The following is a 144,179-nucleotide window of genomic DNA, read 5'->3' on the forward strand; positions in this document are numbered from 1 at the left end:
GCTGATGAGGAGAAAGGGTTGTTTGGATTGTGTTTGTGCAGGAAACTTACAGAGAAGGAACATTTCAGTCGTGACAACGTACATTTGCAAGGGCCAATGGAACAAATAAGAATGTGAAGAGTAGATTTATCTCGCCGAGGCAAGGTTTATCTGAAGAAGTCTGAAGTAGGTGTGACGAAACCACCTATGTCAAACGCCAACTGGATGACCTATTTCATGTGCAAGCAAGCCTTAATTATTCTGAAAGCTGCCAGCCACCTTTCCTTTTTAAGTCTGAGCATTTAATAACAGTTATTTAAGGAAACTCCAAAAGCATGCAAAGCCCTAGGAGATATTTTCTTGTAAATAACCAGTTGTAGTCGCCAAAGAGAGGAGGAAGGAAAAAGTGAGAAGAGTTTTATTCAAGTCGTGAGCAAGCAACTGCAGTGTTTTCCCACCATCAACCAGCCAACCTTCCTTGGTGTCCTCCATAACCAGACTTTAGCATAGTGGTGATCAGGTCTCGAGAGAGACTGATCACTAAGGCAGGCGCGGTGCTGACTAGAATTATCGCAACAAAGCCCTCGATTTTGGGAGTCATTCTTCTTTTGTTATTAACTCTTTATCTATTTGAGGTTGTACTAAACGTTGAAACTTGGATGATTTTTGATAGTGCCATTATTATCTTACTTGGTGTTAAACTTTGTTTTGCCTGAACAATATTTTTATGTTTTGTTTATTACTGTTTTGCTCATCGTTTAAATATTTTACCTTACACTGTAAGAACATCGAGAGATCACCTGGGGTATTGGTAAAACACGTCTTGGAAATATAAGAGCATCGAGAGATAGCCTTTTGTCTAGATAGTGATTCTTAGATTCGAGAGAATTAAGATAGATCCACGTGAGCAATGAAATGAATCCGGGATGGTGAAGTTCTAACTTTTTTACCTTAGAGATAAGGAGTGAGTTTCAATCGACTAAAAGGGATAGACGCTAGAGTAGGATAGGCAACGCGTATAGTTTACGCTGAGAGGTATTTCTACAATAACAATTTAACAAACTAAGGGGTGTAGTTTACGCTGAGGAGTATTGCCATAGCAACCGTCTAAGAATACCTAGTAATCCTGTCGGGTGCTTTTCCAAGTCATAATAATTCATTCTAGACTTAAAAATAATTGCTAGCAATACAAAAGTTTAGCATAAGTGCTTTGTGATAAGTCTGAATATGTGAGGTTGTTTGCGTTATATTTAAATCAACACTTATCTTGTTTTATTTTATTTTAGCATTCTGCGTACTTATTTGCCTCGACCAAACTTTTCTGTAATCATTAAAACACTTATTCATTTTATTAATATTAGTTCTTAAACTGACACTTAGTAGGAATTAGTTCGTGACATTAGTTATAGTTGTGGTGAAAATATATTTCCAATCCAATCCATGTGGAGATGATACTCACTTATCCTATATTACTTGAATCGATTATGTACTTGCACAGATTTACTTGCCTTAACATATACATTTACGAGCGATCAAGACTTAATGTGGTAGACAAGGTTGACCTTAGATATCAGTTGCGAGCATCTGTCTTAGTAGTTGGCCTAATGAAAGTTGTTATTTCCCTGATGTCAATGTGATCTTACGGTTGGTGGGTCTAGAGATATATGAACTATTTAAAAAAATTTGGCGAGTTGAGAGTTAATTTTAAGAAGAAGTTTAGTCATGGGTTCATCTACCCTAGAGTGTTCCCTTAAATAACAACAATTAGTTTGTTAAGGTTAGATATGATATTTTTGGGATATTTTTTGCATCGGTCGAAGAGGGTTTATGTGACCAAGTCATTAAAGATTGATCAATTCTAAGTTTAGCTATAGAGGTTAAGGTCTCCAAGAAGGTGTTATAAATGCCTGGGTTAATTTCATATATTGAACTTCGATGTGTTATTCTAGTTTTCCAAGAGTCACTCTAAGGTACCAACTAGTGGAGCCATTGGGTGTATATTTCTGATGCATGAGTAACCTAGGTCGCACTTATAGTACCCTTTTTAGTAGGCTAGAGGGTGTAAGTCTTGTGATGCCACGTGACCCCAAGCTACACCATGATATGCTTATGTATCGTGGATGAATGTTTGAGCTTTGTGACTCGAACCTCATCCTTGGTGTTTTCATGTTAGTATATGAGCGTGAGCTATTTACTACACTTAAAATTACGTAGTATCATGTGGTAATTTGATTTTTATACTTGATATTAGGTGAGACTAAGTACTATATATGTTGATTTATCTGATGTTCAATGTCATCAAATAACATATTGTTAGTGGTAAGCAATTGTGGGGGCAAGACGTAGATCCCTAGTGCATATTAACGTATTTTATAGTTACGATAAATGTATATTCCATTTTCGATTATTTCTTCCTCCTAGCTGTAAAACTTTTGTGGGTAGTATTTGAGTGAACTATAATGAAAGATGAAGTGGTTGTGTTAGTGTAATTGTGTAATAATCAGAGTTGCGTAGCTACAGTGTCTAGGCCTATGTATAGGAATTTGGTAGTTGACACCATACCTTTAGGGGATGACATCAATACCATGTATGGCAGGCATTCACATGACATTTTTGAGTTTTATGAGGATTTTACCTAGGTTCAATATGTAGAAGAAGAGACTTATAGATTTCATATGAAATGACAACTCAATTGGGTAGAGTTAGTCAACTAAAGGGTAACGGTTGCAAACCAAAGTGTGATGAATTATTGTTATTGTAAACTAATTCAAACATTCATTGTTGGGTTGTAAGAATGAGATTTAGTGGTTTTACGCTTCTCGATGGTTATTACCTAAGGTTTGAAATAGGTAATGTAGCTTGAAGGATTGTAGATCAATTTTGTGAAATCATAAGTTTTGGGTTTCTTGTAGGGACTTCTCAATTGAGGAATTGAATCAATGAGGGTTGGTAATGCTTTCAAGACTTCTAGGTGTTTCTCTTAGGAGTAGATTGTCATTTGATTATAGTAAATTTCGTGGATGAATTTTTCTAAATGTAGATAGTTGCAACGCCTTGATTTTCATAGTCAACGTGTGAAAGTTAACCCTAGAGATATTTAGACCTTGACAAGTTAGAAATTAGAGTTGTTGGGCTGATCGTAGGCTTAATTGGAAGTAATTTAGACTCTATTGACTATAAAAGAGGATTTTTTACATTTAAGGCAAAATAGAAAGGACCTAAAGAGTAATTAGACCATTATTGATAACAAGCTTAATTTCTTATGATCTTTACACAAGGATGACTCTGGGTTTTGGTTAAAACTTGAAAACTTTTTATTTCATATCCCACTCTTAATTTCATTTCATCTTCTTCATCTTTCTTTATTCCTTCTTTACCCATCAAACCTCGTAGATCCAAGAGAGATGGTAAGGCTTCTTCCATTTGTTTCTTAAGCTTTAAATTCTTCTCTTAGCTTTCCAAAAACATCTATTATGTATAAAACTCATAATTTTCTTGTTGGATGGAGAAAGTGGGTGAAGAACACTTTAGTTCAAGAAAAGAAGAAGAGAAGAGTGGTAACTAGCTAAAGAAGCTTCAGTTCGGGACTCTAACTTAGAGGTAATGTATTTCCAATCCTTTTTTTTGTCATGACTTCCCTAAATATGATTTTTTTGGATTTAGGTGTTAAGCAAGTTTGGGGTTTTGGCTTGATATTGCTTTAAAAGATATTTTGTTGTAAAGTTTATGTTTTTATGGTGCTAGATGACCCTAAATGACTAATTTAGGCTTAAAAATGTGATTTGGGATCAAACTCGGGTGTTTGGGATAATTTTCTTATTGTTTCCGAACCTTAAATTACATATTTCTGATTTGAGCATTGGAATAATATCGATACTAGATGAACTAGGTTGATAAGGGGAACTATTGTTACTACTCCTCTAATATCAATACTGGTATTGGTATCAATATTGCGGGTGTTGGTATCTATATTGGGGTATTTTTTGTAACTACCAATACTCAAGGGAGTATTGATACTTGAGGTATGGTATCGATACTACCTATCTTAGGTGGATAAATCCTACTTTAATGCCCATAAAAGTAAGGGATGACCCATAATAATGAGATTTAGCCCGTGGGAGGCTTTAATGGTTAAAAGTGACTAAAGAAACTCTTGGGTTTGGTTTATATCCATAATTCACTTAGTGGATAGAATAATTTAAAGTATCCTTAATCGGACATGTATTGAACAAACACGAAATAAGGATCGTTACGAAGAATATGCCTACAAAAGAGAGGATGTACCATGTGAACATATGATGAGAGTGACTAGAGAGTCTCTATGATTAATGAAACTCAAGTTGAGTATCGAGCTAGCAATTAATACACCCAATAGGTAGCAGAAATAATAATTATTGTAAGAGCACAAAACTCTAGAGACACCTTTAGAGGCAAAAATGACCAAATTGCTTTCAAATGTTAAGTGTCCAGAATAGAGTGGTATAACAAACTAAAAGATGTAAAACACCAATAAACTCTTGTATAACTATTTAGATGAAAAAGTGAGAGAGATAGTAATGAGTGAGGGAATGACTTCACCCAAGTGTGATGACTATGATAGTAAGTAGTCGAGCTACCTTGTTTGCATTTGTGTGTCGTTGATTGATGTATGTGGCATGTGGCCACCCTTCTATGCATGTGTGATTACATTGACGATTGATTGATGAATATATATAATGCTTGACTTGACGATTGTGTGACACCAAGCCAATTCTATCTTCGAGCAGGAATTATATTGAGACTATGTGATGACAAGGTTTCCCTTCATGATCCTTACCTGATGGCTATATAAGAACAAGAGATCATTTGTATGGTCAGTAAGAATTTTATCGATGATATGTGGTGATTAAGTTTCCTCATATGTGATTAGTATGTAACGACTATGTGATATCATGTTTTGTCATTGTGTTTACGTGATGATTGCTGCTGCATGTAGTGATGCATAGTTGTGTGATATCGTATTTAGAGACATAATATACCTATAATCATGGTGAGGCCCTCGATAATAGACAAAGTGAAGCATGAGACTCATACTATTGTGATGGAATTGTTGAACCTCAAGTAGGTAGCACATGACTATGATCATGCATGTACCAACTACATATTACCATGTCTTCTAGCATGATTATATTTATTAGATTCAAAATGCTGCTCTAGATTAGTAATTATACTACTTAGCTTTGTAAGCTCATTGTTCAAATGTTTTCGTTTGCAAGTTAGTAGCTTAAGCTGTTCGAGGAGTACCATCACAATAGAACTTTCAGCATCTCTTTTAGAGTACTATACTTAAACTTTTAGTGGGTATGTGTATTCATAGGACCCATATTATTATATTAAGTTTGTAAACTTTGAGATTGTATTATTTTGTTTTAAACTATGTGTCACAAAGCTCGAGTTTGTAAAATTATTTTATAACAATTAATGGCATCTTTAAATAAATTTATGATGTTTTAAACTAATATGAAAAAGTTTTAAATTTTAGTGGTTTCCTCAACATTCCAATATGATACTTTAGGCCCAACCGAGTTTAGGAAAGCACTCTATTTTTCTCTATCCATAAGATAAAACTATTCTTAATTACAAACATTTTCCTTAAAGGGTGATAAGGATATTATACTTTAAATACCAAATATGAGTAAACATGGTTGAGAACATCATATCACACATATGTGTGTCATTGATAGGATATTAATCATGTCACGCTTACACACTACGAATGAGTTAGTTATCACAAGAGTGTCTGAAATAATATGGAAGAGCTACCTTAGGATACACGAGTCAAATATGATTATAATTCCCACAAATGCACCAAAGTGTCATACTATGCACCAAAGTTTAATAATAAAATTACACTAATGTACCACAAAATAAATGCTAGACTTTATGGCATGCCAATTATACCCTAATGTTCTTACAAAATTACTTGGGCAATTTAGATCATAACATATCAATGTGCATGGCACACAATATCACATTGCCATGCTTTTACGAATTTGAACCCTTAGTGTAACACCCCAAACTTGATCATTGTATGATGAGCCTAAGGATCCATATAAGCAATCACCAAATTAAATTTATTTTGTTTTCAATTTTAAACTTGACACATAACATAAATTAACCAAAAGAGTTAGAAAATGTTTATTCAAATTGAAGCTCTATAATAATTTAATACAAATCAAAATAACGTAATATAAGTAGATTTATAGATCTAAATACACGAATAAAGGTCCTATGAATATATATGCCCACTAAATAAATTAGTATTGATCTTTGGTATGAATACGTCGTATATCTTATAGTGGTGATACTCCTCGAACAAACCAAACTATTGACATGTGAATCCAAACATCCGAACGCTAAGCTAACAAAACTTAGTGGTATGCTTATGCTCAACTATACTACTTGCAGTTCATAATTATAAACATAAGCATGCTCTATTATATAAGCAGATAGGCATAAGTATAAACATACAATGTCACAAAAGTAACATGGTAATCATTATAAACTATTATTCATATGATAAAATTATTATCTTCATACTAGTTTCAGCTAGACTTAGTTCACATACCTAATGACCAAACTATCACAAAATAACACATATAAACAACAATAATAGCACCCAATATTATATAGCATTCATGTAACCAAAATAGAGAATCACGATATCACGTAACATCCACAATAATTTCTTTCACATGAGTATTGAACATAATAGAGAGGAACCCAATTTCACTTAGAAACAATTACAATTTCCACAATATACCTATATAATGGTTTTACATAGCATCAAGCTAAGCATGCATAGGAAAATAGAACAATCATCAAGGCTTATAAGCCACACAAATCATATTCGCCATATAAAACCCTTCATAGTAGGACATATAACAACTATTGATTCAAAATAGATAGAGTTAGGGTACATCCATTCACTTTTAATCATGGCTCCTTCTCATTTCTAGAAATATTGAACATGATGTAGTAACTTATGACTTGCGAATTATCATTTTAACTTTAACAAAATTTTACATTAGGCTTGAAAATGACTTACACGTTATTTATTCTTTGACCACTTTCATTCTTTGATGAAAGGACGAATACACCAACATGAAAGAATGAGCTTTACACTCTTAATGAATTGATAGCCTAGGATTTAGGTGGTCCTAGTGAGATGAATTTTATTGATTCACCAATTTGATAGGTTGCGTTTTACGCTCCTAAAGAGTTCATAGCCCAAGATTTTGGTGTTTCTTATTGAGACATAATTGATAAATTCACCAAATTGATAGGATGAACTATTAAATGTTCTTAATAGATTCATATCCAAGATTTGAGTGGTCCTTGTGAGAAGAATTTGATGAATTCATCGATTATTTAATTGTGAGATTGAGTTTACTAAATGCTCTTAATGATTTCATGGTCTTGACTTGGACATTCTACATTAAGATAAGCTTGATGGAATCATCTACATAAATGTGAATGATTAGTCACCTTCAATGAAAGATTTTATGTCGTCTTTTTCTAGAGAACTCATAAGCATCTTGAGGTATTATTTTGTAAAATTATTGAACTATCGTAGACCTCAAATAAATATGAGATTAGTCATGTGTTATGAGTTAACCATTATCTTAAGAAGTTCAAGATTCAATCACTTCTTAAAGAGAAAAATCACTCATTACACTATGTACTTGTTCAATTCTAATATATACTAGGGCTTAAACGACTAATTTTGATGTTGCTATTTTCTCTTAAACCTTTTTTTTTTGTGAATCCCTAGTTCCTTACATTAGTGGGAAATTGTTTAGTAATTTCTTTTGTTTTTAATTGTAAACTTGACACATATGAGTAATAAGGGAGATAGAATCTTGGTAAAATGTTTATATACAAACCTTTGTATTTACTTTTATCCCAAATTAACGAGATACATGGTTGGTGAAATGTTTATATACCAACCATTGTCGTCACTCATATTGAGTAATAAGGGTTGAAAGTCACAACCACAAGATTAAGAACTTTGTCCTCCACTAACTAAGACAGGTGGGCTCCGATCATATTAATTCTTTTTAATAAAAATATAAGATTTTATTTAGTCAAAGATAATTTTATTTAAATTTAAATTTCAAATTTATGAGATATTTTAGCGATTTTTTGTGAAATTTTATCCCAATTTTTATTAATTTATACTTAATTTTTAGCTATAAAGGGAAGATCTCCCCCTCAATTTTACTTACTCTCACTTGCTCATTCTCTTCTCATTTTCTAAATTTCTTTCTTCAATAGCAATTTTCTTTTGAGAAAAGGTATTGGAGTCTATTTTCTAACAGTGTTTACCCTAGTTAAATGTCTCACTTTCCTTCATTCCTAGAAAATGTAACACTATTCAGAGTTTCACTTTTTTGGGTTTAAAAAATTCAGAAGCTATGTTAACCTTAAAGGCAATGTCCAATTTTAGAGATTACCCCAGTTCGAAAGAGACAATGACTACACAACACAATAAATTTATTATGTTATTTTTTATTTTTGTTTTTAGTCAATACAATATATTGAAAGTAATCACATAGTCTAAATTGAATTTAAACACTCGGGAACCTATTGTGAATGGTGACCCCGATAATCCTTCCCAAACAACTGCATTAATCCCACATGGCAAGTTGGGAGTAGATAACAAGACTATGGCCATCTCCACTTAGATTAATGCCTAGGAAGCTATTGTGAATGATGAAGACCAATCACTAGGTAGCATAATAAGAAATTAGTGAGCCATCGCTTCTTCATTATATCTTTGTCAAAGATTGAACCCTATAGCAGTTGTTGGAGATCCATCAGCAACTAGATTAACCCACTGAAGTTGAACATGGATCATACACTGATACGAATATAGGGACAAATATGTTACGCTGATACAGATACAGAGACAAATACATGGAAAATATGGAGACACGAAATGAAAATTTCCAAAATTTATAATGTACGAGTATGTTAAAGTTATGGTAAATATAAATATATTATATAGTTAGTTATAATCTATTAGCTATTAGGACCGTCGGTGCACCCTAAGGCGCAACGAAAAACGTCTCGGCTTCTGCTCAATTCACCCAGTTGAGAGCAAAATTTAACTTTTCCAAAAAACAACTTTGAGAAAATAGCTGAAGATTAAGTGCGGCTACTAGACCTCACTTGTCTTTAAATATATGAGTTACCCTAACATAATAGGGTTTTATTAATTCAAATTAATTAAACTCTTTTTTAATTAATTCAAATTAAATATCCATTAAAGACTTATAATCCAAATTACAATCTTTACTTTTTATTTAAACTCTTATTTAATTATTTCGAATTAAAAATCCATTAAAAGAGTTGTAATCAGAATTACATTCTTTTAATATTTACTTACTATATTCGGGATAATTAAAATAATTTGTATATCAAATATACACATATTAACTCTAGATATATATTTTAGTAACGTACAACGAATTGTACGTCTTTGCGCATTTTAACCCTAAGGTATGACCCTGTAGGTTATTGTAATGTTAGTAGTAATTATTAGAACAATGAAAATATTACAAACAATGAGTGACATCTAGAAATATATCATTGTCACCTAAGTTGCAAGAAATTATGATTTGACATATCATTTTCGTGATTAACGCTTTTATGTATTACATCCTTTTGTCCTTTATATACAAGTCTTGGAATAGTCATACTTGTATGGCCCATCTATTGTTTCTTGATATTTATAGGAGAGTATAATTATTGAATAATTTGTGATGTCTCATATAAACATTTTCGATCATGACCATGCATTTCTAGTCTCACTCAATCAAGTCACCTGTGATATATTTCCTATTATGTAGAAAAGACAAATACTATCTTAATCATACACACCCCACTACATATATCAAGATACATTCAATAACAATCATATAGTGCAACCAGTTATGAACATGTTTAAGTGTATCAAAACACACAACAATATATATTGAGATAGTAATGATCTCAATTCTAATGATCATACATATAGTCATCACCATGAGCAATATTGTGAACGTCACATAATCCAAGAAAAATGCTCATAGTGGGTCAATTCAATACATTGTTCTATAACAACATAATCATGTATCAATTCTGACATCTTTATGTCAATGACAACTCATTGTCGTCAATAAATAAAATGTTTGTCTTAAGCATATTATTATTTTCCATGCCCATCATAATACTTGACTAAGGATCTTTTAATAATAATAATTACATTATTATATAGACTTTATTATCTTTAGTTTATGTTAATCGCAAAATATATAACTGAAAATAATAGTGGTAATGCCTTTATTAAATAAAATCAGTAAATAAAATGTATCATTATAATCATCATATGATTGGTCTTTGGGCGTACTCTAAGAATCTCCCATTAGTTCTAAGACCAATCACTCACATATCTAATATCGAGTGACTAAGTGTGATGATAATGCTTCTTCAGTGTCAGAGGCTTCGTCAAGGGATCATCAATTTTGTCATTCGTGTGTACTCTGCATATTTCCACATCTCCTCAATCTATGATCCCTCAAATTAGATGGAAGTGCCTAAAAATATGTTTGGACCTTTGATGAGATTGGGTTGTATAATGGCTCCATTGCTATCACCATAAAGTTCTACAATATCTGACATGCTAGGAACAACTTCTAGTTTATACATGAACTTCTTGATCCAAATAGCCTCTTTTGTTGCTTCACTAACTGCGATATACTCAGCCTCTATTGTATAATTAGCTACTATGTCTTGCTTTGAACTTTTCTAGCTCACTGTACCTCCATTAAGACAAAACACAAAACTCGATTGGGATCGTTAGTCTTCTTGTCAATTTAGAAGCTAGCATTAGCATAACCTTTTACACTAAGCTCTTATTCATCTCTATAGACAAGAAAAGTATCATTAGTTCTTCTTAAGTACTTAAGGATATTTTTAACTGCAACCCAGTGTTTTTCACCAGGATTTGCCTGATACCGACTCGTCATGCTCAAAGCATACAATACATCTAGTCGAGTATATATCATGGCATACATGATAGAACTAATAGCCAAACTACATGGAATCTTACTTATTAATTCTCTTTCTTGTGGTGTCAAAGGACACATTTCCTTAATAAGAGAAATAACATGTCTCATAGGCAAGAATGTTTTCTTGGATTCTTCCATACTGAACCTTTTCAGTACTTTGTCTATATATGTACTTTGACTCATACCTAGAAGTCATTTAGATCTGTCTCTATAGATCTTAACTCCTAGGATATACACTGCCTTACCCAAATCTTTCATAGAAAAGAAACTACCCAACCAAGTATTCACATACTATAAAGTAGGTATATCATTTATGATAAAACAAGGCTCCTACTAGCTTTCTTATAAACACAAGGCTTATATTCATTTATGATAAAACCAAACCCTTTGATTGCATCATTGAAACAAAGATTCCAGCTTTAAGAAGCTTGCTTTAGTCCATAAATAAACCTCTATAGCTTGCAAACTTTTCCAGCAGTTTTTGGAAAGACAAAACCTTCTGGTTGTGTCATATACATATCCTCTTCGAGTTTTCCATTAAGGAAAACGGTTTTGATGTCCATTTTCCAGATTTTATAATCTTGTAATACAACTATTACAAGTGAAATATGGACAAATTTAAGCATAGCAACAGGGAAAAATGTTTCGTCATAGTCTATACCATGAACTTGTCAAAAACATTTAGCGACTAATCTCCCCTTGTATGTTTGTACATTGCCATCCATATCAATTTTCTTCTTGAAAATCCATTTACACCTTATAGGTTTGACCCCCTTTAGGTGGTTCAACCAAAGTCCATACTTGGTTTACTAAAATGTAATCCATGTTAGATCTCATGGCTTCAAGCTATTTCTCAGAGTTTGGGCTTGATACTGGCTCTTGATAAGTTCTAGGCTCATCTTGATCCAAAAAAGGAACATCTATGTGTGGTAACAAAAAATCGATATCTCTCACATGCATGGTGTTCTCTTATAGATATGTGTAGTGGTTGTGTTTCTAAATATGTTGATTGTTCCTCAATAATCTGTGGAACATGCTCAACCTCAGGATTAGTGAACTGTTGTTCTTGAATTTCTCTAAGTTTTATATTTTTACACTTCCCTTTATTTGATAGAAATTCTCTTTGGAGAAAAATCCCCGTTCTAGCAATAAAAACTTTGTTCTCTTTAGGGTTAAATAAATAATATCCCTTGTTTCTTTATGATGTCCAATAAAAAATATACTTATGAGATTTGGGTTCAAGCTTTGTAGACATCTTATGTTTGACATATGCTTTGCAACCCTAAATCTTCATAAAAGATATACTAAGATGTTTCCTAGTCCACATCTCATATGGTGTCTTTTGAACATATTTAGATGAAAGACGATTTAGTGTGAAAGTAGTTGTTTCAAGTGCAAGTCCCCAGAAAGAAGTTTGAAGATCACTATGACTCATCATTGATCGAACCATGTCTAACCGTGTTCAATTCATCCTCTCAAAAAATCCATTCACTGTGGCATGCTAGGTAATGTAATCTGTGAGACAATCCTGCATTCTTTCGGGATGAAACGATTTAGTGTGAAAGTAGTTGTTTCAAGTGCAAGTCCCCAGAAAGAAGTTTGAAGATCACTATGACTCATCATTGATCGAACCATGTCTAACCGTGTTCAATTCATCCTCTCAAAAAATCCATTCCACTGTGGCATGCTAGGTAATGTAATCTGTGAGACAATCCTGCATTCTTTCAGGATTTCATCATATTCTATGCTTAAATATTCTCTACCTCGATTTGATCAAAGCGCCTTAATACTCTTGCCTAGTTGATTTTTTACTTCATTTTTTAATTCCTTAAACTTTTTAAGGGCTTCAGATTATGGTGCATAAGGTAAATATACCCATACCAACTTAAGTCATCAGTGAAAGTAATGAAGTTTTAGAATACACCTCTGGATTGTGTATTTATTGGCCCATATACATCACTATGTATTAATCCCAATAAATCTCTTGCTCGCTCACATTTACTATTAAAAGGAGCCTTAGTCATTTTTCTTAATAAGCAAGATTCACATACATCTAGTTGTTCAAAAACAAATGAATCTAAGAATCCATCTTATGGAGCTTTGATATGTGTTTCTCACTTATATGGCCTAAACGATTGTGCCAAAGATACGTTTGATTTGAGTCATTTGTTTTTGATCTTTTAGTATTTATGTTATACAAGTTGTTTTCTTGATCTAAAATATAAAGACCATTAACAATTGTATCGAACCATAAAATATATTATCGAGATAAAAATAACAATAATTATTCCTAATAATAATCTCAAACTCAATCTTGTCCAAATAAGAAATAAAAATAAGGTTTTTAGTTAAACTATGCACAAAATAGAATTCCTCTAAATTTAAATCAAGTCACTAAGCAAAGATAAAACATAGGTTCCTATAGATAATGCAACAACCCTTGCTTCATTTCCAACTCATAGGTCCAAGTCTCCTTTAGTCAGATTTCTTCTCTTTTGTAGTCCATGTACAGAACTACAAATATGAGAACCATAACCTGTATCTAATACCAAGAAGTATCAATAAAAAAATATTTGAAATGGACATTCCATTTTCTTTTGCCTTTTTGACCTCTTCAAGGTACAGTGGGCAGTTCCTTTTTCAGTGTTCAGTCTTGTCTCAATTGAAGCATTTCCCCTCTTTGCTAACTCCCCCTTTGGGTTTCAATGCATCATTTCCTTTGGTCTTGGGCTTGCCATTTCCCTTAGACATTGCCACTATATTTTTCTTTCCCTTTTCTTTGTCCTTGCGGACAATCAGAATATGCTTAGGTCAAACCTTTTTCATGTTACTTTCAGCAGTTCGTAACATGTCAAGTAATTACGGCAAAGTCTTGTTCATTTCATTCATATTAAAATTAAGAAAAAATTGACTAAAGCTACATGGTTACGATTGTAGGATAACATCAATAGCCAATTCATCTTTTCCAACATTTGGATGTAACCTATCATCTTGATGACATGAGCTCCTACAGAAGATCCCTGTACCATCTTGCATTGAAATAGAACATTAGAGGAATCATAACTCTCTTGACGTGCTTTCCCCTCGTATAATTCCTTGACGTTTTTTATCATCTCATATGCAATCATATTCTTATGTTGCTTCTAAAGCTTAGGAGTCATGGTGGCAAGTATTATACATCCCACGTCTAACATATCATCCATATGTTTCTTATATTTGTCTTTGTAAGCTCTATAAGCATTAGGTACCGGTACATTAGGAATAGGATCTTTAATGACATATTATTTCTTTTCTTGTCTAAGACAATTCTCAAGTTGCGGAACCAATTAAGAAAGTTTATGTGATTCAGTTTCTCCTTCTTAAGGAGTGATCACATTAATAAGTTGTTGTTTTCTATTGAATCTACAACAATGGAAATATTAAAGTGTGTACTTTACCGATTTTAAAATTTACAAATAGGTATTTATTTACAAATTACTTCCATTATTTTTACTCAAAATTAAAAACCCTCGTCTTTAATTTATAAAAAATTCAACAATTTTTTTATAATGAGTGAGGATTCATAATTCATCATTTCCCTAAATCAACTTTGGCTTTTAATTTAGGATAATGATTATTTATGTAAGTAACACTTTACTAGTTATATATCATGTAACTCCTCCATTTGGTGAACAACTCTTGTTCGTATCATATTATGATTCATCCAAATCATTAACCTCTAGGTTTCTAATTCTATTATAATAACCTAGCTAAGTTATTACCAATATTTCAACCAGTGAATATCACTTGCGTACTCTTCCTGTTTAACCAAGATAGATTTATGTGCCAATGTTTTGGGTAAATATAGGACGGTTAAGTTAACTTAGATTAAAGATAGGGATTTACGTAAATATCTCATCATTGTTTGTTTTAATTTTAGGCCCTTATTGATCTCATCAACATTCATTCCTATTTTTTAGCATGCTAACATATCATCTGTTGTATCACATATATGACAGATATAAGCAATAAATAAGATGTAATGATTATAGCTGAAAAACAATATAACTAAGGTGGCCCATCCCAATCCAATGGGAGAACCAAAACCTTAAAATCTAAGATTGCTCTCTAAATATCTTCTCGTCACTTTCTCAGTCCGTTCTTTTGCTCCCTTTGAATCTACATAGGATTACAATTTAAGAATCCCATTTTACATACGAGGGAATAAGAAGAGAAGAGAAATACAATTGAAATATGGAAAGACACGACACGTAAGCCGTATTTTAAAATTATAACCATTTTAAATTTAATATGAGGCTATAACAATACATGTCACACACCGTGCAAAACAAACATATATATATATATATGTCGTTACACATTTGTTAAAATTATCAATATGGGCCTACAATCTATGTTGCTTATGAAGGGGTTAAGGGGCGGATCCCTTTGCGACGTTAGCTATACCGATGCGACCGACCAGAAATTTTGAGAAATAACACTTATTGGTTCTAGAAAAAACCTCACAATTGATAACATTTAACAACAAAATCATGTTTTTTGGGATTTTCTATCCCTTAGTTTTCGTAAAATCCATGCAGCAACATATTGATTATAAAATTCATTAACAGGTTAGCATATTAATTGTAACTTTAATTGACTATTAATTTCACACAAATATCACATAATCATTAAAAATAGTAAAACCAAAACATGCATCTCATACATATCGCATTGACCAAGAACTTAACCCAAAAATAGATTGTACAAGTGGCTCTGATACCACTATTAGGACCATTGGCACAACTGATGGACGCGGAAGAAACAAAATGTGACGGTATCACCAGGGATCCAAGTACGTTAAATCCAAAGCCGGGAGGACAGGATGCGATTATTTACATTGGGTTCCTTATAAATCAGCAAAGACAACATCAAAAATTGATGATCATGAACAGTTCGAATCCTACCCTTTACGAAAAACATCTCGGCCTCTACTTCATTCAGCCGTTTGAAATCAAAATTTAACTTTTCCCAAAAACGGTTTTGAGAAAATGGCTGAAGATTAAGTACGACTGTTAGACCTCACTTATCTTTAAATATTCGAGTTACCCTAATATATTAGGGTTTGTTATTTTGAATTAATTAAACTCTCATTTAATTAATTCAAATTAAATATCCGTTAAAGACTTATAATTTGAATTACACTCTTTAATGTTTATTTTAACTCTTATTTAATTATTTTGAATTAAATATTCATTAAAAGAGTTATGATCACAATTACATTATTTTGATGTTTACTTGCTATATTCGGGATAATTAAAATCATATTATATCAAATATACATATATTAACTCTAGATATATATTTTAGTAACGTACAACAAATTGTACATCTTTGCTCATTTCAACTATAGGGTGTGACCCTGTAGGTTCTTGTAACATTAATAGTAATTATTATAACAATGCTAATAGTACAAATAATGAGTGAAATCTAGCAATATATCATTGTCACCTACGTTACAAGAAATTATTATTTGACATATCATCTTCGTGATTAACTTTTTATGTATTAAATCCTTTTGTCCTTTATATCTAGAATATGCACAATTCTTGGAATAGTCACACTTGTATAGCCCATTTATTGATTCTTGATATCTAGAGTTGACTATAATTAACAAATAATTTGTGATATCTCATATCAACTTATTCGAGCATGGCCATGCATTTTTAGTCTCACTCAATCAAGTGGCTTGTGATATATTTCCTATTATGTAGGAATGACAAATCATATCTTAATAATACATACCCCACTACATATATCAAGATACATTCAATAACAGTCTTTATAGTGCAACCAGTTACGAAACATGTTTAACTATATCAAAACATACAACAATATATGTTGAGATAGTAATGATCTCAAGTCTGAGGATCATACATATAGTCATCACCATGAGCAATGTTGTGACCGTCACATAATAATCCAAGACATATGCTTATAGTGAGCTAATCCAATACATTGTTCTCTAACAACATAATATTGTATCAATTTTGGCATCTCCATGTCAATGACAACTCATTGCATTATCATTAACTATATCCCCAATCATTGCAACCACTTCACCATCATTCTTCAACAACCTTACTATTTATAGTTTCTGTCTTGGTTCAACATCGATAATTTGTTTTTATTAAGGTTGATCCCAATCAATTATAAATAATTAATGTTAGTTATGTAGGGCCCCTAACTTTTTTTTATTATAATATAATTATTTTTTATTTTTGAAAAGTGATTTTTTGGGAAAATCTTGAAACGTGAGACATGAGTGGGGCCCTACAAAAATAAAATAAAATAAAATAATTAAATCAAATCTAAATACATTCTATCTAAAAAAAAGAGTTATTATAATATAATAATTATTTTATATAAAAAATTAATTATTAATAATTATTTTCTTAGTTCCCAATACACATTTTTAGTTAATGATTGATACTCAACAATTCTTTTATTTTTTGTTGTCTTTGTACTTGTGTGTATATGGTGACTAGTGAGTATTATGTTAAAAAACCATTCTTGTGTTTGGATTATATATTTTAAAGTTTGTATTTCTCTTTATTAAAATATGCATTATAGAATATGCATTTGCATTCTAGAATATGCATTATTAACGTGTAATGTGTGCATGCACTGCTAATGTGAGCATTGAGTGTGTGTGAGTTATTATGGTTGTTAAGGATAGGGACATTTTGGATTCTGTTATGAATGTTGTATAGGAAGTTAAGAGATTGAGTAAGCTTGAAGTCATAGCTGCTATATAAGCTGGTTGTGATGTAGTTGCACTTTAAGCATAATAATAATATCATATGTTATTCATTTTATCTTAGTTTTCAACATGGTATCAGAGCTAAAGATCCTGAAGCCTTTCTTCCGTCGCACCTTTCTTTCGCCACTGTTATCTCCATCACCTTTTTTCAAGCTGTTTTTCTTCATCCATGTTTTTCTTCATATTCTGCTCTTCATTGAATGTTGTTGCTATCATTGCTAGCACCACATATTTCTTCTTCTTTTTTTTGCTACAAGTATCGCATCATGAGGTGATTGTCTCTTATATCACCAATTTTTTTTAACATCAGTGTTGTAGAATTTTAAGTTAAACAATGATGGCTCTGTCGTGCATTTATCATTTCTGATCTTATTTGGAATCATCTACTACCTGTTCGACGTTTTGTTTGTGAGAGTTCGATAGTGACACTGGTTTTTCCCACTGCATGGAATTCGTTGGTCCTATCGTGACTGTTTCCAGTGCTGTTAATGATCGTATCCATCTGCTATTCTCTTGCCGCTCTTGTTGTTGATGATGCCTTTGCCAATTGCCATCATTGCTGCAAAATTGCTCTCAAATATCTTGTTTGTTTTTCGAATTCATCGATCTCTAATTGTTTGTTATCTTCATCGATTCACCAGTCGAACTTCCTCTATTTCATATCAGAATCTCATATCTGAATCTGGTTCCTTGACGCTAGTTGGTTGTTCATTGGCAGTGTTACAAATTTGATGGTTCGCTATGTCGGAGTTTCATCGTCATCGCTTCATGTTTTCTGGCGATTGTTGCAATTCTACAATGAGATATGTTGAGTTTATTTTTCAAGTTCTATCTAAATGCATGCTGCCTCCTCTATCGTTCGTATTTGATTACTGATTCATGTCTCAGTCACCATCATTTCTTAGTTTTAGATGGTAATTGATTTGGAATATCAGATGTTGTCTGTCTACTGCTTATGCTTTATTGAGATTAGTTTTGTGTTGGTGATTCATAATGGTTAATCAAACCTGGTTTGGTGATTGGATTCTTGCATTTGGGATGTTATTCAAGTAAGAAATCAAAGTTAGCATGAATTTGAGCAGAGTAGCAACATGTGAGAATTCTGATGTAGTGATTTAGTTGTTGCTTAGACTTGCATACTCCTCCTTCTGAGTCTTTTTCTGTTGATTATACTGAATTGGTTACTGCTGATGGTTGGCTGAATACTTGTTCATTGGTATAAGTGAGTTAATTTGGTTTAGAAAAATGGTATTGTTTTGGTGATCTCTTCAATAGTCATGGTCTGTTTAAAAACAACTTATTGTTGTGCTATCTTTTCATAATTTGTTACTTTTTCTCCAAAGAAATCATGGGACCTGAAAGCTTCACAGAAAATCTAAAGGCACATTGGGTAAAAGGATGAAGAATGAAGAAAATAAAGGTAAATGAACGAAGGTAAGCATCGCACTTTTGATTCTCGTCTAAAGTAGAACGAAGGGAGGCATCACACTTTTGATTCAAGAAGAACGGAATGAAGCATCGCACTTTCGATTCAATTAGAACGGAAGGAAGCATCACATTTTTGATTCAACTAGAACGGATGGTTTACTAAATCATTGTCCAAATATTCGTTTGAGCAGTTTCGACCCAAAGTGCATATTTTCTCATTTGCTCAAGGAGAAGGAAAAGAGTAGGGAGAATATTAGAATATGCATTTGCATTCTAGAATATGCATTGTTAACGTGTAATGTGTGCATGCACTGCTAATGTGAGCATTGAGTGTGTGTGAGTTGTTATGGTTGTTAAGGATAGGGACATTTTGGATTCTGTTATGAATGTTGTTATAGGAAGTTAAGAGATTGAGTAAGCTTGAAGTCATAGCTGCTATATAAGCTAGTTGTGATGTTGTTGCACGTTAAGCATAATAATAATATCAGATGTTATTCATTTTATCTTATTTTTCAACACTCTTTTGGTATTTCTTAAGATACAAACCTTATTCATCAATTAAGATACAAAAGTCAAAGGTTACTCAAAACTAAGGTAAAATAATTTTATGAATTTATGATTGTGCTTTGATTTTATTTTATTTTGGTAAAGTCTGAATTTTTTAATATTTGTAATTTGTGGTTGTTAATTTTTTTTTCATAATTATGATAATGTAGGTGAAAGTGTGTTACAATGTCGATTAATTTATCTAAAAGTGAGGCAAAACTTCAATGACGATGACTTAGGTGCTATCATTCTATATTTTTTGCTTCATAATTTCATAGTATAATGTTTCTACGAAAACGTGCTTCTAGTAGTGAAGAAAAAGAAGAAAAATAAAACGAACACAAGAATTAGTAGAATCATCGAGCTTTAGATAATTTTTTTAAAACAAGTAGAAGAGTCTTTGGATGATGATGGGTCAGACGTAGATGAAGATAATATCGAACTTGATGGGATAAATATTGATATTGACATTGATGAGCATATAATCCCCCATTTTGATATATATAATCCTAGAAATTGGGGTATTCTTGATACGAAAACTAGAGATATTTTGATTGACAAAATGACCCATTATAGAATTAAATATCATATTTCCTAAAGATAAATTTTCTAGACATTTTTGTTATTCATATCTTTTTAGAGAATTGGGCAATGGAGAAACTCTTAACATAAAATGGTTAGTTTACTCTAGACATGTGAAGAAAGTATATTGTTTTTGTTTTAAATTATTTACTTCTTAAAATATCAAAACCCTTTTAGCAAATGATGAGATGGATGATTGGAAGCATTTGAGCGAGAGACTAAAACAACATGAGAATAGTGTGAAGCATATGACTAATATGAATACTTGGAATGAAATAAGAATAAGGTTAGAAAAAAAAGGTATTGATAAAGATTTGCAAGATGAAATTTCAAAACAAAAGGAGCGTTGGAGAAAAGTTTTAATAAGAATAATATCAGTTGTGAAATGTATTGCAAAAACTAATTTAGCTTTTTGTGATTGTACTGAAAAACTTTGTGAGGATAATAATGGTATTTTTTAGGTTTCATTAAAATGATAGCTGAAATCGATTTAGTAATGCAAGACCATGTTAGACGTATCCAAAACCAGGAAATTCACTATCACTGCCTTGGTCCTCAAATTAAAAAATGAGTTGATTTCTCTTTTGGCTCATGGTATTAGAAGTTTTGTGATAAGGATTATTAAAGAGTCAATACATTTTTCTATTATCCTTGATTGTACCCAGATGTGAGTCATCGAGAATAAATGAATTTGATAATACGATGTGTAAATTTTTCAAGCACTCAAATAAAAATAGATGAATTTTTTTGGAGTTCTTAAATGTAAGTGATACATCTGTGTTAGGAATTTTTAATGAATTATTAAGTGTATGCAAGTCACTTGATTTATATGTTAATGACATTAGGGGTCAAGGTTATGACAATGATTCTAATATGAAAGCAAAACACCAAGGGGTTTAAAAGAGGTTACTTGAAATAAATCCAAGGGCTTTGTATATGTCATGTGCTTGCCATAGTCATAATCTCACTCTACCGGATATGACTCATTCTTGTGTGAAATAATTTTTTTGGAATTGTGCAACGTATATTCACATTATTCGAAAGCTCTACTAAAAGATGGAATATTTTAGTTGATAATGTTTTAAAATAGAATCTTTTTGTAACACTTGATGAGAGAGTCGAATAAAAAGCTTTAAAACTATTACATTTAAAGCACCTCAGATAAAATTAGCTTTGTTGCCATTGTATAATTCTAGTAGTGAAGATGGCAAGACAAAAAGTGAAGCGGAAAGTTTAGCTAATTCTGTTGCGAGTTTTGAGTTCTTACTTAGCTTGGTGATTTGGTATGAGATTTTATTTACTACTAATAAAGTGAGTAAGAAATTACAATCTAAATCTATATGCATTGGAACTACAATTAATGAAGTGGAAAGTGTAATGTTATTCTTTCAGAAATATAGAAATGAAGGGTTCGAGTCTTGCATGTATATTGCCAAAAGCATGGCATTTGATATGGATATAGAACCAACACTCCCAACAAAACGTCATGCGTTTAGAAAAAAACAATTTGATGAGAATGATAATGAAGCAGAAATACAATCACCCAAAAATTATTTAAGAGTTATTTATTTTTTATGTAGATTTAGCTATAACCTCTTCGAAAAATAGATTTGAACAATTAAAATTATTTGATAATATTTTTTGTATTTTTATTTGATTCCAAAAGATTAAAATGTTTGGACAATGATGAATTACGAAAATCTTGCATGAAATTTAAGATTTTTTTTTTCATAATGATTTGTTTGATATCGATGCAGAAGATCTTTTTTTAGAATTGAAAGTGTTACAAATGACTTTGCTAAATGAGTTAATCTCAGCATTTGAAATTCTCAAGTTTTTCAAAGTTGCAGATTTTTATCCAAATGTTTCGATTGCTTACCGAATTCTCTTAACAATGCAAGTGACAATTGCGTCGATTGAAAGAAGTTTTTCGAAGTTAAAATAGTTTAAAACATCTTTAAGGTTGTCAATGTCACAAGAAAGATTGAATGGTTTAGCCATTTTATGTATTGCGAAAAATGTGTTAGATCATATTGATATAGATGTTGGATTAAAATCCATATTTGTAGGCACATATGTATAATGTACAATGTTATCATAAAGTATGAAACAAAATTAAGTGACCAATTATGTTACATGTATTATATGTATTAAAAGTTTAATGGAATCAAAGTGTAGACACCATAAGTTGTATTTATAATTTGATGAGGGGCATAATTATAAATACAAAAAGGTTGACCTAATATTCAATCATATATAAGAGGTAGTGGTGCCCAAGAAATAGTTTATACTTGTATTACTCTTATCCCCGTCAGAGATAGTTTACGGCAAGAGAAAACATATATTCTTGGAAGATCACAACCAAAGAAAGACTCAAATATTTCAAACTATCAATTAATTTAGGTACACTTCTGCAAATCTAGTATTTTATTTTTGATGTTTTGACATGATTAGATCCTGTTTAATTATCATATTTATTTATGGTTTGATTCTAACAAGTGGTATCATCGCCTATCATGTTGAATCGTTGAGAATTAATTGATTTATTTTTTGATTGATTAATTGTTTAAAATTTTATATTTTTCGAATACATTGATTCGATGTCTCAATGATATTGAAGATTTAGGTTTTACTTCATTTTTTTTATATAATTCGTATAAATTCTTTTCCACGAAGAGAATTGGTTCTTGTATCATTAATTCTATTGATAAATATATATGTTTGGAAGTTGCCTAAATAACTGAAGTGCTAAAAACACTTGTTTAAGGTTTTCGATTTGTTTTTTCTTTCGTGGCAGATGCTTCTTTTTTGCCTTTTGGGTGAATTGAATATTATTTTTACTATTAATTTTTCTTAATCATCATTATTTATTTGGATAAATATTACGGGATTATTTTTTATGTTATTTTGATGGGATGATTAGGTTATTCTTTTATGTTTCCCTATAACATACTAAAACAAAATATATATGTTTGATGAATTAAAAAATAAAATGAGTTATTATGTTGGTCTTTATCATTCATGGTTTATGTGTAGTTACCCCAAATTTTATAATGGTTTAAGTATTCTATTATTACATTACGTAATGATTTAGGTTTGATCATTATTTTAATAATTTGGTATAAGTATTTTGATTTTGACTTTTTATTTAATTTGGGTATGCTATTGTAGCAATTTGTTACTATTTGGTTTTTGTTTCTTATATCATATTTTAGTTTAATTGGGAGAATTCATAATTAAAGAAAATCTTCAGGAATAATAAAAAATTTAAGTTTTTCGACTTTTTAATAATATCTTTTAGACAACCTTATTATAGGTAAATTTGAAAACCATAAAGTGATTAAAAAGTTAGTTTTGTTTTTTTACGTTATGGATTATAAAAAAGTATATTTTGTATTGATATATTCGATTCAGGATGATTAAAAAAATTAATCTTTGATTAAAATTTTAATTCACTAGTATGTACTTTGACCTTTAGTTAAATATTGATTATTTTGAATTTGGTTTATCTTTGATAATTTATGAAGTTATGAATTAAATGCATGTGTAAGAAATTCTTCAGAAATAATCAAAAAGTTTAGTTTTTGATTTTTAATAGCACCATTTATGTAATCTTATTTTGAGTTATCTTGGATGTTGTCGTGTGCAATTAGAAATTTCAGTTTTGACATTTGATTGTTATAAAATTGAATACTAATATTTTCTTTGAGACAACTTAATTGAGTAATAAATTGTTAAAGTGTCCTCCATTATGGAAAATATATTTTTTAAATATAAAGGTTATGTACATGTACCTTATGATATGTTAGTATTAATCGGCCCTAAGGAAGATTATAGTTGATATAGTCACATGTACAACTTTGGTAATAAGCATGTGATAATAATTCAACTTGATGAGTGAGTAATAAAGCGTCCCAAAGGAAAATATTTGCTTGACATGGTTACCGCATCATATATCACTTAAGGTGAATATTTTGTCTAAAGATTAAATATTAAGGGCGTATTCGAAATCTTGAGATAAATTTTAGGTGTATTCAAATTTATTATTATTTTTGTTATCTTTAAATTTCATTGAAAGATAAATTAAGAGAAATTGATTGGTCGACAATATTTCAATAATTGTATTTATATTGTTAATGCAATATATGTATATATTCAATTGATTTTTTAGTTTTGATTGTTGGTTATTAGAGTTTATATTTTGGAACAAATTAATTCATATTTTAGTAGATTTGCTGAAATAAAATGCTGCTAAAGTTACCTCTTTTGTGTAGATTGGTTTATTTGAAAATATCAAGATGACTATGTGTTTCTTGTGATTCATGCGTTTATTAATTGGCCCAAAGCAAAGTTAATATTTTTTTCAAATTTCAAGCGACACCTGTGGTAATAACATGTGTCAATTATAAGGTATTTATTTTATGTGGCATTAAATTTGTCCAAAGATTAGTCTTTTGTTTGACATAGTTTATTGTCAATGTTTGATTACTACAACAAGAGTATTGTTTGTTGTTAATATTATTGTCCAAACTTGATATTTGATGTAGTTTTTGGTATCTGATGATGGGAATTAGCCATAATTTTGAATTTATTTGTTTAGTTAAGATGTGAGCTTCAGTTTTATTTATATTTTATTCTATATTCAAATTATTTATTTATTTATTGCTACCACAATATTTTCTCTATAAAAAATGCACTTAGGAAAGTGAATATGAAGGATTCGAAAAATGCACTTATATAAGGTTTTAGTGGTATGAACTTTGACTTTGCGCTAAGGAAAGAACAATTTCCACTTCTCATGGGGGATAACATTCTTAATTGGTATAAGGGACTTTGGGAGGTGGATTTGTTTAAATTGCATAAGTCTAGTGGTCATAAAGCACAACATTTTAGAAGCCTTTAGGTGCACATAATCTGAAGAGATTACTAAGGTTAATCGTTTCCTTGACGAAATTAAGAAATATTTTCCCAAAAATAATAATGTTTAATGACATCACTTTTGACTTTTTTTATGTATATAAAGTATAAGAGTTAAGGAAATTGAGGGGGTACATTATGGATATGTTTCATATTGCTTCAAGACTTAAGACACTTAAGAACGAGTTTTTTCTAAATAAATACTCATTCTTATAATTCCATTATTGCTTACTATAGAGATTAATCAACTAAAAGAGAGAAATGGACTTTAAATGAGCATTGTGTGTGAGAGAAAGAAAGGTTGAAGCATAATAAGTTTGAAAGTACTCATTTGAAAAGTGTATATAAAGATAAGGGCAAAAATAAAATCATAATATAGTGGTTAAGGGTCCAACTTAAAAAGAGATAACAATATGTTACAAATGATTGTTCTCTTTTATGTAAGTTAGGACATATGAGGAGAAATTAAATTCTATAATAGTAAGCAACTACTTTGGTTATTCTGAGTGATCCAAGGGTTATAAGTTTTATGATATGATAATTAGGAATATTTTTTAAGGTGAGATCTATAACACTATCTTTTACGATGTTGAGTTTGGTGAGAGAAATAAGGTTTAAGGAATTGATTTTGAGGAGGAATTGGATTATAACTCAATTCCTATTATCACGTTTGATGATATCCATGTGTTCATACATGTCGTTAATCAAGAAGTGAAACTATAAATCTCAACAAGGTTATTTTGAAACAATTGTCCATTTAAGATGAGAAATTGTTACGAAAGAATAAACTCAAAAACCTTAAAGAAAAAGTGTCATTAGGAATATCCACAAGATGAGAGAAATATTATTATGTTTCTACAATAAATAAGGATGACGAAAAATGATCTAATCACCTTTCGTCATGTCATAAAAGTTATAACTCTCAAAAGTGGATTAATGCCATGTAATAAGAGTATAAGTTCTATATAAGATAATAAAGTTTGAGGACTTATCTCATTGTTTTAAGGTGAAAAGCTAATTGGTTATGAATGGATATTTATAACAAAATATGGATGCAAATGGTGATGTTGACAAGTATAAGGCGTGTCTTGTATACAAAGGATATACTGAGAAATGAGGCACTAATTTTGCAGAGACATTCTCTTTAGTTTCATTGAAAGATATTTTCAGGATAATTATGATACTTGTTGCTCATATTTGATTTTGAGTTACATAAGTTGGATTTCAAATTGTGTTTCTAAATAGTAACGTTGATGAAATATTTTATACAAATGCAGTTTGAAAATTATATCTAATGATACAAAACTAATGATATGCAAATTATTAGAGAAATCCATTTATAAGTTTAAGTATGGCTCCCATTAATTGTATAACAAATTCCATCCAATGATTATCTCGTTTGGTTTTGAGATGAATTTGATTGACAATTGAATATATTATAAGTTTAGTGGGCGTAAACCAAGTAATACCCCTAAAGGAACCAAGTTTAATCTTGATCAATGCTCTTAGGATGATTTTGAAACTAAGGAAATGTAAAAAGGTTCATTTTTCTTTAAAATAATTAAAGAATTTAATGTATACTCAGGTTTATACGTATTCAGACATAGCGTATGATTTTAGATATTAAGAAAATATTTAAGTAATTTGGGTATGGATCATTGGATAATAGCCAAATTGATTCATATAATACATTTAAGAACAAAAATGTTACATGCTCACATATCAGAAGTCTAGTAAGTAAGAGATCATCAAGTTTATGGACTCCGACTTATTGGAATATGGATGCAAATGTTTTTCACATGAACTGCTGATTTTGTGACAACTAATTTGTAGTCGTTTACTCCATATATAACAGAAACACCTCAAGTCTAAGCACATAGACATTATGTTTATGTTTGTTAAAGAAAATTCACAGTGATTATGTGTTTATAGAGCATGTTGGTACAAGCTCATAACTGCGCCCTTACTAAAAAAGTATCACCCAAGGTCTTTCATGAGCACACTACTCATGTGGGTGTAATATCATTTAAGGATATTCAGTTTTAGAGGAATTTGTAATATTAATTCTCATTTCTTATAAACACAATTATAGTTACTTCAGTTTAAAGATACTTATGTTAAACTTAATTTCTACAGAAATAAAGTTGTTTTAGTTTATCCACTATAGTTTTGGTAGAATTTGATCTCACTAATGTTTAAAGAGGACCAGTTGGAAATAAGCATGTGTGGTTCACATTGCATGTAATTTCCATGCTATGCTCTATGATTGATCTATGTCATTGATGAGTCTAGTCATGATAAATATGGAATATGCCGCTTTGATCTATATGGATATAGTTGATGGATGAGATTGTTATAGAATACTTAATATATGATAGCAAATTTTGAGCTCATAAGGTTTTTTATTTGTCAGGAAATATATGTTGCCCTAGTGGGAGATTGTTGGACTAAAATCCATATTTGTGGGCACATATGTACAATGTACAATGTTATCATAAAGTATGACACAAAATTAAGTGACAAATTATGTTATGTGTTGTATGCATTAAAGTGCCATGCAATCAAAGTGTAGATACCATAAGTTGTATTTATAATTTAATGAGGATCAAAATTATAAATACTTAAAAGATTGACCTAATATTCAATCTTTATAAATAGGTAGTGGTCCCTAAAAAAAGGTTAAACTTGATTACTCTTATCCCCGTCAGTGAGTTTTTATGGGCAAGAGAACCTATCTTCTTGGAAGCTCACAACCAAAGAAAGACTCAAAGATTTAAACCTATCAATTAATTCAGGCACGCTTCCACAAACATGGTATTTTATTCTTGATGATCTGACATGATTAGATCTTGATTAATTATCATATTTATTTATGGTTTGGTTCTAACAATAGACACCATTGTTAGTGATTTTGCATCTAGAAATGCTTGTAGAAATTATTTTATATAGTAGTTGGGTGTTCAATAATTTTTTTTTTAATTTTTTATGTGAATTTTGATTTATTTATTTATTAGATAGTTTGTTAAGTGTAATAAAATATATAATTTATAAATAAAATTGTTTATTTTTTATATTTTTATATTTTTTTAATATTTATTATTAGAGGTTCAATCTTTAAAATTACCTCGGGCCACCAAAATCACAGAAATAACCCTGAGGATGATCCATAAAATCTTTACCAATTAAGCTTCTCGAACAGAAATCTTCAGAAGGTCCAAACAAACAGATTTTCACGACAAATAGCTTATTCTTGTCCTCTCGTATAATGACAGTAACACGAATCCCACCTGCTTTGTAGTCCTCAATTGCTTGACCAACTTGTTTACGAGGAGGATCCCTTAGCTCAACTAAACTGACAAAAATAATTGGATGGATTAAGCAAAAGATGATGGGCTGGATGATCTTCATCACCATTATATGATCAAAACTCTTCCTTATATGAGAAACCAAGGCAGCGTAATACATCTATTGACATTTCATGGAGATCTAAAATAAGATAATTTGAATATGGGTCTAAATCTATTGTCATAACATTTCTAAAAGCGAAATAATCCAGTTTAAAACAATTATGAATTTATTTGGAAAAATGTAATTTTTAATAAAATTAAAATTTGGAGTCTCCATCAACCTTTGGGTTAGGTAGGTCGAATACTTAAAAACGCTTTTTAAAACAATTTTAAAAATCATTTTTAAGATAAAAATTGGTCAGTGTATTACTAAAAATTCATTTTTAAGGGTTCGAGAGTCTGTTACGCATGAGGAAGGATTAGCATCCCACAACGCTCGAAATTAGTACCTATCGCTTATACATTATCGTAACAATATTTTTTTTTTGAGAAAAACAACGGGCCTCATTAAAAACCCTTTCTAGTCCAAATTAGGGGAAAATAGTGCTCAAATTCTATTACTGGGAAACCATGTCACAATATACATTAGATGCAATAATCTCGAGACAAACTGAGTCGAAGAACAAATAACTATCCGACTATAGTGCCCATGTAACCAAAGTATGTGATACCTTGTTGCACTCGCATCGTACAAACTGAATTAGAATCGATGCATTACAGTCAAAAAAAATGTTGGGCTTTTTGTAACTGAAATCTTGTAATGAAAACATTAGATGGTTTATCCTAGAACTTGTTCACCACCAAAGCAGAATCAGACTCCAAATACCATATTCGCCCATTAGTTCTCGATACCAAAATGCAAACCATCCACAATTGCATGTACTTCGACAATCCCAGTATTCCGACAAGATGGTGCTGAGACCGCCATACCCCCTAGGGGTAACCTAGCAGCATCACGAGCTATTATACCCACTGCTTCCATTCTTCCCTGCGAATCAAAAGCCTTGTCAACATAAACTTTAACAACTCCAGGGTCGGGCAGACGATACTTATGTTGGACAACACTAGTTGGAACATTTCGCGGTGGAACTCCGACAGTTGTGCGTACTACTTTGCAAAATAGTGGAATTCCTGGCCGATTTAAACGTATTCTGGAGTACATGCACATTTAAAGCTATAATCCACTAAAGTTAAAGTTTATCCTCATGGACTAGTGTATTCCTTTCATTCCATATATTCCAAAGTAGAACCGTAAAGTCAGCTAAACATTCCACAGTGAACAACTGCGATAACGCTTCTACCAACCTTAAATTAGATTCTCTGGGTGCGAAACGAGGTCCCTCAGAAAAACTAGCCTCCTACATGGCCGTCTAGGCTTACTGACAGCCACACAAAGCATGAGCAGTTGTTTCCTCATCAGCTTGGCACATATGACATAGTCTAGAACCTAAACCTGCTTCACGAAGACTTTTACCAATAGGCAATCCATCATCCGCCAAGCACCACAAAAAATACATATTTTTGGAAAAATTGATAATTTAGCAATGACATATCAAACAAGAGATGTGCAGCCCGGTGAGTGTTGTTGAAGTTGTAGCCACCAATACCTGGACCAAACTGAGTACACACCAGAATCATGATAGCCCCAAATAAGAACCTCCTCAAAACACGGGGTAATAGTGGTAGCTAAGATCACATTCGCATATGCCTTCATGAACACCTCTCGAAAGCGTGATTCAATCCAAGTCGAACAATCCGACATCATAAATAACGAAGCTTGAAATCTTGCTGGCAAGGAGGAAGAGTAATCCCCTGTGAGAATTACCTTTGTAGAACCACCCCATTTATCCGTAACTAGGTTCAACTGACTATTAATACCAATAAATCTATAAATGGCGCCTTACATTGTCTCATTGTCTCCTTTACTATTAATACTAAAGCACCTTGAAAATGCCTTTCCATGCATAAGAACTTTTGTCTCCTTGTCTCGCATTCATAGTATCACCATGTGGGAAATATTTAGACCGCAAGACTCGGGATAATAAACTATTAGGGAACAATATTATCCTCCAGATCTGCTTTCATAATAATGCAAGATTGAAAATTTGCATATCGCGTAAACCTAATCCCTCTTGTATTTTTGGTTGACGAATCTTCGACCAAGCGATCGATGGCCAGCCACGAGCCGAGGTCTTCCCGTGGCTGCACATTGATCACTTGGTTGAAGATTTGTCAACCAAAAAGATAAGGGGATTGGGTTTACATGATTTGCGTTCTTTCAATCTTGCATTATTTTGCAAATTCGAGTCAAAATTAAAATATGATCATTTTTTATTGAACATTGATTATTATTTTGAATCACAAAATTGCACAAAAATGGATTCAATTTATTTCAAGTCCATTTTTCGTTAGAATGTCGTTGAATCGCACTATTTCTATCAAGTTATGTTTTTTACGACCATTCTATGATAAATGTTCTTGAAGATGCATTAGTAAAAACATTTTAAAAAACAAATAAAAAATAAGTAAATAAATGTAACCCCCAAACCCGGTCTGTAAGTTAAACCCAAACCTATGTGGTCACATATCCCATTTAGAGGTTTTTTTTTCTTACAATCTATTATATTAATACAAACCAAAATATTAATAATACAGATATATCCAAAACGATAGCAAATACATGTCACCAGATACAACGGAAAACATGTAGAGATATATGTTCGTACAAAATAAGTAGTTGATCTCCCCTGATGCCAAATCTGCTAGCTTACGGTCTGCTGTTATCTGAAAAAGGGTAAAAACTATAGAATGAGCTAAAAAGCTCAGTGTGCTCCATACAGTGTATAAAAACATATTAACAAAATATTTTAATAAACTTTGTTTAAAAATGAAAATGTGTAAGAGGACATTATTGAAAAAAAATCACTCACAAAACCTTTCAAGTTCACTCTAAATAAAGTAATGACGCTCAATTCACTCATGTTTACACTCAAGATTTGATTTTACATTTACTTAATCCTCTTCTGATTTCACACACTAAAAATCACATGTTACCACTCCTTTTTCTCTTGTGAAGTCCTTTTTGGACTTACTTAACAAAATTTAAATATTGGTACTTTGTTGGTATCGGGTGCAATTGGATAGGGTATGAAAACAACAAAACATATTGAAATGGTGATTTGGAAAAATGAAGAAAAGAAGGAAATGTTACTTACTAACAAGTATCACTTACAACCCTTCCTCACCACAATAAAGGTCTTGAAGATGGTCTCCAAACTTGTGATGAGTTTGATGTTGTAGTGATTCACCCTTGCTCTTTTTTATGTGTTTTCCTTGGTTTTTTTCCTTTTTGAAATCCTTTTTGATGAAGAATAGAGTATTGTTTTTTACTTCTTTTTGTTTTTCTTTTTTTGTCATTTTCAATTATTTGTTTCCTTTTGTTTTTATTTGTTTTTTTTAGGGCTTCCATGAGCACTTTCTTCTTCCACCTAAGCTCTGAATATCAATCGATGTAAGGTGTTACCTTTGATTGTGGATATATGAAGGAAGTAAGTAAGAACTATAGTAAGATATGCTACAAATAAAATAGGTAGGTAGGTAAATAAAAGGTAATAAAGGTAGGCCAGAAATAATCAAAGTAAGAAAGAATGAAATAAAGCGGAAGTGGGCTATTTTGTTTAAGTATAAATAGGCATGGTTATGGTTATAGAAGGAAATGGTGATGATGATGATGATGGTATTATTATCAAATGCAAGTAAGAACATTTGATATTAAATAACCAAGAAACACAAGTATTAATGGAAACGGATGTACACAATAAGCTCTTAGTCTTGAAAAGACGATAAAGTTAAAAAAGAACCTGGAAGAGAGAAAATGGTTACAATATGATTTAAGCAAAAATTGAGATAAATTGTATGCGTTACAAATGCCAATACATTGGAAATGTATAGGAATCAAAGGGGTTTAATTGAATAAACATGTAACCCTTTGAAAATACATGATTTTAATGAATATACATGGTTTTTAATGAAAATACATGCTCTTGACCGAAGGATAAGGAGTTTGTTTAACGTAAATTATGAATGCACATGTACTTGGATAAAAAATAAGGTATTGGTTCAGTTTTGCAACCTTTTAAATGCCTATGTCGAATGATAATGTCCCTTGATGCTTTAGGTGTAAAAATGAAGGTGTGATGCTTTAGTGAAGGCTAGGCTAGATGGTGATATCCCTAGGATACTTAGGAACCTACTTGATGTCACATGGAGTGCACATGTTGTATGAATGCACATAACAACCTCCTTGATTGCACATGAACTACTTTGAATGCTTATAACTTCCCATGCCAATAGTGAGGACAATTTAACCATAAGATGTATGATAGGTGAATAGCATGTGATTGGCAACCAAGGTAAGGACATAGGTATCTAGCTAGGTAAGTTGTAGCAAGGTAAGCTCAAGCCAGCTAGCTAGTGACACTCCAACTACTTGACTACAACCTCAACTACCCTACAACTACCTTTGGTCCTCAATTTAACTACTTGATGCTCAGCTACTCCATAATTAGGTTCAACTCCTTTAGCTATCTTTTAAGCTCCTTTAAGCTAAGTGAGCTAGAATTCCTTGTCCATGAGCTTATGAGTTATCATAGCTTGAATTCTTTCTTCTAGAGTTATCATAGGTTGCCTTAGCTTTCAGTGCACTTAGGTAAAGCATGAAAACATGTAATTAGATAGGTAATGGGCTAGGAGTGCAATGAATGCATGTTGTACGCCTAAGTAATGAATGGAGATGATATAAAAGCTAAAGTAAACAATGTATACCATAACATATGCATGAATTAAGCTAATCATAATCATGACATAAAGATGTGGACTTAGGTTATGCATGAATATCATATAATATTCAAGTGAATGATAATAGCTAAAGTAAACAATGTATACCATAACATATGCATGAATTAAGCTAATCATAATCATGACATAAAGATGTGGACTTAGGTTATGCATGAATATCATATAATATTCAAGTGAATGATAATATATGGTAATTCAAGCATAGTCTAATATGAAAAAGCATGCTTATAACATCATATTATGTAGAAACAAGTAGATAGAAGATAAAGTAAGGTAAAACTCCCTTATAATTAGCTTGGAAGATCTTTATTGATTTGAGCAATCTTGGAGAAAGTCATGGAGGATCTTCAATGATAAAATTTACATTCGGTTGCTTGTTTTGTAGTTGGGTTTTGTTTAGAGCTTGTAATAATTTTAGAGCTACCATAAAAACAGAATAAATAAAACATTAGAGTTTGATCTTCTATAATATTTATTGTATTTTCAATGTTTATAATAATCATATAATTATAATAAAATCATAATTAATAATCAAAACTATAATATTAAAACTTAAATTAATATTACTTATAACTAAAAGTTAAATCTAATAAGACTTATTTAATCTAATCTAGTAAAAAAATCATATCAAAATAAACAAAACTCGAGTTAATGATTGGAAAAAAGGACATTTGAGTTGCCGCTCTAACCAATGACATTAGTGAAATACCTCTAGATTTATCGTGTATACCTTATGATGACACTTCATTAACTTTCTATGTATTAAGATTCAAGATTTCTTAAACTGATCGAGAAGTACCTGTTATAGTTTGGTGTTGTTGAAAGTTAGAAAATTTCATCTTTAGAGTTTATTTTTCAAGCAACTGGCCTAAGCTAAATTCATCTATCCCATCCTACACGAATGATTCTTTATTTTTTTTGTTCCTATACATACCTATTGCCAAGCCCTTTATTTGGTTCTTCGTGGGAGGAGAAGGTTATCTTTGTCCATGCAAAAAAGGGTGTCATGCTAGGGTGTATCTTCTAGAGTAAGATCAAAGGTCCTTATTTTATGAGGGTTCAATATCGTCAATTTTCAAATTTCTACTACATCTATTCTTAAAAGAACTAATAATTCAAATGATATTCAAATAACTCCAAGATTAAAATTTGTTTCATTGCTTATAACCTTAGAAGGTAGCATAAGTTCAAACATAAAAAATATAAAAACTAGTTCAAACAAGACATAATATTTTTTCTTACAAGTGAAATAAAGTTTCAAAAGTGGGCGGATAACGATCTTCTATTGATTCGTATTAGGATACATTATTACACATTGAAGGTTTACGAACCTAAATAAATCAAATTTTGGATCTTGCACTTCATTATCCCATAATTCTTAGTAGTTCACCCTGATTTTCCTATGTGGTAGTTGCATATAACATTAACGTCATAGCCTTTAGGATATAAAGGCTCTTTTGGTTTGGATTGCACTAAAGACATAAGGTTTTTCTTAACTAGTGTTGGAAGAAATTCCATATATTTCATTTAAATTGGATCAATATGAGTCTTCCTTATATTTCATTTAAATTAGATCAACATGAGTCTTTTCTCAGATCAACTCATTAGATTTCGTTCTATGATTAGCTAAATAGGATCTCACTATATTGATTTCAGCTCCATTCTCAACATCAATACTGCTAGTGCCTCTTATCTTACCATTCTTGATAATGTAACCCCTTTAGACCGATACGGGTAACCCGATCCATTCAAGGGTGTCACATTAGGCCCACTATAGTGACCCACCATAAAAATAGCGAAAATTTAAAATTTTTATTAAAACATGTAAACTCATAAAATCATTTATAAATACAAAAGTAAACTTTACCAATATTCAGAAATAAAACAGAATTTAAGACTCACATATAAAACAAAATACAACATACATACCCCCTAATCACATGTACCATACTCTGCAAGCAACACTGAAAGAATTCTCTTACTGATAACGATTGATGCACTTATATGATTCTTGTAACCTGAAAAGGGGAGTAACAGGGTGAGCTTTGGGATGCCCTGTAATACAATACTACCAGATGATGCTGAAGAACGTGCAGATATAGATAGACATATATTTCCTTATTAGTTCAGACATCTATAGATTTTTAGGCTAAGCTGAGGTCCCACTGATATCTAGGGTAGTAACAGACAGTAAGATTTTAGTTCAGAGAAATATTTCGGATGATTGAGTTCAAGAGATCAGAATAGGTTACCTAGTGTGTTCCCGTAAAACCAGTGAAAAGATACGGATCTTTTTAAAACATTTTTTTTCAAAAACATAGAATTCAAAAATCCTAATAATCCCTCTAACTGCTACACATAATAATGTATAGGTTCCCTAGAACCATACACCCACTGTCACATCCAGTAAGGCTTTGAGCACAAAGTCGATGAGCCTGCAAGTATACTTTACCAACATTACCCCCCAAAATAAAACATTTACCGTCAGTAAACGGATATATCAAAAATCAAAACATAATTCAGTTCAGATACCAGAATAGAATCCAAGTCAGGTATCAGAACATAATCCAGGTTAGGTATTATAACAAAATTAAAATCAAAAATTAGATAAAACATTCATGTGATTAGGGAACACACTAGAGTTTCCATATATTATTCATAGATATTGGATAATCTTATCAGGCAGACAAACACGGATCTTTAGTATACCAATAAAATGTCAGAAGTTAGAATCTCTATTAGAAGAGTTCATTAACTGACGAAATCATCAGTTATTCAGAATGTGAATTGAGCTGATAAGGAAGAAACAAAGATTTAGGACCTTTAAAATCTATGTCGATTGATCGGATTATCGAACAACTCGAGATAAACAGCTCCCATAACTAATGTTTGTCGACTGGTCAATTCATTGTCCTTCAAGGGTATTCACTCTTTAATACTAAAAATTCTTGTCCATAGATCATCTTTAGAATCATAGCTGACTATATCTTAAGGAGACGAACATATATTCAAATGGTCTTTATTTCATTCTCATATTTCAACTATATCAGGAAATGTTGACGTACTTGTGGTTCATAACCCATAGGAATGGTACATCATGTAAGTTCATCCGAGTTCCCAGACTTATCCAAATCACTTACTTAATCCTCGAATATCCATTTATTAGTACCAAATGCGATCTTTGAACTGATTACTTCCAGAATCAGCATCGATCCAAACTTGAGAAGACGAACACACATTCAAGGGATATATATGCCATTCAGGTACTGACATATCATTAGGGTTGATCGACTCACTTAAGCTGTGTTCCATAACTTTTAAGGGTAGTACAACACCTATGTTTATTTGGATTACTTAATTAATCCAAGACATTTACTTAGTCTAGGCCATAAGGGTATTTTGGTCATTTTGGTGCTCAAGGTTATTCCAGTCATTTCAGAGCTTAAGGATATCCAATCATTCTTGGGCTTGGTGATATTCTTGGTCATGTCCATTCCAAGGGTATTTTGATCATTTTACAGATCAGGTTTTTTTCAATCATTTCCTTCCATCCAATCTTATTATTAATTCAAACTTATCATCTATTTGAGCACTTTCGAATAATTCTGAAAAAAAAACACCTTTGATAAATTATTCTTCAGGTATTTACTCATAACTCGGAGATTTTCGTGTCAAGTGCCTTCTCAGATGTTACAAATATGTTATCAGGAATTTTCTATACAAAGACACGATCTTAATAATTAAATCTGTAATTTATCAGGTTAAGTACGAATTCTCAGGGTACTTTCTCATTCAAAGTCAACTCGGACTATTTTTACCTCTAAAGGGCATTTTCATAATTCCTTAACCAGATAATTTCGGTATTAAAACTCTTAACAAGGATAAATAGAATTTAGAGATCCCATAGTTAAGTGCTTTTCCGAATAATATCTGAACTTGAAATTATTCCTTATCAAACATCCAATTTCTTGTACAAGCTATCAAAATTTTATTGAGTTATCGACTTTTTACCGCATTCCTATCGAGTGTATGAATTACCTAACTACACAGAAGAGATCAAACATTTTCTTATTCATGCATTTACCAATACCAACATGTTCCATAAAGCGTGAAATGGTAGTAATGTATTACCTCGATTTTTGTTCCATACTGATCAACCATTTAAATTTCATTCGATCGCCCTCGATCTTGAAATCAACTTCTAATAATTCCTCAGATACATATCAACAGAAATTTCATAAAACACGGAGCTTAATTGTAAAAAAACGGATCGAATCGGGTGATTAATTAGTGAAAAATAGCTTACTGGGTTGGAATTTGGCAAAACAGACCTAAAAAATGGACTTAGGACGTCGAAAAATATCAGGATAGGTGTTCTCGGAAAAAGTCAAAGGTCGGTCAATGGTAGTCGACGGCCAGACAACGACACTCAATGGTCAACGTGGTCAAGCTCAGTAGCTTGGCTCGGCTCGTCTTGGTGGCTCGATCCCAGATCGATTCAACCGGTCAACCCACTCCTCAGGCTGCCATATGAGGCCTACGCGTAGAGGCTGGCACGTACAGCGTCTCTGATTGTCGATTCGGTGTGAAATTTTCCAGATTTGTAGATCGAGACCTCGAGATTCTCATACAAGTGTTATTTTTCATCGAAACATAATGGATTACTTAATTTTAAAATGTACCAACTTATCCGATGGTGATCGGTGAGTGAGGACGACGGAGCAACATCGGCGAGATGATTTTGGTTGGGTTTTGAGTGCACGGTTACGGTGAGTCCAATGGTGTAGGAGGTGTGATAAAAGGGTGGTTGGATCGACTGGAATCGATGAAAAAAAATGGTGATCAAGTTAAAATCAACGAAGCTTTCGGTAGAGTTTTACGACGAACGGTGCCAATGCACGATGGAATAAAGGTCGGTTTTTTCCACCGTTCAATGGTGAGTCTATTGGTAGTGTCGGGTCGACGAACGATGGCCGGATGGTAGAGAATCGGGGCTACAAATATGGGTTAACGAGGAAGGAAATTGAGGAAAACATTCTGGGAAAGTAGATTGCACGGGGGAAAGGAATTTATTTTTCAACATATAAGAAAAATGGTAAATTTAGGACTAGGTCCCTAAATTTTTTACACATTATAAAACTAACTATAAGTTTCAGAAACTTATAATTTGACCTCTAAATTGGGGTGTGAGAGATAGTGTTTTCGATTATTTCTCAACACAACAATTTCAAAAAACTCTTAGTGGTTGCCTCTAGAATATGGTTAATATGGGGAGATGTCAATGTATCGATTAACAACGCAATGAAATATTTTTAATTCATTGGTTGTTGCACTTGGGATACAACGTCCTTTTTTCATTGTCCATATTGTTGAAAGCTCTCGGTATGCTTCATCTCCATATTTTTCAATGTTTTCAGTCAGGGGCCATTAGTCATGTGCTTTTATTCTAAAAAAGCATGAGATAGAACCTTTTAGGGACAAATTTGAGTATGAATTAGATGTTATACCATTTCAAAGTGGGTCTAGTAAGAATGTCTTAAAAATAGTGGATCAACAACTTCTCATTCTCTACTTAGCAGACCATTCTCTGATAGAACGTAGTGATGTGGGACGACGGGAATATGGTCCCATCATACTTCTCAAAGTCAAGAACTTTGAATTTCATTGGGATGACTAGGTTGAGGGCTAAATTTAATTCTTTGCGTCAAACTCATATAATTACTCAACTATTTCCACATATTTCACCCTTTTCTCTAGATCCTTTAGTTGTTGGGTTAATTCTTTGTTAGCATTTTGTTTATAGGCTAATTCACTTAAATTAAAATTTATATTGTCGATATTGAATTCTCCTAGTCTCGTTCCTAGTGTATAAGGATAATTGACATAGAATGAAGACCCAATCTAATTCTGTTGATTTTTATTAGTGAAGAAAACATGAGGTCGTGTTTCTTGATGCATAGGAGAATGAGTAGGGATATGAACAGGTGTGATACCTAGAGGATGTGTGGGATCTTAGCTAGACAATATGGGGTTTTCAGCAAGACCTTTCTCAACAATTACATTCTTATTGAATATCCCATTTATTTTCATCAGTATATCGAGTTACAAGTTCGTAATATCAGCCTCAATCTTAACCAACATATTTTTCACTTCTTCATGCATATCTTTTTTCTCTTTCCCGATACGAACTAACATTTTGTTCATCTTCTTAGTTATCTTTCTTATACAATAAGGGTGTGATATCTCTTTATCACTAGTAAGGGCCAGGGTAGATATAATTGAAAATCCATCATATTATTCTATGATTTATTGAATGAATAAATGTTGTAATAGGTGACTCTTAAAATGAATGAAACAAATGAAATGATGAATGAATGTATGGAATAGGTATTGATCCTAAAGATGAATATCATAGTGCAAGTTTTATTAGAGGAAAAAGTCTTCATAAGTACAAGATAGTTTATTTTTCATAAATGTGCTTCTGTTAGAAGCTAGGTCTAAAGTGGGTCAATGATTTGTCTCATAGTTTCTTCCTAAAAAGCTATGACCCTCAAGTGCACTATGACCTCTTGGGTTTGTGTAAAGGGTCCATTCAATATATGACCTATTCCGGAGGACGTCACTACACGTTGGAGTCATGTGTCATGCCTTGATGATTAAAAGTGGAATAAGTATATTCAAGATTCTATTATAGCACCATTGTTCAAATCAAGGGATCATATCTCAAATTTTGAGAGTCATTCCATAAGTAAAATTTGATGCATGACTTCAAGCGAGCTTCCTCTTTGTTCTCTCTAAGCTTCTTGCTACTGGTGTACGTATGTATATGTACCTACTTGATTTAAAATCCTTTTCTCCACTTATGAAAATTTCAATTGCGGATCAATGCCTTTATGTCATGTTCATGCAAATGCCATGATGATGCAAGTGCAAGGAAAATAGGAAATCAAAACAAAAAAATGAGTTAGTACCAATAAGGTAATCTATAAAATAGTAAAAATTGTTAGAGTATGCCCAAAGACCAATCATATGATGATTGTATGGACACATTTTATTTACCGATTTTATTAAATAAAGGCATTGACACTATTATTTTTAGTTATATATTTGTGTCTAACATAAACTGAAAGATAATAAAGTTCATATAATAATATGATTATTATTAAATATCCTTAGTCGAATACTAATATGAGACAATAATAATATGTTTAAGACTAACATGTTATTGATTGATGACAATGAATTGTCTTTGACATAGAGATGTCAATATCGATGCATGAATATGTTGTTAGAGAACGACATATTGAATTGACCCACTACAAGCATATGTCTTGAATTATTATGTGATGGTCGCAACAATGCTCATGGTGATGACTATATGTATGATTCGTAGACTTGAGATCTTACTACCTCAACATATATTGTTATATGTTTTGATACAGTTAAACATGCCTTGTAGCTAGTTGAACTATAAAGACTGATATTGAACATATCTCAATATATGTAGTGGGATTTATAAATCTTAAGCCACTTGATTGAGTGAGACTAGAAATGCATGGCCATGCTCGAATAAGTTGATATGAGATATCACAAATTACTTATTAATTGTAGTATACTCTAGATATCAAGAAATAATAGATGGGCCATACAAGTGCAAATATCCCAAGACTTGTGTCTATTCTAGATATAAAAGATAAGAATGTAATGCATAAAAGAGTCAGTCACGAAGATGATATGTTGAATCATAATTTCTTGTAACTTAAGTGACCATGACATATTGCTAGATGTCACTCATTGTTTGTAATATTAGAATGATTCTAATAATTACTACTAATGTTACAACAACCTACATGGTCACACCCTAAGGTTGAAATGAGAAAAATATTAAAATGGTTTTATTATTAAATATAATTAGAGTTAATATATATATATTTTTTATATACATATAAATTAATTATCCCAAATAAAATAAGTGGACATTAAAATAATGTAATTGTAATTGCAACTCTTTTAATGAATATTTAATTCAGAATAATTAAATGAGATTTTGTTTCAAAAAAATTAATTAAGATTTTAATTAATTTGGAATTACAAACCTTAAATGTCAGGGTAACTCGTGTATATAAAGATAAACAAGGGTCTAGCAGGCATAATTGACATTTTAGCCGATTTTCCCAAAATCGTTTTGGAGAAAAAAAAATATTTGCTCCAGTCAAGTGAGCTAAGTTGAGGCCGAGATGTTTTCATAGAGGCTGAAATTTGAATCGTTCATGGTCACTATTACCATTGATATAATCTTGTTATTTTTAAGGAACCCAATGTAAGTAATTGTACCCCTATGCTTCCATTTTCGATTTTATCGTACATGGACCATTGGTGAGACCATCGAGTTTGTTTTCGTTACATCATGGTATGCACTGACGAATCCAATAAGTACAATCATTAATAAATAAATCTTACCCTTACAAGCTTTCTACTCAAATATTGTTTAATAGGTCCTACCCAGATATGATTTCTACTTCATATTTCATTCAAAATAAAATCTAACTACATGTTATTCTCGTTAACAAGTTTTTGTTCAGAAAATAAATTTGGTCTAAACAGAGAGTGAAGGTTATTGTTGTTTCTCCTTTTTTGTACACTTATTTAAGTATCTAATAACAGATAAAGTTTCGGCATGGATCCAATCGAGTATGGCTCATTATATGATGTTTTGGTTCTAAGGAGTAAGGTACTCGAATTATCCTCTTTAATGTTTCCTTAGGATGTCAGCCCTCAATCCTAACCCACAAGAGGGTTACATGGATCTAGTTTAACTCAAGAGGATACATTCATGTATGTCCATACGTAGACACAATTTATCTCATGTAGGCATAAGGTATATGAACCTTAGAGGTTACAATAGACTAAGTGTTTACCTCAACTTAAAAGGAACGAAACGCGGGTATAGAGCTCATGGTATGAAAATGCACGTATTGTGTGTGAAGAGAAACTCACAATCCTTTGAAAAAAAAAACAATTATTAAAAAAATTTATTTCCAAAACTATTCTCAAATGTGAAAATAAATGAAATCAAATATTAATACAATTATTTGTGAGGATAAATAATATAATGATAAAATGACACTCTAAATGAAAATAAAAGCATCATAATTTAATTATATGCTCGAATATAAAAATTTCCAACTAAAGAGACAAGTATAATCGTAGGCTTGACCCCTCAAGGGGTTACGCCTCTTGACCCCTTTATCGGAAACACAAATTGTATGCCAATATTGGTAATTTTAACGAATGTGTAATGACATAGATATGATATGTTTGATTTTCATGGTGTTTGACATGCATGGTTATATCTCTTTTAATATGCAATGGTTGTATTTTATAAACACATCATACATGTCGTGCCTCTCTATAATTCAATTGTTTTTCTCTTCACACCTTACTCCCTCATATTTAAAATGAATTTCTAAAATTGTAATCCTATGAAGATTCAAAGGAGAAGAAGAATTGACTAACATGAAGGCTAGAAGATGCTTGAGTGCAGTCTTAGGTTTTAGGATTCTTGGTTTTCCCATTGGCTTCGGACGGGCCAACTTAGTTATCATTATTCTGGGATATAACCATTGCATCTTATTTACTGCTTATTTTGCCAAAGTAAATGTACATGAGTCTACCTAAGTTAAATGCAAAGAATAAGCAAGTGATATTCACCAGTTTAAATATTGGTAATAACTTAGCTAGGTTATTCTAATATGATTAGAAACCTAGAGGCTAATAAATTGGATCATTTGAAAAAGAGTGTTCACCAAATGGAGGAGTTACATGGGATGTAATTAGTAAGATGTTGCTTACATAAATAACCATTCTCCTAAAAGAATAACCAAAATTGATCTAGGAAGAGGATGAAATATGGATCCTCACTCACTAGAAAAACTTTTGAGATATTTTTTTTGAAATTAAAACATGAGGGTTTTTAATTTTGAATAAAATAAATGTAGTAATTTATTTATAAAAACCTATTTATAAATTTTTAAACTCGGTAAATTTTCTTACATTGTATATTTTCATTGTTGTACACTTAATGGAAAACAACATACTTTCATTACGATCAATCCTTGAAAAAGATAAGTTAAATGGCTTAATCTTCCTTGATTGGTTCTGTAATTTAAGAATTGAAGAACTTGTTCCTGATGAACCGATAGCTAATACTTCTAGAGATGAAAAAGAAAAATTTAAGAAATATATGGATGGTATGTTAGGCGTGGGATGTCTAAATTACCACCATGACTCTTGAGCTTCAGAAGCAACGTGAGGACATGGTTGCATATGAGATGATCCAAACCCTCAAGGAATTTAATGAGGGGAAAACATGTCAAGAAAAGTATGAGACCTCTAAAGCTCTATTTCAATGCAAAATGAGTGAGGGATCTCCTGTAGGAGCTCATGTCATCAAGATGATGGGTTACATCCAAACGTTGGAGAAACTAGGATTTCCACTCAAGGATGAATTGGCTACTGATGTCATCCTGAAATCGTTTCCAGATAGCTTCAATCAGTTCATTCTTAATTTCAATATGAACGAAATTAATAACACTTTGCATTGTTACTTGGTATTTTACGAACTATTGAGAGTAACATGAAAAAGGTTGGAATTAAGCTCATTCTCATGGTCTGTAAGGACAAAGGAAAGGGAAAGAACAAAATAGTGGCAAAGCCTAAGGGTAATTGCAAGCCCAAACCCAAATAAAATGATGGACTGAAACCCAAAGAGGGAGTTAGCAAGGAAGGAAAAATTTTCCATTGCAAAACAATCATACACTAGAAAAGAAACTAATGTATTTACCTTGAAGATATCAAGAAGGCAAAAGCAAACTAAACATTTGTTTAACGTATTTATGTTATTGATGTTAATTTGTCAACATCTAATTCTTAGGGACTACAAAAGAGAATAATCTGGTTAAAGGAGATGTGGACCTACGAGTGGGAAATGAAGATTAGTTATTGCATTAGCTATAGGGACATATGTTTTATCATTGCCTAGTGGACTTGATTTAAATTTAGAAGACTGTTATTTTGTGCCTAGTTGGACTAAAAATATTATTTCTATTTCTTGTTTGGACAAGATTGGTTTTGAGATAATTCTAAAGAATAATTGTTGTTCGTTTTATCTTAATAGTGTTTTCTATGGTAAGACACAATTAGTTAATGGTCTTTATATTTTGGATCAATATAATACTATTTATAACATAAATACCAAAAGATCAAAGAAAAATGACTCAAATCAAACTTATCTTTGGCATTGTCGATTAGGCATATAACAGAGAAACGCATATGAAAGCTCCTAAAGATGGATTCTTAGATTCATTTTTTCTTAACAATATGATGTATACGAATCATGCTTTTTAGGAAATGACTAAGGCTCCCTTTAATAGTAAACGTGAACGAGCAAGTGATTTATTGGGAATAATACGTAGTGATGTATGTGGACCAATGAATACTCAAGCCAGATGTGGATTCCAATACTTCATTACATTCAATAATGACTTGATTTGGTAGGGTATATTTATCTTATGCGCATAAATCTGAAGCACTTAAAAAGTTTATAGAATTCAAAATGTACAAATTCAATTAGGTAAGAGTATTAAGGCACTTCGATCAAATCGAGGTGGAGAATACTTCAGCATAGAATAGATGACTCCTAAAAAAGTGTAGGATTGTCTCACAGCTTACACCACATGGTACACCACTATGGAATAGGGTTCTAAGAGAATGAATCAACATTGTTATACATGGTACAATCGATGATGAGTCATAGTAATCTTTTGACTTCTTTCTTGGGAACACACTCAAACAACCACTTTACACTAAATGTTCAATCTAAAGTAGTTCAAAAGACATCATATGAGATATGGACTAGAAATGACCTAATATGTCTTTTATGAAGATTGGGTTGCAAAGCTATGTCAAAATCAATGTCTACAAATCTCGAACCTAAATCTCATAAAAGTATATTTGTTGGATCCTAAAGAAATAAAAGATATCATTTCTTCAACCCTACAAGAATAAAGTGTTAGTTGCTGAACATGAGTTTTTCTCGAAAGAGAGGGAAGGGAAAAACATTGAACTTGAAGAAGTTCAAGAACAAAAATCTTGATAAATCGGGCAAAGTAAACGAAAGAACACAAGATTTAACGAGGTTCGGCAATGTGCTTACGTCCTCGGTGCCTAGGCGGCGCTAGAAAATTTTATTCAATGATAATAGGTTTAGGTTACATCTCTATTTATAAGAAAACCCTGGACATAATTCCAAAATTAACCCTGTACCGTACCGCAGGGCCGCAGCCCCGCACCCCACCCACATAATTGGAACCCCCTCCACGAGACTTACAAACTTTACCGGTATATTATTAGGCATACCTTACAAATCTCCACCTTGGCGAATATCCTGCCTTAGGAAACATTCAATGTGGGTTGGTTACCTTACTTTTAACAACTATAATATTCACAAGTCCAAGCAATGCTTGAACTTGTCTGTTGTAACTGGCTTGGTGAACATATCAGCGGCATTCGCATCAGTGTGTACCTTCTGAAACAAATCTCTCCAGATGCACCAACTATCTGATCATGTGAAAACGTACATCAATGTGCTTAGTTTAACACGATATACCTGATTCTTAGCTAAGTGAATAGCACTTTGATTGTCGCAGAGCAACTGAACTCCACCTTGCTAACACCCAAATCCTTCACTAAACCAGTGAGCCATAAAGCTTCTTTTGCAGCTTCAGCCACTGCCAGTACTTCAGTTGTAATAGTGCCACAATAGATTGAACAGTAGACTTCCAACAAATAGGTCCTCCACCAAGAGTAAAAACATAGCTTGTCGTAGATCTTCTATTATCCAGTCACCTGCATAGTCTGAATCCACATATCCTACAACCAAAGGATCTCGTTGACTACCAAAAATAATTCCATGTCCCACAATACCCTTTAAGTACCGAAAGATCCACTTGCTTCCCAATGTTTCTTACCAGGTTTAGACATGTATTACAAACTTGACTAACAGCATGACTAAATCAGGACGAGTACATACCATTGCATACATCAAGTAGCCAACAGCATTAGAATACGGAACCTTTTCCATCTTCAGCTTCCTTATCTGTCATAGGGCAGTTCTGATGAGAGCTTAAAGTGGTTCACCAATGGAGTGCTAACTGGTTTTGCGCTGCTCATCGCAAACCTTTCTAGCAGTTTTTTAACATAACCCCGTTGAGATAGCCACAATTTCCTTGAGTCTCTGTCCCTGCAATTTCCATTCCAAGAATTTTCTTTGCATCACCTAAATCTTTCATATCAAATTCCTAACTCAATAAAGTTTTCAAACCGATAACATCATCCATGTTCTTCGCAGCAATCAACATATCATCAACATACAATAATAAAAAAATAAAAGAACCATCATCAAGGCTCTTAACATAGACACAACAATCATACTCACATCGGTTGTAGCCAATCTTGAGTTTGTTTCAACCCATACAAAGATTTCTTCAATCTGCAAACTAAATGCTCGTTTCCAGGTTGAGTGAAACCTTCAGGTTGCCGCATGTAGATCTGCTCCTCTAAATCACCATGCAAAAAAAGTAGTTTTAACATCCATCTGCTCTAAATGCAAATCCCAACTGGCCACCAATGCAAGTACTTCTCAGATTGAAGTGTGCCTGACCACGTGAGAAAAGATTTCATCATAATCAACTCCTTCCTGCTGTGAAAAACCCTTTGATACCAAACGAGCCTTGAACTTCTCCCCCTCTTTTTCTGTTACTGTTGGTTTCTTCTTATACACCCATTTGCAACCAATCAGCTTTTTACCCTCAGGAAAGGGAACCAACTCCCATGTATGATTGTGATTCAAAGACTCCATCTCCTCAACCATGGCTGCCATCCACTTGTCATTTTTCTGACTAGTAACAGCATCATGAAAAGTAATCGGATCATCACTGCTAACAATAAGTGCAAAAGAGACCAAGTCTTTAAAACCCAATCTACTCGGAGGCTTTATATTCGCCCGTCTCACCCTGTCTCTGGCGAGACTATAATCCTGCAAATCATCCATAGTGGAACCACCAGAAGTCGGTTGAGACGTTTCTGGTTTCTCAACTGGAAACTGCTCAAAATCCACCACTGTCGTGTCTTTCTTCTGTTGCAACATGGATTGTTCATCAAAAACAACATCTCTACTGATCACAATTTTCTTCGCAACTGGATCCCAGAACTTGAATCCTTTGACACCTTTCTTGTAACCCAGAAAACTGCACTCCTTCGATTTTGCATCAAGTTTGGATCTCTCATCAGCAGGTACATGCACATAAGCAGGACAACCAAAAATCCGTAAGTTATCAAAACTAACATCATGACTAGTCCATACCTCTTCTGCAACTTTCCCAGCCAATGATGCCCTTGGCGATCTGTTGATAAGATAACACGCCATGTTAACAGCCTCGGCCCAGAAGTGTTTGGGGAGCCCCGCATTCAACCGCAAACATCTGGCTCTTTCATTCAACGACCTGTTCATCCGTTCCGCAACACCATTCTGTTGTGGTGTCTTGCGCACTGTAAAATGTCTCTTAATCCCGTGCTCCTTACAAAAGTGTAAGAACTGTGAATCTGTGTACTCCGTACCATTGTCAGACCACAAACACTTGATTTTTCGTCCTGTTTGGTTTTCTACCTCACCTTTCCACAGCTTGAACTTCTCAAAAACTTCAAATTTCTGTTTCAAAAAATACAACCAAACTTTCCATGAAAAAACATCAATAAAAGTACATAATACCTAGATCTACCCAAAGACGATGTCGTGGAAGGCCCCCATACATCAGAATGCACATAATTAAGAATCCCTTGAGTTGTGTGCTTCGCAGTCTTGAAATGGACTTTAGTCTGTTTACCAAGAACACAATACTTGCAAAAATCGAGCTTACAGCTTTTTACACCATGCAACAGATTTCTTTTATGTAATTCTGTCATACCACGTTCACTAAGATGAGCAAGACGCATATGCCACAAATTTGTAGTATTATCACAGGACTCAACAGAATGAACTCCACCTGCAACGGTACTCCCTAACAATCTATAAATTTTCCTGCAGTCATCTTTCCTTTCATCATAGTCAAAGCACCTTTAACAATTCGAATGGTTTCCCTATCCTCATCAGCCTTAAGGATAAAACCATTCTTGTGAAAAGTGCCCAAAGAAATCAAATTCTTTTTCAAATCTGGGATATGTTGAACTCCACTCAACGTCCGAACAGAGCCATCATACATCTTAATTATGACATCACCAATACCAACAATATTGCAACATCGATCATCACCCAAATAAACAGAACCAGAATTAACCGACCTGTATGTCGAAAACCATTCCCTATGTGGCGTGATGTGATAAGAACATCCAGAATCAAGAATTCACGCATCCGTCAATTGATTCGTTGAAATAGAAAGCATATCACCCTCACTGCAATCAGAATTGTCATCCTCGACCACGTTCACAGACTTGGATGAAACATCACGCTTCTCATCAGTCTACTTTTTCAACTTCGGACAGTCTCGCTTTATATGTCCCGCCTCCTTGCACTTGTAACAGTGAATTGTCTTCTTATCCCTAGATTTGGATTTGGAATTCCGCTTGTCAGACTCTACCTTCTCTGGCTTCCGTCCACGGTCTTGATTACCCTTGACATATAAGCTATCGGCTTGAGAGTTTTCCCCTGTATTCTGCTTCCGCTGGTTGTGAGCCAACAAGGCTGCAGTAATCTCCTCAACGTTGATAGTCTCTTTCCCATATGTAAGAGTAGTCACCATATGTTCGTAAGAGTGAGGCAACGAACACAACAAAATCATCGCTCTATCTTTATCCTTAATTTTTACATCAAGACGAGCCAAATCAGAAACGATTTGATTGAAGACATTCACGTGTTGCGCCAAATCATGATCGTCCTGCATCTTCAGCCCATACAGCCGCTGCTTTAGATACAGTTTTGTCGTTAAGGATTTGGACATAAACTGACTTTCCAACTACCTCCAAATTTTGTCTGGAGACGATAGATGCATGACGTGATACATAACCTCGTCCGCCAAGCATAATCGTATGGTTCCTGCCGCTCGTTGTTGCAATTCTTCCCAATCTTCCTCCTCCATCGACGCCAGCTTTGTAGGTCGCAAAGACTTCAGGATCCCCTGCTGCGCCAACAGATCCTTCACCCTTGTTTGCCATAATCCGAAGTTACCCAGACCATCGAATTTTGCAACTTCAAATTTTGCTCCTGACATCTGATACCAATTGTTGATAAATCGGGCAAAGTAAACGAAAGAACACAAGAATTTTAACGAGGTTCAGCAATGTGCTTACGTCCTCGGTGCCTAGGAGACGCTAGAAAATTTTATTCAATTATAATAGGTTTAGGTTGTTTGGATCAAGAAGTTTATATCTAAACTAAGGGTTGTTCCTAGCATATTGGATGCTATAGAACTCCATTGTGACAACAATGGAGAAATCGTACAAGAAAAGGAACCCAATCTCATCAACATTCCAAACATATTCTTAGGCGATTCCATTTTATTCGAGAGATTATAGATTGAAGAGATTTGGAGATATGCAGAGTAGGCATGGATGACAATATTCTTAATCCCCTGACGAAGCGTTTGGCACAACAGAGCGTGATTGTCACACTAAGTCTTCAGTATTAGATATCTAAGTGATTGTTCTTAGAACTAGTAGGATATTGTTAAAGTATGACTAAACACCCATCATATGATGATTGTATGAACACATCTTATTTATTGATTTTATTGAATAAAAGCAATGCCACTATTATTTTCAGTTATATATATGTGTCTATCATAAACTGAAAGATAATAAAGTTCATATAATAATATGATTATTACTAAATATCCTTTGTCAAAAATTATTATGGGCAAGGATAATAATAATATGTTTAAGATTTCGCTTCGCTCACTCCGCTCCATCCCCTGTCCTCTTTACCGGTATATTTATGAGCCATACCTTACAATATCAATGAACCAGAGGTTGAACCGAAAGTTGGAATCAAAGATTTTGGTTTTGTCAGAAAGGAAGATAAGCCTTGTGTTTACAAGAAAGCTAGTAGGAGCATTATTTCTTTCCTAATCTTGTATGTACATGACATACTCATCATATGAAATAACATACCTATTTTACAATCTATTAAGACTTGGTTAGGTAGTTATTTTTCAATGAAAGATTTGGGTGAGGCAGCATATATCTTAGGAGTTAAGATATATAGAGATAGACCAAGACGAATACTAGGTCTGAGTCAAAGTACATATATAGAAATGTTCAGTTTAGAAGAATCCAAGAAAGGATATTTTTTCCTTCGAGACATGGTCTTTCTCTTTCAAATGAAATGTTTCCTTCAACTCCACAAGAAAGAGAACCAATGAATAAGATTCCATGATTCGACAATTCATTTCATCATGTATGTCATGATATACTCAACCAAACGTATCGTATGCCTTAAGCATGAGGAGTAGGTATCAGGTAAATCCTATTGAAAGTTATTAGCTTGCAGTTAAAAATATCATTAAGTACTTAGGAAGAACTAAGGATACATTTCTTGCCTATAGAGGTAAAGAAGAGCTCATTGTAAAAGATTATTTTGATGCTAGCTTCCAATCTGACAAGGATAACTCACTATCACAATTGAGTTTTGTGTTTTGTCTTAATGAAGGTGTTGTGAGCTAGAAAAGTTCAAAGAAAGAATAATAGTTGATTCTACAATAGAGGTTGAATACATTGTAGCCATTGAATTAGCAAAAGAGGCTGTTTGGATAAAGAAGTTTATATCTAAACTAAGGGTTATTCCTAGCTTATTGGATGCTATAGAACTCCATTGTGACAACAATGGAGAAATCGTACAAGAAAAGGAACCCAATCTCATCAACATTCCAAACATATTCTTAGGCGCTTCCATCTTATTCGAGAGATTATAGATTGAAGAGATGTGGAGATATGCAGAGTAGGCATGGATGACAATATTCTTAATCCCCTGACGAAGCGTTTGGCACAACAGAGCGTGATTGTCACACTAAGTCTTCAGTATTAGATATCTAAGTGATTGTTCTTAGAACTAGTAGGATATTGTTAAAGTATGACTAAACACCCATCATATGATGATTGTATGAACACATCTTATTTATTGATTTTATTGAATAAAAGCAATGCCACTATTATTTTCAGTTGTATATATGTGTCTAACATAAACTGAAAGATAATAAAGTTCATATAATAATATGATTATTACTAAATATCCTTTGTCAAAAATTATTATTGGCAAGGATAATAATAATATGTTTATGATTTCACTTTGCTCACTCCGCTCCATCCGCTGTCCTCTTTACCGGTATATTTATGAGCCATACCTTACAATATCAATGAACCAGAGGTTGAACCGAAAGTTGGAATCAAAGATTTTGGTTTTGTCAGAAAGGAAGATAAGCCTTGTGTTTACAAGAAAGCTAGTAGGAGCATTATTTTTTTCCTAATCTTGTATGTATATGACATACTCATCATATGAAATAACATACCTATTTTACAATCTATTAAGACTTGGTTAGGTAGTTATTTTTCAATGAAAGATTTGGGTGAGGCAGCATATATCTTAGGAGTTAAGATATATAGAGATAGACCAAGACGAATACTAGGTCTGAGTCAAAGTACATATATAGAAATGTTCAGTTTAGAAGAATCCAAGAAAGGATATTTTTTCCTTCGAGACATGGTCTTTCTCTTTCAAATGAAATGTTTCCTTCAACTCCACAAGAAAGAGAACCAATGAATAAGATTCCATGATTCGACTATTCTTTTCATCATGTATGTCATGATATACTCAACCAAACGTATCGTATGCCTTAAGCATGAGGAGTAGGTATCAGGTAAATCCTATTGAAAGTTATTAGCTTGCAGTTAAAAATATCATTAAGTACTTAGGAAGAACTAAGGATACATTTCTTGCCTATAGAGGTAAAGAAGAGCTCATTGTAAAAGATTATTTTGATGCTAGCTTCCAATCTGACAAGGATAACTCACTATCACAATTGAGTTTTGTGTTTTGTCTTAATGAAGGTGTTGTGAGCTAGAAAAGTTCAAAGAAAGAATAATAGTTGATTCTACAATAGAGGTTGAATACATTGTAGCCATTGAATTAGCAAAAGAGGCTGTTTGGATAAAGAAGTTTATATCTAAACTAAGGGTTATTCCTAGCTTATTGGATGCTATAGAACTCCATTGTGACAACAATGGAGAAATCGTACAAGAAAAGGAACCCAATCTCATCAACATTCCAAACATATTCTTAGGCGCTTCCATCTTATTCGAGAGATTATAGATTGAAGAGATGTGGAGATATGCAGAGTAGGCATGGATGACAATATTCTTAATCCCCTGATGAAGCGTTTGGCACAACAGAGCGTGATTATCACACTAAGTCTTCGGTATTAGATATATAAGTGATTGTTCTTAGAACTAGTGGGAGATTGTTAGAGTATGACTAAAGACCCATCATATGATGATTGTATGAACACATCTTATTTATTGATTTTATTGAATAAAAGCAATGCCACTATTATTTTCAGTTATATATATGTGTCTAACATAAACTGAAAGATAATAAAGTTCATATAATAATATGATTATTACTAAATATCCTTTGTCAAAAATTATTATGGGCAAGGATAATAATAATATGTTTAAGATTAACGTGTTATTGATTATGACAATTAATTGTCATTGACATAGAGATGTCAGAATCGATGCATGAATATGCTGTTAGAGAACGACTATTGGATTCACCCACTATGAGCATATATATTGGATTATTATGTGATGGTCACAACATTGATCATGGTGATGACTATATGTATAATCCTCAAACTTGAGATCGTACTATCTCAACATATATTGTTTTATGTTTTGATACAATTAAACATGCTCCGTAACTTGTTAAACTATAAAGATTGGTATTGAATATATCTAAATATATGTAGTGGGATGTGAATGATTAAGATAGGGTTTATCTTTCCTACATAATAGGAAATATATCATAGGCCACTTGATTGAGTGGGACTATAAATGCATGGCCATGCTCGAATAAGTTGATATGAGATATCAAAATTTTTCATAAATTGTAGTCTACTCTAGGTATCAAGAAATAATTGATGGGCCATACAAGTGAAAATATTCCAAGACTTGTGCATATTCTAGATATAAAGGACAAAAGAATGTAATACATAAAAGAGTTAGTCACGAAGATGATATGTCTAATCATGATTTCTTGTAACTTAGGTGACAATGATATATTGCTAGATGTCACTCATTGATTGTAATATTAGAATGGTTATATTAATTACTACTTATGTTACAACAACCTACAGGGTCACACCCTTAGGTTGAAATAAGAAAATATTAAATGAATTTTATTAAACAATATAATTAAGTTAATATATGTTTATTTGATATACATATAATTTAATTGTCCAGAATAAAACAAGTGGACATTAAAAGAATGTAATTCTAATTAAAATCCTTTTAATGAATATTTAAACTGAAATAATTAAATAATATTTATTTTAAAATAATTAAATAAGATTTTAATTAATTTAGAATTACAAACCCTAAAGGTTAGGGTAACTCGTGTATATAAAGATAAGCTAGGTTCTAACAGCGACTCTTGATCTTTTAGCCGATTTTCCCAAAATCATGTTGGAGAAAAGTGGAAATATTTTCTCTCAGTCGGGTGAACTTAGTAAAGGTTGAGACGTTTTCGTGGAGGCTTGTGATTCGAATCGTTCTTGATCATTATTATCGTTGTTGTACTCTTGTAATGTTTCAAGGAACTAAATGTAAGTAATCTTATCCCTTTCCTTCTGTTTCGATTTTTTCATGCATGGATGATTGGTGAGGCAGTGGAGTTTGTTTTCACAGTGCCATGGGATTCACCGATGAATCCAACAAAAACTATCATTAATAAATAAACCTTTTCTATTCAAATATTGTTTAATAGGTCCTACCAAGCATGATTTCAACCTCATATTTTCATTAAAAAAATAAAAGTTGACCACGTGCTTTTCTAGTTAACGGGCTTTTGTTTAGAAAGTAAATATAGTCTAAACATAGAGTAAAGGTTATTATTGTTTCTTCTTTTCTATATACTTATTTAAGTTTTTAATAACAGATAAAGTTTTGGCATGGATCCAATTGAGTATGGCTCATTATATGAGGTTTTAGTTCTAAGGAGTAAGGTACTCGAATTATCCTATTTGGTGCCTCCTTATGATGTTAGACCCTCAACCTGACCTACAAGAGGGTTACATGGATCTAGTTTAATTTAAGAGGATATATTCCCCTATGTCTATACATATACCCAATTTATCTCATGTAGGCATAAGGTATATAAACTTTAGAGGTTACTTGCTAAAACCCGTGGAGAGAACTAGTTTATATCGCATAGACTAATCGTTCACCTCGACTTAAAAGGAATGAAACTCAGGTATACAGCTCATGGTATAAAAATGCAAGTATTGTGTGTGAGAAGAAACTTACAAGCCTTTGAAAAACAAAACGAAATGATTTAAATTTGTTATTTCCAAAACTTTTCTCCAATGTGAAAATAAATGAAATCAAATATTAATGCAATTATTTATGATGATAAATAATATAAAGATAAAATGACACTCCAAATGAAAATAAAAGCATCATAATTTAAATATATGTTCAAATTTAAAAATTCCAACTAAAGAGACAAGTATAATCGTTTACAACCTTAACCCTGCAAGGGGCCCCACCCGTTAACTCTTTTGTAGGAAAAATAGATTGTATGCCCATATTGGTAATTTTAGCAAATGAGTAATGACATATATGATATGTTTGATTTTCATAGTGTTTGACATGCATGGTTATAGCCCTTTTAATATGCACTGGTTGTAATTTTATAAATATGGCATGTGTGTCATGCCTCTCTATAATTCAGTTGTATTTCTCTTCTCACCTTACTCCCTCATATGTAAAATGAGTTTCTAAAATTGTAATCCTATGAAGATTAAAATAAGAATAAGAATTGAATGATCTGAAGGCTCTTTGAGAAGCAATCTTAGGTTTTAGAATTCTTGGTTCTCCCATTGGCTTGGAATGGACCACCTTAGATATCATTATTCTGGGCTATAGCCATTGCATCTTATTTACTACTTATATTATCTTGTATGCGATGATGCATGCTAATATAAGAATTAACCTTAATGAGAACAATAAGGGCCCAATATTAAAACAAACAATAATGAGATAATTACGCAAATCCCTCTTTATAATCTAAGTTAACTTTGCCGTCCAATATTTATCCTCATTAAGGCTTTGATCGGTATTATGTGGCCTTTGCCAAATCAAAGGCACGAGTCTATCTAAGTTAAGCATGAAAAATAAGCAAATGATATTCATAAGTTGAAATATTGGTAATAACTTAGCTAGGTTATTCTAATATGATTAGAAACCTAAAGGTTAATAATTTGGATGATTTGAACAAGAGTTGTTCACAAAATGGAGGAGTTACATAGGATGTAATCACTAAGGCGTCACTTACCTAAATAACCATTCTCTTAAAAGAAAATCCAAATTTTATCTAGAAAGACGGTGGAATATGGATCCTCACTCACTAGAAAAACATTATAGATATTTTTTAAAAACTAAAACATTGTATATTTTCATTGTGCACACTTAATGGCAAACAATACACTTTCATTGCGATCGATCGTTGAAAAGAATAAGTGGAATGACATAAACCTCCTTGACTTGTTCCTTAATTTAAGAATTGTAGAACCCATTCCTGATGAACCGGCAACTAATGTTTCTAGAGCTAAAAAAATACAAATTTAAGAAGCATATAGATGGTATATTAGACGTTGGATGTCTAATGGTTACCACTATGACTCCTGAGCTTTAGAAGTAACATGAGGACATGGTTTCATATGACATGATCCAAAACCTCAAGTAATTATATGAGGGGCAAGCACGTCTAGAGATGTATGAGACCTCTAAAACTTTATTTCAATGAAAAATGAGCGAGGGATCTCCTGTAGGAGCTCATGTCATCAAGATGATGGGCTATATCTTAACATTGTAGAAACTAGGATTTCCACCCAATAATGAACTTCTATTGATGTCATCCTACAATCGTTTCCAGATAGCTTCAATTAGTTTGTCTTTCTTTTTAATATGAACAAAATTAGTAACACTTTGCCGTAGTTACTTGGCATGTTACGAACTACTGAGAGTAACATGATAAAAGGTTGGACCTAAGTCCATTTTGATGGTCCGTAATGATAAAGGAAAAAGAAAGAATAGAATAGTAGCAAAGCCTAAGGGTAATGGCAAGCCCAAACCTAAAGGAAAGGATGCACTGAAACCCAAAGGGGGAGTTAGCAAGGAATGAAAAAAAATTGATTGCGAAAGAACCAGACACTGGAAAAGAAAATGTATTATTTAGCTTGAAGAAAGCCTAAGGGTAATGGCAAGCCCAAACCTAAAGGAAAGGATGCACTGAAACCCAAAGGGGGAGTTAGCAAGGAAGGAAAAAAAATTGATTGCGAAAGAACCAGACACTGGAAAAGAAAATGTATTATTTAGCTTGAAGAGGTCAAGAAGGAAAAAGCAAACAAAATGTTTGTCTAATGTATTTATGTTATTGATGATAATTTTTCAATATCTACTTCTTAGGTATTACATATCGATTGTGATTCTCACATTTGTAATTTTGTACAGGGACTGTAAAAGAGAAAGAATCTGGCTAAAGGACATGTGGACCTACGTGTGGGAAATGAAGCAAGAGTTGTTGGATTAGATGCAGGGACATATGTTTTATCTCTTCCTAGTGGACTTGATTTAAATTTATAAGATTGTTATTTTGTGCCTTGTTTAAATAAAAATATTATTTCTATTTCTTGTTTGCTGAAGTTTAGTTTTAAGATAATTATAAAGAATAATTGTTGCTCGTTTTATCTCAATAGTGTTTTCTATGTTACGACACAATTAGTTAATGTTCTTTATATTTTGGATCAAGATAATACTATTTATAACATAAATACCAAAAGATCAAAGACAAATGACTCAAATCAAACTTATCTTTGGCATTGTCGATTACGCCATATAACGGAGAAATGAATATGAAAGCTCCCTAAAGATGGATTCTTAGATTCATTTGTTTTCGAACAATATGATGTATACGAATCATACTTGTTGGAAAAAAATGACTAGGGCTCCCTTTAATAGTAAAGGTGAACGAGTAAGTGATTTATTGTGATTAATACATAGTATTGTATGTGGACCAATGAATACTCAAGCCAGATGAACGTTCCAATACTTCATTACATTCACTAATGACTTCATTCAGTATGAGTATATTTATCTTATGCGCCATAATATAAAGCACTTGAAAATTTTAAGGAATTCAAAAATGAAGTACAAAATCAATTTGGAAAGAGTATTAAGGCACTTATATCTGATCAAGGTGGAGAATACTTTAGCATAAAATTTGATAAACTCCTAAAAAAGTGTGGGATTGTCTCACAGCTTACACTACCTGGTACACCATAGTAGAATGGGGTTTCTAAGAGAATGATTTAAACACTATTATACATGGTTCGATTGATGATGATTCGTACTGATCTTTTGAATTCTTTCTTGTGAAATGCACTCGAAACAATTGCTTTCACTCTATATCGTGTCTAATCTAAATCAATTCAAAAGAAACCATATGAGATATGGACTAGGAAATGACCTAGTATTTCTTTTATGAAGATTTGGGGCTGTAAAACTTATATCAAAACATCAGATGTCTACAAAGATCGAACATAATTCTCATAAGTGTATATTTTTTAGATATCCTAAAGAAATGAAAGGATATTATTTCTTCAACCCTATGAGAACAAAGTGTTTATTGCTCTAACGAGAGTTTTTCTCGAAAGAGAATTTCTCTTAAAGAAAGGGAGGGGAAGAAATATTGAACTCAAAGAAGTTAAAGAACAAAATATTAATGAACCAGAGGTTGAACAAGTTCCACAAGTAGTTGAAAAACAATCAACAGATTTAGAAACACAACCACTATGGAGATCCATAAGAAAATGCCATGTACCTAAGAGATATGGATTTCTTTTTACCACGTGTCAAAATGAGCCTATAACTTACAATAGGCAGTGTCGAGCCCACAATTTGAGAAATTACCTAAACCCATGAAATCTGATATAGATTCAATGTCAGAAAATCAAGTATAGACTTTGGTTGAACAACCTCAATGGGTCAAACCCATAGGGTGTAAATGAGTTTTCAAGAAGAAAAATGACATGGATGGTAATGACCAAACATACAAGGGAAGATTGGTCGCTATAGGATTTTAACAAGTTCAGGGTATAGATTATGACAAAACCTTCTCACATGTTTCTATGCTTAAATCCATCTGGATTTTTCTTGCAATAGTTGCATTTCATGATTATGAAATATGGAAAATGGATGTCAAAACCGCTTTCCTTAATGGAAATCTCAAATAGGACGTGTATATGAAACAACAAGAAGACTTTGTTGCTCCAGGAAATGCTGGAAAGGTTTGTAAGATATAGGGGTCCATTTATGGACTAATGTAAGCTTCTCGAAGCAGAAATCTTTGTTTTAATGATGCAATCAAATATTTTGGTTTTGTCAGAAATGAAGATGCGCCTTGTGTTTACAAGAAGGCTAGTAAGAGCATTGTTTCTTTCCTAATCTTGTTTGTAGACGATATACTCATCATAAGAAATGGTATACCTACTTTACAATCTATTAAGACTTGGTTAGGTGCTGTTTTTCTATGAAAGATTTTGGTGAGACAACGTATATCTTAGGAGTTAATATCTATGAGAGGTTTAGTATAGAAGAATCTAAGAAGGGATTTTTGCCTATGGGAGATGGTATTTCTCTTTCAAAGGAAATGTGTCCTTCAACTCCACAAGAAAGAGAATGAATGAATAAGATTCCATGATTCAGCTATGGGTTCTATCATGTATGCCATTATATGTACTCGACCAAACGTATCATATGGCCTTAAGCAAGACGAGTTGGTATCTGGTAAATCCTGGTGAAGGTTATTTAATTGCAGTTAAAAATATCCTTAAGTACTTAAGAAAGTATAAGGGTATGTGTCTTTCCTGTGGAGGTGAAGAAGAGGTTAGTTTAAAAGTTATACTAAAGCCAGCTTCCAAACAGTCAAGGATGACTCACGGTCGTAATCAGGTTTTATGTTTTGTCTTAATGGAGGTGATGAGAGATAGAAGAGTACAAAGCAAAAAACAATAGTTGATTCTACAATAGATGTTGAATACATTACAACTAGTGAAACAGTAAAAGAGATCGTTTGGATCAAGAAGTTCATATCTAAACTAGGGGTTGTTCCCAGCATATTGGATGTTATAGACCTCCGTTGTGACAATGATAGAGCCATTGCAAAAGAAAAGGAACCCAATCTCATCAACGATCCAAGCATATTCTTAGGTGTTTCCATATTATTTTAGAGATCATAGATCAATGAGATGTACAGATATGCAGAGTACACATGGATGACAACATTACTGATCCCCCTAGTCTAGTACAACACAAGCCTGATCATCATAATCAGTTATGCAACATTAGATATGTGAGTGATTGTTCTTAATTCTAGTGGGAGATTGTTAGAGTATACCCAAAGACCAATCATATAATGATTGTATGGACACATTTTATTTATCAATTTTATTGAATAAAGGCATTGCCACTATTATTTTCAATTATATATTTGTGCCTAACATAAACTGAAAGATAATAAAGTTCATATAATAATATGATTATTATTAAATATCCTTAGATGTTATTATGGGTGTGGACAATAATAATATGTTTAAGACTAAAGTGTTTTTGATTGATGACAATGAATTGTCATTCATATAGGAATGTCAAAATCGATGCATGAATATGTTATTAGTGAACGACATATTGGATTGACCCACTATGAGTATGCATTGGATTATATATAAAGGTCATAATACTACTCATGGTGATAACTATATGTATGATCCTAAGACTTGAGATATTACTATCTCAACATATATTGTTATATGTTTTGAAACAGTTAAACATGCTCCGTAACTAGCTGTATTATAAAGACTGATATTGAACATATCTCTAAATATGTAGTGGGATGTGAATGATTAAGATAGGATTTTTCCTTCCTACATGATAGGAAATATGTCACATGCCACTTGATTGAGTGAGAATAGAAATACATGGTCATGCTCGAATAAGTTGATATGAGATATCACAAATTACTGTTAATTGTAGTCTACACTAGATATCAAGAAATAATAGATGGGCCATACAAGTGCAAGTATTCCATGAATTGTGCCTATTCTGGATATAAATGACAAAATGATGTAATACATAAAAGAGTTAGTCATGAAGATGTTATATCGAATCATGATTTCTTGTAACTTAGGTGACAATGATATATTGCTAGATGTCACTCATTGTTTGTAATATTGGAATGGTTGTAATAATTACTACTTATGTTACAACAACCTACAGGGCCACACCCTAAGGTTGAAATGAGAAAATATTAAATGGATTTTATTATACAATATAATTAGAGTATATATATATATATATTATATACATATAATTTAATTGTCTCGAAAACATAAGTGGAAATTAAAAGAATTTAATTCTAATTAAATCCTTTAAATGAATATTTAATTCATAATAACTAAATAAGATTTTATTTCAAAATATTTAAATAAGATTTTAATTAATTCAGAATTATAAACCCTCAAAGGTTAGGGTAATTCGTGTATATAAAGATAATAAAGGATCTAACAGTGGCTCTTGATCTTTTAGCTGATTTTCCCAAAATCATTTTTGAGGAAAGTGAAAATATTTTCTTTCAGTCGGGTGAACTAAGTAATAGCCGAGACATTTTCGTGGAGGCTTGCAATTCGAATCATTCGTGATTACTATTATCATTGTTGTAATCTTCTTGTTTTCCAAGGAACCCAATGTAAGTAATCTTATCCCTTTCCTCCCGTTTTTGGTTTTATCATACATGGATGACTAGTGAGATCGTTGAGTTTCTTTCTGCTGCGTTGTGGGGTGCACTGATAAATCCAACAAAACTATCATTAATAAATAAACCTTACCCTCACATGCTTTCTATTCAAATAATGTTTAATATGACCTACCCATACATGATTATACCTCATATTTTCATTCGAAAAATAAAAGCTAACCACATGATTTCCTAATTAATAGGATTTTGTTCAAAAAGTAAATCTGGTTTGAACAGAGAGTGAAGGTTATTATTGTTTCTCCTTTTGTGTACACTTATTTAAGTATCTAATAATAGACAAAGTTTTGGCATGGATCATATCGAGTATGTCTCATTATATGAGGTTTTGGTTCTAAGGAGTAAGGTACTCAAATTGTCCTCTTTGGTGCCTCCTTAGAATGTCAGACCTTCAATCTTGACCCACAATAGGGTTACATGGATCTAGTATAATTCAAGAGGATATGTTCCCCTATGTCCATACGTAGACCCAATTTATCTCATGTAGGCACAAGGTATATGAACCTTAGAGGTTACTTGCTAAAACCCACAGGGAGAACTAGTTTATCTCACATAGACTAAGCGTTAACCTCAACTTAAAAGAAACAAAACTAGGTTATAGAGCTCATGGTATGAAAATGCACATATTGTGTGTGAGGAGAAACTCACAAACCTTTAAAAAAAACAAAACAAAATGATTAAAAAAGTTTATTTCGAAAACTTTTCTCAAATGTGAAAATAAATGAAATCAATTATTTATGAGAATAAACAATATAGTGATAAAATGACACTCCAAATGAAAATAAAAACATCATAATTTAATTATATGCTCGAATTTAAAATTTCCAACTAATTAGACAAGTATAATTGTTTACAACCTGACTCTCTATTGTCTCCAATGGAGTCTCCAAGATTTCATAGCATTCATTAATCTCACGATGAGTGAGAATGTTAAACTTTAATATTTAGTTTAAACGGGGTGAAATTTGGGTTTTGAATCAATTTGATTTGGAGTTATTTAAAAATTTAGTAGTTGTTTCTATTTGGGGAAGTGTAAGCACCCCACATATCCTAAAATTGGTACCTAATAAATTATATGTTGTTTAAATATTAGAAAATGCAATGTCGAACACATATTTAAATTAAGATCATTTTAATCATTTAATTTTATTTTGAGCTGAGTGGATTTTATTAAAAAATGGTTTGACTTAGAAAATGACTTCATTCACTTGAATTTATTTTATAAAAGATGTCTTTTTAATTTTAAAGGATAATGAAGATCACAATCCCCTTTAGTTAAGATACTATGTCGTTAATTCCCAAAACTAAAACAACATTACCTTCAAATTATTAAAAACAAAACATGATGATATGTAACAAACATGATGATATGTAACAAATGTGATGGATGCAAAGGTTCAAGAAGATGAATACATATTTATTTATTTACTAGAAATAGGTGTTATTTAATAATGATAGTTTTTTGTATGAACAATCCTCAAAAAAGCATTTTACTTGTAGTCAATAGACTTTTTCATAGATTTCCCTCACAAAAAAGTATTTCCTTGATTTTTTTTTATTTTTAAAATATGATAATATACATGCAAGCACGCACGAAAATTGATATTTAAATATAACACACACATATATAAGGCACAAATATATAAACTATAATGTATACACATATACCATGAAACATATTATAAAAATAAATATATACACATAATATAATATATTACGAAATGTTGCAATTTAACATATTGTACATATGCACCACCAAAACATTAATATATATATATATATATATATATATATATATATATCTTATCTATTTATCTATCTATCTATCTCTCTCTCTATCTCTCTCTCTCCATATATATATATACACGTATGAAACTATATTATATATGCACCTGAACATAGTTGACTAAAATGTAAGCATACAAATGTAGAGGGTTAAATGCAAAATAAAGAATGTAAATAGACATAAAGAAATGTGATTAACATAGAAAATCATAACCTTAAAGGTACAATTGTAAACTTGACAATAATCAAGGCAATAAACGCAAATTTCATACAATTCAGGAATTGGAAATGCAATAAAGACGTTAATAACGTGTAGGAATAAAATAAGAATATTAAAATAAGGTTTTAAATTTAAGAGGAAACAAAAATATTGTATAATAAGCAAACAAGGATTAAAATAAAAGTATTTATATTAATATGCCAATTGTAAAATAAGCGTAAAATGGGAACAAATAAACAAAAAGGAACCAAAATAGCATGCGGTAAAAGTAAAAAACCTAAATTAAAAAATAAGAATCCTCAATTTGAGGACTAGAATGCATTAATTCGAAAATTGTGGATCCTTAACAACAATTAACCTACGCATGTCACCATAGCCCTAAATGGTGCCATTTTGCAGCCATTTTGTTAAAATTGTGTTTTTTGGTTGAAAATGAAACCCACATAATACGAGCAACCCTCTCCTAACCATCGTACATTGATATCATCGACAAGGGAAGCAAACTAAAACAAATTACCTTAAACAATCCAATGAGTATCATACCAAAAATGGCTACTGGAATCTGATTTGTAATCCTTGTATCGATACTAATATGAAGTATCAATAATCTCTACATAGTATCGATACCACAAGAATGAGTATCAATACCTCCATCCCAAAAACCCTTTAATTTAGAATCCCGAAGAACAATATCAATATTGTTCATCCAGTACCGTTACCTCTACCCAAAATGCCCTGTTTGAGCAAGAAAATATTTCCTTAACTCCCCTCACAAGTCCCTTTAAGACTCTTGAACATTTATGAAACTTTTTGGGAGTTCTAGGCATCATTACAAGTCACTTTATTGTAATATAAACATCATATACTTCTTTTCCCATCAACAATTCCAATAACCCATGTTTGCACCCATGAACACAACAAGCAAGTAAATTAACACCTAACGATCTACAAGTGGTATAGGGGAGTTTGGAATGTGTTACCCTAAGACTAGCTGATGGAAAGTTCTCACAAGATCATCCATGTACCAACTTCTCCTTGTTCTTACCTTTTGACCTTTCACCAACTTATCTCACTAACCAAAATAAAATAAGAGAATTACTAAAGTGATTAAATCATCTAAATGAGTAGAAATGTGATTTTGAATACTTATGGAATTGTTAAGAATATTTCTAGGTCCTAAAACCAAAACCTCTCTAAAACCCCCATTTTGGTCACCATGACCAAACCTTGAGATTTTGAGCTAGAATTGAAGCTATAGGTAAGGAGATTAACGTTATTAGCTCAATAAATTTGGACAAGAATTGTTGGGAAACTAAGTTCTCATCTTTGATACTCACAAGAGAGAAGATGAAGGAAACCGATAGGAATAAAAAGAAAAAAGGTGGAGAAATGATGAGGTAAATTTTAAGCCATTTACCCCATTGATATCACCAAAACTTAATGATTTTCATCCTTTAGAAACTTTAGGGATTAAATTTTACTTTTTTTCCTTCCTCTTTTGGCTCTAATTAAAAAATCCTCTTATAACAACCTTTGGGCTCAATCTAGATCCAATCCCAAAACTCAATTAACCCAATTGTTCCCATTAACTTATCAAAGCACTCTAAACCCAAACACTTTACCCAAAACTGCTAAACTAGTTTTCAAGTTGTTACAACTCTCCCCTCCTAAAAAGAATTTTATCCTCAAAATTTACCTTATCCAAATAAGTGCAGGTACTACAGTTGCGTAGCTTCTTTAGTTTCCCATGTTGCTTCCTTGATGCCATGATTCCTCCATAGGTATAATACCCCAAACTTTGGTTACAACCAAAATGTAATATTAGAAAGTTTGGTGGCCAAAGTATAAGAATTGGAAAATTTTAGGGACTAAAAGTGTAATTTCCATTAGTTATATATTTTGATCCTTAAATAAATAGTTCACCCCCAAGAATGACTTCTGAGTAGAAATCAGATTTTTGATACGAAAATTGTGTTAAAAGATACAAAGTGTTAAAGTCTGGTAAAAATTCGATGAATCGGATCAAATATGAATTCTAAGAAAATTGAAGGATATTAAATTAAGCTTAAAAATATTAATTCCACATGTTAAAATGATGGAAAATAAAATAGACCATTAGATTTTAGAATTTATCTCCATGTTTATTTTGGATCGTTGGATGAAAATGGTAATATTGAAATATTGGAAATGTTGCATGGATAAAATGGTAAAAAGAATGATATTTTATCCATATTTGACTTTGGAAAGACGATAAGGGTTATGTGGCTTGGAATGGATGTAAATATGATGATTCAATAATGGTAAAATTGGCATTTCTTATTAAATTCATTTAAGCTTAATAAATGATAAATTAATGTGAAATTACTTACAAATTTCATGGGACAAGCTCATCTTCAAGCCTCCAATTCGTGCTCCACATGAACTAGGTAAGAAAAATTTTATTTTTTATTTTTGAGCAATTTTCTTTGGATTTTGGATCGAGTCGTGAAATAAAAAATTGTTATATTTGAAAAACGCTATCGTTTGGTACCATTGTTGCATGCTAATTTTGCTTGAGTTCAAAGATCCCAAATTCTAGGATTTATGTTCATGTTAGGGTTTTAAGAATTGATGATGTATTTGAGGTTATTGAGGTTATAGATTCATTTCCAAATTTGATTGATGATTAAAATAACATATACATGTGTATATAAGTTTCGGTCTAACACTAAATTTGGGGGAAAGATGTGATTTTATGAGATTAAGTTAGGGGTTTAATTGTTGAGGTTTTGAAATGTTGAATAGAGGTTGATTTCATACTCAAATCGAATTGAATCAAGTGAAATCATGAAATCTGAAACACTTGATATTCGGCCTAAGCTTTATTCTTAAAGCCTTAGAAAGTTATAATGACCCTTTTGTAATTTTTTGAAAGATGTGGGTCTATTTAACAATTTTGAAAAGTTCTATTTAACAATTTTGAAAAGTTATGGGGTTAATGTGTAATTGTTAAATAGTTTTTATGATATGCTGGAAATTTATGTTAGAGTGTTGAAATTGATGTTAGAATGTGAAATTGGTTATTTTTTGGGAAGTTGAGTGAAGTTAAGGATTAAATCATAAATATGAAAACGTTGGGAACTTAAATAAAAGTGTTATGTGAAGTTGGATAAATTATATAAAAGGAGTTGGATTGGTCAGCTTGATGTGATAAACTCAACATTTATGTTGTGACATGGAAATTGTATCGAATGAGCATCAATTTAGGAATTTATTTTCCATTGTCGACCTATGTTAATGGGATTCTAACTGTGGTTTGAAATGTATATGTTTTATAATGATGTTCGCTTAGATTGTGTGCTTGAAATCGTGGTCAAATATTATTAAAGCTAATGAGAATCTTAAGGATGAATGTGAATTTCTAAGGAAGGTTTGCAAGCTAAGGACGCTAGGCGAGTGCATATTTAATTCATATTTATACTATTGTACAGACATTGGCTTGTGATGAGCCAGTGATGGAGTTACAATGTTAATAAGTGACTCCTAAATGTTATGTGATTTGTGGTTCACACATGTATGTTCATTTACTGATCTAATAGAATTAGTGAATATGTTGAAAATGTAAGTTGGTGAAACCTGCCTAAAAATTATGTTTTGAACAATATGTTTAGAAAATCACCATAAATTATACATAAATTATTGGAGGATGAATCTTATATTGTTGGATTTGAATACTATTCTAGTTTTTTTGGAACAAACAAAAAATAATTTTTAGGAGTATATAAAAATATAAATTTTAATCGAGGATAGGTTAGAAAATAGTACAGTAGATTCTGCTTAAAACAGCTTCTAGAAGACAACTTTGAAAATTCAGTATAAATTGTACAAATTGTACAAATTGAACTAGAAGAAGTCTCTTATATGGTTAAATTCTTATTTGATTCTAGTTTCCATTGGTATAAATGGGATAATTTTTGAGTGAGCATATTAATACAAAATAACATTTCTTTAAAGGTAGTGCAAACTTCCAGAATACGAAATTGTGATGAACTTCTTAATCGAAGCGAATTTAAAGCAGAGGATCAAGATTAAAGTTTATTGAGGCTTATAATTTGAATTTTATAAATAGAGTTAGAGTGATTGCATTTATTATGTACTTATATGATATGTGGACAACTTGAGATAAGTCAACCTCTAGTTTTTTTGCTAAGCATGTTTTTAAATCATTATGAAGTATTTTCATAAATTTTATGAAAATGATTCTATTGAAGGATTTTAGGGTATGAACTATCCTAAAACAATTGGATTTATTTTTACTCTATTTAAAATCTATTGGTGTTTCAAAATAAATGTTTAATCTATGTTTTGGGGATATAACAACTTATTGTATGTACATTGAGAGTCATAGGAGCATTTTGACATACTTTGAGTATGATGGTTATCAATTGATTTTGTTTAATGCATTATTGCATTTTCATACCAGTACTTTTGTACTTGGAGTATTACACCTTGAATAAGGTGTTATCGATCAATTTTGTTTAAGCATTTTGTATTAGTACCTTTAGGTACTTTCGGCACTATGTGTGCGTTTATGGTGTTTATAATGAGTTTTTGAATTATCATTTCGATATATTAGTATAGTTTTGTTGTTACTACGATACGTATACATTCATTTAACACTTATGTGCAATTTATGTACATTGCATTCTCATCTATCGTACATTGGGATGTGAATGGATATTTTTAATTGACCAATTGATAAATATTCTATGCATATGAAATAATGTTTCATAGGTTATGTGATGAAAATTTGACTTATCAAGTCAGTTTTATGCGATTATATATTTATACGATTTAAATTGTATTTTTTATCTTTTATGGCTTACTTTTGCTTTAAAATGTTTTACTTACTCTTCTTATGCCTTACTAAATGTATACTTAGCTTGTGATAATTTTTGTGTACGTAAAAGGAGTGAGTAGAGTAAGGAGCTAAGCTTGGCATCAATCATCGAAGATTACTTACCCATATCAGTAATGACATACTACTATTGTTTTAAATTTCTAGTTGTCATGTATATGTGTAATAAGAGTTCGTATTATTTTAATATGGATTTTGACACATGTTATAGTAAAAGTATATTTATTTATTAAGCTGCCTTATTTAAAGAAACCAAATTTTATTGGTTTTCAAGTACAGAAATATTTTAAAAGACATGTGACATATGCGACTCGTGTACTGGGACGTATACGGTAAATGGGTGTTACAATAGTGTTGGGACCGTCGGTGCACTCCATGGCATAACAGAAACAAAACTCGATGTTCTCACCAATAATCCAAATATGAAAAAATGAAATTGGGAGGAAAGGATGTGATTACTTATAGTGGGTTCCTTGAAAAACAACAAAGATAACATTAACTAATGGTGATCACGAACGATTCGAATCGTAAGCCTCCACAAAAATCCATCTCGATCTCTACTCAGTTCTCCTGATTGAAAGTAAAAATTTACTTTTCCCAAAAATAGCCTTGAGAAAACGGCTAAAATAAATGGCTGTTAGACCTTACACCACTTTAAATATCTGAGTTACTCTAACATACTAGGGTTTTTAATTTCAAATTAATTAAATTCTTATTTAATTAATTCAAATTAAATATCAATTAAAGACTTATAATCCTAATTACACTATTTAACATTTATTTAAACTCTTATTTAATTATTCCGAATTAAATATCCATTAAAAGTGTTGTTATCAGAATTACATTTTTTAACGTTTATTTACTATATTCGGGATAATTAAAATCATAAGTATATCAAATATACATATATTAACTCTAGATATATTTTAGTCACGTACAACAAACTGTACATCTTTTCTAATTTCAATCATAGGGTGTGACCCTGTAGGTTCTTGTAACGTTAGTAGTAATTATTAGAACAACTCTAATATTGAATACAATGAGTAATGTCTAGCAATATATCATTGTCACCTAAGTTACAAGAAATTATGATTCAGCATATCATCTTCGTGATTAACTCTTTTACAGATGTACGTCCTTTATATCTAGAATAGGCACAAGCCTTGGAATAATCACACTTGTATAGCTCATCTATTGTTTCTTGATATCTATAGTAGACTATAATTAACGAATAATTTTTTATATCTCATATCAACTTATACGATCATGGCCATGTATTTAGTCTCACTCAATCAAGTGGCTTGTGATATATTTCCTATTATGTAGGAAGGACAAATCATATCTTAATCATACACACCCTACTACATATATTGATATATATTCAATAACAGTCTTTATAGTACAACCAATTACGGAGCATGTTTAATTGTATCAAACATACAACAATATATGTTGGCATAACATTGATCTCAAGTTTGAGGATCATACATAGTCATCACCATGAGCAATGTTATGATTGTCACATAATAATCCAAGACATATGCTCATAGTTGGCCAAACTAATACACTGTTCTCTAACAATAATCATGTATCAATTCTGACATCTTTATGTCAATGACAACTCATTGTCATCAATCAATAACATGTTAGTCTTAAGCATATTATTATTGTCCATGCACATAATAATACTTGACTAGGGATCTTTTAATAATAATAATGTTATTATATGGACTTTATTATCTTTTAGTTCATGTTAATCACAAATATATAACTGAAAAAATAGTGGCAATGCCTTTATTCAATAAAATTGGTAAATAAAATGTATCGTTATAATCATCATATTATTGGTCTTTGGGCATAATCTAACAATCTCCCACTAGCACTAAGACCAATCACTCACATATAATATCGAGTGACTCAGTGTGACGATCATGGCTCTGTTATGTAAGAGGATTCGTCAAGTGATCAGTAATGTTGTCATCCATGTTTACTCTGCATATTTCTACATTTCCTCAATCTATGATCTCTCAAATGAGATGAAAGCGCCTAAGAATATGTTTGGACCATTGATGAGATATGGGTTCCTTTGCTTGTGCAATGGCTCCATTATTGTCACAACGGGGTTCTACAATATTTGATATGCTGGGAATAAACTCCTAGTTCTGATATGAACTTCTTGATCTAAACAACCTCTTTTACTGCTTCACTGGCTGCAATGTATTCAGCCTCTGTGTAGAATAAGCTACTATGTTTGCTTCAATCTTTTCAATCTCACAGTACCTTCATCAAGACAAAACACAAAACTCGATTGTGATCGTGAGTCATCCTTGTCAGTTTGGAAGCTGGCATCAGTATAACCTTTTACACTAAGCTCTTCCTCACCTCAATAGAAAAAAAATGTATCCTTAGTTCTTCTTAAGTACTTAAGGATATTTTTAACCACAACCCAGTGATTTTCACCAGGTTTGCTTGATACGACTTGTCATGCTTAAAGCATATGATACATCTGATCGAGTATATATCATGACATACATGATAGAACTAATAGCCAAAGCATATGGAATCTTATTCATCTGTTCTCTTTCTTGTGGAGTTGAAGGACATATTTCCTTCGAAAGAGAAATGTCATGTCTCATAGGCAAAATCATTTCTTGTATTCTTCTATACTGAACCTTTTCAGCATTTTGTCTATATATGTGCATTGACTCATACTTATAAGTCATCTTGATCTATCTCTACAGGTCATAACTCCTAAGATATATGTTGCCTCACCCAAATATTCATAGAAAAACAACTACCTAACCAAGTCTTAACATAATGTAAAGTATGTATATCATTTCCTATATGAGTATGTTGTTTACATACAAGATTAGGAAACAAACAATTCTCCCACTAGCCTTCTTATAAATACAAGGCTCGTCTTCATTTCTGATAAAATCAAATTCTTTTATTGTATCATTGAAACGAAAATTCCAACCTCAAAAATCTTGCTTTAGTCCATAAATAGACCTATTTAGCTTACAAACCTTTCCAATATTTCCTAGAGTGAAAAAACCTCATGGTTGTGTCATATACACATCCTCTTTGAGTTTTCCATTACAGAAAGTAGTTTTGACATCCATTTTCCAGATTTCATAATCATGGAATGCATCTATTGGTAGCAAGATCTGGATGGACTTAAACATAGCTACAGGGGAGAATGTTTTCTCATACTCTATACCATGAACTTGTCAAAAACCTTTAGTGACTAATTGTCCCTTGTATGTTTGTACATTACTATCAATGTCAGTTTTCTTCTTGAAACCCTTTACACCCTATAGGTTTTACCCCTTCAGGTGGTTCAACCAAAATTCACACTTGGTTTACTAACATGGAATCCATCTCAGATCTCATGGACTCAAGCTATTTCTTAGAGTCTAGGCTAGACACTACCTTTTCATAAGTTCTAGGCTCATCTTAATCCATAAGAATAACATCTCCATGTGTGGTAACGAGAAATCCAAATCTATCAGGTGCATGGTATTCTCTTGTTGATCTGCGTAGTGGTTGTTTCCAAATCTGTTGATTGTTCCTCAATAACTTGTTAAACATGCTCAATTTCATGTTCATTGATATGTTGTTCTTGAACTTCTCGAAGTTCAATATTTCTATCATTCCCTTTCTTTGAGAGAAATTCTCTTTTGAGAAAAACTCTCATTCAAGCAACAGACACTTTGTTATCGTTAGGGTTGAAGAAATAATATCCCTTTGTTTCTTTAGGATATCTAACAATATACACTTATGAGATTTAGGTTTGAGCTTTGTAGACATCTAATTTTTTTACATAAGCTTCACAACCCCAAATCTTCATAAAAGACATACTAGGATGCTTTCCAGTCCGTATCTCGTATGGTGTCCTTTGAACCTATTTAGATGGAACACGATTTAGTGTGAAAACGATTGTTTCAAGTGCATGACACCAAAAAGAAGTCAAGATATCACTATGACTCATCATCGATCAAACAATGTCTAATAGTGTTCAATTCCTTCTTTCAAAACTCGATTCCACTGTGGTGTACCAGGTGGTGTAACTTGTGAAACAATCCCACATTCTTTCAGGAGTTCATCAAACTCTATGTTTAAGTATACTCCACCTCAATCTGATCAAATTGCCTTAATACTCATGCCTAGTTGATTTTGTACTTCATTTTTAAATTCCTTAAACTTTCAAGTGCTTCAGATTTATGGCGTATAAGATAAATATACACATACTGACTGAAGTCATCGGTGAAAGTAATGAAGTAATGGAATCCACCTCTGGCTTGTGTATTCATCAGTCCACATACATCACTATGTATTAACCCCAATAAATCACTTGCTATCTCAACTTTACTATTAAAAGAATTTGTCATTTTTCCTAACAAGCAAGATTCACATACATCATATTGTTCAAAAACAAATGAATTTAATAATCCATCTTTATGGAGTTTTGATATGTGTTTCTCACTTATATGGCTTAAACGACAAATCCAAAGATAAGTTTAATTCATGTCATTTGTTTTTTATCTTTTAGTATTTATGCTATAAATGGTGTTTTCTTGATCCAAAATATAGAGACCATTAACCAATTGTATTGAACCATAAAAAACATTATCAAGATAAAAAGAACAATAACTATTCTTAATAATAATCTCAAAACCAATCTTGTCCAAACAAGAAATATAAATAATGTTCTTAGTCAAACGAGGCACAAAATAACAATCCTCTAAATTTAAATCAAGTCTAATGGGAAAAGATAAAACATATGTCCCTATAGCTAATTGATGTGATCAAATTCAGCATCTTGTTTACCATGGCTATTCCACCCTTACAAGGGAAGAAACTTTCTAACTTTACACATATATATGTTTATTTCAAATGTTATAATATAGTTATTTTCCTACATATAATATCTATGGTTATCATAATAACTTAATCATTAATATATGAGATATAAGTTATTATATACTATAGTTCACATTCTTATATTATACATTATATAAGTTCATATACTTAGTTTATTTCTTTATGTTATGCATGTAGGCACATTCGGCCAATATTTGGGAGCAACATTCGAGATAAATGGAGCATGCAATAGCAAGGATACTTACATGGGAACAATTAAGCGAGCATAAGGAGCAAATTGGTAAAAAGTGGTCTAGAAGCCGTGAGCTCATAGCTGGATTGAGCTGAAGATTTGAGCTACAAGATGACCTCATTTCAGCTGGGGAGTTGTACCATCATCATCACCACTTAGGACACTTCAAATATGTCCTAAGTCAAAATTTGTGAAATCGTACATTTTCGTGAATAGTTGCCACCTCAAGAGGTACCTTTTCACAAGGAGCTGCCATAATGTTCACCATGCTACAAGTCACCTATGGTCAGCTCACCTTTAGCTCATTCATACCATAAGTAGCTCAAACATGAAGGGTTACGTTTCTCAAACATTGTGACCTTTCATGAATATTGCTACCCATGAAGATGCCTTTACATGTAAAAGCATACTGGTGAAGACCTTGTAATCATTAGAGGCTTAAATCACCATGGGACATGATATAAAGCTTCATACATATTCGACCACAATATATGCTATGCACATGAGAGCATTTGGCACCAACATGAGGAGGCACATCACCATTCGGCCAAAGAAAAACAAATGGAGCCAAGATAAACAAGCATGCCCATTCGGCCAAGGGAGATGCCTTCCCATCCTTAGCCGAATCATCAAGACCCTTTATGAAGGTATAGTCGAACCAACACCAATCCTATAGACATGTTCTTTCATTTTAAAGCATTATGTATCTTCATATAGTCATGTATCTAGCCGAAACATCATGTAACCATTCGGCCAAGCCCTCTCATTTCCTATATAGAGTGGCTTTCCATCATTTGTACTCATCTCATCTCATATATAAAAATTACTCTTGTGAGTTATTTCTCTTCAAAGTTCTTGTGAACTTTATCGATTAAACAAGTATAATTCCTATACTTGTGGCGTCATTCCTTCCATCCTGATTCCTAAATTCCTAGATTATTATCTAGTTGAAGACACTATCACCACCCCTCAAACAAGTTTGTGAAGACCGGGATTGTGCTCCTTAGCATTATTTATTTTTTGGCATGTTTGAGATACAACAACAACACCATCTCCATTTCATCATCAACACCATCATCTTCATCCATCAAGACCATCAATTCCGCAGCCATCTCTATCCTTTATTTATTTCATTTCATTCCTTATCTTTATCATTACATTAATCTTCCTTTATTAATCATTTTCCTTTTCTTATCTATGTTGCAGCCAAGCTTATAATTCAAGGACATCACTACTTGTCAATCCTAGATCAGGACAGTATAAGGCTATCTACTCTCTTCTCCCAAAGCGTGTAGATCAGCCTTACATCAAGAGGTAATTAGAGCATAGTTGGATTGACAACAAAAGTGTCATTGGCGTGCAAAGCAAAAAGAAGTTCAAAAGAGAAAAGACCCATTCAACAAAATGGAGTGCAAAAAGAAAGAAAAGACAAAAAGAAAAAAATTTCAGAAAATGAAGAAAAGAAAAGAAAATTTCAAAAAATAGAAAGCAAGCCAAGGAAAAAGTGTTCTACCATTACAAGAACATCAAATAGGCCATCTACACTAAGAGAAGATGACCTTATTATTTCTTGAGAAAGGTTGCAGTAAGTGTTGTTTCTTGAATTGTAAGTCACCTCTTCCTTTTTCAATCCTTTCATTTTCCTTGTCTTCAACCATTTCCTTCTTTTAATACCTTGAATCATTTCTTCTACCTTTCAATTTCTTCTATTCTTCCTACCCTAACCTTATTTGCAGCCGACGCACACAAGGAAAGAATTAACTTGTTATAATCTTGAGTAAGTTCCTCAAAGGACTTAACAAGAGAAATTGAGTGGAAAAAGGCTATTGAGAGAGTGAGATCAGAAGGGGAATTGTTAAAAGCCATAATTATATTCCTGAGAGTAAACATGTTGAGAGGCTTTGTGAGTGTGCTGGTAAGGTTTATTTTTTTTGTTTATCTACTAACCATGACTCAAAGTACTAAAGGAAATACAGGTCAACCCAATTTGTAAATGCAAGCATTGATTGCATAAATGATGAGAATGTTTCGAACAGAATTTGATGCTCTTCATGATAAACTAGACCAAAGATAAGATTAACCACAAACTCAGAACAATAATACTCCTCGGAGCAACAACCTCTTCCAGAAGTTGATGTCCTAAACAATTATGATGAAGAAGAACCAGCATTGATACATGGACCTCGGCGTGCCAATGTTGATGATAACATAAGCAACATAAAAATCAAGATTCCTCAATTTCAAGGAAAAACTGATCCGGAAGCATATCTTGAATGGGAAAGTAAGGTGTAATATGTTTTCAGTTGCCATAACTATTTCGAACTCAAGAAAGTAAGATTAGCATCCATGGAGTTTGTCGATTATGCTTTGATATGGTGGGAACAACTTACTATTACCCGAAGGAGGAACGGAGAAAGACCAATCTCAACATGGCTCGAACTGAAAGGTATCATGCGTAAGCATTTTATTCTTACTCATTATCACCGAGACATGTTTCAGAATTGCAGAACTTGAAACAAGGCCAATGGAGTGTAGAGGATTATTATAAGGAATGGAAGTAGCAATTATTCGAGTTAATATTGAGGAGGATCGTGAAGCGACCATGGCCAGATTTCTTGCCGGACTCAATCCCGAGATTGCCAACACACTAGAGTTGTACCATTACATAGAACTTGATGAATGGTGCAAATGGCTATGAAAATAGAGAGGCAATTACAGAGAAGATCTATATCTCACACTACTATGCCTTCGAGATGGAGTCCTAACAATTGAAGAAGTCTACTCCTACTCCTATCAAGGAAAAGGTCGAATCCTCAAATGCTTCCCAACTCAGCAAGGATAATCGAGGAAAAAATCCATGAACAATCAAGAGACATCCGTTGCATTAAATGTCTTGGAAGGGGGCATGTATCTACACAATGTCCCAACCGAAACACCATGCTACTACGTGGAAATGGTGAGATTAAATCAGACCATGAAGAAGAAGAAGCACCCACACCACCAACAGAAGTTGAAGAAGAAGCGGAAATTGGTGCTCCGGTGGAGGGAAGCCCTAGTGGTCAAAAGAAGTCTAAGTGCTCAAGTGGTAGAGGACAATGCACAATGGGAAAACATCTTCATACCCACTGCCATGTGAATGAAAAGGTGTTTCATGATCATAGACAGTGGAAGTTGTACCAATGTGGGAAGTACCATTATGGTGGAGAAATTGGGATTAAAAACGTTGAAGCATCCAAATCCCTACCATTATGAGGAGGCACATCACCATTCGGCCAAAGAGAAACAAATGGCGCCAAGATGAACAACCAAGCCTATAGACATGTTCTTTCATTTTAAAGTATTATGTATCTTCATATAGTCATGTATCTAGCTAAAACATCATGTAACCATTCGGCGAAGCCCTCTCATTTCCTATATATAGAGTGGTTTTCCATCATTTGTACTCATCTCATCTCATATATAAAAATTACTCTTGTGAGTTATTTCTCTTCAAATTTCTTTGTGAACTTTATCGATTAAACAAGTATAATTCCTATACTTGTGGCGTCATTCCTTCCATCCTGATTCCTAAAGTCCTAGATTATTATCTAGTGGGTTAAAGACACTATCACCACCCTTCAAACAAGTTTGTGAAGACCGGGATTGTGCTCCTTAGCATTATTTCTTCTTTGGCATGTTTGAGATACAATAACAACACCATCTCCATTTAATCATCAACACCATCATCTTCATCCATCAAGACCATCAATTTCACAGCCATCTCTATCCTTTATTATTTCATTTCATTCCTTATCTTTATCATTTCATTAGTCTTCCTTTATTAATCATTTTCCTTTTCTTATCTATGTTGTAGCCAAGCTTATAATTCAAGGACATTAGTACTTGTCAATCCTAGATCAGGACACAATAAGGCTATCCACTCTCTTCTCCCAAAGCGTGTAGATCAGCCTTACATCACTAATCCAACAACTCTTGCTCCATTTCCCACTCCTAGGTCTATGTCTCTTTTAGCCAGATTCCTTATATTTTGTAGTCCCTGTGAAGAAGTACAATATGTGAACGACAACCAATATCTAATACCCAAGAAGTAGATGTTGACAAATTAACATCAATAACATAAATACCTGAAACAAATGTTCCGTTTGATTTTTCCTTCTTGACCTCTTCAAGGTAAACAGGGCAATTTATCTTCCAGTGTATGGTCTTGTCGCAATGGAAACATTTTCCTTCCTTTCTAACTCCCCATTTGGGTTTCAATGCATATTTTCCTTTAGCTTGCCCTTAGACTTTGCCGGTACCTTTTTCTTTCCCTTTCCTTAGGTCCAACTTTTTCATGTTACTTTCAGCAATTCGTAACATGCCAAGTAACTGTGGCAAAGTCTTGTTAATTTCATTCATGTTGAAATTAAGGACAAATTGGATAAAGTTCTGGAAATGATGAAGGATAACATCGGTAGCCAATTCATTTTTGAGAAAAAATCCCAACTATTCCAACATTTGGATATAGCTCTCATCTGACATGAGCTCCTACATAAGATCACTCTTCCATTTTGCATTGAAATAGAGATTTAGAGGTCTCAAACATCTCTTAAGGTGCTTTCCTTTCATATATTTTCTTAAGATTTTGAATCATCTCATTTGCAACCATGTCCCCATATTGCTACTAAAGCTCAAGAGTTATAGTGGCAAGCATATACATCTAACGCCTAACATATCATCCTTGTATTTCTTAAATTTGTCTTTGTTAGCTCTAGAAGCATCAGTTGTCAATTCATCACGAACCGGTTCTTCAATGACATATTCTTTCCTTTCCTGTTTGAGAACAATTCTCAAATTACTAAACCAGTTAAGCAAGTTTATGCCATTAAGCTTCTCCATCTCAAGGAGTTATCGTAGTGATAAAGTGTTGTTTGTTAAATCTACAACAATGGAAATATTAAAGTCGTTCAGGACACAGCCAAGACACTAGAGTCACACTAACAAATATATTTGTATAGTCATATATCCTAGTCAGTGCCAAAACACTTATCACCAAATGGCGCATATGCTCCAAGACTCAACTGAGTGAGTTGGTCGGGTGTATGTTTCTGATGCAAATCCCAGATCTCACCCAGAGTACCTTCGGTATTCAAATAGACTAAAGGGTGCGTGAGATTCAAGATTCATAATCCCTCAGTCGAACCATGATGTCTGCCACAATATAGTAGATCAGATCTTTTATGCCCTTTACATGTGACGCCAACTAGCGTATTTAATGAGTTCATGTAGTATAGTACAGTTTTAGTGAGGCACTGAGATCATAAACTCAATGTTCATAATGTGTTTCTGTTTGTAGGTTAGTAGATGTTCGTGGGGAGTTATCATCGTCAGGCATTCCAATGTAGCAAACTAGAGCAACTGAGTATTTCAAAGTATGTCTTGAGTCACTTTTAGAGGGCATGTACTATTATGGACCCTTGTATATTCAGTCAGAAATCTTGATTTAACTCAGTATCATATTATTTTGGATACTTTGGGAGCTCCCCTGTATTTGTAACTTAGTTGTTTAAGTTTTCATTATTATTCCTATAGGTGATTTTATCATACAATTTACATTTAGTTATTTTAAAAGACTCTTTTTCAAGTTAGCCACTTATGGTTTCGTGTGATATTGTGATCCAGTGATCTTCAGGTCGAACTGGATTAGGGTATTATGAAGAAATTGCTTCTTTTGGGTTGTAAGGGAAAGTTAACTCCACACTTCATAGGACCCTACAAAGTGCTAGAGAGGGTTAGGCCCCCAAAATTGGAACGCATCCGCAATTGTTCCATGTGTCCATACTCAGGAGATATGAGTCTGATCCATCGTTTCATCCTTTTAGAGCAAGTAGAGGTCAGTCAAGACATGACCTATGAGGTGGAGGCAATCTGGATCTTTTCTATAGAGGTTACGAACTAAGGAACAAAATGATTCCTTTGGTGAAAGTGTTATGGTGGAGCCATGACATTGAGGAAGTAACTTGGGACAATGAGGATGACATGCAGCTTCAGTATCCCTGCCTTTTCTATTTAGGTAAATTTTGAGGACGAAATTCTTTCTATGAGAGGAGACTTGAAAAGCCCGAAACCGGGTTGGTAGATTCAGGCTAACTCGAGTCAATACTTGAATAAATTCCTTACCCTATGGAAGGCCTTGACCCAATTTGAGTGGATTTGGACTTGGGATTGAGCCTATATTTGGTAAGAATGAGGATTATGAGAGTTGAACAAAAGTAGAGTGACTAAAAGGGTAAATATACCATTTTTTAAAACTAAAGTTGAAAACATTAAAATGGATGATATCACATCTGTTATCTCTCTTTCCCCAATCATCTTTGTTTCTTCTTCCTTCTTTGGCAACCAATAAAGGTGGTAACTTGTTAGTTCATCCTCTATAGTTGAGATTTCTAAATGTAAGAATCATATCACACTCAACCCAAGCTTCAATTCAAGCTATAAATCCCTTATTTCACCATGGAAAACCAAGAGTGTGTTAGTGGGGTTTTAGAAAACCATGGCAAACTAGTATGTTTTGGAGATTTTATCCCTAGAAACGTTTTAGATTCCCCTCTAAGCTTCTCAAACAATTTTAGTAACATATATACTTGATTCTGTCAAGTGCAGAAATTGGAGAAAGCTCTAAGAACAGGGGAAGAAAACTTACTTTGGGTTGAGCTTTGGACCATTCTGGCATTTTACAAATCAAAGGTAAATCACTTGAGACTCAATTACACCATATGTAGGCCAATTAAATGTGATTAGTATGTTGCATGACTTAATTACCATTTTCATGGTAGAAATTAGAAATTTGTGTTTCCAGCTGTTTATAGCCTTTTTATGATCCCTTTAATCATACATAAGACTTTAAAAGTAATTTGAACCCTCGGTAGGGCTTTTAGAGTGGAAAGGTTTCATTTTCGGGCCCAAATAGACATTTTTAGCGAGGGTGGCGGTAGTGGAAGAATAGTATCAATAATTTTCTTATATAAAGAGTAAATTTAGCAAGGAGTATTGTACCCATTCATGGTATTAAACTGCAGGGTTGGTCTAATACTCATGGGATGGTATCGATACCGAGATCACTTAGCAATTACAGTAGGCAATTTTGGTACATATACCTACGTTGATATCGATAATGGTATGATACCTCCATAGAGGTATGATACTCAATCAATTATCAAAACTAAAAATGGTATTGATACCTAGGGGTCGATATCGATACTCAAGATCAGTATTGATACTGAAGGCTTAGTATCATACCCACGGATAATTTGGGTAGAGAACTCAAGAATTGAAAGAGTCATCTAGGGGTCCATTATACCAGAATGCTACAAAATAAACTACAAGTGAGAACATTAATTAACTCAGAACAGTTAGAAACAACAACAACTATGATGAAAAAAACTAGCTTTTTGACGTTCGGGAGCAGGACATCCGAGTCACTCTAGAAGATACAATCATACAGTCAGATCAATCATTGCCAAGGCATTATTGTTAGTTGGGCGTAGATGCCCCAAGACTCAGCGTAGTGAGTTGGTCAGGTGTACGTTTCCATTGCAGATTCTGAAACTCACCCATAGTACCTTCGAGTATTCAAGAAAACTAGAGGGAGCGTGAGCTCCAAGATATAGAATCCATCAGCCGCACCATGATGTCTGCCCACAATATAGTGGACCAATATCTTTTATGCCCTTTTACATGTGCCATTAGCTAGCGTATTTGATAAATGCATGTTGTATAATATAGTTTTCAATGAGGAACTAAGCTCGCAAGCTTAGCGTTCAGAATGTTTTCGTTGCGCAAGTTAGGAGACTGTTCGTGGGGGATTGTTATCAGGCATTCCAGTGCAGCAGACCAGAGCAGCCAAGTATTTCAGAGTATGTCTTGAGTCACTTTTAGAGGGCATGTACTATTAAGACCCTTGTATATTCAGTCATAACTCTTGATTTAACTCAGTATTGTATTATTTTTTATACTCTGGGAGCTCTTTCGTACTTGTAAACTGATTTGTTTTTATTTTCATTATTCTATGGGTGATTTTACTATACAATTTACATTAGTTATTTTAAAAGATTTTTTGGGTTAGCTAATTAGGTGGTCCCGTGTGACATCGTGATCAAATGATTCGGTCGAACTGGATTAGGTATTACATATCTAGTAGTAGTTGCTATGTACTAGTGGTTAAGCATTTGGTTGGTAGAACATAATCTTGAACAATTTCTAAAAATGTATTTTAATTTTCTTTTGACATTCACTCAACCATATTCGCTCTGAAAGAGCTTGGTCTAAATTTGTAGCTTCTTTTGTGTTCATTAACAATATGTACATCTTTAGACTGTCTATTTTCCTCAATATTCAACAGTTCATACTCTCCGTTTTCTCATGAATCTAGTATAGATATCCTCTTCTTCTTCATTTGAGAATATAGGATTTATGAGATCCCTTTCACTCTTTCATTTGGGTCAATCAAATCAGTACTTTTTCAATGCCTTCAGTCTCTCAATTAGGTAGTTGTTTAGGTGGAGAGTTCGAAAGCCAGAAATCATTTCATACTTCTATTATTGCTTCATTACCCATTTTTCATCATATTCCCTTCTCTACTAATCCTCTTGCACTCCAAATGCCTCAAAAAATAAGAATGCTTCGATCCAAGCTTTGCTCCTAAGAAATCTGACGAATGAATATATTTAGTTTGAAGTAGCCTACTCATCAGAGATATGGGTTGAGTAATGAGGATTCGGGACCAAAATCTTTCCTTCATTGATATAAAATCTTGTTTTTTATTCCTTCCTATTAAACTAAGTAATCATATATACTTCGCGAGATTAAAAGTGTTGGATACCTCTAGTATTCGTACATCGCTCATGTTCGAATCAATGACATTGGTACTGAAAAAATATCAGACTTATCAAAATTTAAGACTTGCCCCGAGCTTTGGACGTATATTTGTAGTAGATTTTTTTAACTCATCCGCTACTTTTATCGTCGCTTCTCCAAATATCATACAGTTGTCCGCAAACAATAAATGAGTGATTATAGGTGTATACCTGTTAATTTGACCCCTAGTAATATACTTGAGTTTTCTACCCTATGAAATAGTGAAAATAATCCTTCTCTATATATAAAAAAGGTTACATACTCGGGGGATCTCCTTTTTGTAAGTCTCTTTGGGTAGAAAGGTTCACCCTTCTTGTCATTAGTCACAACTGAGTACGAAACTGTAATAACACATTAATTAATGGTTTTATCTAGCCTCTTGGGAATTTTATATTTTTACCATAGGTCAGATAAACTCTCATTCTACTCTATCGTAAGCCTTGCTCATCTAGTTTTCCCTTTTCCCTTTTCTCTTCTTTGCGAACGAGTGTAGCAACTCATATGTTATAATGATTTTACATGTTATCAATCTCCCTAGGACAAACGCACTTTGAACCTCATCTATGCAAAGGTGATAGTCTTTCATTCCATGCACCAACATTTTTGGGCAATTTTATACAATACAGTGCATAGACTAATTGGTCTAAATTGGGTTAACATGTTCGATGCTCAAACCTTAGGAATCAAAACAATGTGCATTTGATTTATATATTCCATGTTTTGGAGTCCGTTTAATAGTCCGATATAGCAGTTAGCTACCTCTGGTCTCTCTATGTGCCAAAACCATTGATAGAATATAGCTCCCAAGTAGTCTTCTCTATAATCTTTAAGTGGGTTCATCACTTTCATCGCCCTCGTCACATCCTTAAAAGATAATGTCGCAGCAAGTGTTGTTTGTTTCCTCGGAGATACATGGTGTAATCTCAGATGCGACTGCCTCATTTACTACTTCAAAACCATTCATTCATTCAAATAAATTCTTGTTAATTATGTATGTCCTCACCATCACATCTTTCTCTCTCATTTTCTAACGCTCAAATACTATTCTACCACTTTATTGGGATTCATATAGATGGGAAAAGTATATTGTTGTCTCTATTTTTTATCCAGTTGCTCTTACCTTTTGTTCCCAGTAAGTCTATTTTATTCGCCTCTAAATTTAGCTGCAACTTAACACCAATTATTTCGCTTAACATTTCATTAGAAGGTTCCATCGCCATTAGTTCGTAAAGACTTTTCTTCAGTTTCTCCCTAGTATCCCTTTTTCTTTTTGAATTTTCTGAAAACAAATATTCAATCCGATATATCGAATTCAGGTTTCAACAATCACCCGACTAAGAAGTCTAAATGCGCTCAACTTCCTTCACGCATAATTCCTCCAGCAACAACGATTCTTTAAATTTAAAATATCAGTATCGATTTTCCTTATACTATTTCTGTGTTGGGTAACAATGGGCAATGGTTGAAAAAAGTGGGAGAGGTGCAGCAAATTGTGTAAAAAAAAGGTTCCTCTTATGTGTTTTAACACCCCTATCTACTCCCTCTAGGATATTATTATCTGCCATTCATCCTCATTCCCAAGTAAACCAGGGACCATGATAACTCTCATTTCTAATTCACAATTTAATAAAACTTGTCGAAACTGTCATGTATCTTTCATTCCTAATTAAGCCACCTTGCTTTTCAATAGAAAATAGTGTTTCATTGAAATCTCTAATGACTACCCATAGTATCTAGGGAGTTATTAATCTGGCGTAGTAATTCCCGATTCCTACCTCATACTTTCCTCTAGTGATCTATAGAATCCAGTGCACTCCACTTTGTCCCTTCAAGAAAGAATAAACCCCCTACTAGTAATTGAGTCTATTTAACTCCATTCAAAAAATCAGTCGACCTACGAATATTTGAAATACACGAGCTTATAGTTTATCCCAAGGAGAAAAATTACAAAGAGGTTGATGTCTGAGCATGTGCCAGAGATGACCAACCGTCGAGGTCTACCCAAACCTCGGACGTTCTAACTTAGGATTTTCATTGTTCTGGCTGGCCCTGTTCATTAGGCTTATCAATATTGTGTTTTTTTCTTAGAATCTTGTTTAGTGAAATTGAAACTTTTGTGAGATTTTTGTTTGTTTTGTCGTTTCCCCTTTTATCATTAGGTATCCTGTTCAAGAACCACTATCTCCACCAGGGTATCAAATAGCGTTCCGAAAACGTGATAGCGGCTGTGATATTACGATTGAGCCACCGTCCGAAACCAGTTTTCATTGCTTTTGCGGCGGATTCACAACAATCTCAATCGATTATACTCACAATTTAACGGGAAACGGACGATTACGCCGATAACGGGACGCAACAACCGTTATTCAACCGTGATTCTAAGACAAAAACAAAACCAAATCTGCTGCAATCAATCGTATACAAAAACAAAAAATGAAAATGAAGGGAATTATCCTGTAAGTTACAGTCTGCAAAAGCCAAAAGAAATATCCAATCTCTATTCAATTCAAGCCAAAAGTATATTGAAAAGTGAAAAGAAGAAAAAATGACTTACAACTTACAAGCTTACAAAACAGATTTAGCGGATGGTAGAACATCAATACCAGCACATCTTACCAAAAATCAATCGGGAAGGGGAAGAGTCGAAAAACAAAGCTCTGGGTGGAATTCGGTGAAGGAGTAGACGAAGGCATCAAGCTTCCCGCTTACATTTAAGAAGGTAAAACTAAAAAATCAAATAATATATAAGTTTTTTTTGCTTAGCTTAGGAATAATGTTTAGAAAAAAGAAATATCATCTAGCCAAAAAAATGAGTGAAGATTGAAGAAGAGTGAAATGGGTGGGGTGAAGAAGAGTGAACTAGAGAGTGAGGAAGGGAAGAACCGAAAAAAGTGAAATGGGTTTGAGAAGCTAATGTAATGACTTTAACCGAAAAAGATTGGGCAGCATGTTGTGTTTATGCTTGGGCTTTCAGCAAAATAGTCATTGGATGGAGTGAGTGTAGGGTGGGCCTTATAATCTTCCTACACCCATTTTGTATATTACTATAATGTAAGCTTTCAAGCACACACAAACTGGTGATGAAGATTTCTTTTGCAAGTTAGGTTCTAATATATCATATATTTATTAAGATTTATGAGTTAGCATGAGTTCTATGGTTGTAGCCGACAATTTAGAAAGGATTTTCAGGCTGTATTTATTGTAAGAAACACTATAATGGATAAAAACAATTAATTGTATCCATGCATCCACTCTGCATAAAAGCATGCTAAATTAAGAGAATATACATGAAATTTAAATTTCATAATTTATCTGTTTAAATATTGATATATTTAAACTTTAGAATTTAAGATTTAGTACGTAGGTTTATAATTTAGAAATTAGAGTATAATTTAAGGTTTAAAATTAAAACATACAAGATTGTAGAGTCTATATTCTAGAAGATTTTAAGGTTATATTTAGAGTTTAGATGTTATAGCTTGGAGTTTAGAGTTCTTAAATAGGACACAAATATTAAAGTTGCATTTTTTTCTGTTAAATTTTATATATTCAGGCCAAATTGAAAAAATATAAAATATTAAAAATCATTTTATAATTATACATTAAATTAATAAAAATACAAGTAATTCGGATAAATTTTATTATTAAACCAATTATTTAATAACCACATAATTTTTTGTTTAGAAGTTACCGGTATAGTGATTGAAATAATAAAAATGATTAATCAAGGGATGGAAAAGTTATTTTCTAATTTCAGTGACTGAAACATATTTAATCAGTAATCCTGGTTATAGATGTAGTTTATTCATAAATCAGACAGAAATTTAGAATATGTTTGATTTTAGAAAATATTTTCTATTTTTATAATTTTAGCAACTTTCATCTTTTTAATTCTTTAATTTAATTCTTAATTTAAATAGTAAAGTTTAATTTTCATTTAATTTAGTCCTAATTTAGTAATCAAAATTTCTAATATTTAAATTTTACGCTTTTATTTTAATTCTATTTGATTTAATCATTTATGTACTTTAAATTTATTTAGATTCCATTCAACCTTCATTTTTCGTATTTCATTACATTTTTATTAACATGTTAAATTATTATAATTAAATAATAATTGAAGTTTAAAATTAAATTATATTTTTGTTTAACTTTACGTATATATTAATTTCAGTTTTTATTGAAACTGAAGCATGCCACCACGTATTGAAAAGTTCCCGACTGAAGGATTAGAAGGTGCACCGAGTAGAGATATATGTTGGCACTTTGGAGATCCATTTCCAAATACAAAGGAAATGTTGTATGTAAACTTTGTGGCAAAGTTATGAAAGGAGGAATAACACGGTTTAAAGAGAACATTGCTCATAAAACCTGTAAAGTCACACCATGTCCTAATGTCACTGGTATGTGAATATGTATAGTGATATTTTATAATTTCTTTAGAAAAAAGAAACTTTATAATTATTTTTAAATGTTAATAATAAAGATTATACATTATTAATAGTGTGAATTTATATTATTTGATTACAAGTATCATTAGAGAAAGCATGATGAAATTACTTTAAAAAACCAAGGAAAAGAAAATGGACAAAAAAAGGAGAACAGATGAATTATTATCACAATTAAGGGAAGAAAATGATGAATTCATAGATGATGTTTATGCTATGAGACAAGCCACTTGAGAAAGTATCCAATCACAACACGAATGGCATGGAAGAGAAGAATTTAGACAAAGTACGGGTGGTTGGGATAATATTTATGAAGAAGGACGATCTTCTTCTCTTGGATCACGTGGAAGATATCGTGAATAAAGATCTGAATTTAGTTTAAGGAGAACTATACCGAATTGGTTAAGAGAAAAAGCTCAATACAACCAAAGGTTAGCGAGTCTATTTAAAGACATTGCTTAAAAAGGTAGGTGAACGGTCTCGAAATTTATAATATACGATTGCATTCCTTTTCGATTAGCAAGCTCGCCTTGGTTGTATAACTTAATTCAAGTATGGAAGTTGGACAAGGTGTAAAGATCCTAACACCTTATGAGATTTCAAATGTGTATTTAACATCGGAGTATGAACAAGTTCGTGAATGGGTAAATGAACTGAAGACGCATTAGAAACAACTAGGTGCAACTCTGATGTGTGATGGTTGGACCAATAGTTTAAATCAAATGCACATCATCAACTTCCTTGTTTATTTTAGTCAAGTAACTATATTTTGGAAATCTGTAGATGTCTCGAGCGTTCGGAGTAGAGATGTTGAATTCTTCTATAATTTGTTAGACATAGTTGTTGAAGAAATTGGGGAAGAATACATTATCGAAATAGTGACCGACAATGAGGCAACAATGAAAGCCACTGGGAAAAGATTAATGTTGAAAAGAAACTATCTTTATTGGACTTCATGTGCAGCTCACTCTTAGATTTATGTCTTGAGGATATTGGAAAAAAGTCTAGTGTAGAAAAAGTATTAGAGGAAGCGAAGAAAGTGACCTCCTTCAAATATAATCACATTTGGATTATTGATTTGATGAAGAAGTATACTCACAGTAAGTAAATTCTTCACACTGCTCTTACTCGATTCACTACTCATTTTATACAGCTTGAGGAAATAACAAGGCAAAAACAAGGTTTGAGAGAGATGTTTAAGTCAAAGGTCAGTATTTTATAATAGTTAATACAGTTACTCAAATATAGCAATATTTAATGATTTTATTAGTTCCAATTTTTAAATAAGTTAAATTATGTTATTGATTTTTTTTCTTATTAAAATATAGGAATTCAGATAATCAAAATGTGGACAACAGAAATCAGGGCCTACTTGTGAAGCCAAAAAATTTGTTTTGGGAAATATTTTTGGAAAAAAAAGACGTTGATATCATAAAAGTTTACGAACCCTAGTCAAAGTGCTAAGTCTTGTGGACGGTGATGAAAAACCAACAATGGGATTTATTTATGAGGCTGTTGATAGAGCTAAACGATCAATTAAGGAAAATTGTCGATATTCCATCAAGTATGAAAGAATTATTGACAATATATGGAATTTTATGCATTCTGACTTGCATTCAGCAAGAAAGATAAAATATATCATATAATTAAGAGTTATTTTTATTTTTTTTTTAAGTTTTAGAATTATATAATCATTTGAGCATAAATTATAATTAGGTTATTTTCTCAATCCTCAATTTTAATTTGCGGTGGAGCATTCTAAGAATGTATTAGCAGAAACATTAGAAGGAACAAGATCAGTGATTGAAAGATTAGAACCTTCTACTGATAATCAAATCAGAATAGTTAATCAGATTAGATTTATTCAAGTACTATTATTTGTAACTTAGTTAAATAATTTGAAATTGAAATATTTTTCTAATTTTTACTTAAACTTTTATTTATGCAGTTGTTACTATTTTGAAGTAAACACGAGACATTTGGTATTCCACATGCACAAAGAGCTTGGAATCAAATGAATCCGGGGTAAATAGTTAATTGAAATATATTGTACATTTTGATGTTAGCTTGAAATTTAAATAATTTATACAGCTAAGTGGTGGATGATATGGCACATGTACTCCTAAATTACAACGATTAGCAATTAAAGTGCTTAGTCAAACAACTTCTGCATCAAATTGTGAACGAAATTGGAGCACATTCAGCTATATTCACACCAAAGCAAGAAACAGGTTGAAGTAAAAAAAATTCAGAAACTAGTGTTTACCTATTATAATATGAGACTTAAATGAGGCATCAAAAAAGAATGAGCATTGATGATATAAACGCTAGTTACAATCTTATCAACCTTGATCATATCTTTGAAGATGTTGACCCACTATCAGAATGGCTTCAAGTGGAAGAGAATCCATTATTAGATGGTGAAAATATTGGTGTGTTTCTTGTGGATACCTCATATGATGAAATGAATTTTAATGATCAATCTCAACAACAAAATTTATCTCATTCAAGTTCTAGTGCAACACCAAGTCAGAGTTGTGATGGGCTTGATGGTGGTGGTTTAAATCCAATTGATGATGATGATAGACAGAGTGGTGATGGAGCTGAATTTAGATCTTTTGATCGATATAGAGAAGAATATGTTTATATCGGTAGTGGACATTTCCATGATAGGTCACAATTCGAAGGAAATATGTCTATTGCATATAGTAGAGAAAGAAGTGAACCAAGAGCTCGATCAAAAGGAAAAGGGAAAGACACCATAAAATATACTTTTGAAGGTTCTTCTTCCGGCAGAAGATCGGCTTCTAGTAATCATGGGTATGTGATTCATCTACTAGCACTCATGGTTTTAATCCACAGGGACAATCTTCATATTTTCAACCTTCACATGGTTTTTATACACCATTTCCTAATTATAGTGTGCCATATCAGCCTCAAATGTACCCTCCACCACCAATGTATCACCCACCTCCACCTTACATGTATCCTCCTCCTCAAGTATATCCTCCTCTCAATTATTTGAAAATCAAGGTGAAAATGTTACATTTTTTGGATATATTTTGGACAAAGACCCAAAGATCAAGTGGAGATCACTCTCAAAATGGAGGTAAAGGATCTGATCTTACTCGTTATTACAGTAATTGGTGAAACTGCTACCACCCCATTTCTAATGTATGTTTTGCCTACCAAAAGAATCTATTTTTCTATGACATTTAATTAGTTAGCAATTTTTTGGATTTTAATTTACTTTGTTTGATTGGTTTTAGATTAAAAGAGAGACATCCATAATGAAGATTGTTGAATATCTTGACATAATTAAGTTCCTTGTACGAGGTATGTGTTGTTTTAAGTATTGTACATATTAACATAGTTAGGTTACAGAGGTATGTGTTGTTTTATTATTGTACATCATACTTTTATGCTCTTGCTTTAATGAAGATTGTTTTCTTGCTTTAATTATTGCATGAGGTATGTGTTGTTCTTTTTGCTTACATTTGAGATATATATTATTAATATACATACATTATTTTTTAGTTTTTCAGTGAAGAATAACTCTTTCATAAAATGGTAAATAATTTTTTATCTCATAGTTATAGCAAAATTTATTTTTATCCATTTTAATTTCTTAGATTTTTCCTATGTTGATTGTTAATAGTCTTATTTCTTTTAAAATAATATATGAACAATGTCATTGTTTATTAATTATCTTATCATATCATCGGATTTTAAAGTCTTCTATTTGGTTAAACTATATTATATATATATGTCAATTTCTCTTAGAAATTATTTTAAAAATCATTAAAAATGATTTCTTATAATTATAATTATTTTTATTGTGTTTAAAATAAGTTGTGCAAATTTAAAAAAAAAAATCACGACTGTGAGACCTACAGTAAACGCGATGGCATTTGTTATGTCCACAACCGCGATAAACGTGACGCGACCGAAAACGTGACCGTGAATGTTATTTGATACCTTGATCTCCACATCACTTTCTTAAGTAGAAATTGATTACATACCGCCCTGGCTATATAGTTGCTTTACAAGTGGATCCAACTTGAAATATCATCTATTTTCATATTTATTTTGGGTCTTGATTTTTTTAATAGAAATATAAGGTCAAAGCTAAAAGTTAAACATTAGCAGATCTAAAGTACAGGGGACCATTAATGTTTCGATCAAGAAAAGGTTGAAGGTGGATCGGGGGTTTTCAATTGCCACAGTTTGGTAGGAATCATTTGAGGTTAGCATTGCAATTTCATCAGGAAACTTGTTGCATTCTCTAGGAATCTAGCTAAATTCAGTAACCTTTCATCTTTGGCAAAGCTTATGGATTGCACGAACAAGCGAAATATGACTCAAGTGAGTGTCCACATCGGTGATCATCTTAATCACTGTGGAAGAGTCAGATTGAACATGCAATAATTCAAAACCAAGAAGAGTCCACACAATTTGAAGACCCACAACTAATCCCCACAACTCAGTTTGAAGGATATTTGATATGACAATAGACTTGCAAAAACCATGCACCCAGATGTCATTGGTGTCACGAAAAACACCACCTATAGAGGGTCATACCAGTAGAGGGATGTTAGAGTATGCCCAAAGACCAATCATATGATGATTGTAGTGATACATTTTATTTATCAATTTTATTGAATAAAGGCATTGCCACTATTATTTTCAATTATGTGTGCGTGTGTGTGTGTGTGTGTGTGTGTGTGTTGTGTGTGTGTGTGTGTGTGGTGTGTGTGTGTGTGTGTGTGTTTAACATAAATTGAAAGATAATAAAGTCCATATAATAACATTATTATTATATTTTCAAAAGATCCCTAGTCAAGTATTATTATGGGCATGGACAATAATAATACACTTAAAACAAACATGTTATTGATTGATGACAACGAGTTGTCATTGACATAGAGATGTCAGAATTGATACATGATTATATTGTTAGAGAACAATGTATTGGATTGACCCATCATAAGCATATGTCTTGGATTATTATGTGACGGTCATAACATTTCTCATGGTGATTACTATGTATGATCCTATAACTTGAGATCAATACTATCCCAACATATATTGTTGTATGTTTTGATACAGTTAAACATGCTCCGTAATTGGTTGCACTATAAAGAATGTTATTGAATATATCTTGATATATGTAGTGAGGTGTGTATGATTAAGACAGGATTTGTCATTCCTACATAATAGGAAATATATCGCAGGCTACTTGATTGAGTGAGACTATAAATGCATAGCCATGCTCGAATAAGTTGATATGATGTATCAAAAAATATTCGTTAATTATAGTATACTCTAGATACCAAGAAACAATATATGGGTTTACAAGTGTGATTATTCCAAAACTTGTGCTTATTCTATATATAAAGGACAAAATGATGTAATACATAAGAGAGTTAATCACGAAGATGATATGTCGAATCATAATTTCTTGTAACTTAGGTGACAACAATATATGTTAGATGTCACTCATTGTATGTAATATTAAATTTGTTCTAATAATTACTACTAACGTTACAAGAACCTACAGGGTCACACCCTAGGATTGAAATGAGCAAAGATGTACAATTTGTTGTTTGTTACTAAAATATATCTAGATTTAATATATTTAGAGTTAATCTTCAGTCGTTTTCTCAAAACTGTTTTTGGTCAAAGTAAATTTTTGCTCTTAATAAGGTAGAGGATGAGACATATTTTCACAGAGACTTACGATTCAAACCGTTCGTGATCACCATTAGCTGCTATTGTCTTTGCTGTTTTTCAAGGAACCCATTGTAAGTATTTGCATCATTTCCTCCCGATTTTGGTTTTTTGTACTTGGATCACTGGTGAGTATATCGAGTTTTGTTTCCGTGCGCTACGGGGTGCGCTGACGGTCCCAACAGGGGATACTGCAGTATCAACGTTGAGGCACAACTAGACAGGTGAGGACTGTTGTCTTTTAATAGGAGAGAGCTCTCGAAGAGGATTAGGGGAGCATGATCAAAGCAACCATAGGAATGTTTACTCCAAGTAACTCCACAAGAATGAGTCTTATCAACTGTAGGATGAGAACCATTGAAAACCAGGTAGTTTGGGCTTTTCCAGATCTACCAAGCCATGGATGAAAAGAGAAGATGCCAAGAGACATCCAATGAAGGGTGGAGTATGTGACAAGAGATATTGAGATGGATTCAATGGTCAATATCATAAGCAAAGAAGTCATTTGAAAGAGATCTTGGAAGAATATTGATCCAAGTCTTCCTCAGGATAAGGCAATCTCGGAGAGTATGAAGGATAGATTCGTCACAATTTTTGTATGTTGGACACCAAAGGTCAGTTATAAGAAAGTATCTTATCCGTTCAAGGTTTGTCATAAGTCTGTTACGTGTCGTAATCCATAGGAAGAGACTGATGCGTTTTGGAATTAGAAGTAGCTAAATTTATTTCCAAAAAGAGTCTTGAAGGCTCCAAAAAGGTTCGGCAAGGGTTTTGTAAGTTGAGCTGACAGTGAACAAATGGTTGGAACTCCATTTCCAAACATAGTGGTCAACTGAATCAATGGGATCAGTGTTAAGGATTAGTGAATGTTGAATGTTGTTGCGTAAGGGTGTGCATGGTACATGATGTACACGGGTAGTTGAACAGTTGGATTTGTTTTCATTCTGTTGAGTTAGTTACATCTGATTCAGTTGAGTTGTTCACTGTTGTAATTCAAGCTATAAATATTCCTCTTGAGTCTTGTGTAAATCAACTCTTGGAAGATAAACAATGTTCAGAAGTTTTCCTATTCCATTTTCTTTTGGTTTATATTTTTGGATAGTTTGTTGTATAACTTATATGGTATCAGTCACCAAAATCGATCCTACAGTTGTTGATTCATTTTCTTTATTTCTTGCTTGTGTAAGGTGAAGCGTTGCATGATTGTTTTCTTGTTTTTGAAAGACGTTCTGGTTCATTTTTCTTGGTTTAAAGGTGTTCTTTCTTAGTTGGTTGTTTCTTGAGGATTTTTTTTTGTGATTCTTTGAAAAATGGTGGATCTACATCAGACTGATGTTGCATCTCCAGAGAATACCAGGGTAAATTCATTGTGTGGTTCTTCAGTTTTGTCCAGTGTGCAATACATACCTAAGTAGGATATTATAAAGCTTACTGAGTTAACCTACCTTCTTTGGAAGCATCAGGTGACTCTTATAATCAATGGTTATGGTTTGTTGGGTTATATCTTGGATGACAGCTCTGTTCCATCTCAGTTTATTCCGAATGAGGCAGGTCAGTCTAAGGAAAATCCAATATTTACTGTGCATAGGAAACAAGACAAATTTCTTACTTCGTAGTTGTTAACAACGGTTAGCATGGAGGTTTTGCCACATCTTACGGGGCTCAAATCGTCTCGCACAATCTGGAATGTGGTGTCAAGGTTGTTTGGAGTGCGTTCTAGTGCCAAGATTTCTTCTCTACGACATAGCTTGCACTCTCAGAGGAAAATCGGTTTGACTGTGAGTGATTACCTAGCTAAAGTCAAGACAATTTGTGACTTGTTGAATGTTGTTGGTTGTGTGGTTTCTGAACAAGAGCAAGTAACTGTAATTCTTGCTATGTTACCATTGGAATTCGAGTCAATCATAGCTATAGCGTCTCGTGAGATAGTATCGCTGGATAATCTCACTGAGATGCTCTTGGACTGTGAGGCAAGATAAAAAGCTCTTAAGGATGGTATTGTTGCGAATATGGTCGTTCGATCAAAAGATGAGAATGGATCAAGGGATCAGGTTGTTACTGGAATAGATTTAGCTGAAAAGCATTTTTATCCCATTAGAGGTCAACAAGAAGACTATCGTGGTCAAGGAAGAGAGAGGTTTAATAATTCAAACCGACTACAATGTCAGTTATGTGGCAAGTTTGGGCACATTGTTTCGAGGTGTTATCTTTTGTTTGATAAAGATTTCACTGGAGTTGTCAGTGATGATCAGTTTGTTAAACATTGGAAGAAGCCAATTGAATAGATTGTTCTTGTGAATGGGCATGCATGCAATCACACGTCAACCTCTCCTGTTTTCAATCGATATTCATCCAATTCTATGCATGTTGCTCCATATGCATCAACTCGTCAAGGACTGCCCTATTCCACAAACTAGATAATGTACACATTTTTTGGGATCATGTAGCTCTTGCTTCATCAACAGAGGGACAAGTCTCAGTTGTCCAAATCGCGCATACAACCTTTGTGTCCACTGTGCCTAGTATGGTAGTAGTTCACAATACACCAAAATACTCCAGTGCATTGTGGTACCTAGACACGGGTGCTACTCACCATGTATCAAATGATCTTGTGACATTTAATTTAGGTATGGTATACAAAGGTAATAACACACTCCTGATAGGAAATGGTGAAGGGGTTAAGATTAATCATGTTGGTCAAGGTTATTTATCTTCTAGTCTCAAACCTCTTATATAGCAAAACATGCTTCATGTTCCACATATTAAGAAGAAGTTATTGTCGGTGTCTCAGTTCACTCGTGATAACAATGTGTTTATTGAGTTTCACCCTTTTGAATGGTTTGTGAAGGATGCACAGACTCGAACCGTTCTACTGAAAGGGAAGGTCACACATGAAGGGTTGTACCAGTTGTTGTCGTATGAAGGGAATGAGTCGAGTTATATGTTGAATAATATGTCAAAATCTTCAAACTGTTTGGAATTGTGGCATAGGCGTTTAGGTCATTCTTGTGTGAGAGTTGTCAAGGATGTTATGAAATCTTGTAATGCTTTTTCTAGTGAAAGCAAGTTGAATAATGTGTACTCTACGTATTTACAAGGCAAGGCTCATAAGCTGTCATTATGTAAATCTTTGATTGAATTTAAGGAAACTTTTCAATTAGTTGCCTCGGATGTGTGGGGGTCTGCGCCCGTGATCTCAATTTATGGTTCCTTGTATTATTTTTATTTATTGATGTGTTTAGCAGACATACCTGGGTGTATTTGATTAAAAAGAAGTCTGAAGTCGGTCAATGTTTTCTCAATCTGGTTAAATTGGTTGAAGTTAAGTTTGGGAAAAAGATTAAGGCCCTGCAGAGTGATGGTGGAGGTGAATACCAAGCTCTAAAAAGTTGGTTTTTGACTAATGGGGTTCAACATCGAATTTCCTGTCCTAGTACATCGGAGAAAAATGGGAAGGCTGAGCGCAAGCATTGACATATTGTTGAAATGGGATTAGCTATGATGGCTCAAGCATCTTTACCAACAAAGTTTTAGAGTCATGCGTTTACTATGGCAGTATATATCATTAATCGGCTACCAATCGAGATTGTGTCAGGTAAATCTATATTTGAGGTTCTCTATCAAAAAGCTCATGACTACTCGGGTATGAGGGTGTTCGGTTGTGCATGTTTTCCTATCTTACGACTTTTTAATCAATTTAAATTGGAGTTTCGATCCAGACAGTGTGTTTCTCGGCTATAGTACTTCGCATCATGGATATAAATGCTTAGATGGTGATGGTAGAGTTTTTGTGTCTCGCCATGTGATATTTGATGAGAAGGTTTTTCCTTATAATTGTCAGCCTATGTATAGGTTCCATGACGATAAGCTTTTTTCGACTGGACAATTGCTTGTTGTTCATACTACGGCAAGTCCTTCCAGAACATAGAGGGTGATCGAAATACTGGTCAAACGAGGAGTTGCAGCAAGTTGTGAATACGAATAATGAAGATATTAGGGGTATCTCAGATGAAGTACGTGTAAAGGATCAGGATGGTAGTAGTCAAATGGAAAATATGATTGGCAGCAGGTTGCTTGAAAATGAGCAGCAAGTTATAATGGGTAGTGAATTGACAAATTTGTTCAATGGTCCAGCTGATGTGGTTTCTTCACGAGGGGTGCCAACGACTGAGAATGAGTTTGTCTCTCCTGATGCGGTGGAGTCACATGATAAGGTTTAATACAATCAGCTAAATGTGGGTTGTGGTGTATAAGAGGTAGGTTCTAACATTCATCTTATGATGACCAGGAGCAAACATGGGATTTGGAAGCCAAAAATTACAATGTTGCAAGCTCTGATCGAGAACCAACAAACATCACAGAGGCGTTTATGAGTCCTCATTGGAAAAAGGTTGCACAAGCTGAGTTTGATGCCTTGGTAAGGAATGGTACTTAGACGTTATTTGGAACACCCCACTCCGTATACCTTTCAGTATACAAACTACAGATGTCACATCACTTTTAAAACAGTTCCTATTTGAAAATTCATACAATTTTGTTTCTTTTATAAACCATTAGAATTTAATTATAATTAAAGCATGCATTAACTTATATACAAATAAAAAGAGATGTTCCACATTTCACCGTTTTACAGTAGTTTAATTCAAAAGTATTACAGAGCGTTTTTACTAAATCTATTACATGCCGACTAAAATATATCAAAAGTAGACATGTATGTCACACTGTTACTGATTAGGCGACTCTGCCTTGATATCTGATAATCTCCTTACTCAACTGGTATACAACCTACGCGTGAAATGAACACACATTAAGTATTACTTAGTGAGGCATACTTAATCGTAAATAACTTATAAACTTAAATATAGGGTAAATTCTAATATCGAGAAACTCTTTACAATTTATTGTAAACCTTATAGCTTTGCACCATTGGTTCTATTATGGTCATTTACCCACTTTATATTCATGTTCATTTATTTGAATGCACAAGTAGAGCATATACGGAAATTCATCAACTCACGATGAATTCCATGGGTTGCACATATAGTGCCTGTACGGTGATTCATCAACTCATGATGAATTCCATGAGTTTTCACACAAAGTTCTTGTACATTAACTTATCAACCCATGATGAATTCCGTGAATTTGCACACAAAATGTCTGTACGGTGATTCATCAACCCATGATGAATTCCGTGAATATGCACACAAAGTGCTTATACGGTGATTCATCAACCTATGATGAATTACGTGAATATGCACACAAAGTGCCTATACAGTGATTCATCAACACATGATGAATTCAGTGAATATGCACACAAAGTGCTTGTACGGTGATTCATCGACCCATGATGAATTTCGTGAATATGCACACAAAGTGCATGTAGTACACATAGTACTGATATATCAATGCAATATATATATATATATATATATATATATATATATATATATATATATATATATATATATATTCACTTACCTGACTTTCCTCGTTATATATCCAAAATGTAAGACTGATTACTCCTGTACTTTGCCTTTGCCCTTAGTTTTACTTGTTTCGGGAGCTTGGTTCCGATCTACTCAAGCATCCATAAAAACATGTACCATACCCAATGTTAGAATATTTCCTAACCATTATACTTAAACAATACTGAAAAGCACATATCATTAACTTTATATACCAATATCAGCCTATTTTTAACATTTCTGGCTCCATAGTATCGATACTACTACCATGGTACCGATACCCCCTTCCGGTGTCGATACCAAAATTAGTTGGTATCGATACTACCATACTATGGTACCGATACCCCCTTCTGGTATCGATATCAAAATTAGATTTGATGTCGATACTGATTGAATCAGTATCGATACTACTCATCTAATTTATCTCATTTTAGCCTATAGTATTGGTACTGTTCTAGCAGTACCGATACCCTTGCCCAAAAGTTCCAGTTTTTAACCCGATTTTCACTTAAATGTGGTCAATTTTCGTTTTATTTACCCCATACAATACTATTAAACTCTTCCTTAACTATTCATACTAACATTACTTCATTTAGCCTCTTAGAACATCTAAAATCTTTCAAGAACATTCAATTCTAAGAATAAAACCACTTTTTCTAATATGTTCTTAATCCCATCAATACTTCTAATATCTCATTTACCTCTTTGGCAAGTCAAATCTACCATTAAACCTCAATAAACACTGATATACTAACATATCATTTCAAAACCCATTTTCTAAAATCTCTAATATTTTCTTCATTTCATGGTTTCAATCTCAATTAATCCTTCCTTAGGCTTTCATATCACTTAAGGTTGTAAAAACAACCCACAATCAAAAGGAAAAACCAATTAATTGAAACTTGCTTTTGGAACTATTGGAGAAGACTTCACCCATGTGAAATAAGAAGAAATGGAAATGGATCTTTTGTGTTTACTTTCCCTTTTCCCTTAAATTTAATACCTTACTAACTAATAATTTTAAATTCATGTTCTTGTAAAAGACCAAAATGATCTTTATCATTTAATCAAATAAATCCTCCTAATTTTTAAATTATTTCAATAAAGTCATTAATTCAAAATTTGGGGTATTACATTAGTTTCTCTTCCAAGAGATAGAAAGGCGGTCAGTTGTAAGTGGATATTTTGAATCAAGCGAAATGTTGATGGTTCAATATCTAGGTACAAGGCATGTTTAGTGGCGAAGGGATTTATTTAGCAACCAGGAATTGATTTTGATCAAGTTTTTAGCCCGGTGGTCAAGCCAGCAACGAATTAGGGTGATTATTTCTTTAGCCTTGTCACGAGGGTTGAAGCTGAGACAGATTGATGTTAATAATGATTTTTTAAATGGATTGCTTACTGAAGAAGTGTATATGACTCAACCACCAGGGTATGAGAAAGGTAATGGTGCTCTAGTATGTAAGTTACATAAGGTGATTTACGGACTCAAACAAGTACCGAGGGTCTGGTTTGAATAGTTGAAGTCGTACTTAGAGTCTGAAGGTTTCTGTTTAGCCAAGTCAGATGCTTCGCTTTATCTTTGAAAGACCTCGGATAGTTTTGTATATTTGTTGGTGTACGCTGATGATATTATTTGAACATGAAATAGTTAGGTTGTTGTTCAAAGGGTTATAGACAAGCTAAAAACTCATCTTTCATTAAAAGATCTTGGACTTTTACATTTTTTTCTTAGGAGTGGAAGTGTGTTATGAAGGTGGTGGCATTGTCTTGAGCCAGCAGAAGTACATTCAGAATCTTTTACAGAAGTATGGCTTTGGGGAAGTAAAGAGCCTTCCTACCCCCATGGTCTCAAATATCAAGTTGTCTGCTAAGGAAGGGACTCCACTTGAGGATGTCGCACAATACAGAAACATCGTAGGCGCTCTGCAATATATTGTGATTACTCGGCCTGATGTGGCATTTGTTGTAAATAGGGTGTGCCAGTTCATGCAAACCCCGCTCGATATTCATTTTCAGCCAGTTAAGCGTATCATCCGTTACCTACAAGGTACCATTGATTTTGGTTTAGGTTTACTTCTTCCTCTAGAATGGATTTGACAGGATTTGCGAATGCAAATTAGGGGTCGGATGTTGATGATAGGAGGTCAACCTCTGGTTTTTGTATATATTTTGTGGAAATTTGGTGTCGTGGAGCTCTCGGAAGCAACAAGTTGTTGCACGATCAATTGCTGAGGCCGAATACAGGAGTGTAGCGTGTGCGGCTACTGAGATGGTGTGTCTTCGATCGCAGTTGGGGGAGTTGTATGTAGTTTCACATGGCAAGGCTATGTTACGGTGTGACAATACGAGTGTGGTTGCAGTGTGTGCTAACCATGTACTTCACTCTAAGTTCAAACATGTAGAGTTAGATTTGTTTTTTGTTCAAGAAATGGTAGCTATGGGGCAGCTACAAGTGCATGAAGTTCCTGCAGTTGAGCAAATTGTTGATGTGCTGACCAAGCCTTTGTCAGCAGCTTTATTTTTTAAGCATAAGCAACGGTTGCTAGTAATGCAACTTAAAAGCAAATTAGGTGAATATTGAAGCAGGTTTTGAGGTTGAAGGTACTGACAAAATGTTGAAGGTTCTGACTTCTGAAGATCAGCTTGCAAGGGGAATGTTAAGGATTAGTGAATGTTGAATGTTGTTGTGTAAGGGTGTGCATGGTACATGTTGTACATATGCAGTTGAGCAGTTGGAGTAGTTTTCATTCTGTTGAGTTGTTCACTGCTGTAATTCAAGCTATAAACGTTCCTCTCGAGTCTTGTGTAAATCAACTCTCGGAAGATAAACAATGTTCAGAAGTTTTTCTATTCCATTTTCTTTTGGTTTATATTTTTGGATAGTTTGTTGTATAACTTTACAATCGGGGGGTTTGATAGCAAGGATATGGGGATGGCATTTTAAGAAATGATGGATGATAGAATATCGAGGCTCCAATCGCCAGAAGTAGTAACCAAGTCAAAGACATTTAAATCAGCAGTAGTGAGTTCAGGAGAAAGGGCATATCGTTGAAGGGGACCTAGAGAGGGGACCCAATCGTTGTCCCAAACTTGGATAGTGAGGTCATTCCCCATCAACCAAACAATTTTTTTCTTGAAATCATCCCAGATACGTGGGAGACCTCGCCAGAGAAGGGCGCATAAAGTCCGACAGATGGAAGGAGGAAGAGCGCCACTAATTTTTTATTTTTCACAAAGAAGTGAAATCTAGAAGAATTTGGCGTGGTGACCAAGGCATATCCCACCTTCATGAGAAAAGCTGAGTTTTGCTCTTGGATACGGTGGAAAACAAGACCACCTATCGTAATTGATTGGTAAATGGAATCCCAATTGACAAGAGGAATCTTATGAGAATTGGCAATTTCGCTCCAGATGAATTGGCAAACCAAAGCTTCTATTTTAAGGTAAACCTGTTTAGGGAGGAGACAAGTATGCATAAAATAAACTGGGATAGCAGCTAGGACAACTTTTGCAAGGGTGATGCGACCAGCAAGGGACAAGGAGTGTGCAGACCAACCATTGAGTTTTTTCCTCATTTTGTCAAGAATAAAATGATACTCAGAACATCGAAGTTTTTGATGAAGAACTGAAATAATAAGGTAGGACCCTAGAGTGGCAATAGTTTGAAACCCAAGACGATTGCTAATAAAGACATGCGAGGCCTACGACGAGCTCGGGGATAACCAAATTTGAGATTTCCCTTTGCTTACTTTGTATCCAGAGAAAGTGTCGAAATATGACAGTATTGAATCAATTGTTTCGGCTTGGGCGTTCGTAGCTTGGGCGTCCGCAGCTTAGGCAAATAGAATCAGATCTTTAGCAAAGAAAAAGTGGGAGATTGGAGTGCCACTGTGAGAGAACTAAAAAGGAAGCCAGAACCAGAATCAATAGCACTATCAATGAAGTGACCAAGCCTTTCCATAGCAAGGACAAAAAGGTAAGGGGAGAGGGGTCTCCTTGACGGATGCCATGCGTAGGTTTGAAGACCGAAGATAATTCCCATTCCATTGGATCATCATAGAAGATAAGGATACACAATGCATAATTAAGCGGATGATACTCTAGGGAAAATCGATAAGAGACAAGGGTATCATGAATGAAGTCCCACCAGAGACAGTCAAAGGCTTTTTCGAGATCAACCTTAATAGCCATCCATCCGAACTTAGCCTTGTAAGAGCGCATAGAGTGGATGACCTCTTGTTGATGATGATGTTTTCAGTTATCGATCTCCCAAAAATAAAGCTCGTCTGGTTGGGATTGATTAGCAGAGAAATAATTGGTTTGAGTCTTTGAACAATGAAATTTGTAAGAAGCTTTTAGATCACAGTACAAAGACTGATGGGATGGAAGTTTGAGAAAGAGACCAAAGGATCAATCTTCAGAATAAACACAAGAATCATTTTGTTGATATCTGCCTCAAGGTTTCCACCAGCAAAAACCTCACGAATAACAAAACAAATAGATGGGCCCACAAGATGCCATTATTTTTGGAAAAATTCAGCGTGAAGATCATCATGCCCAGGAGACTTGAGGGAGGCCATATCAAATAGTGGTTCATGGATTTCTATATTAGAGGGAGAATTAGCAAGTAGAGCCATAATGGATTGATCAAGGGAGGGAAATGGTTTGAACCACTAAAAGAGCCAATTGGAGAAGCATCTAGAGAGAATATATTTCCATAGAAAGACATCGCTTCCTCCCGCAAAGTTGAAGTATCATGGCACCAAGTGCCATCAGAGAGCTTGAGAGAATGAATTTTGTTTCTTTGCTCGCGGAGCATTTATTTGCGGTGAAAATAATTTGTGTTTTTATCCCCTAAAGTAATCTAAGTACAGCAAGATTTTTGTCTCCAAAGTTGTTCTTCTTCATCAAGGAGTCTCCCAAGTTCAATCATGAGGTTATATTCGCGATTTATTAAGAAGGAAAAGCGGCGTCTAGAGAGAGATTTCTAAATACCACAAAGTCTTGCCATGAGAATTTTTTTCTTTATGCCAATATAATCAAAAACTGAAGCATTCCAAACCTCGACAGTCGAGGTGTGAATAAGTTAATAGTGTCTGGAGACAAGGAGCCGAGATCCAATTATGCACACCGTACGCGATAAGTCATCATGGTTGAGCCAGCCTGAAAAATAGCAAAAAGGCGCTTTAGAGAGACAGTTCTCGGAATCACCAATTTGAAGAAGGATGACATGATGGTCAGAACACATCCTAAGAAGGTGGAAGACCAATGATTCAGGAAAAGAATCATCCTAAAGGGTGTTACAAAGAAAACAATCAAGTCTGGCTTGAGCAAACCCTCTCGACCAAGTGAAGTCATACACTTGGAAGCCTAAATCTCGAAGCCCCATGTCTAGAAGAAAGTTTTGGAAGTCTTTGCAAGGCTTTGAAGAGGGAGCACACCCCTTATGGTCACAGGAAGAGTGAAGTCAAGGTCTTGATTTTACTATGCTTGATTCTCTACTCGTTTTTATGCCATGATCAGATATCTCTTCTCATAACCAAGGGCTTTTGTTTATTGTTCTCTGCACATTTACAACTTTCAAAAAGATATCCCATTAAGGTGCTAGATCCTTATACTCCTTCAGAAGTCTCGAGGTAGAATCCCTCTCCATGTCCCGACTTTTCACACAAATAGCAGAATAACTTTAGTTTCTCATATTGAAAAGAAACATAGGCATGTTTACCATTTGAAAGTGTAAGTTTCTTCCTTCTTCTTAGGGGAGATCTAATGTAAAGACACACTCTTACCCTGATACTCCCTTTGTTCCCTAACGAAACTATCGTTGTATCATATGCTACGAATTTTCCAATGAAATTACTCAATTATCTTACCACCTATTTTGATATAAACCCCATATAAAGATCATTAATTTGAACCTAGAAATCAATTGATTATAACGGAACCAATATTGGATCTTCTATCTGTTATAGTATGTGAAAATCAAATATGTATAAGTTGAAATATCAGGCCCTTCATTCTCTATTCTATATTGTCGATACCGTTTTTCGTCCGGGTGGGGAAAAGATCAATACCGACTCGGGGGTTTCTCTTTGAAAATAATTTTTAAAATGTGAGGAGTCGTCACCAATCATTTAAGGTGGTGTGATTGGGACACCATAAAAAACCAGGTGATTTTAATAAAACATTTTATTTTTATTAAAATACCGAGTTTTACGGTCTGCGAAAATCCATAAATTGGGTTCGGGAGTCAGTTACGTGAGGGGAAGGATTAGCACCCCACAAGCACCCAAAAATTGGTACCTAATTGATTACCCTTTATTTAAAATCGAAAATTTTGAGTTCGATCTTTATTTAATTTCAAAATCATTAGGGATGCAAACTTGAAAAGGATATTCGTTTATCGAGACCGATAGCATTCACTCTCGAGCGTAAATGCGAGAGATCAACTATTGTGTCTAATAACTGAATATTGCCTCATTTTTAGAAAACATGATGTAGTTTTTGAAAAGTATGACAATCTATTTAGGGAATCACCATTAGTCACCCCTGAGCATGATTGTGGGAGATGTACTATTAATTCCTTAATAAGTGAACAGTGCCTTAAGAGTTAAAAATAAAATGCAATCAAACAAAATTTTATTCAATCCTAATTAAGCTAAGGTAAATAAAATCTTTTTCTAACTTAAGGTGACAAATTATGAAAATTAAGGAACTTAGGGGCTCAAATCTAAAAAACGTAGGCTCTAATATTAATCCTATTTGATTTCAATTAATTATTGTATCGAATAACCAAGGTGTTCCCTTGAGCATTTACGCGAGGGCTGACTCAAATTATTCCCTAAATTAGGGGGACTATATTAAAATCTATCTAAAAGTGGAGGCTCTATTTACCCTAATTAATTATGTAAATGTCAAAGCTCTAATTAAGTTGGGGGACTAAATGGTCAAATAATTAAACTATGATTATGAGACCTAAATATAAAATCCTAAAACTAAAGGATCTAAACCTAAAAATCTTAAAGTTTAAAGTATAAATCTACAAATTTAAGCCCTAATAATTATTAAAAGCAAGGAACTAAATTAAAATAATTAAAACAAAAACTAGTAAAAATAGTAAAAACAACCAAAAAATAAAAATAAAATAAATACAAGGACCTAATTACAATAAAATCTAATTACGTTGACTAAAATGCAAGAGAATAAAAGCTAATAACTAAATAAGAAATAAACAATGATCAAAATGCAATAATTAAAATAACAGTAGCTAAATCAAAAACTAATAGGGACTAAATTAATATAAAACAAAATAGAGTAATTAAATTGTAATAAATTAAAAGTGAAAGGTTTAGTGACCAAAATGTAAAAACATGGCTAAGTTTTGAGGACTAAAATAGTGAATTTACCAAACAATTAAAGCATGCACAATAAATAGGTATAATAGTAATTTTGGTCCTTACAGGGACCAAAATATAAAATCATAACAAAAATGAAGGCCCTTAAAATGCAATTTACCCATTAACTTTTCCTATAAATACTAAACTTTGGCTTTTTTTCATTTAAACCCTAAAACAGAAAAACATTTGAGAACTCTCTCAAATTTCCCTCGATCGGCCCACTGTTGTCTGCCTTCTCCGCCTCCGGCCTCCGGCCGGCCGCAGCTGCGGTGGCCGACAATTCCAAAACAACCCCAAATCACTCCCTAAGCATATATCTACCCCCTAAGCCTCCATCATGGGCTAAAAACACCGAAAATCACTCAAAAACTACCTCGACTATGTTTCGACGTTTAGGCTTCCTCACATCTGACCACCGAGGATCGGCCTACTTTTCACTCACAAGGTAAACCCTTTTACCCTCTTCTCTATTTTTTCTTTTCTTTTGTTGTAAAATACGTCTTTATATATATATATATATATATATATATATATATATATATATATATTATGCTCGCCATTTATTCGAAATGGGAAATAGATTCAACACGAGTTTCATTGTTATTTCAAAAACTAAACCGAACCATAAATAAAGAAAGAAAAAAACTACCTTCGAATAAACCTTGTATTTGCTCTAAAAAATTGGAAAAACCTTCTCTTTCTTACATTTCATTCGAGTTTTCTAGCCCTCTTTTACATAGATTTTGCATAAAATAATAAAAACTATATTGTTAGGTTGTGGTGCGTGATAATGTTTTGGATTCAATTTGACATGCAGTTTATCCCTTGTGGCAGTGACAATAGCATAACGGAGGCCATGATGCTCTTGGAAGTGGCGGCGGTAGCAGCTAAAGTTGGTTAGGGTTAAGGTTTTGTTTTGGTTAGGGTATGGTTTTGGGTTTGGGCCTGTAATCGGGTCGACATGTTTGGGCACGGGTTTAGTATTGTTTGGGTTTAGGGTTTGTATGGGTAGTTATTAGGCTTGGGTTGTTTGGGCATTTTGGGTTGTAATATATAATAATTAAAAATATTAAAATAATAATATTAATAATATGGATATAATTTGAAAAATGGTGATTACAGCTGCCCCTCTTTGCTCATTGTTGTGGAACGGGAATGAAGCAAAGAATAAATAACCATTTTTCATATTGGTCTTTTCTTTGTCACGTTGCGAACTCTTCACTAGGAATGTCAATTCATCTCTTTTTGTGAAATTGTTGAGTCCTCGCCGCAAATGATGTTGTCTTTTGCTTCATTATCTTGGCCGAGTCTTCATCTTCAGTTCATTAGGTTATAGGTTCTTCTCATCATGATTTTTCCACTGGAAATGTTGATCCCTCGAGTGATGCGTTGCTGATTTGAAGTGTTGTGAATCGAGCAAAGGAAATGTTGAGAACATCCTGCCCTAATGCCTTATGGATTGCTCGAAGGACTTGTCATCTTGCTTGAAAGACTTATAGATGACCCGAAGGATTTAAGCATCATGCTCGAAAGACTTACTGATGGCCCAAAGGACTTACTTATCAAGAAACCCGTGAAAATCAAGCTTAGTTTCTTAGTTATCAAGGAACCCCTAAAATTAGGCTTAGCTTTCTTTTTTTTAAACTCTTTGGAGATAATCATCAAGAAACCCCTGAAAATTAGGCTTAATTTCTAAAACTCATTTGAAATCATTCTACCCGAAGGTCTTATGGATGGCCCGAAGGACTTATCATCTTGCTCGAGAGACTTATAAATGACCCAAAGGATTTAAGCATCATGCTCGAAAGATTTACTGATTGCCCTAAGGACTTACTCATTAAGAAACCCTTGAAAATCAAGCTTAGTTTCTTAGTTGTCAAGTAACCCCTAAAAATTAGGCTTAGTTTCCTTTTAAAAAATTCATTGAAAATCATAATCAGGAAACCCCTGAAAATAGGCTTAGTTTCTAAGTTGTTAATGAACCCCTAAAAATTAGGCTTAGCTTCCTTTGAAAAACTCATTGAAAATCTTCATCACAAAACCCCTGAAACTCAGGCTTAGTTTTTTTAGTTGTCAAGGAACCCCTAAATATTAGGCTTAGCTTCCTTTTAAAAACTCATTGAAAATCATCATCAAGAAACCCCTGAAAATCAGGCTTAGTTTCTTAGTTGTCAAAGAACCCCTAAAAATTAGGCTTAGCTCCTTTTAAAAACTCATTGAAAATAATCATCAAGAAACCCCTGAAAAATCATGCTTAGTTTCTTAAAAACTCATTTGAAAACATCAAGAAACCCCTAAAAATTAGGCTTAGCTTCTTTTGAAAATTGCTTTAAAAATATCATGATGTTTGTAACGTGCACCCATGTCAAAGTAATGATTCTTCTTGGATTGGGTTTCTCAATTCTTGAGGTTATTCCACTCGAAATATAACTCCCTTCATTCAAGGCTTGAGTTATGTCTTTTCCTTATCTTCTTTTCTTGAAAAATCTGTAAAAATATGTTTTGATGCATGGAATATGAATGCAACATGTATCTAAATGTAATGCATGACTTTCTTATGTGCAGTAATCCTCTATTATGTTTAAAATAGAGATCTTTGTCTTCCTTCACTTGATCACTCTTGTATGGATTCTGCCCCAACATCAACATGGTCAAACTAATCATCTGGAGCAATCATGTCCCTCCCATCTTCTATCTTTTATCTTGCTTCTTCAACATGATTCTAGAAGAAGTGTTTCCTCCTATAAATCTCGTTGTGATTAGGTATATGACTGGGCACCTTAAACATCTTTGACTTAATTTTTTAATTTTGTTTCTCAAGAGTCCTTGGCTAACTGCAGTGTGAATGATTCGACTCAAGGTGAGCTCTTTTTGTGTTCATCTTTTGACCCTGGCACTCCAAGTGATGGGGGTCATTCACCATGTCTGTTTGGTTTGAATCTTGTTATCTTAACGATATTTGGATTTGTTCTTCAGTGTTGTATCTCCTTTTGTCGATCGAAACAATTAATATTGATATCAAAGTTTGTATGAAAATCTTTATTTTCAGGAAAAACCCTTAGAAACAAACAAGCGACAGAGAGAGAGAGAGAAAAAAGAAGACGAAAGCTCTAATTTTATTGATATAAAATTATAATTAATAAAAATTGCATATGAATGTTAAATTATCAATAATTAAATTATTTTTAAAATTTTATACGACGTTAGATTCTACTTTAAGTGATGAGGATCATATATGAAGTTAGGAGTTAAAGAGTTGGATTATATATATATATATATATATATTTAAAAATTATATCCTTAAATAAAAAGATAATTTAACGAAAAAAAATATAATTAATAATATTTGTTAGTCTTTGGGAAAGTTTAAATAAATTCAATCTATTTTAAGGTTAAGGAAAGGCCCGATTGAAATTGTTATTAAAAAACATAACATTTTCGATTGGGGCGTAACCTAAAATGTTAACTTTTAATTAATATTTTTTCAGTTGAACTGAAAATGTTATCTTTTTAAAAATATGTAACTTTTTATTAATATTTTTTCAGTTAAACCGAAAATGTTATATTTTTTTTATAACAATTTCAGTTATGTCTATTCTCTATAGTTCTTTAGTCTTATAAGATGTCGTACGATAAAACTACCCGAATAAAATTATGTTTTTAATAAAACTACCCAAATAAAGTTATGTTTTTTAATTTGTTGGATACAGATGAATTTACAATGAGTGACATTCATTGAAATGCATCACTATCACTAATGACATGCATTCAAATACACCACTAATATAAAATAGACATTAAAATTTAAACTTCGTCAAAAAATAAATATCAATAGTTTTTTATAACTAAAATTTCATTTTAATATTTTTCAAAGTTTTTAAGTAATAATTTTTTTAAAAAAAATAAGAATTTTAGAATTTTTTTTAAATATATGAAAATAATTTTTTTAAATTAATTTTTTTAATCAGTTATCAAACAATGAAATTAATTTTTTATTAAGCAAAAATCATTTTAACTAACTATTTATTTATTTGTTGTTGTATTTGTAAAATAAAAATTTATAATTTTTGACGTCCAAAAATTTATATTATCAAATAATAAAATTACTTTTTATTTATGATTTAAGCACTTAACTTTTATTTAAAAAATTTAAATGTAATTTAAAAATCATACATCCATAATATTATAAATCATATCATTTATATAGTACAAATTTAATATTTATAATATTAAATTAAAAGATGATATTTATTTTATATATATCTATTTTATTTTTAATTCAATGAACCTAATAAAAATTATTTAAAATAAAATTAAGAGTAAAATTAAATTTTAATTATTACTGAAAGGTCAAATGAGATATTTTTTAATGGTTTTGTTCTCATTTTGCAACAAAATTAAAATTTAATATTTATTATGTAACTTTTAAAAATTGAATGTTTAAAAAGATAATTATAACAGATTTTAATAACTATTCATAAATTTACTCTATAAAATTAATGGTGAATTGCAATACCATAGGTACAAAATTCCAACTGGCGCATTAATCAGAACCAATGATGTTAATATTCTTTGTACAAGGTCGGTTGGCAAGAAACCTGTACGGTCTCTCCCCGTGGATATTTGTCTCCTACCCCTTGAAAGCCTAGGAACTAAAATTTGATTTGTAATTACCAGTGCACGCCTACTTCATTATTTTAAACACACCTAATTCATAATCAATTACTTCATTTTTTGAATTTCTCCAATTGAGTCTTCGTCGGGGTAACCGTGCTTCTAATTTCATTCAGATTTCTTTTTTCATAATTTAATTACACTTTTTTTAACCATTAATAAATCTAGTCTAGAGTAAATTTCATTTAGTTTTGCAATGATATATGAATATAGTATTCGATTATAAATATAATTACATATTAGTACTTAAACTATTACTTTTGTTTATTTTGGTATCTAAATTTTATATTTTTTCAAAACTTTGTCTAATGTTTAGTTTATATTTCATTTTGATATCGCCGTTAAAAAATTAACGTTGATGCTAACATGTCACCTTAAGGTAATTTCATGTCATCATTGGAAAAAAAAGTGTCATGTACGTAATTTTGTTAATTTTTAAACTACAAGTATCAAATTAAAACCTAAACTAAAGTACTAAAAATTAGGTATGATTTTGAAAGAAAAAATTTTAGTAAAATGAAACAAAAATAATAGTTTAGACACTAAATATGTAGTATACCTTAATGTGATTTTCTAGTAATTCTAATTTCAGAAAGAAATATAATTCACGGAAATATCTGACATGGAATTTTATTGGACAATTATGATAATGGGACAAATGGAGGGCCTGAAAAGCCAAAATCCCATTTATTACTTTTACACCTAATCACAATAAATTCTAAAAAATGCTTGTCAATATCGGTTGTTTTTATCCTTCTCCTACTCTTTTGGACCACCATTTTTGGACAGCAACTCCTCCGATGACCTTTCCCGTTTTAAAAGAGTTATATTTTTTCCCCAATCGACTCCCACTTCACACAGCCATGCCTTAACCCATGTATTCATTTCATAACTTATAAAAGATGTTTGCCATTTTAAATGTTTGTTTACTATTTCATTCTTACTGTAGAATGTGGTCCTTGCATAGGCATGGCAAAAATAAGAAGAAACTATTTACAAAGAATTTAGCTATACATTTTAAAATTAACTAAAAATTATACAATTTTTTAATCCATAAAGTGGTCTATATGATAAAACAGAAGTCTATTCTCCCTAATGATTCTGTGATCGAGTAACTTGGACTGCAAAATGTTTAAACATTGTTAATAAATTAAAAAATTTATGATCACTCAAAGCCCATCTATTAAAAAATACAATTTTTTTTAAATTAAATACAACTGAATGTCAACGTTATAATTCTTAGTAGAGTCATCATTTTCGTAAACGCCCAAAACAAGATTCGAGAATGGATGCATCGTGTTCATACATAGCAAACACGGTTGCTGACTTGCTGTTTGATGAATATGAAAAAAGAGAGCAGGCTGTGCTCTCAATGGTCAATCCCTAATACAAATTTTGTGTCAAGTATATAAATATTCTATTAACAATAGCAAGAATACAACTTAATCATCATAACTTGATGCTCAATTTGAAGCTCACAACTGGACATCTCCCCATAGCACTAAACCAAAAAACTTACTAAGCTCTTAGGATTACATAAACACTTAATCTAGCTGACATGAACCCTATAAACATTGCAAATTATTACAACAAACAATGGACTACAAAATAAAACATGACAACTTTTTTTTACTTGTTCATAGAGCCTAAACAATGAGGTTTTTCATTCTCTATTCAACATTCTCCCAGAACCCAAATAATACAAAAAAATGGAGCACTCATCATCAAATGAAATTACCACTTCATCCCCATGATTACGAACCGGGTGATGGTCGGAAATGACACGCCACTCCTAACGTGACAATGATGATATTGGGAGCGAACAACTCCGTGAGGTGACAACTGACAACACTGGCTGCTTCCTCCATTGAATCAGAATGTCCCACGATACCCCAGCTCTCACACTTTTTTTATCTTTAAAAAAACAGACCCAAAAAGGGAAAAGAAAGAAAGAAAATAGGGTTTTTTTCAATTTTCAATCGAGGATACAAATTAAACCCTAGAATTGAATAAATTTAGAAGAAAGGATCGTAAATGCTGAAAGAGTAGCGGTGGAGAACAATGGGGAAAATTACGTTTTAAAGATTGGGATTTGGAAGGGTTTTGGAGAACAATTTTAACTTGTTAAATAGTGAGATTTTAGAGCCATTGAGAGTAATAGAGATGAGTAAGAGCGTGAAATTTCGACACAGGCAAGGCTCCCGCCATTTATAGGGCAAGAAGAAGAAGAAGTGTCACGTCAGGAGAAAAAGGTTAATGAAGGATTAACTGACACATTAGTAAAAACTAACGGGAGTGACAAAAATGAAAACGAACTAAAAGTTTAATGATTATATTGTAAGTTTCAAAACTTAAGTGACTCAAATATAAAAATCCTAAAAGTTTAGAAACTATTTATATACTTTACCCATAAATTTTAGAGTTGACCGCCTTTAACCCACTCGCTGTTAACCGCCGTTACTACAGTTGACTTATGTGGCACTATTTCACCATACAGATTGATTTATCTTAATAACCCATTCATTTTACCTTATTTTTTTTAAAACCAAACAATCATTTTCTTTTTAAACTAATTCAAACAAATCTCCATTTGATTAAGAGATGATTATCTGGTAACAGCTTTCTTAAATGTGCCATTAGAGTACAACAGGCTGGCACATAGAACACCAATGGCGAGGCATCGAAATTCTGTAGCTTTGTAAGATTTCTTAATCCGACTAGCAGTTTTCCGGTCAAATTATTGTTACAAAGCTCAGGCTGCCATAGTTTGTGAAGCTCCATTGGAATTTCTCTAGATAAGTGATTGTGATCAAGCTCTAAATTTATAAGCTCAGTGGATTCATTAACCATCTCTTCTCTAACTTTGTCAGCGTGGGATCAGACGGTGATGGAGAAGACCGAACCAAACAAACTGAGAAATGCAGAGAGGGAAAAATGAAAAAAAAAAAAAGGACGGTGGGTTTTTGATCACATAGATTCGAAAATTTTATAATTTACACTAATTTTTATAGGAAAATTCTATAACGTTCGACGAGCACCACTGAATACCATTAACAATGAGTACGGTTGAGTATTATTATTTTAATTTTTAATTTAAAATTCTAAATGACTCAACATATAACTATAAATTAATTAAAATTTTAAAAATAAATTATTTAAACAAGAAAAAATATTTAGAGTTTTTAGTTTAAGGGTTGATATTTGATCCAATTATTGTTAAAATATTATAGAAAATAATATAATTGATATTTTATTTTAAATAATTTATCTTTAAATTTTTTATTAATTTATAATTATACATTGAATCTTTTAGAATTTTAAATTTTATAAATTAAATTAATAATACTCAGTTGTGCTCATCATCAGTGATGCTCAGCGATATTTGTCGAGTTTGATAGACTTATCTAATTTTTATATTTGAAAAAAATAATGATAGTGAAAAGAATAATGAATTCTTGATTATGAGTTAAAAGTAGTGGGTGATCTTAGAGGAATTGATTATAGTTTTTATATGTTAGTGGGAAGTTTTTTTTTTTTTTTTTTACAGTTTGTAGAATGTGATCCCTTATTGGAGGAGGATATATATCCGGTTAAAATATCAATTTACAATTATAATAATATATAATTACTTTTTTATTTATAGACGAAGATAATATAATGTAATTTACATACTTATTCTAACAATACTTTGCTTTTAAATATCATATCAATATTATTATTCATGAATAAATTAATGTTTAATATTATTTAATAATATTTATACAAATATCTTAATAAAGACCGTAAAGTTCCTCAACACCTTTTTAACCAAGTAGCACACTTATTTAAAATTACAAATAATTAATAAGATTAGTTTAACACATTTTATTTAATATTAGAGAGTTTTTCGGTTATTTTTTTTAATAATATTGAAGGAAATAATAAAAAAATACATGGACCGAACGTTAAATAATTAAGAATACCAATCTTGTAGGTTGTGAGCATTAATATCAAAAATTCCTGTAAAAGATTAAATGCATAAGGATATTTGGGCCGTTCACTACTAGTTAACCAGGCCGAAGCCTGATACCCAACAGTACCTAATCTACAGAAGTCACGAACGGAAACACAACGCTGGTAACTAGTGGCGTTTATTGTGCGAATCCATCATGTGTTGGACAGTTTTTTATTTGTGTTTATTAAAATTTTTATTTATTGAATCAACTCATTTCTCGTTAATCTCGTTAAATTTTTTCACTCATACTCGTTAAAAAACTTGTTCAACTTGAATCGTTGCTCATTAAACTCACCAAAATTTTTATCTTACTTTTTTATTATTAGCAAAATCTACTAATACAAATATAGAGCTTAATATATTCACAAATTAACAAAATTAACTAAAACGTTATCAAAAGATTGTATGAAACAATTACAAAATCTAAACTCTAAAATAACAATCCACGTACACACCAAACTAATAAATTATTAAATTAATATATTATTAAATTAATAATTTAATATATTTCTTATTATCTATTTGTAAATTATTATTTATTATTTTAGACTTTTTAATGAAATAATTTTTAAAGGTAAAAAAATTATAAAAAAAAGAATTAATGAACTGCTCGTGAATTTATCGAGTCAATTTAAACTTTGTTTGATTCAACTCGTTAATGTTTAAAATTGCGCTCAAATTTAAGTGGCGTTAACTCAAATTAAAAATTGACCGAATTCTAATCAATTTTAATCGAGTTGAATCTAAATAAATCATGAGCTGCATATAGTGACAGATTTAAAAATATTTTAAAGTGAATACAATTAGTAGAATGAATAATAAACAGAAAAATATTTAAATTTAGAATAAACATGCGTCCCAAAAATATAAACACCGACGGTTTAACTCATTAACCACCCCTCTTGATAACAAGATAACAACAGCCATCCTCTCGTGCAATAGCCTTAAATCAGCTCAATTGAATTAGAGCAAGATAACAAAAGCCATCCTCTCGTGCAAAAGCCTTAAATCAGCTCAATTGAATTAGAACAAGATAACAACAGCCATCCTCTCGTGCAATAGCTTTAAATCAGCTCAATTGAATCAAAACGGAAAAATGAGGAAGGACACGGTATGCTAGAATCTTACTTTTCTCTTTTTATATAAATCTCAAAGTGGGTTGGGTTCCTAATGAATGTAGCGCCATTTGTGTCTATGTTCATGATTATATGTAGTTCCTCGTCTTCCCTGAAGGAAACCTAAACTAGCCAAACTTAAGTTAGCAAAATATTAATATTGCAGTTTTAAATAAAAATTAAATAAAAAGGTTTGAAAGTTATGCCTATAATTATTTTAGTTGTCATCCTTATCTTAAAAATTAAAGTTTTTCTATAGAGAAAAATTGAAGTTTTTTAAGAAAAAATAAATATAATTAAAATATTTCAGTTTTTTAGATTAATCAAAATTCAAGTACATGACAACATTCTAAATCATTTTCTCAAATTCAAATACTTACAACATTCTAAATATCTATGTAAAAAAATTTAATTAATTATTAGTATTTAATCTATTGATTAATTATTCTAAACTAAATTTTACATATACTCATTATGGAGACAACCCTCTTAACTTATTTAACACTATTCACAAATGTTAGGATTTGGATAAAAAATTACATCGTGAACGTTGCACACCGAAACACGCAACTAATGTTAGATACCAAAATACATCACTAATTAAATTAAAATAGGGTAAAGTTAGAAATGATCACTAAAATGTGATAAAATTGTCTTTATAATTATTAAACTTTTAAAAGTTATAACTAAATATTAAACTTTACATTTTGATAAAAATATAAGCACCTATTATTAACTATCATTAAAGGATGATGTGACACCCTCAAACCAATGTGGGTGACCCGATTCGATCCGAGGTGTCACATTAGAGCCATTGGAACGACCCACAGTAAAAATCTAGAAAAATAAAATTTTTGTTAAAACATGTAAAATCATAAAATAATTTATAAATAAAATACAAGTTCATAAAACCATTCATATATTACAAACATAATTAAAATCATACAAGTTTCATACTAAGTATATAGAAAAAATCGAATGTGACCTACATGTTCCCTAATTACACATTGTACTGTACTCTGCAAGCAAAGTCTAAGGAACTCCCAACACTGAAGTTGATAGATGTACTGGATCGATTCTTTTAACCTGAAAGGGTGAGTAAAGAGTGAGTTTTGGGAAGCTCAGTAATACAGAACTACTAGATGAATGCAAAAGGCCATTGGGTATACAGTAAAGCATAAATTCCTTAGCGGGACAATCATCATCAGATTCTAGCGGTGAATTCATATTTCATTAGTTAAGTCTTCAATTACAAACAATAATTTTCGGTCTGAAGGAAGTATTCAGAGAAAGACAGATTGAGAAGATTGAATTAGGGAGTCTAGTGTGTTCCAACAAAACAGAGAAATTAGTATAAATCCTTTTAAAATATTAGTAGTTTAAAACATATTTTAAAACCACAGTAATACCCTCAAACCGAACACCGATATGTAGTTCCCCATAACTACATCCATAAGGACTTGCCCTAGGTCCATTGGACATAGGTGTCAACCTAAGGGAACAACTTGGGTCCATAAGGTCTTACCCAAGCTGAAGCATAGGTGCCCACCTAAGGGGTATGCCCTTAGGCCCATAAGGACTTACCCAATGCACACAGTAGAGGTGTCACACTAAGAGAGTAACCTTAGAGTCCATAAAGTCTTACCACTAAGCCCATTGGGCCCAGGAGCCCACCCAAGGGTCGTCTTAGGTCCATAAGAAATTACCAGCTGATTTGTGCTGAACCTATATAAGGAATTACCAGCTTGATCATAATTGAACCTGAAATAAGGAATTACCAGTTGATCGGTGTTGAACCTGTATAAACAATTATCAGCTTGATCAGAACTGAACCTGTAGAGACTTCATACCAGATCCCAGAGTACCCCAGAGAAAAACATTTTTCAGTTAGTAACCAGCGGTAGCAAGAATTCATAGTTCATACATATTTATTTATCAGTAAAAACAGTAACCAGAGAAACATATCATGTAGTCATAGTTCATAAATAGTAAATCAATACTTCAGTAAATCCGTAATTTCATATAATCACATTTTAAAATAGGTAAAACAATTATATGGAACATAAGGAACACACTAGAGGATCCAGTTATTTTCCGGAGGTACTTAGCAATTTTCAAGCGGGGGAACACGAAACTTCTATAAACTGATTGAATTTCTAAAATGAGATCCCTATAAAAAAAGGGTTTGATAGCTAACAGATTCATTAGTCATTCAGCAAGTGATTTATCAAGATCATATAGTATTCAGATATTTTTCGAAGGCACTAAGTAATCAAAAAGGTATTCATAATCTTCTATATCAGAGTTACTTGAGATTTCATATATGACAGGAGTGATTCCATTATTTAGGCAATCCGAGACATTTTAGACATTTTGGTTTCTCGAAGAATTCTTAGTAATTTAACCCAATGAGAGTAAAACAACAATGTTGAAACGATTTTTAACCGGTGGGGGGCGAGATTTTGTAAACCACGTCATTTTTAATTATTCTCTTTTCAATTGAATTTTTAATTAAAAACAATGTGATTTTTAGAAAACCTCTCGTTTCGAAAATTTGGAAATCCTTTTACAATAAAAACATATGGTTCGAGGAGTCGCCACCAATCTTTGATTAGGGTGTGATTGGGTACCCAAAAACGTTGTCATTTTAAATAAAAATTAATTTTAATTAAAACGAAAAATTTACGGTCTACGTTACCAAAATCCAAGTTCAGGAGTCGGTTACGTGTGGGGAAGGATTAGCACCCCCACAACGCCCTAAATCGGTACCTAGTCGATTAATTAATGTCTTTGCAACGAATTTCACAAGTTCGAGTTTAATTTGATTAATGATCCCTTTAAACAACAAAAATGCAAATTTGTAACATTGAAAAGCAACAAAATATGTTAATTTAAAATTACCAAGTCATTAAAAAGATAAATGATATTCGATTATTTAAAAATATCGAGACCAGATCTTTAGGTGAGCTCTAACGACCTTTTCTCAAATAATTTAAATAGCTGAATATTTCTTTTTCTTTCATTCCCAAATTTTAAAGTGATTAATCCAAATTTAATTAGGTGTTACTGACAGGATACAATTTTAATTTAAAATTGCCAAAACAACTCTCTAGTAAGTTAGAAGAAGCCATTCCGACAATTTTAAATTAAAAGAATATTACCCTTAATCTGATTATGTAACGACATCGGGTCATGCACACGAGGTTAACATACAATATTAAAAATTATCTAATTAATAAATAATATATGAAAAACTAACATGCACTAACATTACTTAACGTATTAATATGTAACACACTAATGGGGCTTAAATACGAAAAATAAAAACATAACATACCAAACTATGAGAAAAACTATACATATTACACTAATAACCAAATCACATTAAAACGAATTTTAATATCTAAAATATAAACAAAATAATAATTGAAATGAACATATGAGTAATACACATAGTAAACAATGAAACCAGAATAAAACAAATCATCACCATAATGGACTAAAATTATAATAAACCCTAAACATACATAGGACTAAAAAGAAACATGCAACAATGTAAAGATTAAATGTCTAAAAACAACAAAAATTAAATACACTACTACTTGGGACTTAAATTAAATACGAAAAAAATGTAGAGACACAATCAGAAAACTTGAAAACCATGACATAAGGATCAAAACGCAAGACTTCGAGAATAAGAATGCCAAATTACTAACAAAATGATTGCATTCGGGGACCAAAATGAAACAAGTTAAACATACAGGACCTCGTGCTAATAACCCCTAAAACACGGTGACCTATAGATGATTAACCCTAAAATTTCCAATATATAATCTAATTATAAACTAAACCTAATCCTAACTCACACTACCCCAGCCGTTCCTCTCATCTTCTCTACTCTCCCTCAATATTCTCTTTTTCATCTCCCCCATTCACAAGCCACGACCGAGACTCCAAATCCCAAATCCGGCCACAATTCACAACGCCCCAGTGACTCAACGTAAAGGTAAACGATCTTTACCCTACCTCTCTTTATTCTCACTCTATTTTGAAATCATGATCTAAAAGCTAAACATCATACCCATATGCCAGGTCTCTCGGACTAATCTCAACGCTCGAACACTAACCCCTACTACGCATGACTCGGGTAAACAATCCTCTCCTGATTCTATTTCATATTTACCTTGGTTTGAAGACAATACCAGTACACACAAAGAAAATGGAAACAAACCAAAAGAGAGTACCTCAAACCCAAAACATGTTTTCTATTGCTTTCCCAATTTTTGAATACAATGAAGGATTTCCCTTTCTTTTCTCTTTTACATTGATTTTCTGATGTAAATTCGAAGGAAAAGATTGAGACCACCCTCCTTTTTTTTTACTATTTTCGTCCCCTGTTGTTGATGAACACCTCCGTTTTTCGTTGTTGCTCCTCTGTTCTGGATTGCTAACCGAGAACCCCTGTTTGATCCCCTTTGTCCTGTAGAAAAACTGAGCCCCTATGTTCGTGAGCCTTTTTTCAGTTGTGGTCTCTCTGTTCTGCTATGTAAAATTTTCCCCAGCTCTCTCGTGTGTGTGTGTTTTATTTCTGGTTCCTCCATCGTTGATTTCTCCGTTGGTTTTTTTTTGTTCCCCGTGATCTCTTCTGCTAATTATTTTTGTTGTCTTCCTTCATTTGTGTATGGTATGGGCATGAGATGGACTGGGCAGTGGAGCAGGAGCAGCTGCTCGGTCAGAGTGCTGGCAGAGTGATGTCCGGGCAAGCAGGCTTCACGTGGGATGCTGCTCGGTCACAGCTGGGAGTCGAGCCTTGTCTGCTCGATTGTAGTGATGGCAGGACATGGTTCACGATCTACTGTTGGGCTCTGTAATTGGGTCCATTATTTGTAATTTGGCTTGGGCTTGTAATTAATTTGAGTTTGTAAAAGGACTTTGAACACTTAATTTGAGTTTTGGATTAACTTTTAATTTATATATCGGTTTCAAAAATGAAACGTATACAATATCAATCCAATTAAAGCCAAAGTCTCTCAATTTCCATATTAACCCAAATTCAAGCTTCCACGATTCATCACTTGAATTAATTCCTCATCGATCACAAACACCTTCAAATCAATTCTCGTTAATCATCAAGTGAATTTAAATGGCCCGGACAAAATTAGGGTATTACAGCTGCCCCTCTTTGCTCGTTGTTGTGACCACAAGAATGTAGCAAAGACAAAAATAATGACCTAATTTTGTCTGATTGCAACGTCATTTCCCTTTATTCAGTATTCTTCTTGACTTTCGCTTCCGTCACTTACACAAACCCTTTTAATGGATTGTTCCGCTTCTTCATATCCGAGAATCTTCGATTTCTTCCCACATCTGATGATCTGGTGGTTTGCTCCAACACTCTTCCGAAGGATTTAAACACCATGCTCGAAAGACTTACTGATGGCCCGAAGGACTTATAAATTGTGACATTTTGAAAATCATATTCTTCGTTTTCAAAAATTCCATCTTCTTAAAACATTATTTTTCATTTTCAAATTCTTGTGAAAATATCCTACCCGAAGGTTTTATGGATGGCCCCAAGGACTTATCATCTTGCTTTAAAGGCTCACAGATGACCCGAAGGATTTAAGCATCATGCTCGAAAGACTTACTGATGGGCCAAAGCACTTATAAATTGTGAAATTTTGAAAATCACATTCTTCGTTTTCAAAAATTTCATCTTCTTAAAACATCATTTTTTCATTTTTCAAATTCATGTGAAAACATCCTACCCGAAGGTTTTATAGATGGCCCGAAGGACTTATCATCTTGCTCTAAAGGCTTACAGATGACCCGAAGAATTTAAGCATCACGCTCAAAAGACTTACTGATGGCCCGAAGGACTTATAAATTGTGAAATTTTGAAATCACATTCTTGTTTTCAAAAATTCCATCTTCTTAAGACATCATTTTCCATTTTCAAATTCATTTGAAAATATCCTACCCGAAGGTTTTATGGATGGCCCGAAGGACTTATCATCTTGCTCTAAAGGCTTACAGATGACCCGAAGGATTTAAGCATCATGCTCAAAAGACTTACTGATGGCCCGAAGGACTTATAAATTGTGAAATTTTGAAAATCACATTCTTCATTTTCAAAAATTCCATCTTCTTAAAACATCATTTTTTTCATTTCCAAATTCATGTGAAAACGTCCTACCTGAAGGTCTTATAGATGGCCCGAATGACTTATCATCTTGCTCTAAAGGCTTACAGATGATCCGAAGGATTTAAGCATCATGCTCGAAAGACTTACTAATGGCCCGAAGGACTTATAAATTGTGAAATTTTGAAAATTGCATTCTTCGTTTTCAAAAATTCCATCTTCTTAAAACATCATTTTTTATTTCCAAATTCATGTGAAAATATCCTACCCGAAGGTTTTATGGATGGCCCGAAGGACTTATCATCTTGCTCTAAAGGCTTACAGATGACCCGAAGGATTTATGCATCATGCTCGAAAGACTTACTGATAGCCCGAATGACTTATAAATTATGAAATTTTGAAAATCGTATTCTTTGTTTTCAAAAATTCCATCTTCTTAAAACATCATTTTTTCATTTCCAAATTCATGTGAAAACGTCCTACCCGAAGGTCTTATGGATGGCCCGAAGGACTTATCATCTTCCTCTAAAGGCTTACAGATGACCCGAAGGATTTAAGCATCATGCTCGAAAGACTTAATGATGTGTTTTCTTCTATATTCTTCTGTGAAGGCTTAAGGTGGTGCTTCACTACTCTTCGGTGAAGGTTTAAGATGGTTTGTTTCACTCCTCTTTGGTGAAGGCTTAAGATTGATTTGCTTCACTCCTTCTTGGTGAAGGCTTAAGATTGATTTGCTTCACTCCTTTTCGGTGAAGGCTTAAGATTGACTTTGCTCCAATCTCATGTATGCAAGTCTCTCTTTATACACAAAAATCTTCATTTTTCTTCTACATCTGATGGTCTTCACTTCAAAGCAATACTTCTTCTGTGGTTTAGACCTCTCTGTTCTTTAGGGTATGCCTCTTTAAATATAACTCCTTGCATTTGAGGCTTGAAATCTTCATTTCAACTTGGGATTTTAACATCCTACATATTCTCTTTTAATGGAAGACCTATCAAAATCATGTGTTTATGCATGAAACATTAATACAATTAAATGTATCAGTGTAATGCATTATCTTTTATGCAAATGATGTTCTCATGAATGGATAAATGTCGATTTAATCTTCATTTGCCCTCAAAGTGGTGAACTCAGTCTTCTTCTACTTGATCATTCTTTTCCTGGGTTTGCTTCATATACCCGTGCAGCAACTCATAGTTTTCAACTTGCATCTTTGACGAGCCCTCTGATCTTGTTCTATCTTCTTGTCGTCTTTGTTTTCTTTCTTCATTTCGAAGAAAGTGTTTTCTCTCTCAATATTTTGCTATAGTCTGAAATACGACTGTGTTGCCCCATTTCCGTCATTGGCTCAATTATGCTTTCAGAGTTATTCTTCCAGGACTATGCTATTGATCAATGCTCAGTTGATTTGCTCTACATGGTAAGCTCTTCTCAAATTCACGGTATTCCCCTGACACTTCAAGTTGCGAGACTCATTCTCAATAACTTCTTGGTCTGAATCTTGTTATCTCAACATGTTATGGGTTCAGTCGTGCCCCAAAGTGGGTACTCATGGATCTCTTCGTGCCTAAAATATCCTAACTTGGATGTTCTCATTCTGGTGTCACTACCCAGTAGTGTTGTCAAATAGTTTGAGGGCTTCTTTTCATACTACCTAAGATGTGATCAATTCTTCTCTCCATACAAGCTAGGATATGTTCCCCTTTCAGATATGATGATCATCTACTTCTTGATGGGTTACTGATAGCGTCACAAGGAAATACTGTCAATTATATCCTTCATCCATTCTAATCTCTCGGACCATCTGCTTCAAGATTGTGGAATGCTTTATGTTCTGACATTGTTTATTCTTCTTCTCCCATAGAGGCACAATGAGACTCATCAGCTTCAAGGACCCTTCACATTTGAATTGTCTTGTTTGAAAATGTTTTTCCCCTTTCTCTTATTTTAGGGATAAAAGAATGAAAGAATTTTATAAAATATTGCCCCTTAATTCATACTCATAATCGAATCGAATCATAAACATGAGTTCACAGAATATCAAAAGGATCAATAGATTTTTAATATTTTTAGGGTTATAGTTCTTTGACAAATATCAAAATTGAGGGGTTGGTTTCGGGCGGGCTTCCTATTTTCTAAGGTTTCGGCTAATAAAATTTCATTTCCTTCTTGATCGTTGTGAATATTGTAACATGCCCTTTTTCTTGGCTTAGTAATTTAATCGGATGCGGACAAAATGACGCAACTAGCATAATCCATTACTAGACTTTCTAGAACACTTCCATTTCAGTTCTCTAAAATCTTCCATTTGTTCAAGCCTCGTAGACTCCTCTAATCAAGGCAGTGCAGAAATATCGATCTAAAAATGAAATTTCTGAGTGCACGTGTGAAATTGACTATAACAGGTGTTCTTTAACTCCCTTAGTCCATCTTTACCAAAACTCCTTATTTATAAAATTGATTTAATTTGCCATTGTATGGCTAGCTGAAATCAGCTTTATTGTAATTTCCTCTATCGGGCTAGCTGAAGGGTTCATTTCATCACAAAGTCTTTGACTTGACAATCACAATGGAGAATACACGAATTGCCAGGTACCCGATCAAGGTCATGGTTTGAATATAATCTATTCATAAAGCCAGGGCTTTCGAGTTTTCTTTATAACCAATTGCCTTAGCGGAATAGCTCAGGTTTATTGTATACCATATTATATATATATATATATATTATATATATATATATTGTTGGGTATGCGGATTCAATTTCTTAAGCTTGTCAAGAAGAACCTGTCATAGTCTAGATGTTGTTGAAAGTCAGAAAATCTCATTGTTAGAGTTCAATTTCCAAGCAACTGACCTAAACTAGATTCACCTACTCGACTATTCTATCCGTAAAGATCATAATCATCATCGAACGTCGTCAAAAAAGTATGGTCTAGATAATTTTTTAACATCATACACAAAAGATGCCCCATGTTGTCCGCTCCTATGCATACCTGAATACCAAGCCTATGGTTCATTCCTTTATGATAGGAGAAGGCTATATTGGTCCCTGTAATAAAAAGGTACAGTGTTCGATTGTAACTTTTGGGGATAAGGTCAAGGTCCTTGTTTTATCATGTTTCAACCTTGTCACTTTATCAAAGACCGACAACTCATCATTATTAAAGAGCTCTTAACTCAGTTGATATTCAAAGAATTTCAAGTCATAAATCTGCTTCAATGTTCACCATCCTTAAAGTAACATGAATTCATTTAAATATCATCACAAAAACTGATGAGAAAGTCCAAAAAACATGTTGCAAATGAAAAAAGGTTCATGATGAACAAAATGATTTTTGCGCAGTCAGGTGCCCCACTATTATTCTGACGCAGTGGTGTTTGACTCGATCGGATGTTATATGTTGTACTCTGATGCCCCACTCTAGCTCGTCATCCATTGTTCCACTAGTTCTTGTGTCAACGTCCCATTTTCCATAAGCATCTCTATCTCCTTCAACAGCGGCCTACAATTTCCCGTAGAATGCCCCAATACCCCCAAGTGAAAATCACAGACACTATCTTGATCATAACTGTGAGCAGAAGAGTTTGGTTGCACTTTCACTGGCCTTGGTGTGAGGTATTGACCTTTAATAAAATGGGGATACAGATCTGCGATAGATGTTTGGAGCACTTTCAAAGCATTTTTTTATCTCGGGACTTTCTTTGGACGACTCGAGTATCTTGCTACCTTTTCTTTTACGGTTGTGGGAGCTCTAGATGTGACATTCATTCACCTCATCAACTTTTTCCTTTTGATCAGTTGGATGTTTAGAAGTTACTTTTAAGTTGCCCTTACTGATTGCATCTTCAATGGATTCTCCAGCCAACATAAGATCCTTAAATCCATTCGTCGAGTTTCCTAGCATTAACTCAAAGAAAGGAGCTGGGAGGGAATCATGAAACATACATGATATTTCTTCTTCTAGCAAAGGAGGTTGAACTTGTGCTGCCACTCCTCTCCATCTTAGGACATATTCCTTAAAGCTCTCAGTAGCTCTCATCCTTATCCTTTGAAGGTTATGACATTTTGGGGCTAAGCCTTTAACATATCGATACTGCCCCAGAAAAGCATCGGCTAGATTGACCCATGTCTTGATCTGCTCTCTGTTCAAATGATTATACCACACTACTGCTGGGCCTGTAAGACTATCATGGAAGAAATGAATCAGCAGATTATCATCATCTAAGTACCCTTCCATCTTTCTGCAAAACATTTTCAGATGAACTAGGGGGCAACTGGTGCCATCATATTTCTCAAAATTAGGTACCCTAAATTCATGTGGAATAACCAAGTCAGGGACCAAACTATGTTCTCTGGCTTCTAACTCCTTGTGAGTAGCACTAACAACCTTCATATTTTTAACGGCTTCATTCAACCACTTGAATTCACTTTCAAATCGCTCATAATTGACGAGGCTCTTCCCTTGGTTTGAGTTAGATGTTCCATGGCAAATCATCGCTCTTGATGTACCAATCTGAGATTGATTTACTTTGTCCTCCATTTTCTCTTTACCAACAGCCTGTGGTTGCCAGCACCTGGATCATTTGATTCGATGCGCCTTACAGAGACCCCGATGCTTGATTCCTCGTATCTTATTGTAACCCGACCAACTACCCTTGCAATTGATCTTGTAATTTTTTATTAGATTGCTCCATTGCTTCTATTTGTTTGTTCATGATGATGAGGAAGTGGTATGAATGAATGATCTGGTTATTACTGTCACATAACCTCTCATAAGTTATTTCCATGTTTTCATAATTAATGCATGTAAAATGCTTAAATAAATACATGCAAAGCAAATGCAAATGCAAATGCAAATGCTAAATGCAAATACAAAAGGTGTCATTTTAGAGTGACCCTCTTAAAACAACTTTCATTGAACACAAAGGTTTTGGTACATCAAACAAACTTTTATAGATAATGAACAGCTTTCACTCCTAGTTTTTCTATCTTCTTCAAAAACCAATTTAACTTCCACTCATGCTCGAGGGTTGAGTTTTCAATCTGCTTTAATTCTCTTGCAAAGACAGCTAAATCAACCCATTTGTGAGCCACATTACATGCTTGTGTCATAACCTCTTTCATGACATTGTCCCTCTTCTCTATCTTGAGTGCCGATTCTCGGAGCTGCAAACACTACTGTAAATTTTTCCTTGTAAGAAAGTCATTTTGGTTATGAAACTCTCGCATAAGATCACTACAGTCATCCACCATCTTCATCAACTTTTTGTTCTTGGCTTTAGTGGTTTATAGCTCAGCTTTACTCTCCCGCTTGTGGCGTTGATGTGATATTTCCAAGTTAGATATGTCCAAATTCAACGTCTGATTTTCGGCTTGATATCTACCCAAATCATTGATAGATGTATCACGCATTTTCTCTGCAATATGTAAATCATAAGAAAGCTTATCCGTGTGGCCTTCATGTCTTGCAATTCTTTCTCCACTGTTCAACATCATTCTTCAATTTAGCGACCCCTGTTATCCACTCATCTGGGACATTTCCTATGCCAGAATATTTAAAGGCTTGGCTGATCATTTGAAAACTATCCCGCATAACTTTTATCTCTCTTCTCAATCTATCATTCTCCCTCCTTAAATGACGAATATGAGCTTCATATCTTGGCAAACTATCTTCTTATTGGGTATCCTCACTGATACCATTTCCTTTGAATACCTTTGGCTCCGACTCAATAGGATAAGCTGCTACCGAAGTGTATTGCCCTTTCAATTCAAATTCTAATACTCCCTGATCCAGAAGATGTTGGACTCATCGTTTTAAGGCAGTGCAATTCTCAATGGAATATCCGTGAACCCCGACATGATATTCACAACGAACATTTACGTCATACCATTTTGGATACGGAGGTTGCAAAGGCTTCATATAATGCGGAGCTACTTCTCGGGCTTCTAACAGTGCATTATACAACTCCTTATATGATATTGGGATAGAATCAAAACGAGAGCCACCTTTCAACTTGGGTTGAACTACAGTTTTAAGTTTTACTCCCCCTGATGTTTGGAGTAGACTATCAAATACCACCGAGTTTTGACTACATGGCTTCTTTTCATCCTTCTGAATTTCTGTAGTTGCCACTATTTCTCTGGCATTTCCAAACAGCTTGTTGATACAAAAAATGATTGTGTAACACCCCAACCCGTATCCGACCCGGATACGAATCCGAGGTGTCACATTGACCTTTTAAAACATGTACTTGTATAAAATAGTGAGTAATTTAAAACTTTTAACATATAAATTACTAATCTACATAAAAGACATTTTTATTATTACAAAACCAATCAGAGCGTGTATATTTCACTTATTTATTTACATATAACTATTCAAAACATTTATAAAATTGTTCATAGCTTAAACAATATATTATTTTGGAAACATGCCAACTGGAACTTTATATACTAAAATACATATTATTCACCTCTTTTCTGATCTGACCTTTAGTAAGGAGAACTGACCTGTCTTGTCCTTTCAATTCAAATTCTAATACTCCCTGATCCAGAAGATGTTGGACTCATCGTTTTAAGGCAGTGCAATTCTCAATGGAATATCCGTGAACCCCGACATGATATTCACAACGAACATTTACGTCATACCATTTTGGATACGGAGGTTGCAAAGGCTTCATATAATGCAGAGCTACTTCTCGGGCTTCTAACAGTGCATTATACAACTCCTTATATGATATTGGGATAGAATCAAAACGAGAGCCACCTTTCAACTTGGGTTGAACTACAGTTTTAAGTTTTACTCCCCCTGATGTTTGGAGTAGACTATCAAATACCACCGAGTTTTGACTACATGGCTTCTTTTCATCCTTCTGAATTTCTGTAGTTGCCACTATTTCTCTAGCATTTCCAAACAGCTTGTTGATACAAAAAATGATTGTGTAACACCCCAACCCGTATCCGACCCGGATACGAATCCGAGGTGTCACATTGACCTTTTAAAACATGTACTTGTATAAAATAGTGAGTAATTTAAAACTTTTATAACATATAAATTACTAATCTACATAAAAGACATTTTTATTATTACAAAACCAATCAGAGCGTGTATATTTCACTTATTTATTTACATATAACTATTCAAAACATTTATAAAACTGTTCATAGCTTAAACAATATATTATTTTGAAAACATGCCAACTGGAACTTTATATACTAAAATACATATTATTCACCTCTTTTCTGATCTGACCTTTAATAAGGAGAATTGACCTGTCTTGCTCCACATTGCTCTTTACTCTTCTCGAAACCTACGTGTAAATCACTTACACGATAAGTCAAAGACTTAGTGAGGCATATAAACATATAAGGTAAACGGTAACTAATAATCATACCTAAACAATTACTACTATCATTTCATACCACTCATACTTTTACATGTAACGAATATATGCATACATATATGTCATTATCATTCATATCTCTTATCTCATGTTCCTATGATCTCTTTTGTCCATATCATATAACATATACCATAACCAATTGCACATAACATATCATGTCAGTAAACCATATATATATACTATCATAAAACACGTACACCCAAGCAACTATTATCATCTTCATTTCTTTCTTATTTTATCTATCATTGATTCCTTTCATCATATGGTTTATAAGTTACCATTTGTACAATCAATATCACACATGAAATTCACAAGGAAACAACATTATCATATCACTTTATTAAATTATCTATTTAATAGCCCATGATACACATGTGAGAACTAAAGATATGTGAGTACATAGAGGTTGTGCACTAATGCTGTCACCACAGCTCATATAATTGCACCGAAGTGCCACGTATAATTGCACTGGAGTGCCGCGTAGAATTGTACCATAGTGCCATATAATAATGTCCATAAAGACCACATATCATTCCTTAAGAATCATATACATATACTAGGGATCAAGTATGTGTCTCACCAGACTTCACACATGTTCCAAAGAATACATATATGTCCCGAAGGGACCACATATCATTCCTTAAGAATATACATATGCCAAGGATCAAGTATGTGTCTCACCAGACTTCACACATGTTCCAAAGAATACATATATGTCCCGAAGGACCACATAGACCCTCGACTCTTGGCATGCCAACTATACCCCTAGCTCTCATGACACATAACATGGCCATTATCTTTTATATCCTTTTACATATTCATGTAACCATATCATATATTCATATAAGCTCATGGTTCATTCATGCACATGTAATCACATAGTTTCATGTCAATTTCTATGAGTTATATTCATAAACATAGGAGATTCATATTCATATAAACATAGGATTCACCCTCATGTATCACATATGCTTTCTCTTCATATGGCTCATAACATTTCTCATGTGTTCATATGACATGTAAATCATTGTCATTTATCATGTTCACATAAACATATCATCTTACAATACATTCAAAACATCAATACCTATATTTACATACCTATCATTTATTATCTTTATTATTATTCTTATCATCACCATTAATCCCTTTTACTTACCATATCATATCAATAACATATACTCATGCACATATAAATAACCATACTACTTCTATGAATTCATGTTTTCACTATTAAAAAGACTTATCGCAAGTCTTATTTTCCAACCTCATATACTAAATAGTGTGTTCTCACCTGAGCCTGTTTGCTTTGAATCAATCTTAATCCTTAGATTTTCCGGAACAAGCTTCATCTTACTACATCAAATAATACATATACATATCATATACTATTATATCTTCTAATATCACTTTTTCTAAAGAAAAGCCCATTTATCTTTTATGAATTCATGTTTTTCACTATTAAAAATAGACTTATCGCAAGTCTTATTTTCCATTGAACCTCATATACTAAATAGTGTGTTCTCACCTGAGCCTTGTTTGCTTTGAATCAATCTTAATCCTTAGATTGTTCCGGAACAAGCTTCAGTCTATATCTACATCATAATAATACATTGATACATATCAGTATACTAATTGATATCTTCTAAATTATCACTTCTTAGCTAAAAGAAAAGCCCATTTTATCTTTTAATGAAGGTATGCATCGATGCACTGCACAGTGTATCAATGCATTCCCTATCGGTGCATCGATGCACTACCTGTGCATCAGTGCATAAAATACATTCGATGTTTGTTTATTACTGGGATGCATCGATGCATGCCTTATGCATCGATGCACCAATTGCATTCGATGTTTTTATATTAAAAGAGTGCATCGATGCACTACTTGTGCATCGATACACCTTCAAACAATTTCTGGGTTTAACCTTGATGCATCGTGCACTATGAATGCATCGATGCACTCTGCCCAGAATCCTCTTTTTGAACCCAAAAATTCATTCGTTTTGGATTAAATCCTTCATATTTCAACCCCTTTCATATTCCTAACTTACATATACATACTTAAACTCATTAATATTCATTTATCTCATCTTTAACCTCTAAATTCCATCTTTCATATGGAATCAATAATCATACCCAATTTCCATGTTATCCAAACTTATTCTAACACTTATAACTTCTTATTCTTATAGATGACAAGTCAAATTCATCCTCCAAATTCATTTAAACCTTCTTATTCAAAATTTCACTTAAAAACCCATTTTCTTTAATCTCTTCTAACCTCTTCATGTTTGAGTTTTCACTTATCTTTAGACTTCTTTAAGCTTTCTTACTTTCCAAAATAATCAAAACCAACTTAGAATTCAAATAATAATCAACTAATAAAAATTCTCACCTTTGCTCTTGGCTTCCACGCGTGAAGAAGAAAGGAGAAGAAGAAAACTCTGGAAACTCATTTCCCACGTTTTTATATCCCCTAAAAGAGAAATAAAAATCTTCTCTTAGAAAAGACCATAATACCCTTATTACTTTCAAACTTTACTATTAAATCCAACCTCAAAATTCTCCAATTAAAATTCTAAACTTTTAACTTATTTCGAAATTGAACACAATGCTTTCAAAATTCACCTTTAGGTCACTAGCCTGATATTAAGGATGTTACAGATTGTGTGTGGCTTCTCATACTGGCTAGAATCAGTAGGTTCTAAAGTAGTCTCTTGCATTTTTGACACCTCAAGGTTGCTTTTGTCGAGCTCTGTTATAGAAGTCTCTCTTCCTTTGGACAAAGCATCTATCATAGCCACCATCCTGTACATCTGCTCTTTTATCTCTCTTATCTCCTTTTGCTCTTTCTCAGCCACGCGATCTTCGGGTGCAGATCTTTCCACTATTCTCGAAGCTTTCTTAGGATGCCATTTCTCATTTGTGTTATGGTCTGCTTGATCATGAAACCCCTTGTCCATCATGAAAACCTTCTACTATGTTTGACCACTCACAAATCGACACCTTTTGATTATTTCATGATCATGCAATGCAGACAACGTAAAGAACAAGTCAGTATAAATAAGGTAACAAAATGACAAAAAACAACAATAGCAAAACTAATTAATAAGTAAATGCAAAAATAAGAATGCAAATGTAGATGAAAATGCAAATGCACGAGGTGTTAATTCTGAAAGTGACCACTTATAGAACAACCGTTCACTTAGACAACAAGAATTCAGCAAGTACTCCATGTAGTCAAAATACAACTGTGATTCTTTATCTCTTCATTTCCTTGAGTCGTACTCTTCATGGGATCTTGTATTGCACCTCAAATGCAAAGTGGTCTTCATGTCTTTATGAAAGGTCTTCTCATCCTTGGTATGACTGTATCTATCCCTTGAGTCAACGTCTTGGCCTTTGCACCTTTTCTTCAACCAGCTTCAGATCTCCTCATTCATCGGGTGTCCTTCTTCATGGATCATTTGAACATCTCTGGATCTCTCGGTTTTGACAACATGGTGGAGAATTTCTTGCCTCAATATGGTCAGCCTTCTTGTTAGTCAATCACTTACGAATTAACACCCCTCGATGACATGAAAATGCAAATGTAATAAAATCAAAATAAAACAGACAAAGAATAAAACAGGTTAGTGCACATAAGATAAACAACAAGATAGTGGACACCATAAACATCAAATAAAACCTACCCTCACATGTTGGCTACCCAATCATGCTTTAATAGATCCTACCCGACATGATATTTACCCACATGCTTTGTCATTCACAAAAAATCCTAACTGCATGGTATCTAATTCACATGCTTTGTACGGAAATATAAAACCTAACGGCATGCTTTTTCTAGTTCTCATACTTCTTGCAAAAATAAATAAATTTGAGGAAAAGGTTAGAATGAGTTTCCCCTTTATGTCTGCGGAAAAATATTCGGCATAAGACGGGTAGAGTATTGGTATCACTAACAGGGTCCTCGAATTGTACTTTGCTGGTGCCCCCTTGAGCTTGACAGACCCTCGATCCTCACCTATTATAGGCTTAAAACGGATCAAGTTCAATTTCGAGAGGATACATTTCCATATGTCCATGCGAGGAAACTCAATGTTTCTCTCGTAAACATAAGGCATGTACACCAGAGGTTACTTGCTAAAGCCCATGCGGAGAAAAGTAATTTTTCTCACGTAAGCGTAGTATTCACCCCTACCTAACGGGACAGAGCACAATTAGAAGGCTCTAAATATCGAATGGTTATAACGACAGTAAGGGGAAACCCATAATCCGTTTCCTCGATCCAAGGAAATCAACAAACTAAAGTCAGAAAACTGAAACACGCAAATCACATGTTAGTACAACTATTTATTCGTTAACCAAATCACAAATTAAAATACAAACTAGAAATTTAAAACAAACAATTGATCAAAAACCAAATTAGAACGAACTTATAACTTTCGTTTGCAAGGACAATTAATTAACCGGATATTGGCCTGACTCTCTAAAAACAAGTCCCCAGCGGAGTCGCCAAGCTGTCGAAACGATTTTTAACCAGTGGGGGGCGAGATTTTGTAAACCACGTAATTTTTAATTATTCTCTTTTCAATTGAATTTTTAATTAAAACAATGTGATTTTTAGAAAACCTCTCGTTTCGAAAATTTGGAAATCCTTTTACAATAAAAACATATGGTTTGAGGAGTCACCACCAATCTTTGATTAGGGTGTGATTGGGCACCCAAAAACGTTGTCATTTTAAATAAAAATTAATTTTAATTAAAACGACAAATTTACGGTCTACGTTACCAAAATCCAAGTTCAGGTCGGTTACGTAATCCAAATTTAATTAGGCGTTACTGACGGGATACAATTTTAATTTAAAATTGCCAAAACAACTCTCTAGTAAGTTAGGAGAAGCCATTCTAACAATTTTAAATTAAAAGAATATTACCCTTAATCAGATTATGTAACGACGTCGGGTCATGCACACGAGGTTAACATACAATATTAAAAATTATCTAATTAATAAATAATATATGAAAAACTAACATGCACTAACATTACTTAATGTATTAATATGTAACACACTAATGGGGCTTAAAAACGAAAAATAAAAACATACCAAACTATGAGAAAAACTATACATATTACACTAATAACCAAATCACATTAAACCGAATTTTAATATCTAAAATATAAACAAAATAATAATTGAAATGAACATATGAGTAATACACATAGTAAACAATAAAACTAGAATAAAACAAATCATCACCATAATGGACTAAAATTATAATAAACGCTAAACATACATAGGACTAAAAATAAACATGCAACAATGTAAAGATTAAAGATATAAAAACAACAAAAATTAAATACACTACTACTTGGGACTTAAATTAAATACTGAAAAAATATAGAGACATAATCAGAAAACTCGAAAACCATGATTTAAGGATCAAAATGCAAGACTTCGAGAATAAGAAGGCCAAATTACTAACAAAAGGATTGTATTCGGGGACCAAAATGAAATAGGTTAAACATACAGGACCTCGCGCTAATAACCCCTAAAACACGGTGACCTACAGATGATTAACCCTAAAATTTCCAATATATATTCTAATTATAAACTAAACCTAATCCTAACTCACACTACCTCAGTCGTTCCTCTCATCTTCTCTACTCTCCCTCTATATTCTCTTTTTCATCTCCCCCATTCACAAGCCACGACCGAGACTCCAAATCCCAAATCCGGCCACCATGCACAACGCCTCGGAGAATCAACGTAAAGGTAAACGATCTTCACCCTACCTCTCTTTATTCTCACTCTATTTTGAAATCACGATCTAAAAGCTAAACCTCATACCCATGTGCCAGGTCTCTCAAACTAATCTCAACGCTCGAACACCAACCCCTGCTACGCACGACTCGGGTAAACAATCCTCTCCTGATTCTATTTCATATTTACCTTGGTTTGAAGACAATACCAGTACACACAAAGAAAACGGGAAAATGGAAACAAACCAAAAGAGAGTACCTCAAACCCAAAACGTGTTTTCTATTGCTTTCCCAATTTTTGAATACAATGAAGGATTGCCCTTTCTTTTCCTCTTTTACATTGATTTTCTGATGTAAATTCGAAGGAAAAGATTGAGACTACCCTCCTTTTTTTTACTATTTTCGTCCCCTGTTGTTGATGAACACCCCCATTTTTCGTTGCTGCTCCTCTGTTCTGGATTGCTAACCGAGAACCCCTGTTCGATCCCCTCTGCCCTGTAGAAAAACCGAGCCCCTGTGTTCGTGAGCTTTTTTTTGGTTGTGGTCTCTCTGTTCTGCTGTGTAAAATTTTCCCCCCAGCTCTCTCGTGTGTGTGTGTTTTATTTCTGGTTCCTCCCTCGTTGATTTCTCCGTTGGTTTTTTTTTTGTTCCCCGTGATCTCTTCTGCTAATTGTTTTTGTTGTCTTCCTTCATTTGTGTATGGTATGGGCAAGAGATGGACTGGGCAGTGGAGCAGGAGCAGCAGGGCATGGGTGATGGGGAACCGAGCTGCTCGGTCAGAGTGCTGGAAGGGTAATGTCCGGGCAAGAAGGCTTCACGTGGCATGCTGCTCGGTCAAAGCTGGGAGCTGAGCCTTGTCTGCTCGGTTGTAGTGCTGGCAGGACGTGGTTCACGAGCTACTGTTGGGCTCTGTAATTGGGTCTATTATTTGTAATTTGGATGGGCTTGTAATTAATTTGAGTTTGTAAAAGGACTTTGAACACTTAATTTGAGTTTTGGATTGACTTTTAATTTATATATCGGTTTCAAAAATGAAACGTATACAATATCAATATAATTAAAGCCAAAGTCTCTCAATTTCCATATTAACCCAAATTCAAGCTTCCATGATTCATCACTTGAATTAATTCCTCATCGATCACAAACACCTTCAAATCAATTCTCATTAATCATCAAGTGAATTTAAATGGCCCGGACAAAATTAGGGTATTACAAATAATTTATAGAATTTAGGATTTATATCGAATTATCAGGATTTCGAGTCAAATGAAACTAACCAATCCCAACACTGCGATACTTGTCAACCATTCAGACTGTGGTACTTCACCATTATTCACTTCTTAATATTGATTGGTCTAGTTGAACTGATCACTTTTAGAATCATCGTTGAATGGATCTTAGGGAGATGAACAGGTGTTCGATCAAGGATTAGGAATTCTAGGTCATTTTCCCATTTCGATGATATTTCAGTCATTTCATTTAATTTTGACATATACATTACTTCTGGAAAATTAGTCTTTAGAAGTTTACTTAAAAATCATAATTCTAAGTTTTTTACCATCTAAGAGGTTATGATCGATTAACAGGGTTATTTTCACTTTCAGGGACAATCCTTGTCTTTTACATCACACGGGTATTTTTTTTAGTTTCTTATCCAAGTATTTCAGACTTTTAACCTTTAACGAGATTAATCAGAATTTATGAGTCCTGAGATTAATTGGTTTACTAATTAAATCACTGAACTTAGATTTATCTCTTATTGATCTTCTAGTTCCTTATACGAGTCAATTGTGTCTTATTGGGTTTACTGTCTTTATACCATATTCAATTCGAGTCCATCAATAATTAACTCTATGTAATTGACCAATAACTCCAATCATGCATTAACAAATCACCACCATGTACCATAAAGCATGCATAGAATAGTAAAGTATTACCTTGATTTTAGAACCACATTGGTCGATCATTTTAATTCCATTCGATTATCCTCGAACTTTAATTCCACGTTACATAATGTCTTGGATGCATGACAAAATAAATTACATCAAAAACGTATCTTAATCGAAAAATAGATCGAATAGCAAGATATAATGTTGAAAATAGCTTACCGAGTTCGAATTTGGCAAAACGAACTTTGGATTTGGACTCAGGACGTCTAAAAACATAAAATATTAATTTTTAAAAAATCTTGTTTTTTGGTCAAAGTCAACAGTCAACGCTGGTCAAAGTCAACGGTTAGACCGATTCGATTTGACTTTGGTGGGTTGACTCGATCAGGTCAAACAAACTCGATTCAGATTGGTTTGGGCCAATTCGGTCCACCTGGACCGTTTCTAGAAGGCTCCCTAGAGTGTGGGAGAGTCCTACGCACATGCGATGGTGCGTGATGATAGCGACAAGGTTCGGTCAGTCGGCCGATTTCTCCACGATCATCCAATTAACATTACAACACCATTCAACTAAAAAAATCAGCCAAAAACCACAACCATTTATCAAATTTAAGTGTTTGGAGGCTTACCCACGGAGGACGAAAAGAATGAAAACGACGAACTCTGTTGGGTTTTGGTCGGAAAAGGCTAGGTAACACAGTGGCGGTGGCGGAGAGATAAACCGTCATCGGGTTTAACCAGAATTGAAGAAAATGAGAGGGGACAGGATTTTTCAAAGAAACTTTCAATCGTTCACTCCCGAAGAATGGTGGTCGATACGGGGTCGTGGATGGGTCGTAGGAGAATGCCGGTCACGCTGGTGGCAACAGAGCACGGTAATGGCGGTCGAAACGGAGTGGATTATGGTGGTCGAGGTTTGGGTTAAGAAAAATTGAGGAAAATTTTGGGGGTTGGCTCATTGCACCGGGGGGTTTTGGTTATGGGTTAACAACCAACAAAATTATAATAAAAGAAATATTTATTAATTAAAAACAAAATAGGAGCCTAGCCTAGTAGTTAGGGCATGGCCATCCATGACCCTAGGGTCACAAGTTCAAGCTACCAAATGCACATTTTTTTTCAACTGACCAGAATAATGGGATAATTCAGTGTTACGTTCCTGAACTTCCCATATTTTCGAAACTAGCCTAATAAGTTTTAGAAACTTGCACTTTAGTCCTTAAAATAAAAAAAATTATTTAATAAATTTTAATTTAAAAGGAAGTGTGATAGATGATGTGACATTTTAAATTAATAATATCTTATTTGGTCCCTCAATTGTGAATAATTTTTTTGATATTTTTTCCAATACTTTTAAGTAAGAATTTTAAAAAATATATATTTATATATATAGTTAAATAATTGAATAATATTGTTTAACAAAAAAAATTGACCTTGCTTTCTGATAATTGAAATTATCAGATCTTGAAAATTATAAGTTCTAAATTTTACAAATTTAATCATAACTAAATAAAAAATATTTATGAAATAATTTGATGAATTGAAAAATTCATAAAGTTATAATTAAAAAAATTAAATAAATTGTGAGTTATATATTTTTTTAGAATTATCACTTAGAAATGTTGAAAATTTATCAAAAATGAAATTTTTTAAATTTTATTTATAATTTAGGGAGAAATGAGATTATTTTTATCAATTTAATACTTCACTTCTCCTCTTTAATGACAGTTAAAGATGTCGTATCCATTCTTTAAAACATTAAAGTTTAATATCCATTATATAACTATTGAAAGTATAATATCTAAAAATGTTATTTTAACATGGTTTGGTGACAATTTAAAAATTTCCCTACAAAATTAGTGGATTAATCATGGAGTGGTCCATAAATTTTTAGGTAAAAGTATGCATTTAGTACCTAAACTATCAGTTTTGATATGTTTCAGTACCTAAACTTTCATTTTTTTTTAAAATCATACCTAATGTTTAGTTTTTCAATTAGATGTATTTCGCTAAAATAAAGAGTTAATCTTGTCATTCTTTTTATAAAGCAAAAGCATAATTTTTCAATTAGATGTATTTCGCTAAAATAAAGAGTTAATCTTGTCATTCTTTTTATTACTATTTGAATCTCATCTTACCTATTGCAATAACAAGTCTTCCTAATCCTATTGAAATAAACGAAAAATTATTCAGGGCAACAAAAGCAACAAGAAAATTGGAGTTTTTTTTTCATTTAACTTCTTTTTGGTCATGGGAAATGACAAGATAGTGGGGTTTTTTGGCCCAATAGGGCAATCAAGATAAATATTTTGGGATATAGGGATGTTAGGAAATTATTTTGGGATTTATGACATTTTCCACAGTACACGAGAACTCCCCACCTCAACGTCATGAGTTCTGAAGGATATTATTTTTATATTCCGTCTTACTTACATGGAACTACCCTCGACTTGATCTATCCCAATGATGGTAGAACTCTTTTTCGAGAGTGCAGTTGAAAAAGATTTTTATATTGAAACCCTGAGACTTTCCGCTTCTGTCGAATGGTTTCTAACCATTATTCTGGATGGATCTTGCAACGATACCCTTAGCCCAGCCTTTATAGCCAATCCCCGGTGATAGAGATTTTTTAACTAATTCCACCATGATAGAATAAGGTTATAACCAAACCATTAATAACCCTATAGCATTCCCCTCTTAGTTAAACGTTATTTATGAATAATTTGAAATTGCATATGAAAAGTAAAAAATAAAGATGGTTATTGATATTGATAAATTATCCAAAACATGTACAATAGACAATATAGTAATACAATTACGAAGGTTTCATCGGCCCAGCTGATATTTTGAAAGATGTGGACGGTGACTGGGGGTTGGTGAATGTGCTCAACCTCGCAGATCATTCTGCAGTGCATGCCCACATAAAACCATTGCCTCCCAAACATCATCCTCTATATCAAAATCTTATGCCTCTGAAGCAGCCTCGATGATATCATAATCATCAACTATTGGTGTGTCATCATCTAGCAGTAGTGGAACAAAAGTTTCATCATCCTCACTTAAATCAACGAGGTTTTAACCGAATCTCCCAGCAAGGTTATCTCTATCTTCTAATGGCCATGCTTCTTCTTTCTCGTGTGTAGCGATTGAGAAAGTAGGAATATTAGCAGTTTTAGCATATATCCCAATCAATAGATTATTTGAAGATTGATGCAGACCTACCATAATAGTTACATCGTCATCATCATCAATCTGGATTAATCCATATTTGAGCAGAGTCTTTGAAATTATGTGTCGATAACTCATACATGAAACATGGGCTACAAGTTTTATTTCAATTTTCTGCTTTATTGGTGACACTATACATCTAAAGGGAACATCACGTGTTACGGGCTTCTGTGATTGGAAAACTTTGCTATTTGAGTGGACCACTGTGTAAAATTTGTTAGCTGCAGCTTGAGAAAGGTTTTTTCTTGTTTAATGCAATTGTACAAAGAATTTCTTTTTTGGTTGTTAGCCATAAATAGAAAAGTCAACTTTTTAGTGGCCAATTAATTATCTTCACCAGATTTTGAGTGATATATCAACTCATTTCAACAAATTTTTCAATGCTGATATATCACTCATATCACAAAAAATGTACATTTCTCATAGGCAAAATAATGCACCATGGCAAGAACTTTTTAGTGGCCAATTAATTATCTTTAGCAGCTTTTCAGGGATATATCAACTCATTTCAACAAACTTTTCAGTGCTGATACATCACTTCATATCACAAAAAATGTGTATTTCTCATAAGCAAAATAATGCACCATGGAAGAAACTTTTCAGTGGCCAATTAATTATCTTCAACAGCTTTTCAATGATAAATCAACTCATTTCAGCAAACTTTTCAGTGCTGATATATCACTTCATATCACAAAAAATGTGCATTTCTCATAGGTAAAATAATGCAGTATGACAGAAACTTTTCAGTGGACAATTAATTATCTTCAACAACTTTTCAGTGATATATCAACTCATTTTAGCAAACTTTTCAGTGTTGATATATCACTTCATATCACAAAAACGTCCATTTCTCATATGCAAAATAATGCATCATGGCATAAACTTTTTAGTTCACAAACTTTTCATCAACCTATTAATATGTGTGAGGTGAAAGCTAAATTACTCATTTGAAGAAAAAATTGCGATTATGACAACTATTCGAACAATATTTTTTTTATTGCAAATTGTTGAACTATATTTTGATATAACAAATTAAGGCAAAATGTTTTTGGACTTGAATTGAATTTATTTAAAGTTTTCAAAGTTTTTAAAAATAATTCAAAGTCCACTAAAAGTGATTTTGAGCACAAAATTGATTTTTAACGTACGTAGTACCGATATTGTTCTTACAGTATTTATATTATATGAACAAAACTGATACTGTTCATGTGGCACCAATACCCTAGGCAAGAGAAGTATAGATACTCTTTAGGTAATACTGATACTACCAACATTGCTCAAATTCCAGAATGCAAAAATGGTATCGATACCCAAAGGGGTACCGATACTACTCATCATAATAGAATCGATACAATAGGCTTAGTATTGATACCATCAGGCTCAATGGCTAGTAACAGCTAGTTTTATTTAAATATATAAAAGGTAGTATCGATACTCTATATAGGAGTATCGATACCCTCTGTACTGGACAGTTTTATTTTATAGAGACAACATCCCCAAACAGCTAGAAATCACTCTGAACAGCTAGAAACAGCCACAAACTCATTCCAACATATTAATAGAAGTTCAAGACACTTTAAGAAGGGTTAGAACACCTACCCAAGAATTCAAACACAAAAGAAGAGTTTTTCATTCCTATTTTACTTTCTCTTGTAAATATTTTGTTCTTGTGAGCTAAATTTTGTAAACATCTTCCTTTTAGAGGTTTTCTTTGTTTGCACTTCTTTTCTTTGTAAAGGGGTTTTGGTTCTAGCTGAGCCTTTGAAAATATAGGGAGTCATGTAAAGGTTATCTCTTTATCCTTGAAAAAGAAAGAAAAAATTAGTGAATTTGTTGGAAAATCCTTAGTGAGGAGCTAAGGTAGTGGAGGTAGACTTAGTTGAGAAGTCAAACCACTATAAATCGTTGTGCAATATTTCTCTATCCTTTTAAATCTCCTTACTCCCTAAAAATTCTAAAAAATTCAATTCACCCCCTCTTGGCAAACTCATTCGGTTGCCAATCGAGCTTCATAATTCCCAATAATTGGTATCAGATCTTGACTCATAACTCTCAATACAACCGACAAAAAGATGGCTTCGACGTCCAGATCTTACTACCTTGAAGATTCTCAACCAGTCAACAAGTCATCGTATTTCAATGGAGTAAATTATGCCTATTAGAAGAATAGGATGATGCTCTTCATTCAAGAAAATGATCTAGGAGCTTGGAACTTAATCATGAAGGGTTACTCCACTCCACCCGGTGGATGGATGATTGGAGTGATGGAGAGAAGAAGAAGTTCCAACTCAATTCTAAGGCTATGCACATCCTCTATTGTGCATTAGGCTCGGATGAATATGGAAGAGTCTCCTCTTGTTTCAATGCCAATGAGATATAGGATAAGATCTAAGTCACTCATTAAGGAACCGATGAAGTGAGGGAAACAAAGATAAGTCTTCTCAACCATAGCTATGAAAATTTCAAGATGAAACCAGATGAAGATATCAAAGCTATGACAGATAGATTTTTTGTGATTGTCAACGGTCTAAAGGGATTTGGACAAGTAATCCCTAATGAAAAGCTTGTGAGGAATATTATATACTCTCTTCCAAAGTCTTGACAATCGAAGAAGACAGTGATCATTGAGGCTAAGAATCTAAAGTCTCTCACTCTCCATGATCTGATTGGCTCTCTTCTCACTCATGATTTGATGGTGAAGGAATAGGAAGACGATGATGAAGAGAAGAAAAACAAGAAGAAGAATGAGGTAGGTATTGCCTTCAAATCCACCAATGAGAGCAATTAAGGTTCAAATGAAGAGGTGGATGAAGACGATGATGAAGAAGAAGAGATGGCCAAGCTCTTCAAAAGATTCATGACTTCTACGGAAGTGAAGCATGAATCGAGCAAAAAGAAGAGTCCTTCGGTGTGCTTCAATTGCCAAAGAACGGGGCATGTCAAGTATAAATGTCCCCTCCTAAAAAAGAATGGATCAAGCAATAAAAAGACATTTGTGGCAGCTTGGAGTGATGAAGATGACTCCAATGATAAATATGAAGTAGTCAACTTATGCCTTATGGCCATCGGGAAAGATTCATTACTAACTTCTAACTCGAATGAATTAGATTTTAGATTCATATTCTTTTGATGAGTTACAAGTTGCTTACAATGAGTTGTATTTGGACTTTGATACCATGAATTCTAAATATAAGAAATTAATTTCAAAACTTAAAGTTGAAAATGATTTGGTTTTGAAAGCAAAAGTTGATTTTGAAAAACAAAATGTATCTTTGAAAATGATTTAGAGATTTTAAAAGTCAAAATCAATGATTTAGAAAAAGAAATGTTTTATTTGAAAGTTAAGCTTGAGAGCTTAACAAAAGAAAAAGAATTAATTTCTAAAAACAACTCATTATGTTTAAAAATTGAAAAATGCTCACATTGCCATTTTCATGGTCGTATGGAACATATTTGTCCTTTAAAGAAAGGAAAACATTTTAAAATTAAACAAGTATGGGTTCCAAAAGGAACAAGGGGCATTGAAACTAACGTCCAAGGATCCAAAGCAATTTAGATACCAAAATCTAATTAAATGTCTCTTGTAGGAGTGTGGGAGCAATGGTGATGAAAATGAAGATGTTCAAATACTCTAGCCACACTTGAAAATGAATAAGCAACCTCTAAGCTTAAAAGCCTTTTAATTTTGCATAATTGGTTGCTCATTTAATTTATGCATGCATGAGTTTTGATTTTAAATGATTTCATGTTTTCTATCACATGTATGTTAAAAAATGTGTTATGATTAACATTCTAAAGTTTTAATGTTTTTTCATAATTTTTAGTTCATCATAATAAATGTTGGTCAAAATTGATTTTAAATGCAAATGATATCTCTCTAACAATTGATATTAATTTTTCAAATGATTTGATTTTACAAATTTTTGACCTAAATTTAAATGTTTATGCATGTGGTTTAAAATGCAAATGATATCTCTCTAATAATTTATCTCAAATTTTTCAATGCATAACAATTTTGGATAGCTTTATGCACATACACTTAATTTCAACAATTGGTATTGCATAAAGTACATTAGACTTCGATATATTGGATTTCATGTGTTACTAACATGTTTGTTCATCTTTGTTGAAATTCAATTTCTTTTAAGTGTCATGTTTTTAAAAGTAAAATTTTGTTTGGAATGCTTTTAATAAGGGGGAGTTTTGAGTTTTCAAAAGATTTTAATGTCAAATTTAACACTTACTCTCTAATGTTATATTTGAACT

This window comes from Hibiscus syriacus, unplaced genomic scaffold, assembly GCF_006381635.1.
Source record: "Hibiscus syriacus cultivar Baekdansim isolate YM2019G1 unplaced genomic scaffold, ASM638163v2 tig00110528_pilon, whole genome shotgun sequence".
Lineage (NCBI taxonomy): Eukaryota > Viridiplantae > Streptophyta > Magnoliopsida > Malvales > Malvaceae > Hibiscus > Hibiscus syriacus.